We start from the raw sequence: 117,175 nt of genomic DNA, 5'->3' as shown, positions 1-117,175 counted from the left end.
AGACATCTTCATCATACCCGGAAGTTATGAGGGAACGCCTACTGAGTGGCAAAAAAGTACTTTTCTGGCCTTGATAGCAGGCCATCTCATCAAACTCATCAAACTCTACTTCATTAAAAAAATTCAAACATAAGTTTAGGACCCACTTAATTGACCAGATCACCTAATTATAATTATATTTCTTTGTATCATCTATTATTTTCTCTAATCATGTAAATAACCAAAAATTCTAATCATGTTCTTGTTGTGTTTTTGTTTTGATTTGTTTATGTTTTATATACTGCAATCATGTTTTCTGGATATTCTATATCTCATATACAATGTTTCATTTTAATTTATATAGGTAGAGGCCTCGTATAAGCCCCTTGGGCTTTTTTGCCTCAGCCTAGCACTCTACCCTTCTCATATTTATATGTTCACTATGCTGTTTTTTATACTGTGCTGAATAAATAAATACAAAAAAAAAATACAAATAGCCCATACATCCAAACAGAAAAGTCATATCTGATTGCATTAAACAACGTTAAACGACATTAAACTCACTTTGCCATTCGATTTCCCATTCACTTTATGCATGCGCATACCTTCTATTAAACACCGGCTTACCTGAAAACGTAAACAAACAAACGTGTTACTGACTGACTCCCGCTGCATTGTGGGGGTGTAGGTGACGAGTTGTTACCATTATAGGTTGAGCTACATTACTTTAGTTGTTGCGGCAGTTCCTACACGAAAAACAATGTAAGGGAACAATGATCTTTCTACGCTATTTAAAAAAAATATATAGGCTATATATATATATATATATATATATATATATATATTTAAAATGATGTAACAGGCCTGAGGCTGCGATTATAATTATAGGCTATATGCTAATGCTAATGAAAGTGTCAGTGTGCAAATGGCCTATTTCTCCTGTTGTGCTGTGTTGTGCTGTGATAAATGTTTTTATGTGATGTATTCCCCATGCTTTTTGTTCTTGCTTAATGTAAATCGCTCTGGATTAAGAGTGTCTGCTAAATGCCTAAATTGTAAATTGTGAATGGAGTTTAAGTTGTTTGTAGCATTGATCAGAATGACAGCCATTCAGAAAAACAGTAGCCCAATGTTTTCTGTACATAAACTTTACAAAGTTTCCCAGCTTGGTTAAACATATTGGTTGATTGATTGATTTAATTCATCATAAAGGAGGTAAAAAGGGAAAATAAACATATACAGTGAGGGGGGAAAGGGGTGGGCGGGATTCAGATTTTACGGGGGCCAGTTTCGAATTGTGCAACAGTGCAGCTGTCCGTACTCCGTGTCCGTGTCTGCTCTCAAAGGGCACCTTTGAGAGCAGATTTTAAGGAGTCAAGAGATTCGCATGTCTTAAGACTGTTGGTAGGGCGTTCCACATTTTGGTGGCATAGGTGCGAAAATAATTTAGTCCCTTGATTGTGCCGAATCGGTTTGTGGCGAATCTTGTGGACCAGACGGTTCTGTTTTCCTCCCAGAATTTTCCCCAGTGAGGGGTGGGAGAGGCTGTACAGCAGACGGCTGGACTTTGAATTTCTCTAACTATAAACTTTCATGACAGCAGACAGCCTAAGTACAAATATAATTTATGAAAAGCTACTACATTGAAGTCTGTTCACAGAAGTTGTTGTAGGCTATGTGGGGATTATCTGACGAGGTACCATTTGAGTGTGCAAAACCTTACTACTAAATATACTATAATAATATATACTACTAAATTGTTTATAGGGTCAATATAAGTAAAATAATATAGCCTTTCTACAGGAGTATCTTTTTATATTTTTCCAAAAAGAATACAAACAGCCAATAGCATATTACAAAGTTATCCCCCTCACTGGTGACAATTCCGGGAGGAAAATCGGGCAAGCACCGGGGCGAGTCATCCGGTATTCGACCAGACCCATTGCAAGATGCTGTACTGTACTCTGTCGTCGACCCTAAGCCATTCCAGCCTGTCAAGGTGGGCAGGGGTTCGGGGGTGAGGCCAAGTAGGAGCCTGGCAAGTTTGTTTTGGGAAGTCTGGAGCCTTGTTTTAAGGGCCTTTGAGGTACTGGGGTACCAAGAGGTGCATGCATAGTCGAAGAAACCATGCTTATGCATAGCGTTTTGCATACATGCACAATATCGTCAACACACCTTCAGAAGGAATGTGGGGAGACCAAAGCAAACAAAATGTATCTAGGCCTAATTTAAAACGAACTGAAAGATTAAACAGTCTTGACTTGTCAGCTCATCTTGTTTAACTAATCACACACAATTCACAGTTGGAAGTAAATCGCCATTTGAGTTGTCTTGTCACCACTCGTCTATCTGTGTCTCAGTCTATCTGATGTCTCGACTGACCTTTCCCATCAAGGTCACAGAGGGAAACGGACAAGAGGGAAAGAGAGCTGGGCCTGCCGCCTGAAGCGTGGATGGACATGGACAGAGGGAAGGAAGACAGGGAGAAGGTGTAGAGAAACATAGAAGTAAGTAGAGCTTCCTGCATGCCAGTCAACTAGGCTATAGTTTTCAGCTTGTGAGTTGCAGGGGTCTTGTTGCCTGAGGTGAATCGAGTATAGCTTGGGGCTGCTGATTTGAGTGTGATTTGAGTGCAGCTGTGCTCCAATCACTGCAGAGGACTGTTCGTTAAAAAAAGAAAATGGTTTTACTCAGGTCAGGGACGCACACAAAAGAATCTGCTATGCCCATATAGGAATATATGGAGATCTGGTTGTCCAGAACCGCCGATCCAACTGCACTGGTGTGCGGCATATCTGTCCGAACCGCTATTACGTAGCCTATATCTGTCATCTTCACTGTTCTTGCACATTCTTCACAGTGTTTCTCTCTGTCACGTTATCTTCTCTCACTCAGCAACTTACCGGCCAAACATAACTAATTGCCACTCTCATAGGTCAGGGCTCCATTGGCAAGCCATGGATGGTACAGTTTACTTTATCTCTGGTAGGCGTAGTGTGGTCTGTCTGCCACACGGAGGCAGTGTTGTACCCATCTCTCAGCCGAATGTGTGTGGCAGTCTGCTGTGGTATGGTATGCATGCTCTGGACTGGCTTGTGAATGTTTGTTTGATTGATTGAAGTACTTATTAACAGATTGGAGAATTACAGTACATTTCAAGCACAACTCAATACAAAACTGTTAACTGTGGACGACACCATAAAGCATTACATTTGTTTGCAATATAGGGTCCACCATTTTCCATTCACCATAACATTTAGAGACGTACAAATATACACTTCTATATAGCCAAAAACAGGAAATCATCATAGGAGGTAAAAAGGGAAAAAAACATATAGGGGTGGGTGGGGAATTCAGATTTTACTGGGGGAAGTTTCGAATTGCAGCTGTCCGTAGGTGCCCTTTTCCTTTTGAAGGAGTCAAGGGATTTGTATAAACTGGGGCTCAGAAACAGTGCGGTGAGTCCAACCTTGTGCTCCCTTTTCATACACTGCCTGTAATTACATTCACATTACAATTCTGGACAAGGCTTATTACAGTTCCAAGAAGCACCATGATGAACGCAATGTCAGATTCTCCCCTATATTGGAATTGCATGTTGAGCAAACTCCATAGAGTGCACCTCCAAAGCTTCCTCTTCTGCCCACAGGGGCCACCACCACAAATTCCAACAGTTGAACTGTCTGTCGCACAAACTCTGTCTCCTCACGCAGCTTCCTCATGTCCTGGTGGGTACACCCCTCAGACTGACACAGTTTGTGTAGGCTGAAACCAAATGGACTCGTCCATTTGGTTACTCTCATTAGTCCTTTGTACACTCATTAGTTATAGACCCATAATGTCCATTTGGTCCTCTGGACCCCCCCATGTTGAGAACCAGTGCTCTATAATATTAAGACAGTCAAAACATAATAAGGGAAAGGCCCTTTCCCTTTCTGAAATGGTGAACAACATACTGTAATAACAACAGTGAATATTAGAAACTATTTGTCACTGGCCTGAAGGAAAATCTTTTAGTGTGCCATTAACCAGCCATCCTCCCTATTGACCTCAAATATTATATTTTATCTGACCTGGCCAACAGGTTTCCATCCTCTGGCTAAATATTGTCAGCCGTAGATTTTCCAAAAGAATAATAGTAAAGCTCACATACATCATGTACACACATACAGATTACGGGAGAGATTACCATTCATGCGCACAGTCACACACACACACACACACACACACACACACACACACACACACACACGCACACGCACACAACACACACACACACACACACACACACTTTCAGTTGAGTCTAAACATGCGTGCTACACGTGGTGCTCTTTTTCGTTCACACGGCTCCCTGTCCCTCACTCTCGCTCAGACTTGTTAACCGAAACTTACTATATACCCTCCCAGTAAAGTGTGTCTCGAGACCACGGGCCACAAGACAGGCTGAAACACACTTCCAACTTCACACTTAAATAACCCTTGGCTTGGCAGGGAGCCCCTTCATCTGTATTCAGTTGAGTAATCTCCTTCTCCCTTCTCTGTAGTACCACCTCATCTTTCTAGAACAAGTGTGCTTTGATTTTACTTCATACATTTATCTCTAGAGCAATGTTTCTGTGGGGTGTTGGTGGGTTTCCAGGGAGTCCCCAGCTAAATGATTAGTAAAGGGAACCAAACTGACCCTTACTGATCTGCAACAGTAACAAAGTACAAATGGAACCAAATGGAAGCTTAGCGATCCGACCAGTACGTTATGGGCATCTGTGGCCTGCTGCATTCCAAACTGGGGGTGCTTGAAGGTGAACCTTGAAAAGGTTTTGAGAACCACTGAGGCATTTGTCTTTTATTTAGGAACATTGGTCCCAGACCCAAATACACACAGGCTTTCATTACAGAGACTATTCATGTTGTATTGCCTCAGGAAGAGTTAAGAGATTTAGTGGCTTGCGACAGTAAATGGCAGTTTAGCTCTGGAGAGCTGTTATACAGCAAAATGCATTATTATTATTAATAGTAACCTGTAAGGCGTCTTACTGGTAGTAACCTTGTTGGACTTGAGATGAGAAAGTAATTACTACAAATAAAATAATATACATAATGTTTTAAGTTTTTTACTTCTGCTTTCTCACAAAATAATGGCCTAAACATGCAATCATCAACTGGGGATCAATAAAAGCTTCTATTTTGTCATTATGTTTGAGAAACCAGCTTGCATAATATCTACCTACTGTAGAATTGAAGGATTTCTAGGGATAGCTCTGCGATATCACATTAGCATGGGGCGGCGGTGGCTCAGGGGTAGAGTGGCTGGATGATAACCGCAAGGTTGCCTGTTCAAACCCGGGCTCCCCCAGAGTTAGTGTCGAAGTGTCCTTGAGCAAGACTCTGAACCCCTAATTGCTCCTGATGTGCTGGTGCCTTGCATGGTTTATGTCGCAATCGGTGTATGAATGTGTGTGTGAATGGGTGAATGTAATAGGGATGCCAGAAAGTGACCATCAGCCAGATCGAATATTCGACAGCTCTGACGATTAATTATCGATGAATTGAACCCCCCCCAAAAAAAATCAATATCAGATAAAACTTTTAAGATTTTATATTATGCACATGCCATGGTCACATAACCATTATATGTTGAGTGCATGTTTTGATGGTTACAGTTTTATAATCACTTTGGATGAGTAAACCTTTGTGGAGATCTTCTCAGTATGCTAGTTACTGCCATTTAGGAAAATGAAATCCATTTGGATTTGGGGAGAAGTAGTTTCATAAGGGGCTGGTATGAAGTACTTGATATAAACAGAAAACGTTCAGTTCACTCTACACTCTACTCTACAACTGCCTTCATTTCATCTGATTGTCTGGCAGGCACTTAACAAGCGATCGTTAACTGTGTCTGTTAGAGAGAGGGGCAGAGAAGAGTGGCTTTGCTCAACTTGATTTATACTTATATTCTCCACTCTGATGAAGGTACATGTTCAATATATCATGCAGCCAGCCGTATCGATTTCGGAGACCCCAACGATTAATCGGAAAATCGATTAATCGTTGGCATCCCTAGAATGTAATGCACAATCTATGTAAAGCGCTATATAAATGCACCATTTACCATTTACCAGTATCATGGGTAGAATCATTTGGGAACCCATATGACTTTCTTTCTAACCATCCAATGTAAATACAATATGTCCGTTAGACCTGAAGTAGCCCCTCTAAATAATTTTCTCATGTAAAGCCAACATATCTACTAGCCTAAAGATGTAGTTCCTCTTTAATAAGTGGGGGAGATATTAGACTTTTGATCAGGCTCTGAGCCACTACTGTTTGTCGACTACCTCTTTTCACTGACGAAAAGTAATTAAAGACATAATAAAAACTAAGCTTTGATGACTGAAACTAAGACAACATTTACTGACAATTTAGTCAACAGACTAGAATGTTAGCGAGGGACGAGTGCAGAAGAGATCCAGTAGAACTAAAAGACAAGTCATTTTATGTTTGATTGCGCTCAGGTGTTGCACTCTGAAAATAGATCTACAAGTTCACAATGCGTTGGGCGCGTTATTATGAGCTTGTAGATTGGCTATTTTCAGCATTCTGAATTATACTGACGGCAATATTTTAACTGGATAAAACAAAACAAAAAAGAAAGGACACTTTCGGCACTGTCTTGACTTGGCAGAGTAGACGACATGGGTGGGCATTTCTCCAAACTGATCTTATCTTCTCCATTTTTCACAAAACGATCTGCACGAGTAGACTGATAAGGGATAACAGATGAGGGTGATTCCATGTGATTTAGCACATGAAACTGGTAAAGCTGCTTAAATAAGTAAAAATATGGATATGAATAGTGGATCTTGAACAACATGGCTTCATGTGAATCTTGGACCTTATGTAGCCAGCCTATCTTTCCATATATATATGGAAAAGTATTGTATCTGTATGAAATGTGTGGAGATGCTGAGCTGACCTATACTGGCAGTGTGCATAAGAAATGTGGGGTTAAAATGTTGTCCACTACTACTACTACTACTACTGGGAGCTAGAGCTAGACACAGACTTCCCTTCCTTTTCTAATGCATAAGAAACATGGCACTAACCAGTCCAGCGGTTTGCGAGATTAGCTCCGGACATACACAGACAGACACGTGCATAGTGAGAGACTGACCCTGAACTTGCCTGTATTTTACATGTTGGTAGCTGTTACTGTATATTAATACGAACTTTGTCTCACAAGTAGCCAGACAATTCGATACTATTGACAAGTGATTTACAAGTTGTTAGGACGCATGCAAGAGAAGGTATGGCTTGAGTAGTTCAAAAAGGATCATGAAAGGACAAACACAGTCCTAGTAACAGACTGTTTGTGACCGTGCAGACTGGAAAGCGTCTCACAGGTGTCTCACACAGCCCAGAGTTCAAGGCTGAGAGAGTTTGTTTTTTCCCTGCAGCTGTCAGAGCCCTGAGTGAGGTCGTGGTTATAAAACACCAAAACAAAAGAATGGTGAAAACGGCATTCAATCTGTAATAATCCTGAGCATCTGCTCACGATGTTACTTGCACATCATATCATACGGTACCTGCCTTAAGGTGCAAAACTATTTCTTATTCATATTTTTACATTTTATTTTTATTATTATCTTGTTGTTATACTGTATTGTTGCAGAACATGTCCAACCACCATTTTGCTGCTTGTATACCTGTATTGACTGAATCACAAATAAATTCTACTGTAGGTATTATATGCACTGTATGGTCACCTTTGACTCAAAACTTCAATCTACAACTAAACCTCGTCGGTCTTAATTAAAATAGTCCCATAGAGACTGAGGACACAGGAGGACATTTGTGAGCACACTTGGTCCTCACTTAGATATAATTTCCAAAGCAGTGTGACTGTGTGACTATTAGATTGCATGAGCAGGTTTGGGCTCGAATATGTCAATGACATTTTGCAATGATTATGGTTATGATGCTATCAGTCAAATCTCTTCATAATCAACCATCCACCAGAGCTTAGACAGTGAACAGGACACTGCCAGTATGCTGTTTTCTCGCTTTAAAATCATTTCTACAACATACTTTACAACTTTTTACATTTATGACAGACGTGAAAGTGCTTTTAGAGTTGTGTACTATCGACTATATGCAGACTTATCTTGCCATTGGAAGCACTCATTTTCAGTAAAGCCACATTCTGCTGTCTCCTGCATTATACACAAGGCTGTGGAATGATATCCAACGAGCACTTCCAAACTCAAACACTGAGTCTAATCATCTGCAAGGAATTTTCTGACAGAAAGTAGCTCATAACATGTCTGCAGTGGATTTTTATGAAACAAACACTTTCTGTTAATGGGAAATTGCACCTAGTTACCACCCTTAACTTAATGGCAAGATGGCTGCATATGGTCAATAGTGGTCGCTCAATGGCAGGGCAAGTTGTCGTTGATCTGGCGATGTGGACATGATTTTTGGCATTTTTGTAAAAGAATAGACCCTTCTCGCAAACCTTGGAAGCCAGTTGTACCCAATCAGAATAAAATGTGAAAAATGTGAATGATACATGTTTATCATAGAGATAATATCTAACGATTTGTTTCTGGATCTGTAGGAGTAGTAGCAAAAATTGTGTTTTGAAGAAATGTGAATTATAATTATACAGGGAAGCCTATATGGTGAGTTGTCATGATCCAAGAAATCAACCTATATGCGGTTCAGAGGCCATAACATAAAGCGACCCAAAGCGGCCAGTACGACACCACGTGAGATGCTAATTTGAAAAATGTTGGGTCTCCGACCTTGGCCTACTTGCAGAGCACACGCACGCACACACACACACACACACACACACACACACACACACACACACACACACAGTCACACACACACACACACACACACACACACACACACAGTCACACACACACACACACCCACACACACACACACACACACACACACACACACACACACACACAAAATAATGTCCAGATCCTCCAGCCAGCTTTACAACCTTGCAGTGATAACAAAATATATAATAATATTAATAGCATGCAGTGATGACTTAAATGAAATAATTGAATCATTCAAAATATGAGGAATATAGAACTAATATACTGTGACTATAGTAGTGGTACAGAACATCTGGGACTAGTGACGCCATACTATACTGTGCCGTGCAAAACCGGCAGCATGTATCTATCTATACAATTGTAATCTATACTATATATGTAGATTAAAATTCAATGACCATACTCCTTTTTTCTAAATATCCTGCCTGTGGCTTAATTTGAGCCTATACTCAATTTGTCAAGAATGGTTTTGAGTTCCACCTTTCCGACCCCAACCACTGCCCTGCCTGAGCACTGTGACCACCACGCTTTAATAGTCCATTTCACAGTGGTCCGTTCGCCTTTCTCCACGGGCGTCAACTGGGTTGCCCTATACTCGCCCCCCTCCACCCTTACGCACCCCCAGGCTCCCCCACTGGCATGTGTTCAAACCCAGCGGTGTTTACTAGGGCTGACCATTTAATGGGGTTAGCATTTCACTGAGGCAGCTGTTGGCACCATGTGCCTCCCCCTCCCGGCGGCTGGCCGACAGCATGCAGGCCACTGCTCCACACACTTGCTGGCGTCCCCCTAAGGACCTCCACCCCCTCTCCTCTCAGCTCCACACACCCGCTAGCATCACCCCCTTCGTCCAGCCCCTCTCCTCTCACTCTCTAGCTCGGCTCTGGCCAGAAGCAGCCTCATATACTGTACATCCGCCTAATGTAGCCCTGGGTTTAATCGTTTGAGCCCTATTTTATAGGACAGCGCGACGCAAGGCGATGCATGCAACGCAAGAGTTGTGGGAGTGTACACCTTCACTATTTAACTTTTTCTATACATTTTTGTTTTACACAAACACACAGACCAACCCTCTTCATCGTTGGCTATAGGCTCCTCCAGAGCCAATACTTATGTGGAAAAGCCAGAACAGGCTGAAGATGAATAAGAATAGACATAGGGCAGTGAAATATGTCAGTCACGAGATGGAAAATAAATAGTGGATAGAGGATAGAGGAAGGTATGTGAGCTCTGTGACATTTAGCTGGTTAGCTGGGAGACACACACACACACACACACACAGACACACACACACACACACACACACTCATATGACTCGCTAATCAGCCGCTTATTCTTGGCAGACTGCTTGTCACCTGCCAACATAATTCAAGGTGACAGGCATCAAAGACACAGGCAAATCCATGCGTGCGCTTACACACAAGCTCTCACTCACTCACACACACACACAGGCTCGGATGCTTTCATTGTGTGACTATTATGAGAAGTTGACATATCGGTGTCTCTATCAGCCATCTGCCTGGAGTCTGCCATAATCATCCCCAGCATCTCTCTGCATGATTGAGAGCTGGCAGAAGGGCCCTGTGCCTCTACGTGTTTTTTGAAGAGACAGAAGAGATTATGAATGTGGATCATCCTGTCCCACCCTGCCTCAGGACAGGGATTCTGGGGAGTCTTGGGAGAGTTGCTGGTGGTGGGGAAGAGCAAGGTCAGGGTGACAGTTGTCGGACCCCCCTCTCTCTCCATACCACTTGGTTGGAAAGTGATACCACGGACAGCTGAGGCTGCTTCTGTCACTCTCAGGGTTAATTTGGACCATCTTAACATTCACTGATGAGTAATGAACGTGGAACTGCGCGGTAAATGGAAGTCTCAGCATCTGCTTCTCTCACTCTCACTCTTATTATCCCTCTCTCTTTCCATCCCTCTCCATCCCGTTCTCTCCCTCGCATCTCTTACGGCCCGGGCTACACCAGGCTTTTCAAAGAACGCACACTGTATGATTTGCGTGTACAGCGCGTTTGGAATTGATTGATATCAATGATACCGGCTACACCAGGCGCAGATACACAAGCCCCTCATACACGCAGGCTTTAACCTTTTGACTTGGTCCCTTGTTTTGTTTCTTCTCTTTGTTGAGGGGCACTAGCCCCTCCTATACACAGGTTTAATGTTTGTCTAGTTAGTTCAATGTTTGTTTTGTAAACGCATTGATAATGAAGGGAAGGAAGATTTACGTCATAATGTGTCATTTACGTCATATTGTCCTTTTTATTGTTAATGGCGTTTAATGTTTGTGTTTGCACCGTTTGTTTTACATCGCCATTACATCACCTAATCAACATGAGTTAAACTTTAATATACAGTATTAGCGCCCCTCACTTCACACGGGTGTGACTTTTTATTCATCTATTCTAACACTTGCTTGAAGCTGTAAAATGTAGGGAGCTTGTACTGAAAAAGAATTCCCCCACTCTTTGATGTGACATGAATGTTCTAATAATAATCTGATTATTCCATTGATGATTCCATCTGCCTTGAGTCCACGTTTATAACATAATGCAATGTGTTGCAAAGTTGCAAGATACTGTATAGTTATAGGCTAATCTGAAAGTTGATGTGCATTGAAGTGGATTGTTTTATGAAAATCATCTTTTCACCAGAGGGACATAGACATACAGCTGTAAAAAGGGAGGAAAAAATAAATATTTGGGGATTTGGACTAGATTTGAGGATTTGGGAATCCTCAAAAAAGGCAACAGTTTATAACAGTTTTATTGTGAAGCAACAAATTGCCTATTGTAAAGAAATGTGAAGGTTTTAACATTTTTGTGCACTGCAGTCAGTGCAGTGTGATGCTGCATGCCCAAACCTGGTCTAAATACATCTCACTGTGACCTGGAGTTTAAATACAATTTACAGTATACAGTAAACGGTATCAAAGCATCATCAGTGTTATTTAAAAATGTTTGCATTGGCTATTCAAAAATAGCAGATATACAAGCTCACAGGGTCGTGCCGTGCTGCTATTTTGAACATTTTTGAAAAATCTTAAAAGTGTGTGTGTGTGTGAGAACTCCTGATTCAGACAGCAGCATCGGCCTCAGGTCACTTTCAACCTTGGCAAAAAAAAAAAAAAAACACCCACTAAACAAAGTAAACATTTGTTTAGGGTCTTGTGATTGTTTCAGGGTCTGAGATGATAATTAGTATTTTTCTTTATTTTCTTCTTTATTGGGACCTAGTGTGATAATGCACATTAAATGAATCATCTGTGATAATTCTACCATTTGAACCACTTTGAACCTGGCATCCCTTTTTAGGCCACGTCATTATAGGCAGAAATTCTATTAAAAAGAATTCTAAACTTTTCGAAGAAATTTCACATTTCGATATTCTGTGCTGCTTTTGTATGAATCTAAATCGATTTTGGTTGGTTTTTCGACTGAAACAAAGGACCCCATGTAAGCTTTTTACCCCCAAAAACCTTGGACCAGGCATCCGGCGAAAACTTTCAAAGAAATGTTTAAACATGCATTGTGAGCTTGTAGGTCGGCTATTATCGGTGCGGGACACAGCTGTACGATGGAGTATAAAACAGTTTAAGTGGTTAATGAATGTCCCCCTGCTTCCTCACAGTCAGGCTGCGTATCAAGTAGGCCCTAAAATAAACAGTGCGGAAACAGAAGGAGGCTCCATGGACACTAGATATTCCTCCTCCAAATGGGACACGCAAAGTTCCACACACGCCAGACGGGCCAGCGCGTGGGTACAGGGAGTTATATATGGGTATGGGATTTGGGGAGGACGGAGTGCTAATGGGTCAAAAAAAATAGTGCTATGTATAGGGTCTAGGGTTTCCTTTAGTGGGTACATGAGCCGTCCAACCAGATGCTCTGTTAACCATAAGTTACGATCACATGTCTCCTTTTCAAATATTTTAACCACTTACACCCTATTACAAATAAATTAGTATTGCTAATTAAAGTATCGCATTTCGTTTATTTGAAAGATATTTTTAAGAAGTTTTAAATGTTTTGAGAATTCCTGTAAATTTGTGAAATTGTTGCCTTTAATGATGTGCCCAGAATAGGGATATCAGGTTGAAAGTGGTTAATGAATGGTCAGTGTTTGAAAGCGTTATGTGATGTTATTTGATGCTTTTAGTGATCAAGTTAATCAAACTGGACGTGGGCATCAACAGTTGGCCTTAGGCTTAGCAAGGCTCTCACATGCACAGTGGTGGAAAGCTCACAACGTGTTGCGTAGATCTGCTATTTTAATAGATTTTATATGATACCTTGCGAATTCTGCACAATGGTGACTTGAATATTTTGATGCCAATTATGTTGTACTTTTACTCAAGTAAATTGTGATTACCGGAACTGGACTTTTACTTGTAAAAGAGTATTTCTTCATCGCATTATTGGTAATTAATTATTATTATTACCAATTATTATTGGTAATTATTAATACAGTACTTTTTCCACCACTGCAATTGTTCCTAAAACAAACAGACACACAAGAGACACAGGCTTTTTTCATCCGATTTGTTTCTCAAATCTGAGCTTTGGGTTCTGTTATTTGCAAGCGATCAGATTTTGATTTGTGGGTTCAGAAACATTCTCGACCTATACCTCTCTCCCACCACCACACCTGATTGAACCTGCCTCCCCTCTTTTCCCCAGCCAATCACTCACTTCCTTTACTGAAATAACTGCAGCCAACCTCTCCTCCATAACCTCCGGCATGAAAACCTTCACCTGCATCCTCGACCCTATCCCCTCCACCTTAGTTATTGCCTGTCTCCCTGTTCTCTTGCCACTCATCACCACTATAATAAACACCTCCCTGTCCACTTGTCCCTGTCCCTGCTCTCAAGCTTGCTGCCATCACCCCAATACTCCGATCGACAACAATTCATCTCCATCAATAACTGCAACTCTTCCACTGCCCCAGTTACCCATGGCGTCCCCCAGGGTTCAGTACTTGGTCCCCTCCTCTTCATCATATACATCCTCCCACTAGGACTTCAGTTCCACTCCTACGCCGATGACACACAGCTGTACCTCTCCACCAAAGCCATCACCCCAACCACCCACTCCACTCTCACTGCCTGCCTCACAGATATAAAAACATGGATGCAAAATAACTTTCTCAAACTCAATTGCAATAAATCGGAAATCATCATCATCGGTCCCAACTCCCTCACCAATTCCACCCAAGGTTTTTCATTAAACATTGATGGATCCACTGTCACACCCTCCACCCGCATCCGCAACCTTGGCATCATTTTTGACCCCACCCTTTCATTCCTCCCCCATGTTAAACAAGTCACCAAAACCGCCTTCTTCCACCTCAAGAACATCGCCCGTCTCTGACCCTCTCTGTCATTTTCCACAGCTGAAACACTCATCCACGCCTTCATCACATCCCGCCTTGATTACTGCAACAGTATCCTCTACGGCACCACCTCCAAAGTCCTCAATAAACTGCAATATGTCCAGAACTCAGCTGCCCGTCTGCTCACCAGTACCCGTTCCAGAGACCACATTACACCAGTCCTCCGTGACCTTCACTGGCTACCGGTTAAACAAAGAATCCACTTCAAAACACTCCTGACCACCTACAAAGCACTAAATAACCTGGCTCCCCCATACCTCTGTGACGTCTCGCTCCCTCAGGTCTGGTGATGCAAACGTCCTCGACGTCCCCAAAACCAAACTCTGTACGTGGGGTGACAGAGCTTTTGCCCTTTGCTGCCCAACCCTGTTGGAATACCCTCCCTAAGGCACTCAGATGCCCCCACCCTCCAAACTTTCAAAACCACCCTCAAGACCCACCTCTTCAATATTGCCTTCCATAGCTAACCCTTTTCACTGTCTTTTAATGTTCTTTAGCTTTTAGTGTTTTTTTAGTGTAAAGCGTCTTTGGGTACTCAGAAAAGCGCTATATAAGTTTGAGATATTGTTATTATTATTACCTGCCTTGGTTGCCTATGGAACAACATAGACATGAATGATGCTTAACTTATACTCTGTCGTACGACAATCACAACACATTGTGAGCTTGTCAGTTACCTATTAACGGCAAGCAAAACCATCATGTGACGAAACACAAGTCAGGCTTCAGTGTCCGACTGTCCAGACTGATCACAAACAGATTTGAATCACATTTCAAACCAGGAATTTGGCTCAAAGCTGATTAGCAAAATCAATTTGCTGTTCAGACTTGATTTTTATCAATTCTGATTCCAATCTGGATAGGCCAAAAGTCAGATTTAGGCTGCCAGTGTACTGTGAACATAGCCTGACAGGCATTTGGAAGCGAGAAAGAGAACCTTCTGTACATGCATCCATTAGTGTGTGGCCATTAGTAAGAACAACAGTCTGTATATGAGAGAGGGTAGCTATTTTTCTCTGTCACTTACAACTTCCTCCAAAGTGTGGGAAGCACTGCAAACGGTCAATTAGTTGTGACACGGAGAAGGTAGACGGTATCAGACTTCCAGCTCCTCTATCGTCATACCTGGCCATGCACACAATACATGACTGTTCTAATTCGCATTTTTAAGCTGTAGATTCTTGAGATTATTTAGCTTATTCCCACGGCTACTTTGACATAGATGATTCACAGTCATTAGTAAAATTGCTATTTTGGGCATGCAATTGTAGACGAAAAGGAAAAACATTGATTGAATAGATAATCTACAAGCTAAATGCATATATTCCCTCTCTCTATATATACTGTATACATCTCTTTCACTCATTGCACTTCTTGTTTACATTCTGCAGTCACCAAACCCCTCACCACAACACCACTGCTTTAATCTCTTCAGCAAAGGCTCTGTGTAAATAAATATCTCCTCTAACGGTGAACATTCTCACTCCATGTGTACATGCACGCACCCACCCATGCATGCACACACACACACACACACACACACACACACACACACACACACACACACACACACACACACACACACACACACACACACACACACACACACACACACACACACACACACACACACAGATCACTCAGGTAGATAGAATGTGGGATGTTCCTCTCTGCTCTATAGGCTGGCAGTTCTACAGGTACTGTACTGTACTGCCTTCTCCAGGGGGGCATCCGTTAATCTGATCTGTACTAATAGTACGACATTCTTTGAGAAACACATACAGGTATTTTGTGTCGTGGCCAAATCCGCCATTATTGTTTAGGGACTGCATTACGGAACCTACATTTTATGTAGATTTCCTTCGTCCTATACAGCCTACATGTGTTTGCATAAATCCCCCCTTTGCCGTATAATTGGAGGACACAGATCAATGAGGTCATACCCATGGTTGTGTTCAGAGAGATGTGCACGCTTAATCCAAAGTTATGCTTCAATGCACAAGGGTGTTGCTCATCATAAATAACAAGCCAAATCACAAAATGGGCCTTTCAAGCCAGGAAGGCTTTACCCCCTTTTCCAATGAATTCTCCCCACACACACATTTGTGTGGAGTCACTGCTGTTGTACTGACTCACCTGCCAGTGAGGAGCCCTCACCGGGAGGGGACGTAGAGCCTTCGTCCTCCTCATCTGATGTCCGTGGGAGTTCTACATTGACAAATATCCCCCTCCCCGCCCCAGCTTCATGGGCCAGTTGTGTTCCGGATGCACGGTGAATTTGAACCCACAACCTCCACGTTTAGTGGGCATGCACTTTACCACATGCGTCACCCGAGCATCAGGCTTGGTGTAAATTTAAGAAACGAATGTTGAGTTAAGCAGCAGTGGGCAAGCGGCCGGAGGAGAGCGGTAGCCACTATTGGTGGGGGAGTGTTGGAGGGGACGTGCACACACAACAGAGAGCAGCTTTGTGCCCTTGCCTCCAGGAACCAGTGTTGGCTTATTTGGTTGGCAGGACACACTGCCTTGAGAGAACTGTAAAGGGAGGATGTGGAGGTGGATAAAGCCTGATTTATACTGTGCCGTATGATGCCATCATATCGTACTGCGGCACGTTGTGAGCTTGTAGCCCATCCATTTTCTATATTGATATCATGATGACCTGTTTTTTTGTTTTGTTCTTTCCCTCTTTTCTGATACTGCAGTGATGGAGCTCATCATAAGACAAGTTATTTCACCCAATGTCTTACATTTGTAATGTGATTGAGAGTTTTCAGGTTTTCGGTTTACATCGGTTCTGTCCCACTCTTTATTAACAAACAAACGTACTTATGTGCCTATTTACCCGGTGGTTTGTTGACTAGGGTTCATGCCATTCACTTTGATTTAGCCACCTTTCAGTCACTGTGGATAAGGGCGTCCGCTAAATGCCCTCATTGTAAATCAAAGCTGAAGAACTTTGTTCGCCTCTGTCTTATGTTGACCCCGTGTGTGTGTGTGTGTGTGTGTGTGTGTGTGTGTGTGTGTGTGCGCGCGCGCGTGTGTGTGTGTGTGTGTGTGTGTGTGTATATATATATATATATATATATATATACACACACACACACACACACACACTTCCTACATTAAAATGTGCTAATGGGAGTGTGTGCGGATAACCCTAAACAAACCATGGCAACGTTACCATGACAACATAACCATAAACAACCCACAGCCACATCACGCTGAGTCAATGGGCTGTATTTTGCGTGTCTTAAGTACCAGGTCTTATTCCCTAACTTGAGTAAACTAAAGACCTGGAGGCGTGGTCAATGCTCTTTGGCCACTCAGAATAGCCAAATGGCATTGACCACGCCTCCAGGTCTTTAGTTTACTCAAGTTAGGGAATAAGACCTGGTACTTAAGACACGCAAAATACAGCCCATGTGTCATATGACAAACCTGATGACTCATTGTGACATCATGACGACAACAGTGTCACTAAGGCTCAGCCAGTACCATATAAGGAGTTCCCACTGCAGCTATGCCCAAATATGGAGTGTGTTGTCTGACCTCAATGTGTCGTCATGGCATCTGGTGCAAACAAATCAGTCAACGCCATATATGGACGCAAAAGGGGCCATATTTGAGCATATGATGACTTCAGTGATCTCCATATATGGGCATGAAAGGGACAATTACTGACAGATACTGTCATCAGAGAGTCCTGAGATCTGAGATCCTGTTGTCCAGAGCCACAGAGCCGACAGCTATGCCCCATATATTGTCACGTGTATATATGGGACCGACCGACTTCAAACTCTGTGCGTGCGTGAGCGTGTTGTACAAACACACATAGTGTGTTTTCCTCATTTTGTTTATCTTTGTTATATTCTAACTTCCTCTTATTTGTAATTGTATTTAAATGTCCTTTTCATAGTGTGTTTAATGTCAATGTTAATGTTCTGTGTGAAGGACTTTGAGTTATCTAGCTATCTAGTTATCTAGCTCAGCTCGGAACAGAGTGGCATTCTGACGCACCGTCACTCCGACTATATGTGGCTTCACACCACCACTCCGACTACGTGGCTTCCGCGTGCGGTTAGGGTTAGGGTTAGGGACAGGGTTAGTTTTGAGCGTGTCGGCATGGCAGTGCCAGGCAGGGAATGTTTCTTCTGGAAAATGCTTTCAGCAGGTCAGTGAGTACAATTTTTATATTTGCTGATATAGGGGATTTCGGCACACATGCACGTGTGTGCGTGAGCGTGTGTGTGTGTGTGTGTGTGTTGCTTCAGCTGTCAATTCTGCCACCAGGTTGTGAATCTGTTCCCCTGTTTCCTGAGCAGAGTGCCAAGGTGACACTTCTCACCCTGGCTTAGCGAGGGAGGAGACGACACAGTTAACTGTGTGTGTGTGTGTGTGTGTGTGTGTGTGTGTGTGTGTGTGTGTGTGTGTGTGTGTGTGTGTGTGTGTGTGTGTGTGTGTGTGTGTGTGTGTGTGTGTGTGTGTGTGTGTGTGTGTGTGTGTGTGTGTGTGTGTGTGTGTGTGTGTGTGTGTGTGTGTGTGTGTGTGTGTGTGTGTGTGTGTGTGTGTGTGTGTGTGTGTGTGTGTGCGCGTGTGCGCACACGTCAGTCAGTCCCTCCCTGGCCTGTATGGAGACAGGGTGCTTCCTGTTTTGATTGTCCTTCTGCCAAAGCGTTGTTGCTTGCGAGACATTTTTCAGACTCTTTGTTATGGGTCTGAAAAAATTATTGAATTTAAATACAAACATCAGGGCTTGACCTTAGGCTTGTCTGCTTGTCCGGGACAAGTATTAAGACTATTCCTAAGACTTTGAGTCAGATATTGTCCTAGTTTCATATCCATTTGAAAGTTCTGGCTGAAAACATGTTATGTAAAATATCACCACTTTTACATGAGGAAAAGCTAGACTAAAAATATAAAAACGTTCTTTGGGAACGGGGTCGATAAACAAACATGGCGCACACAATTGGCAGGTGTGTTGCGATTGGTGTTGGGTAATAATTGATTACACCACCTATTTTGTGTGTCCCATACATTTGTGCTTCCTATAAAAGGGAAGTTTTGATATGTTCAGTCCTGCACTCATTCCGGCCCCTCGCCGCAGAGAATGTCGTCCGTGTGCAGCTCGTAGAAAAGTGGAGATCGTTTTTTTCACAGAAGCATTAAATACTGGAGTTGAAAAACAAAACATGGTGTCAGCTTCTCTTTATCAACCTCATTGATGGTAAGCGATTAAGCGATGGTAGATGCATGGCTGAATACTGCAGGGTGACTACTGAGCCATGGTAGATGCATGTCGTGACTGCACAAGCTTTAAAAATCGCTGTTACTTGTTTCAAAAGCTTTACACCAAGCTACACTTGCCTACATGTAACTATTTCTATCAGCCAATGCACCTTTTTTGTAAATTGCAATGTGACACAGCTCTATTTACACACCCTTTAATTGTAAATTTGTACACTTTTTTCCCCTGCTGTCACTGTCAATGTTTTACTACACAGTTGCTTTGGCAATGAAAGCTTCATTTTCTCATGCCAATAAAGCTCCTTTTAATTAAATTTAATCGAAGGCGGGCAACCGCATCGTTTTGATCGAGCAGGTGATTGGGTTGGGCTTTTGAGATGATCAATGCATTGATCACAAACAACCGTTAACACTTGATGGTGTGAATGTGAAACTCAATGAATAAGTGGTGCAGCATGAATATGCAAGCATGAATGGCCCTGGCTGCATTCAGTGGGTTAATTACACTAACCTCACCTGATACTGTATAGGCCTACACAACAATAGACACCAGAACTCCAGCAGAACTGGAAGATAACTATGTTTTGGTCATATCGAATGGAAAATGTATTTGTCTCATAGGACTAAAGTTAAATCGTCCACTGTCGCGTGTGTCACGTTGTCACCAAACAAGGAATAGGATAATTCCAGAATGGTGAGAGTCAGACACTCTGAAGCAATGATGCGTTTGCATGACAAGCAGTGGCTGATGGATTTACACCTAGATCAAGGCCGCATCATAAAGCCCTAAACGAATAAACAAGACTGCAAACTGGTGGCTGCATGGTGCCACAGAGGTGACAAGGATTACATTGTCCCCGGCATGTGTTGTGTTCTCTCCTATGTTCACCATGGGCAAATCTATCAATAAATATGAAGAACAGAATGTATCACCAGTGAAACTGCATACATACTGTACATATATCATCAATGAATATGAAAGGATAAGACTGATGCAATTTACCATTTAGGCATACAGTGTCAAGCAGACAGTGTAGATCTTAAGTCCTCATATTCTCATTAATTGCAACAAAACACAAACCCAAGCATTCCTCTGTTCGCACCGCAGGCACAGCGGGGAGTATCAAACACTCGTACTTATTCTGTCATCTCTTTATACATGTACAGCCCTGTTGCTATTACTAACAGCGGGCTGTCCCCTGATCCGCTTTCTTTGTGACAAGTGTTGATTATAACACAGAGCCAGCAGCCCCTGCCTTTCAACACACATGTTTCAGATGCCTAACCCCTAAATGTTTAGCATGATCGAGTCCAGCATGGCAGCTGCCTGAGTTGTCCTTCTTCGTAGTTCGTACTACAGAGTATTTAAATTAAGCACTGCGGTCATGTCTGATTTACTCCTCCTCATAGCTGAGGTTTTATTATATTTTGACACTTGCTTTGGCAATGTAAATGTATGTTTTCTCATGCCAATAAAGCTAATTTGAATTGAATTGACTGAGTTGCACAACATGCATCATGTGCTTTGTATAGGTAGGACAAGTGGTACAAATAAGTGTTAAATTGCTCTAGGCCTAGTAATCATTTGTTTGTTCAGTAACGGGGGTCTCCCTGTCTCTCCCAGTTCTTTAGTGCACAGAATGGTTAATGCATTTATTTGACTATATTATTCAGCTATCAAGCCTGTGATGAATTGGTTGCCCATTTTGATGACATATGTAGGATTTCATATCACCTTGCAGTATCTGAACATAATATTGACACAGGTTTCAAATAATGTCTACAGGCTTGTCCTGTTATTGCCCTATTTGTGTGCGTGTGTGTTTACTTTCCAAATAGGACCTGCGCTATTTTTATTGACTTAACTCCATTTAACACTAACAGAAAGAGAATGTCTGTTTTTCTACAAACAGTCAATATAATCAAGGCTCTGCTGTAATTGCTGTGTCATCAGATTGGCAAAGAACCTAGAGCTCAAGTGACCCTGTGTAATGAGAGTGGTGGAAAGCTAGGTACATTTACTCAATTACAGTACTCATTTCTTCACCATTTCTAAAGATTTTCGTTCCATTTCATGAAAAGTAATGGTTTTGGACATAAAAGGTTTCCACCCTACAGCGACGATATGCAATTTTCCAATTAACTACACTTGACAATCTAACTCTGAGTGAACATTGCACAGTTTCAGGCTTCTTCTGTGTGCATGAAATATCTAGGCTGTCACTAGCAGACAGACTATTACAAACATTGTGCATGACAAATGTCAAAGTCTGAGCATTATTGTCGTTAAAGGATGCACATTAATTAGGTTTGTCTGGAGTTATGTGGATCTCTGCATTGAAAGAAGTGACAAAATTGGCATAAGCTTTTAAGATCAATGTTTTTCTTCAAATATAAAGTTGTTCACCAGACCCACCCAAAACAAAGTGTAAAAGCTCTGTACATACAGAAAAATACATATAACTAAATAGTCCCTTTGAGATCCAATATGTTTGTGTTTCTACGACATTTCTACACTTTGTTATTGTTTGTAGACTATATTTGACTATGAAGCACTGTCTCAGTCATTAGTACTTCACTTTCAAGGGAGAATGTCGAAGAATGTACCTTGTTCAGAACAGACTGTTACTTTCCTGTCTTTGTTAAGTGGAATAATACCCCTCCAGCTCCTATATCAGCTTTGAGGTTGACAGTACAATGATCATGATGTCCACGTTTAGAGAGAGAGCTTCATAACAACCTCTGACCTTGCACTATTTCTGCTCCCATGGAAGGAAGGAAGTTAGTCTGGGAAATAAGGAACTGCTACTGGCTCCAAGTCACAATCTGAGATACAGCATTTACTAATACATACATATGAATAAATTATTGCCCCTTTAAATTGGTCTTCACTCTGTTTGTGCTATTTTATTGACGTAGAAGGGAAGATATTTGTTTACCAGGCCTGGGGTCTCCCCCTCACAATCCCTGTGAATCGCTAACAAAGCATTTTCTCATCTCAAACTCTGCCTCAAACAAAACAAGCATCTCAAGTCAAAGTATCACAAGAAAAGAAACCCTGGGTAGCTCAAGTGTCACGATTGTCTGATAACAGTCAGAACATCAGAACACTGCGCATGCTGTCAGCTTTTGTCGTCAAAGGTCTTATTTCAAGGCCAAATCTCACCTTACCTTCAGTGTGAAATCAGGAGTGAAATTGGTCTGTGCTAACAGTGTGGCGTGATTTCTGCTTGATTTTCTGAGTGTGAGATGTGACAGTTCCCATGATGGGGTCAGGCGGTGCATGCTGCCCGCTCACACACCATCTGAAAGAATATACAACAGGGGTCAGCAACCTTTTTGATACGAAGTGCCATGTTTTTATTTTCTTGATAGTGCAGTGTGCTATATCAATATTACTAAATAACCCACCTATCTCCCAGACTCCCTCCCCAGTCAGAGTTAGGAGTTTATATGAATGTAGAATTATGCAGGATGTAGTCTCTCGACTTCCAGGAAATAAAACGTCTGGGTTTCCGAGGCTACTCGACTACTATCGTCAAAAGAGGGCGCTGTTTTTCCTTTGTTTTGCCAATGGGTACCCAGATTGTGAGGTTGCGCAGGATGTAATTTACATGCAGATACAGATGTGCGGGAACTTAATTTAACTGGTGTTGGATAAACCATGACCGAGACAAATAAACTATCTATTCTCTCTCTCTCTCTCTCTCTCTCTCTCTCTCTCTCTCTCTCTCTCTCTCTCTCTCTCTATATATATATATATATATATATATATATATATATATATATATATATATATATATATATATATATATATATAAAGAAAAGAAAACTCTCTCTCACATGTTTGTCAGTGTGCCAGTATCACCCTCCCCTGTGCCAATGTTGGTACCTGTGCCTAAGGTTGCTGTACCTCATGATATACAACAAGTCAAGACCCCCCTCTCAAGCTTATGCAATAAACTGTTGATTCGATCAATCACCCTCTTTTTTCCCTGCAGCGGTTCCCACACTACATAAGCTACACCTTGAGTAACAGACCTAGCCCCTTTTGGCAGTGGTCCAACTTGGCAGTCAGTCACAGAAACATACGGAGCATGTGTGCGTAGCTGTCTAATAAAATTATCTGCGCCCTCAGGCAGTGAAACTACACTCTCGCTGTCAGTTTCACTTGCCCTGGGAGACAGAAAAACTTTAAGTTTAGGCTATAATGAATGTATGTTGTAGTCTGACTGTAAAACATAACGTGAAATGGTGATTCACTGTTGACTATAAAGGCTTAAAGATTTAAATGCAGAACTGCATTACAATACATAGTCATTTGCGCCAATTACCATAGACCAAGTAAAAAATAATTATATGACATGAACGAGAACAATAAATATTGTTCCATTTGTTTAACCCGATTTCTCTCCCCCAATTTAGTAGTTATTATGACAATTGATTCCTCCCCACACACATTTATTGTGTGTTGTATCCTACTACTGTACTGATTCACCTACCAATGAGGAGCCTCCACCGGGAGGATGCAGTAGAGCCTTTGTCCTACTCCTTCCGCCCAAAACTCCCTGCTGACAGGTGTCGTCCAAGCCCATAGTATTATGTGCAGTGATTACCCTCCCCAGGACAATAATGTGTAGGTGTGTAGAAGCTCAATAAAGCTGGCTGTACCATGTTGGAATCGAACCCACAGCCTCTGCGATGATAAGCAGGCACTTTACCACTGCACCACCCGAACGCCTACTATTGCACATTAAGTTTCAAATTTGTTTGCACAACATAAACAGCAGTTTGGATGTTCCGGGGACCCCATAGACCCCCATATGGTAGCTCTCTCATGGTCCTGTGGGTCTGGAACTTCCGGATTCTTTGTGTCATAAGAATCCACTGTAGACATGTTATGAGCTACTTTCTGTCAAGACATCCTCTGCCGGTGATTATTTTTCCAAGTGTTGGAGTTTGGAAGCACTCGTTTTTGTAAGGGGTCGCGCTGCTGCCTCCTGCATGATGTGCAAATGCGAAACAGATGGCAACGCAGGGACGTTCAGTAACTTATGACGAGCGCTTCCAAACTCCAACACTTAGAAAAGTTATAAACTTTGTAAACTCTCAAAGAGTTAAATAAACACTGAGGATTTTACAGTGTAGATTGGGCCCCGTAACGGGAAACATTGTATTAAACTGGGTTTAGAATCACTGGTTTAGTGGCAGTGCAAATGAGCATTTATACATTTAACATTGCCAAAAGTGTCTGATAAAAACAGTCATTAGGAATTATACACGTGTAGGCTTTGTCTGTATAAAGCTTTTAAAAAAATAAGCAATATTTCAGGGAATTATTGTCAATTGGCAACACTTTTTGGGACAAATAGCAGCATTTTTTTTTAATAATTTAAAATAGTAGGCTAACTAGGCCTACAAGTCATATATAGAAGCAGCTTTCCCATTCATGCGGGACAGTGGTTTTTCTCACATATGTGCAGAGAGAGTGTTTTATTGGGTTTGAGGAGCAGAAGGGGAGGGCTAGACTGTGGGAGGAAGGTTTGGGGCTTTCTCTCTCCTTCATTGATAGTGCAGGAGTCACCGCGTCCACATCTAGTATGAACTGAGAGAGACGATTCAATCAAGTGGTCGCGTCTACTCTGTTGTTGGATTTACCTGTTTCACGGCGGAGGATAATAACGTTATTTTTGACGCTCTCTTTTGGGATTTAAACGGATTTGCGGATCTATGCAAACCCCACGTGTAGCCCTACTTTTGTCAAGCTGAAGAGGAGGAATGTATCGTTTCTTTGTGAAACTAACATTTCTGATTCCAGTCATCGTCGTCACTCAAGGTATAGAATCTGAAGTTGTACTTTTTCAACTTTTGGTTTGTTTTTTGTGAACTTCATACAACTTCTTTAGCTTTAATGATTGGCGTAAAACATGATTTAATTGAGCTTTATGATTGCACTGTGCGCTTAAGGCTTTTTTGGAATAGTCATTTTGAATGAGCGCTTAAATGTAATTGGGCTAGGAAATCTAAACCTGCACAATTGGGAAATATATAATGCCTGATACTAATTTCTAAATGTATTTGTAAATATTACCTATCTATTCTATATCATCGTATAATCTAGTAGTAGCTCTTGTTGCTCATCATGGGAACAACTGTTGGAGCGTCTGTGCTCCGTGTGCTGCAGCTTGCAGCGGTTATTTGACTGACTTTTTGTAGAGTAGACCGTTTGACTGGCAAATTGAAACTTTTTTTGGTTAAGTTCTGCGAGTGTGATAGTTCATTTAATAGACCCATTTGTGCATGACGGCATGTTTAACGTTACCTAGCTTGAGTGTCTTATTTATTTACATACTGTTTTAACTGGTATTTTAACCCCTGTGCAGTGTGCACGTAGCTGTTCAGTTCTGATGGTAGTAGCGTATAGACTATAGTAGGGCTAAAAAGTGAAAGAATTGTTCACTATCTAGAGATAATAGGATGAAGAAGTTTGCGCGTATTATGTTGGTGGAGGAGGGGTGGGATGGGATGGGGACATTTGTCTCTGTGTGTGAATTGAATGCACTGTGTGGGGGGTGTGCGCGCGCCCGTGTTGGGGCCTGGGGGGTTGTGTCTGCTGGTAAACAATGCCACTGGAGAGTGTTTTATGGCTCGTGCTGGACTCTGATTTCTTTTGTTCCCGCATCTGAGCTGAGCAGCTGTTGCGCTTTTCCCGCAAGCGTGCCCCTCTGCCTCCAAAGCCACGCACCCACGCGCGCTGGGCCACGCAACACGCGCGCCGGGCCCACCAGTGTCCAGGAAGCTTTTCCTGTATCCCCCACGGGCATGCATGCATAAGCCCCACAGTCTCGGTTCAATTTACGCATGTGTCCATAAGTTCCTAGCTCTACAAATATCATTCCAATGACATTGATGTCGTCTTGCATTAGTAGAAGTCAAATGATTTGCTGTAGCCTTATTTCGGTGGTTCTCAGACATTTTCATGTCAAGGACCCCCAAATCGATAGGCTATCCTACGTACTGTAACCGTGGACCCCCATTTGAAACGATATTGCCATGGATCCCATAATAGAAAAGATATACAAGCTCACAATGCATTGCCATGTGTTATTTTCGAATCAAAAAAAAGGGATTAGTGGTTAAACTTATTTGTATGCTATATCAACACATTAACCCTTCCTGGCCCACCTAGGAGTTCCCCAATCCTACTTTGAAAACCAGTGGCCTATTATTTACTTATTTACTTTTTTAGGGATGCACCGATGTGACATTTCTGTCTGATAGGCCTACCGATAACCGATGTCAATATTGCCATTATGGTCGATAACCGATATTTACAGATGTCGGACATGGTACAAAAACAAGTTCAAACTTCAAATGTTGTCCTTTCTGAAAAAGGCATAGGCTACGACTCTTTATTCCAAAACTACAGATGCACCGTTATTCAAATGTTGGCCCGTATCCCTGCTTTAATGTCCAACTTGTTGACTCTTTTGAAAGCTTACACAGAAAACACTGAATCTGCAGCCTTCATCATCACAAAAGGCTTTTTGTTGTAAAAAAGAATTATTTTCTTCGCTAAAACAGAAATTATTTTAATATTGGTTACTTATTGCATTTTAAGGCCAACACCGACCGATATGATGGCCGATATATGATATGATTATTGTCCATCCTTACTTTTTTTGCATTATAGCTGACTGGACAGCCACACGTGTCTTGTGTTATCGATTTTCATACCTAGAGTAAAATGTATTTGAACCTTTTCCCTCCACAGCTTTAAGATGTACACTTCCCACTGAATCGTGCCTGAATGGAGGATGGTGTGAGGCCTCCTCCAACCTAAATGGAGAATGCAAGTAAGTACAGCATGCATTGCACAAACGGCAGAAGGACATTGGTGAACTGGCATTCTCTTTTCTTTTTATGGCGTTAGATGTTGTGGGCTGGTAGGCTACTAGTCGTGCATAATTCCATGAGGTGTTTTGGCTAGTGGAGTTGTGTCTGGTAGAGCTACTCCAGAGTGTTCTTGTGTAGAAATGCAAAGGGCCACCTACTCTCTCTCATTCCAGTCTTTGAGGCTCCCTGTGCCCAGCAACCAGAGGCCCTAGTGGTAGGGTGACCAATTATTTTCAAAAAACCCAACCCGGGAGCCTTAATCACTTCAATCCGATTTAGAAAATGGCTCGCTGTGAGCTACTTTCGTCAATTTCTTTGACATGTTTTTGAAATGTTTTTTTTTTTTTTTAATTTACACCTGGTTCAGGGTGTTCAGGACGGGGGATAATTAATAGCACTTGGCACTATTGACTCCACCTTCCAACAGAACGGTGCAGATGGCTCAACATGTAGTCATGTAAGCACTCAAAACTAGTGTTTTTTTTTAACTGAGGTGAAAAGCAGGACAATTCGCCAGTGAATGTTGAAAACCGGGGCATTTTAGTGTTTTAGAGATATTTGTCGGGACTCAGGACACCCAGCTTTGAAACCGGGACAATCCCAGCCAAACCCTGGATGTCTGGCCACTGCTCTCATTGCCAAGTAGTGTTTTCCTCTGGGCTGCTGTGCAGTACCCTACCCGCTCAGGAGAGCCACAGAACCTTGTGTGACCGCACACATTCCCCCTCCAAAAGAAAAGACTCCTTGAGAGGGGAAAAAAGAAGCCTCATTCCAGAGCTCTGGAGAGGTGAGAGTAGGGTGACCAGACAAAAGGTCCCCCTCCCCTCTCCTCCCTCCCCCCTCAGCAGGGTCGTTAATGAATGCAAGACCCCTTTGCCAGCATAGAGAGAGGACGCGTCCAGTCTTAAATCTTGTTTTTCTGGTCTTTCATGCGGCGACAGCTGGGGCTCGCCTGCCGTCCGCCACCCATTGTCCCATAGTCAGAGGAACGCTGTGTGACTAATCTGAGTTGGGCTTCCCAGAACGCCACAGTCACCCCAAACGCCACAACACACACCAAAAACCTACGCCACAGCCCTTCCAACTCTAATAGCCCCCTCCTCCAAAATGAATGGACACCCCTCCTCCTCACCCCTTGTGTGATCTGATCTCCATTTGAAAGCCAGATGGTTGTGAAATGTAATTGGTTTGAAAGATGAGGGTGATATTAATTCACTTAAAAATGCAGATTATTTGATTGTGAACAACTTCAGGGGTCCGAAGAACCAATTTCAGACTATACTGTTAAATACTTAGCAGTTAATTTAACACTGTTTTTGGACTACCCATACAGGTCGATGTTTACACTCGAGAGTTAAATCAACACTCATGATTTTACTGTAAATGTGTGTTAACTAAGGATTTGTGTTGCTCATGTGATACATATGTATTGCTATCCCCATAAAATGCACCGATACGGAAGGCTTGGAGGCTAGTTAATGGCAACACAATTATTATCAATCTTATTGTTTTTTTATATTATTTCTTCATACCAGATCATACAGTTCTGTGACATTGCAATGCTACACAGTTGGAGTGTGTCATTTAATTACTTCAAGTCTTCAACCCTGCATGGTGTCCTTATTTTGGGCACGTGAAAACGTTAAAATTTTAACATTTCAGTTGCGAAAATGGTGATAGAGTTGTTAAAGTTGTCAAGGCAAGGGTGGTCTTCCCTGAGGGCATCTGGTCATGGCAGGCGCTTCTTTGTCCCGCATGCACAAGGGCACACACTGTGGAGGGACGCCTCCCTAACCTTAAACCTTCACAGTGAAAATACTCAGTGAAGATTAGCTTAACTCTGACTGTGGAAGATGAACGCAAATTAACCAACCGGATCACTTTCACAGTTAAATTGACACTGAGGATTTTACTCTGTGTGTAGGTCCAACTTAATATCTGAACCCCCCCCCCCCCCCCCCCCATCACTCTCACACACGCTCAAATCCTTTCCCTGTCTACAATGTTGTCATTGTAGCCTGAATATCTGCTCAGTCCAATTAAACACAGACAGGATGAGCATCAACCCCCCCCCCCCCCCCCCCCCCCCCCCTCCGGTTCTTCTTCTCATTAATCATTCTTCGTCACCAAGCCAAACAGCCGTCAGTCACAACGTAGCTCTGTGACGTTGCTCAGGGGTCACAGAGGAGCCTCTGTGACGTTGCTCAGGGGTCACAGAGGAGCGCGCGTCCATGCTGGTGGGACGTTCATAATGATCTGTGTGCAGTACATGCTACGGCTACAGCAGCGATTCATTCTAGATTTTGTTTTATTTCATGGACCCCCACTTTGATAATTATATAGGATGTGTATCTCTGTGTGTGTGTGTGTGTGTGTGTGTGTGTGTGTGTGTGTGTGTGTGTGTGTGTGTGTGTGTGTGTGTGTGTGTGTGTGTGTGTGTGTGTGTGTGTGTGTGTGTGTGTGTGTGTGTGTGTGTGTGTGTGTGTGTGTGTGTGTGTGTGTGTGTGTGTGTGTGTGTGTGTGTGTGTGTGTGTGTGTGTGTGTGTGTGTGTGTGTGTGTGTGTGTGTGTGTGTGTGTGTGTGTGTGTGTGTGTGTGTGTGTGTGTGTGTCTCTCGCAGTGGTCAAATTATTTTATAAGGGGTTTCTTGTGATCCTACCATTAGGGGGTTTTCATGATTCTGAATCCATTCCAAGCATTCGATTTGCACAAAATACACTCCTTGGGCTAATAACAGCCATAGCCACTTTCCCAAAATGTGCTGAAACTCTCTTTTGGGTCTCGAGCTTTGGGAACCACTGCTGTAGAAAGCACATTATGTAGGCTACACATGTGAAAGACAGGGTTTCAGTTGTGAAACAGAGGGTGGTGGTTGGCACGCTTTAGTGAAAACAATTGATCAGATTCACGTCACGCTTCAGATTGTTCTGCCGTGTACATTATGTACAGTTTCCACCACAGGTGCGTGAGTGATTGAAAGGCTGGGGCTGGGTGTGAAAAACTCAATTGCGTTAGTTCTCATTAATCATACTCGAGGCACAAGTTTGAACTAAGCGTGATATTGATTTGAAGTCGTCTCGCTCAGCCCTAGTATGATGATGGCACAATGTGATCTTGTGTGCGATCTGACGGTAACGCAGATTTGGCGAGGTAGATTTAAATCTCCTCAGCAAACACCATTCCCACGGGTATGAGGAACAGAAAGTGAAATCACATGTTGGCATAGAAGAGCAATGTTATGCTTATTTTAAAAATGGGTAAGGATGTTTGTTATACAGATGGGTTCATAAGATAGGCTTAACCGTGATGCTGTGAGTAAAACCTATAGTAGGCCTACCCCTTCACAAGCACAAAACATTCTTCCTGATACTGACAGATCTTTGGTGTTATCTGGCCTAGCTTTTTTACCCTCTTTTTTAAATTAAGACCTGAGGGCTGACTGTACAAATGCCTTCTAATCTAAACCACTAGTTATTTCAATACTTTTAATTAATTTTAATTTTTTCAAAAATAGCAAATGTGAAAGCTGTGAGCTTGTATTTCTGCTATTTTTTAATAGCCAACACTACAATCTAAATGACACGGATGCTTTCCCGGTTTTAATGGTGGTTTAATGGCTGACAGGAGCAGGACCAGACCAAAAAGAAACCAATATCCGACAAAAACACTCCTAGGAGTTCCTCAAGGTAGGGGCAGCCGTAGCTGAGCGGTTAGAGAGGTCGTCTGTTAATCAGAAGGTCAGCAGTTGGACTCCCAGCCCAGGTCTTTGAGTGTGTCCCTGAACAAGACACTTGACCTCCAACTGCCCCCACCACCTGAGCAGCCATCGGCTAGCTTGGTGATGCTGAAACTAAGGTCTCCCTCCCTCTACCCCTCGATTTGGGAAACACTGAACCATGGTGGGACAATGTTTTTCCCAGAAGTCTTACTTACTAGAGAATAAATAGCTTTTGGAAGATTTCCTCACATGACCACAGAAACGGTAGTTAATAAATAAATAAAAAAGTGCCGTGACGTCATCGAACAACCCACCTAAAACTGGAGTATGAAACTATGAATAGGCCTCAACTCTAACTATCACTAAAAATAGCACGTTTTAGTTATTTGAATTCTTTAACATCTATCTTCTACAAATGAGGAGATGGAGTTATCATCAGAGTTTTCATAGCAGTTTCACTGTTCGTAATTTGAGTTTGTTTACATCATGAAATTCTAGCTTTTGCTTGCTGTTACAGTGATTGATGCAGAGATAAATATGGCATCCCTTACATGCTCATAGGTCACCCTACAGTCACAAGATACACTGCACTGTCAACCAGAGAGTTCATTGGGGAAGTTCTTAATAGTGATTCTGTGAAGAAAGAGGTTATGTGGAGGTCTTCATGTTTCCCATGCTGTGCATGTCTTTTTGTTATGAAGGCTTCTTGAATGCATATTAGGTCACAGCTATGTGTGAGTCAAATTTAGTTTCCATTTTTGAAACTGTGCTGAGGGTTTCGGGGGTTGAAAGGTTGTTACCCTCCCACCTTTCAACCCTAGTGGCTTTTTTCCTTTGCATGACTGTCGTTAGATTACTGAAATAGACTCTTTTGGTTTGAGGTCACTGTTAATAATAGACCCTGAAAACATCTCAACTGTCGTGCTGAAAGTCTAAATTAATCACGTTTAGTTTAAGAAGCTTTGTGTGTGTGATTCTGTGGTAGATGCCTGCTCGACCTTGCGCGGAGTTGTCTGCTTGATAAAATTCTTCATGAATTCTAGAGTAAACCCCAACCACCATGAGACGAGATGTTCCACCCTCCCTGCAAGGAATGCCGTTCTTCATTTGTCCTCCTATAGGATTACTGGACAGGGCTCTGTTAAGGCTCAGCTCCTTGTGCGTCCAGGCGGTATCAGGAGCGTATACAAGTGCAGGGCTGGGTTCAAGTGTGCGTGATCGCGTTGGGGGCTTTTATTGGGTTTTAAGCTGCAGGGCTGCCACTCCCCAACAGGGTCCATTCTCCACATGCCAGGGTGGGGGGTTCTAATCTTCTCTGCCCTCCCCAGCTGAAGCAACATCTTGTTCTCTGGGTCAGTCCTGACTGAGAGATGAGAGAAGTTAGAGCCGGGGAGGCTCTACTCGACCAGGATCTTGCATGTCTGGAGATCCTCAGAGCTCAGGGATCAAAGCCGTGCTGGTCAGAGCAGGGAGATAAGAAGCCATTTGGCTCTAGTGGGTGATGAAAGTTCACATGCACCAGCGCAGGCTGTCAAATGTACACATACCGGCTCTTCTGACAGCTCGACATGTTTCCAAAAGGTACAGGGTAACGAGGCTAATTGTAATTGAGTATATACACGTATGAGTAATTCTTTATGTTCTCAAACTTTTTAATTTCACCAGCATTCTCCCCCATATACATTACTGTAATCTCTCCACATTAGCGACATAATTGTCATCAACCGCCCACAATGTAAAGACATGCTTTCCAGTCCTGAGGTAAACACAACCACTAGCGTGCTCATTGGTGCTGAGGGGAATGTGTCCGACATACAAGGAGTGTACTGTGTGCACCTTCTCTCTCTCTCTCTCTCTCACTCACTCACACACACACACACACACACACACGTTGCTGGTATTCCAGCCATACTATTTCAGCTATGGCCGTGGTATTTGCGACCTGGTATTCAGTGTATGAAAGTGGCTTGCTATCATCAGTCAAGCAGGTGCTGAGTACTAGAGTACTACACCCGCAAAAGCTATAATTCACATGTTTTCTTGTGCTTAAAATGTGTGACGCAGCAGAGCGGGACAACTTCATAGCCCTCGACTCAATTATCTATCTTCCTTTTTTATCACTGGTAGTAGTTACACCCTGTGTTAGTAGGAGTAATCGGTGCTAACCACAAAGCTAGTTTTGTCTTCACGCCATGGTATAGTTTTAGTAGAGCTACGTCCTGCGACCTGCATTTGTTGTTTGTGTTCTCTGAAAGGCAGACGGGAAGTATCTTGAAAATCGCATATAGGCTGTTGAACTCGAGTCATATATCCCCCTATAGGGGTTGTCTAGTAAGTAAGTAATTAAACTTTATTTATAGCACCCATGTGTGTATGTATTTTAACACAACTTGGTTATTTGTTTGGTCTCTTACTAAGTGGTGTTGATCACTTAAACTTTCAATCTGGGAAATAGCCGATCTAGGAGTTCACCGCATGTCGCACACGACGCGTTGTGAGCTTGCAGATCGGTTGTTCCCGCTGTTCGCCATTCTGACCAAATATTTAGTACACAAGTGGTTAAACGCTGTGTTAGTGTTGTGTGTGCCAATCATAATTGTGTCGATGTTTAGAACATTCCAGGCCGTAGGACATCGCTCACTTCCTCACGCTGTTTCTCAGTTTCATAACAGATGTAGACCCCAGGGGTCAAGCCTTGGCTAATGATTAGACAGATCCACGGGAACATTGACTAGACTCAGAGTGATGAGGAGAGGATGAAAAGCCAACAGAGGGTTGGGGACAAAAGATTGTGGGAGTGAAAAAGGTGACGAACCCATGAGAGCCTTTTTTTTAAACACTTTCAACCTGGCAGTGTTATTTTGGGGATGTCATTTATAGGCAATGCATGGATTTTGAAGAAATCTTTAAAAGGAAAGAAAGTTGCGTTGCAATGCATTGTTGTGAGCTTGTGGATCTGCTGTTTGTACACGAGCGTACACATGCACACACTGTATTCTGTTCATCTTTGTAACATCCACAACTTCCCTGTCATATCCCTGTTTTGGGCATGTCATTACAGGCAAAAGTAATGCGAAATGTTCACCCAAAAAGTGAAAATGGCTGATACACAAGCTCACAACGTGTCACATCGCACTGCATTTGAGCTTGTAGATACACACACACACACACACACACACACACACACACACTGTAGTATGCTGTTCATCTTCATAACATTGTCCACAGCGGTGGCATTTCCCTGCACAGTGAGAGAGTGTGTGCGTGCGTGTGTGTGTCTCTCTCTAAAGTCACCCCTAGAGTGACAGATGGCAGATCAGGGCCAGCGGGGGTGAAGGGAGGGGAGAGGGCTGTTCCACAGTCACAAAAGTGTTTAGGGGGGGTGGGGGTCAAAGGTCGGGGAAGCATCTGCTCTGGCCTAAGGGGACATTTCACTGCTTGGAGAGACCTGTTGCCAGGGTGTGTTGCTGAGTTTTGTTTCCAGGGTATTGGGGATCTTTGTCCCAAAGTGGAATGATTAAAAAAAAAGAAGTCATTACAGTTCTACTTAGCAGGGTGACCAAAGACACACTCACGCGACAACACATAATATGCTGTTTCTGATTCATCTATAGAATAATAATAATTCATAATCATAATCTGGTTCCCACTGCTTTGGGGTATTTCTTTGTCACAGTACATTTGTGCACATAATGTGATATTTGTCTTCTGCATTTTACCCGTCCTAACTATTAGCACAGTGAGTGCTATTAATACAGCACCCAGGGAGCAGTTGGGGGGGTTAAGTGTCTTGCTCAGGGACACTTTGCCACATATAGGTGAACCAGTGAACCTTCTGTTTCATTCAGCTCTGGCTGCCCCGACAGACAGACAGACAGAACCAGCGGGAAATTCCGTTGTTATAGAAGCATGAAACACAGATAAGAGTAGAGGGATACGGATTACGTAATAACAAACAAGGTATCGCTATTTAAAATAAAATGTATAAACTCTGACATCCTCACAACCTCCACTGAGGTTTGCATATACTGTATAATGGTTAGACCATTAGTAGATATACATTTGTAAAATGACAAGTCCACTTTTACCGCGTTCGCCATGTGTAACTTTGTAACATTTCATCTCATGTTACAATGAAAACGTAAAGTAGGTGTCCATTCAAACAATCTGGACTCCCTGTGGGGAAGAGTAGACCGGTCTCGCGACTCTCACCTAAACAAGTCAACCCGGAAGTTTTCATCAGATGCCATGTTATGTCTAAGGATAAAGCGAAACAAAATGAGAAAATGGCGTGAAAAGGGGGCAGAATATGATGGAGGCAGACAAGACATGTCGGTACAGTGGCGCAAAGAACTGTGAAAAGAGGAACAGGTAAATAAAGAGGGAGAAGAAGAGAACAGAGTACCGTGGGGGGGAGGGAGAGACAGAAGTTGCAACAGCTGACTTCACATGGGTTCTTTGTGTCCCTAGAGGAGGGACCCCCCCCCCCCCCCTCATCAGTACCCCCCCCCCCCTCTGACAAGGGGACCGCGGGGAGAGGAGGTGGGATGAAGGGAAGAGGGGAGGAGAGAGAAAGAAGCAGGGAAAGAGGGAGAAAGAGAGAGGGGGAGCTCTGTCCCAACAGCTGCCCCCATTAACATGCACACCTGCTCCCTGTGGAGAGCCTAGGAGGACAACAGATGCTGTCTCCACACACACACACACACGCGCGCACACACACGCGTGCACCAATTCAAATGTAAACAGTTATTCTGTGACTTTAAATGTTCTTTCTGCACGTGTTGGATTGGACAGATAGTGGCGTGTGTAAACTAAGCTGTCCAAATGGCTCGTTCTCAAAGTGGGGTGTGGGGACTCCCAGGGGTTCAGGGGGGGGTCCTCTGGCAGCTTATTTTATTTTGCGGCTGCTCAAAATAGACGATTTACAAGCTCAGTATCGGCTATTCCTGTATCGGCAAATCTTCTCTGTTGTGTGCGTCTGTCGCACAGAATCTTTGAAGGTCCAAAAGCTTTTCAAATGGGGGTCCAAAAATGCATATCTATACACATTTAGGAGTCTGTGATGTGAAAATGGTTGAGTATGCTGGTCTGTACATCAGGCATGCTAGATCATCATTTTACTTGAGGAGCGCCCAAAACACGACAATATAAAGTCCTATTGATTGACTGATCGTCCCTGTGCAATTTGTGATTAATGAAGCAAATAAAAAACCAAACAGAAAATGATGTCCCCATGTCCAATGCCAAAAACACAATTAAATCACAATTATTTATGACTCGTCTACTTAAATTGGTAATTGTTACAGCCCTGGTGTGTCTGCCCTGTGAAAAGCCAGGCCTGTTCTCATAATGAGCCGCCGGGGAGAACCAGGTGACTGAAGCTGCGTCTGTCCGTGGTGTTATTGCGGGGTGTGTGTGTGTGTGTGTGTGTGTGTGTGTGGCGGGGGGATGACGACCAGGGGCTTAGGGCCTGAATGCAGTGCTTGATATCTGGACAGTGGAAGCCGCCACGGTCCCCTTGATCTCCTGGTTCATTTAGGATGCGTGTGGACAGCCAGTTGGAGAAAGGTAGCTGGGAACAGGCCCCTGCAGCTCCACTATTTTGTGTCGCATGTTGTCCCAGCAGAGTGTGTTTGGAAAGTTCTGAGGGGTGTGTAATCCAGAGACACACACTAGAACAACAGGCCTCCACTCGCTCCCCGCCTTTGGACCTCAGTCTAGTGGGACTTATGCTGGGCGGGAATAGTTGAGGCCACTCTACCCTCCCCCCTTCCTTTGGCCCGTTAGATAATTGTTCCATGTGGATTAGAAAACAAACTGATCTGGATAAATAATTTCAATGCTGTCGGTGGTTTTTGAAGAAATCTTCAAAAACTAAAATTAAACGAAAGCATGTCTCGTCACTGAATGCATAGTTGTGAGCTTGTGGATCTGCTATTTGTGCACATGCACACACATAAGCGCTATGTACTTTATGTGATGAACAGCAAGAGTAGCCGATTTATAAGCTCACAACACATACCAAATTGACACACATACATATATTTTATATATTAAACCCATTTTGGGTGGGAACCCCTTTTGGTGGAAACATGCGCTACGAGCTTGTAGGTCTGCTATTTTTGAAAAATCAAAGAACGACTGACATAGAAACATAGCTTTTCCAGAAAACTGTCAGGATGTAGAAGACATTTTTAGAATCTGATCTCAGGTCAAAATGGTTTAATGTGGCATTTAGACCATTTTGACAAGTATATTTATGTGTGCTTCCTTTCGTCTGTTCTCCAGCCCCTGGTGCTGGCCTGTGATCATCTCTAACGTCCGGTGTGTTTTGTCTGTTCCCCAGGTGCCCTGGTCCTAAAGTCCAGTGTGTTTTGTCTGTTCCCCAGGTGCCCTATAGTGACTATAGTGTGTTTTGTCTGTTCCCCAGGTGCCCTATAGTGACTATAGTGTGTTTTGTCTGTTCCCCAGGTGCCCTATAGTGACTATAGTGTGTTTTGTCTGTTCCCCAGGTGCCCTATAGTGACTATAGTGTGTTTTGTCTGTTCCCCAGGTGCCCTAGTGACTTTGTGGGCAGTCGATGCCAGTACCCCAGCCCATGCAGCCCCTCGCCGTGCCGTAACGGCGGCGAGTGCCGCGCCGTCTCCCACGGCAACACGTTCGACTTCCGGTGCGTGTGCCGACTGGGCTTCACCGACCGGCTGTGTCTGACGCCCAACAACCACGCCTGCATGAGCTCCCCCTGTCGCAATGGAGGGACATGTGACCTCATCACACTCACGTCGTACCGCTGCCGCTGTCCGCCCGGGTGGTCAGGTATGGGAGTTGATTTGTGTTGACTTGTTTTTATTTATTTCAAGGACCCCCCCCAGTTTTTTTATATGCATTTAGCCAGGTCTAGGCCATGGACTCTCATTCATGGCCATTTTAAAACCCCAATCTACCCAGTAAAGATGTTAATTTAACCGTACAAAAATTGTACACTTTGACAGTTACAGAATACAGACCCGTAAAGGTCCATTTGGACCTCTGGTCGTCCCTGGACCCGACGTTGAGAAATACTTATGACACACAATCCCTAAGACCCTTTCTGCTAAATTATCCGATACCTCTGTATAGTGTATTGGTCCGATACCTCTGTATAGGGCAGGATAAACAAGTGAAATTAGAAGTGATGAAACAAAACAAAAACAATTGCTGAGAAATTTGGAACCGAGACACTATAAAATGTAAGCTGACTTACAACCTTGGGTAAAATTGATATCCTGGCTTGAAAATGTATTTTCTTTTTACTAAATGGCTGGAGAGACCCTGTTACTGAACAAACACTCTACTAGTAGTGATTACAAGAATATTTAATAATGTAATAATTGACCGTGTGTCCATTTATATTGACCAGGTAAAAGCTGCCAGCTGGCTAACCCGTGCGCTTCCAACCCCTGTGCCAACGGAGGCCAGTGCTCAGCGCTGGAGTACAATTACATCTGTGCCTGCCCGCCCGCCTTCCACGGTCAGACCTGCAAGCAGGATGTCAACGAGTGCGCCCAGGCACCTTCGCCCTGCCGCAACGGGGGCGTCTGTGTGAACGAAGTGGGGTCGTATCACTGCCGCTGCCCCCAGGAGTACACTGGCCAGCACTGTGAGACCCCCTACATGCCCTGTAGCCCCTCGCCCTGTCACAACGGGGGAACCTGTGTCCAGAAAGGAGAAACCATCTATGGCTGCAGCTGCTTGCCGGGTAAGTGACACTTAACCACTTAAGCCCCTATATACCGTACTTCTATACGACGACGAATAGCGAAAATAGACGCTCTGCGAGCTCACAGCGTGGCAGGTAGCGACGCTTTGTTTTGCAAATAAGTAAGAAAGGTTATAGCATTTTTTGTCTTAGCCTAAACGCCTGGTTAATATGGTTGTCATTCTGACTCTTGGTGGGTTGTAACACTAATAAACTGCCTGGGAGCAGATCACATTCCAGTTTGAGGACTCTTTAACATACTGTAGATGTCACATAGGCTGAAGGAGAATTGTTGACTTTCTAATGTGTGTGCGCGTGTTTGTGTCTGTATGACCAATTAAATAACACAAATCACACATTCTATACATAGAGGCTGAGCCAGTAATAATGAGTCTGTTGTTGTAGATCCAACTGGGTGAAGAGGGTGCCCTGTGGCTTCCCTCTCTCCGACAGTGCTCCCTGGCAGGATGTGGGTACACAGATATTTCCTATAGATTACCACCAGTACGCCCTGCTACACAGGCATACAAAAGACAGACAGACAGACAGACACACACACACACACACACACACACACACACACACACACACATCTCAGGTTATTGTCAGGTAAATATTGCGGGTTTGTTTGGCATCCCAAAGCCGTTAAAACAATGTGGGTAACTGTGGTTAATGCAGTTAGTGTTGCGAGTGCAGCTGTGGAGGTTTCCCAGCAGGGAAACCGTATCTCCTCAGTAGACATACTAGACAACGATGCGTATTAAACATTTTTCTGTCCTCATAACTGGCCACCAGTTGGTAGGTAGTTGTTGTATCGATGCTTCGATTTCTTCGCAGCAACTGCTTCCGTTATTCATATCTTTTGTGTATCATCGGCAAAGAGCGGGTAATTTAGAATAGATAATTAAGATCAACGAGGGTCATTCTGTTGACTGTTAAAGTTTAACCAGCACCATGCCACTCTCGTGGGTGTCGTGCAGGAATGCAGATGGATGAATTCACCCGGACACATGCATATAGTCGTGGGTTGATAATTAACCATCATCATCATCATGGCCGTTAAACACACCCACTCAAACAAAGCCAATTGAAACTCAGGAATATACAGAGTTTACCTTTCATTTATTTTCGTTGATGTTGGATCATGGAACTGGAAACCTTGTAACCCCCCCCCACCCCCAAAAAAGGACCAGTATTCAACTTTTTATTATTTAGTCACATGCTCTTGTAACTTTTCATTGGTTAAAAACTTAAAATGCTTACCTACTTACAGACAAAATGAACCACTTTCAAATGTTTCTAAAATAGCGGCGTGTTGTGAGCATGTAGATCGGATATCTTTGCAGCTTTTGTGTGATGCTGTTATAGTATGACAAAGTATGGCACATTTTCATGACCCGTTGATTGACGATGTACTTCTTTCCCGTCTTTCAGGCTTTACAGGACAACATTGTGAGCACAACATCGATGACTGTCCGGGACACAACTGTCAGTTTGGTGGTGTGTGTGTGGACGGTGTGAACACCTACAACTGTCAGTGTCCACCTCACTACACAGGTGAACAGAAGCTCACTTTACTACTAGCTGATTTACTATCATTATTATTATGTTCTAAGACAGGGGAACCGATCATTTTAAATGCTGGGAATAACTATGTTCTATACATTTTTGGAAATCTGCGTTTGAACAGCTACAAGTTCACCCTAACACCGCGCGCGCACCCCCCCCCCCCATCCATTTGAGTAGTTTTGTGATGCTTCAGTAGCAACCCAGTAGGAACCTGTTGTACTCAAGTCCCTCAAATTTGTATTTAAGTCCAGTACTTGAGTAAATGTACTTAGTTACTTTGCACCATTGTGACACTCATGACGAGACATTAACCCTGCGTTGTCTCGTCCGTGTTTCAGGCCAGTACTGCACAGAGAACGTGGACGAGTGTGAGTTGATGCCCAATGCGTGTCAGAACGGAGGCACGTGCCATGACACGCACGGAGGCTACCACTGCGTGTGTGTCAATGGCTGGACGGGAGACGACTGCAGCGAGAACATCGACGACTGCGCCAGCGCAGCGTGCTACCACGGCGCTACCTGCCACGACCGCGTGGCCTCCTTCTTCTGCGAGTGTCCGCACGGGCGCACAGGTGAGACAACACGGCCTCTTAACTATTCCACTCATTTCACATGACATTCCTTGGACCTCCACCCCACCCACACACACACACTATATACTTCTCTTACAATGAATAGAGGGTATGCGCGTGTTATCCTCGTCATACCCGGAAGTTATGCGGGAATGCCTACTGAGTGTCAACAAACTACTTTCTGGCCTTGACAGCCCATACATACAAACAGAATAGTCCTATATTGGGTACCAACTGTGATGGAGAATCCCAGTTACACCAGTAAAACATATAGTTAAAGATCCAGAGATTCAGTGGCATCTGTTGTCCTCTCCTCAGGGCTGCTCTGTCACCTTGACGACGCCTGCATCAGCAACCCATGTCAGAAAGGCTCCAACTGTGACACCAACCCGGTCAATGGCAAGGCCATCTGTACGTGTCCCCCTGGCTACACCGGCTCAGCCTGCAACCTGGACATCGATGAGTGCTCACTGGGTAAGAATGAGAATGTGTCTCCTAGGAACCTCTTCATCTCCACATTCTAACCTTTTGTGTATTTTTTGTAAATTATTATTATTATTACGGCTCATAAGTAAAGCTTCTCTGCCTCGTGGTTACAATATTAACGTTTCGGTTGACTTATAAAAGTATTACGGCTAAAATTAGCCTAGGTGAAAATGTACGTCCGGTGCAGGGGTCTTCAAAGTAAAACTTCCGGCTGAAAAGACGCAGCGAGAATCAATTCAGTAAATGAGTTCATGACTTTTATTAAGAAACGTGACATAAAACCTGACAACACTTGAATTGATGTTTCAGGTGCCAATCCGTGCGAGCACGGCGGGCGCTGCCTGAACACCAAAGGGTCCTTCCAGTGTAAGTGTCTCCAGGGTTACGAGGGTCCTCGCTGTGAGATGGACGTCAACGAGTGCATGTCCAACCCCTGCAACAACGATGCCACCTGCCTGGACCAGATTGGAGGCTTCCACTGCATCTGTATGCCAGGTACAAAGACCAGACCGCTCTGCACACGTCTGTGTACTTGTATTAGTAATTATATTATTGCCATTGGTTCCCCACATATATACTGTAGTAAAATTTGAGAAATATACAAATTAGCGTATCTACAAGCTCACCCACTGTGAGCTTCTGGCTTTGCTTTCATCATAGGATGAAGTATGAAATAGGGCATTCATTTATGAAGAAAACTAAAAGGAAAGAAATAGAGAATATGCTAGGTTTGACGATATTGAAGGAAGCATTTTAGGAAAATTAATCGCATCAGTGTTTTGAGTGTAGGTTGGGGTACTGGGAAAATACCAACATTTTTGTTGGTGTGATTTTAGGATATGAAGGAGTCTTCTGCCACATCAACACAGACGAGTGTGCCAGCATGCCCTGCCTTAATAATGGCAAGTGTATCGACAAGATCAACTCCTTCCACTGCGAGTGTGCTAAAGGTGAGTTCACTAAATGCAGCGAATGGGGTTAAGCCGAGTAGATGGGGGGTCTCCAATTCCTGTGGGTTGATTTTTGAGGGGATTAGAGAGTAAATCACTTATGGTTAATGAGTATAAGTCATATATAGTTCCCGGGAAATAAAATGTTAATGATTTTTTTAGTTGCAACAGTCTTACTGCAATATCCAAACTCAAAACAGTTACAGAAATGGGTTTCTTCTATGGCTTAAATCATGATATAAATAGAGGGCCATATTTGTGTGATTATGTTGACAGTTGTTATTTCCTTCCCTGTTTGCTCTAGGTTTTTCGGGCAATCTGTGTCAGGTGGACATTGATGAATGTTCGAGCACGCCCTGCAAGAACGGAGCCAGGTGCATGGACGGTCCCAACAAGTACACCTGTGAATGCTCTGAAGGTAACAGGCTTTACTTTATTTATTTTACCATTAATTTACAGTTGTTTTATCTTCGTTAATCACCCAGCATTGTTGGATATTGCTCTGAGGATGGTGTCTTTGTGCTACATGCCAGCAACGTGACAAGGAGCATGGGCATCTATTCTGAGCCGTGCACGCTGAGAGTTGAAACATTTACAAATGTATACAACGTTCGTCTCAGTGGCCTTGTGGTTTGAGTGTCCACCCTGGGACTAGAAGGTCGGGGATCGATCCCTGGCCGGGTCATACCAAAGGGTTTTGATTGGCGTAAGACCCTGTGACATACTAGCGTCACGTCCAGGAGGTGTACTTGTACATCAAACTGCCTCGCGCTAAGGAAACAGGAGATGGGCTCCTGCCCCCTATGGGCCTCATGGCTCGGCAAGGCTTACTTATACAACGTTGGGTGTTTAGATGAGTGTTTTAGAAGAGTGCTTTGCATATTCAGCTGGGAGAAAATTCTTTGGTGACACATGCCTCGTATCATGCGTGTAGCCCCTTTTGTACGACGGATTCCAAATGAAACATTCTCCTCTCTTCCTGTCCAGGTTACACAGGGCAGCACTGCGAGGCAGACATCAACGAGTGCTACTCTGACCCCTGCCACTACGGCACTTGTAAGGACGGCCTGGCTTCCTTCACGTGCTACTGTCGTCCCGGTTACATCGGGCGACTGTGCGAGACCAACATTAACGAGTGTCTGAGCCAGCCTTGCAAGAACGGAGGCACCTGCCAGGACCGGGAGAACACTTACATCTGTGCCTGTCCCAAAGGCACCTCAGGTGAGAAATACAACATGTACATTAGAAATGCTACATTTAAATTACGTTTTTGTAACCGACTAAACGACCAGTCTAAAAGGGAACACTAAGGAAATAGCCCAAACTGAGAATGTTTTGGTCTATAATGCCAGCCTTCATTGGAAAAAAGGAATTTGATATATAAAAGTGATTTGGAAATGCCTAATATAACATTCACATAACCACATTTTATTTAAAATGCCACAGAAATGTTGTGCATTATGTGACGTTTGTCCTACTAAATGTATGCAAAGAAATCAATTGTTGATTTGACACAATGGTTTCATTGCAGGAGTCAGCCACTGTTTTACAATTTCTAAACTGCAGTTATGCCTTAATTATTTGTCCCACAGCGACTGCTGGACAGAAAAAGCAGAAAGTAAAATGATTAAGGCAATAGATTACACTCAACGGCTAGTAAATGATTAATAGGGACAGTGCCGTTTTAATAGACTAGTCGTCTAGCTGCACACATCCCCAATATCATATTTAAAAACAATTCTCTCTTTGAATGTTTCTGCTTGCCAGGCTTTAACTGTGAGGTGAACCTGGATGACTGCAAGAGTAAACCCTGCGACTATGGGAGATGCATTGACCAAATCAACGGCTATGTGTGTGCATGTGAGCCAGGCTACACAGGTGAGTGGCAATGCCGGGCAGCGTTGTTATTATAGTTCAGCATTTTCCATAGTTTTTATTTCGATTATAATTTCAGTTTTAAGTTGCACCAAAAGTGTTTTAGAACTAGTTTACTTTATTATTATTATTATTATTATTATTATTTAATTTTATTTATTATCTGTTTAAAGTTCAGAAAAAAATGCAAATCTACAAGCTTGTAGATGTATGTAATACTTCTGACGATTCTTTTGAAATCGCTTGAAACTAAAAGAATGCCATATCCAGCCGAATGGTAATATTGACAGACTTAAAACTAAAGGACATTTTCTCTATGATTTTAGTGCGTTTCTGGTTAGTTTTTGTAAACGTGCACAATACATTTTCCAGTTTCAACCAGGCTACACAGGTGAGTGCTGGGCGGGGTCTACAGGTGCAGGGGGTGTGGTCCCCTGGGCACAAGGGGGAGGGGCAGGTTGGACAGGTGGCTGGCGGGTCCACTCCTGACAGAACAATGGTGTCAGATTGCTCACATGGACTGGGAGGAGACCACAGTCCCACTCCCAAACCTGATACACACACATCACCCACACGCACACAAACACCAACTTTGTTCGCCTCTTTGAAAAGACTTTGGTGACGTTAGACCTTGAAAGAATTTCTAAATGTTTTTTGGGCTTTAAACACTGCAATTTAAATGTGTTGCAGTTGCAGCCCCAGTAATGGTTAATCAGTGACCTCAGTTCAATTACTTCTCTGGTAATTTACTCACAATTCACCAGTGGACGAATGTAAAGGTTAGATATGAATCCAGGTCTGTAGTGTGGCATAGCAGTTTTATCTGCCTTTTCCCATGAGGATCCTCTTTCATGGCCCAGTAAAGCCAGTTCTCTGTGTGTGTGCGCGTGTGTGTGCGCGTGTCCCAGTTATTTTATACTTTTGGCCTTTTTGAAAATATCTGATTGGCTATCTACAACACGTCGACCTTGAGCTTGTAGGTCTGCGATTTTCGTAATTGTGTATAATTGGGCACATTTTTAACCACAAATCGTTGAACAACACAAATCTTCTCTTATGGGGGTCCTTGGCAAAACATATTTTCAGATGGGGATCCTTACCCATATATATATATATTACTTTAGGGTTCCTTGACGCAAAAATGTCTGGGAACCACTTGTTTAATTAATGCAGAGAAGGGCAGGATTGAGTGTGCGTGCAACGTGCGTGCATGCAGGCAGGCTCCTGTGTATCCCACCTCTTATGTTTTGTGGGTTGAGTGCACAGGGCGAGGCCAGCCTGAGACACAGAGGGACAGACAGGGGTCTATTGTCATTGCAGAGCAGGCAGTTGGGTCCTCCCCTTTGTGATTGATGAACACTAGAGAGGGAGGAAGGGGGAGGGGGATCAGAGGGGGGTCAATTGTTGCTCGGCAGCGTGTGAAACAGGGGGTCTTCTGGGTCCTTCTGTCCCCATAAAGTCCTCTAAGGTTAGTTCGTACTGTGGTGGGGGTTGGGGACGTTTGGGGGGATGTGGGTTGCTATGAATATCTCCTTCCATCCCCAGCACACACCCCCCCCCCCCCCCCCACCCCCCCCTTCTTTCGGCTCCAGCTAAAACAAGGCTTCCCAGCTCGAATTCCAAAAACCTTGGTATCTTCCCAGTACCCCAACCTACAAAAGAAATACAGCATGAATTAACCGGCGTTTTGATTTCAAATGTATTTAATTTATTTTAATGAAAACGATAAAACCGTAAAATAGGGACACTTACTTGCGACCCATGAAAATCGGTCCGTGACCCTCAAAAAGGGATCCCTGGCCCATTGTTTGTGGAACGCAGTGGCTGAAACGCACAACAGCAACCTACATTCGTTGAATGGAGAAGAGAAGAGGTGATATGAACACACAGACACTGGAGCTGCTGGGGCCACTCCCTCAGGTGTGCTGCGTTGAGGGAGGATTTAGTGTCACTTCTATTGTGCATACAGCTTCTACCTGCTGCTCCCACCCACCCACTCAGTCAGTCAGTCAATAAGACCTCAACCAGGGTCTCTATGAACACTGTCCAGATGTGGTTTATAAGCAACAGTATTCATCAACTCACATATTTTTTATTTTATAGAATACTCAACTTTAAGCATGAACCCCAGCATCCAAATTCTAGCTGGAACATTAGCCAAAAATAGCAGATCAACAAGCTCACAACAAGAAAAGTCTAGAGTGTGGTTACTTTGTTTTGTTTTTATATATATATATATATATATATATACCTGTGTGTGTGTGTGTGTGTGTGTGTGTATATATATATATGGAGGGTTTTGTTTGCTGTGGAAAAACGATAGAAAAGTATTAGAACATTTAGAAAACATTTTTGGTCTAGAAATGTTTGCCCAAAACCCATATTATAAAGACATAAAAACCTATGCTTTTGTTTTTTCTTGGGCTTTTAGGAACAATGTGCAACTTCAACATCGACGATTGTGCAATCAACCCCTGTCACAACGGCGGCACCTGCATCGACGGCATCACCAGCTACACCTGCCTGTGTCCTGTGGGCTACAACGACGCCACCTGTCTGTCACAGGTGGACGAGTGTGGCAGCAACCCCTGCATCCATGGTCGATGCCACGACCTCATCAATGGGTGAGAAAATGGCCCTTTTTAAAACACGTTATGAGCCGCAAGAGGTCGCAAAAAAACGACAATTAACCACTTAATGTTAATGGTGGTGATATTTGTCTTGTTAAATAGCTGTATTATTCTGATGGTAGTCATTTCTATAGAGTTTGTTCAGTAACAGGGCGTCTCCCTGTCGCCTAAGTAACTTGGGGGGGGGAATAAATCAGGTCAGGATGCCAATTTGATCCAATCAGGAGGGAGAACTCTCTTATAGGATATGAGATCAACAGTGAAATTGGAAGTGATAAACCAAACCAACAAACAAACAGAAAAAAATTGGAAGTGAAAGTTGATAAAAGGTTGACAAATGATCTTTGTGGGGTAACAAAACAGGGTAGCAAACCAACATCCCTGTGACCTTTTTCCAATTCCTTTGTCTCGCAAAAGATACAAGTGCTTTTGTGACTCCGGTTGGAGTGGAACCAACTGTGACCTCAACAACAACGAGTGCGAGTCCAACCCATGCATGAACGGCGGAACGTGCAAGGACATGACCAGCGGCTACCACTGTACCTGCAGACCTGGCTTCACTGGTCAGTGCTCCCGCCTTCCTTGTGTGTGTGTGTGTGTGTGTGTGTGTGTGTGTGTGTGTGTGTGTGTGGTGTTACTATCATCATAAAGTAACACTAACCAGTGTGTGTTTTACATCATCACCATAGGGCCTAATTGCCAGACTAACATCAACGAGTGTGCGTCCAACCCCTGCCTGAACCAGGGCACCTGCATCGACGACGTTGCCGGATTCAAATGCAACTGTTTGCTGCCGTACACTGGTATGATTTTGTGTGCAAAGCCAGTGATTTACAACAAGGTCCCCCTCAAATGGAATATATAGATTATAGAAAATGGAAACTCTGGGACCAAATGGTCCATTTGGTTACACACGCTCTCAGAGTAAAATGAACCCTGAGGAGTTTGCAGTGTTGGTTGGCGTCCCAGAGATACAAATGGGTGTCCAGGGCCTAATCAAACTGGGGTCCTTGAAAGAAAAAAAATGATCACTGGGCTAGATAACTGCTGACTCGCTTCTTTAAACCAGGCAGGCTCTTCCTAAAGTACAATTAGGAACACTTATCCTCCTGCAGCATGCTATTTTAGAAAACATCTTACCACCTAATGGCCACTAACGGGATGTATCTCCATGATGTGCTGTGCAGCAGGCATAACACTGAATGTTTTTGGAATAACAGGCTCCCTGCGCTCCATTCCCTACTCTGTGGCTTCCTGTTTCCTGTCTGTGATCGCACAATAGCAGGAAACAGGAAGGCCCTTCCTGCTTTAATAGCTAGGTTGCCGTGGAAACGGATAAGGAAGTGGGATGGAAACTGGGCTTTAAAAATCGGTGTCACTCTTAAAGATAGGGAAATAGAAACACATTCTGCCTCGCTGACTCATGTTATTTGTGATGATTCTGAATAATACAATTATTCTCAGCAGCAGTGACTACTCCACCCAGTGGACATGCTGTGTAACAACAGCAGGTATTGATGCGTTTACTGTGTACTCTCCCCAGGCGAGAACTGTGAGATTCTGTTGGCGCCCTGCAGTCCCAGACCCTGTAAAAATGGAGGAGTGTGTAAGGAGGCTGAGGACTTCCAGAGCTTCTCCTGCATTTGTCCAGAGGGGTGGCAAGGTATACTATCCATCAACACCTCTTCACTGTCCGGCAGTAACCTTGTATCTTGATAAAAAATTAATTAGAAAAAAATTAATGACCTTTGTCGTATGCTAGAGTCACACAGAAGTAGTGAAAATAGCCGATCTACAACCTCACAATGCGAGGCGTCGTGAGCTTGTAGATCGGCAGTCTGTTTTGGACATGCAAGGTTTCCACCTGACATTGTCCATCCATATACTGTACATACCTACTGTATATACATGCATACAAAAGAAAGTGTGAAAGATCTGACCGTGTCGCTCTCTTTCACATCTCCAGGTCAAACCTGTGAAATAGACATCAACGAATGTGTGAAGAGTCCGTGCCGTAACGGCGCGACCTGCCTCAACACCGTGGGCAGCTACCAGTGCAGGTGCATGCTGGGATACACAGGACAGAAGTGTGAGACAGACATCGATGACTGCAGGCCAAGTAAGTCCTCCAGCTGCATACAATGTTTGAAACATCCTCGTTTTAGAACCCATTAAACGGGAAAGCACCTGTACAAGCACATTTTATACTTTGGCTATTAAAGAATAGCAGATATACAAGCTCATAGTGTGTCACTTCGTGCCGAGCGATGAGCTTATAGATCTGCTATTTTTGAAAAATATATATTTTTGCAAATCTTTGAAGATATGTGTTTTTTAAACGAACATTTTAAACTAAAATCTTTGCTCCTGGGAGCCCCTGGAACAAAATATTTTGAGATGGGGTGGTCTGCGGCCAAATACATATCATTTTGGGGGTTTGTTTGAGATATACCAACACAAGTTTTTCAGAAGACATTTGTAGAATTGGCCTCAGGTCTCAATGGGCTAACTTTTACCTAATTTCTTTCAGACCCTTGCAGCAACGGTGGCCTGTGCAGGGACGGCGTGAACAGCTTCTTGTGTTCTTGCCCACCGGGCTTCCGCGGGGACAGGTGTGAGCAGGACATCAACGAGTGCGAGAGCGACCCCTGCAAGAACGGAGCCAACTGCACGGACTGTGTCAACAGCTACACCTGCACCTGCCGAACCGGGTTCAGTGGGATCAACTGTGAAATCAACACCAATGACTGTACAGAAAGGTACAGACCAATGCTTCTGTACAGTTTCTGTTTGAGAACATTTCACTTACATGGAAAAAATAGACAACTAGCTGAACTTTATTGTATTTTAGTCATGCCCAAAATAGCGACCCCTGGTTGAAAGTGGTTAAAAATCAGGACACATTGGCTGCATAATTGAATTGCCGATGTCATAAAACAAAAGTAAGATAATGGCCGATATACCGGCCAGACCAATATATGAGACAGTCGGTCCATCAACCATGGACTAACCATCGTTGTATAATTATTTTATTGTCTTCATGTTTCTGTAGCTCTTGCTTCAACGGTGGCACCTGTGTGGACGGCATCAACGCCTTCACCTGCCTCTGTCTACCTGGTTTCACCGGTAGTCACTGCCAGGACGACATCAACGAGTGTGACTCCAAACCTTGCATGAACGCCGGTACCTGCCTGGACAGTTATGGGACCTACAAGTGCACCTGTTCTCATGGCTACACAGGAGTCAACTGCCAGGTAGGAGAAAGTCTGGGACGAAAGCCGTCGGCAATGTAATCACGGCAAAATGTCAGTGGTGGAAAGCAACTAAGTACATTACCAGTATTTCAAATTTTCTATACTCCACTATATTGTACTTTTACTCCACTATTATTTGAAAATGATAATTACTAGTTACTTTGTAGATTTAGATTGTTATTTAGCTTGTTGATCTGCTGTTTTCAAATGATTTTATTTGGGAACTTTTATACATTTTGGAATCTGCGAAATGGGACACTTCTGTATAATGAGCACTTGATGCCAATACTTTTTGTACTTTTACTAAAGTATTTCTACATGGTGGTATTGATACTTTTACTCAAGCTGTGCTGCTCTGTGTTGATGTAGTAGTGCATGTATTTTAACACACGTTTCCGGAATCTTCCACAGAACCTTGTACGCTGGTGTGATTCATCCCCGTGTAAAAACGGAGGTTCTTGCTGGCAGCAGGGGGCCTCCTACACCTGCCAGTGTCAGACGGGATGGACGGGTCTCTACTGTGACGTGCCCAGTGTGTCCTGTGAGGTGGCCGCCAAACGGCAAGGTACAAAAACTCACCCAATCACGTGTATTGCTTGTATTAAGTTCTCTACACGCACAACCTAGTTACCAATGAAGATTTCTCACTTTATTGCAGAGGAATAATAATGTGTATGTATACTCGGGACACAAAAAAACTGTTTAAAAAGTAAAAAGCATTAGTTCTGTGCATCTGCAGTATACTTATGTCGATGGTTCTTAAAGTGTGACCATATTATATACCTAGGATATTGTTTGCTAGTATTTTATTGAACAATTCGGAAATAATTTGGACAACAACGTGGGGTCTCTACAAAACCTTTTCGGCTCCTCCTCAGCCATGTACAATATATCAAATGATTAATTGGTTCCTTGGAAGTGTGTGGGAGCCACTGATCAATGTGCCTAACTCCTACATGTGGTCTTGTCCTTATAGGCGTGGAGGTGGTTCATCTGTGCAGGAACTCAGGACAGTGCCTGGATGCAGGAAACACTCACCAGTGCCGCTGCCAGGCGGGCTACACGGGCAGTTACTGTCAGGAGCAAGTGGACGAGTGTGCGCCCAACCCCTGCCAAAATGGAGCCACGTGTACAGACTATCTGGGAGGCTACAGTTGTGAGGTACGTCGCACACTTCACCCAATGACCCAATGCCTACGAAACCAGTTGTTCACAAACGTTTTCGTGCCAAGGAGGACCCCCAAAAAAACACTTTTTCCTGAAATTTGGCAAATGTACAAGCTTGCAGCTTGAGCTTGTATATCTGCTATTTTTTAATATGATGCTTTCCCGCTTATAATGATTAATCCAATGTCTTACTCCCATGTATACGTACTACACATTAAACCAAACGGACCCATAACGGTACCATTTGTCGTGTGTGTGTGTGTGTGTGTATGTCATTATGTGCAACTTACATATTATGCTCCTGTCATTCTCTCCGCCAGTGTGTCCCCGGCTACCACGGTGTGAACTGTTCCAAAGAGATCAACGAGTGTCACTCTCAGCCGTGCCAAAATGGAGGCACCTGCATTGACCTGGTCAACACGTACAAATGCTCCTGTCCCAGAGGAACACAAGGTATACTGTACAAGCAGCACACGTCATCTTATCTCTCCTTCACGATTGCACGTACACATACAGTACACATGCACGAAACTACAAAAACAGCTATAGTTAAAAATCTTCAATAGTAGCGAAAATAACAGCTGTACAAGCATGTAGTCTCTACCATCAGCCGGACGGTGGGGGGAGCAGCAGCGTCGTTGTGATTTTCCTTTTTTTTAATCATGTGGGGGCCCCTTATAGGCCCCTTATAGTGCCACTTGAGGCCCTGAAAGGGGCCCGTTTGATACCAGTCTCTAGACTAGAGCTTAAAGACTCTCTAAGCTCTAAGAGCTGCTATTTTCAATGCAATATCATACCTTGCTGAGCTGCTATTTTCACTGTAGTGTCATAGAGCTATCTAATATCATTGAGCATTATTATCATAGAGCTATAATAACGAGCATTATTCATCACATGTCCTCAGGTGTCCACTGTGAGATCAACCTGGACGACTGCAACCCTTCCACCGACCCGCTGACCAACGAGGCCAAGTGCTTCAACAACGGCCGATGTGTGGACCGCATCGGGAGCTACCAGTGCGTCTGCCCGCCGGGCTACGTCGGCGAGCGCTGCGAGGGCGACGTCAACGAGTGTCTCTCAGACCCCTGCGACCCCCGAGGGTCGTACAACTGCATTCAGCTGACGAACAGCTACCGATGCGAGTGCCGCGCCGGGTACACAGGTACTGACTTAATCGCAACTACACACGGAAGCACCATTTTCAATACACACATGTGCGTACATGCCTAGATGTTTACCAAGCTGACCTGGTACTGGTATGTGACTTTTCTCTAGGACAACGCTGTGATAAAGTGTTTGATGGCTGTAAAGGCAGACCCTGTCGAAATGGAGGAACTTGTGCTGTCGCCGGTAACACTCCCCATGGTTTCATCTGCAAATGTCCACCCGTAAGTAAATTAATAACATTAACCGTATAATGTATTCATGCACCTGGACTTGTTTTATATATTGCTGCTTTTCATGTATGATGCTTTTCATTGGTTAAATATTTTAAAGCCCACAGACAGACTTGGGTCTGACAACCACATTTGTTCAACCTGGCATCACTATTGTAGGCATATGTGAAAATCAAAACATTTCTTTCAACATTCTACAAGTTCATAACATGTTACGATGCGACACATTTTGAACTATTTTCACTAGTTTTGTTCGAAAATTGTATGACAAATGAATAGAAGGTACAACAACTTTCTGCCTGATATTTAAACGTGTGTATTTGCCCATGTTTACTTGTAAAGAAACATCCGACCGACAACAACCACTGTGTTTTTTTGTTGTTTAGGGTTTCACCGGCTCTTCGTGCGAGTACGACTCGCGCTCCTGCGGCAGCCTGAGCTGCAAGAACGGAGGGACGTGCGTGTCGGGCCACCTGAGCTCGCGGTGCCTGTGTCCCGCGGCCTTCAGCGGGCCAGAGTGTCAGACCCCCACGGACAGCCCCTGCAACTCCAGCCCCTGCTACAACGGAGGCACCTGCCAGGTCATGCCGGACGCGCCGTTCTTCCACTGCGGCTGCCCCCACAACTTCAACGGCCTGCTCTGTCACATCCTGGACTACTCCTTCCCCGGAGGGTTCGGCCGTGACATCACCCCGCCCCCGGAAGTAGAGGTGAGCTTCTAAGGAAGGGCCTGTCTGTCAACGAATCTGAATTATCTTTGCGTAATAATCGCTAACAAATGTAGGCCTATCTGTGAAAAACAGCAAAAATAGCTTATCTACAACCTATGAGCTCGTGATCTTGTAGATGGGCTATTGTTCAACACTTTTGAAAATGTTCAAATTCATCTTCTCTTTTAGCCTTTGTTCATTATTTATTTTGATTACCGGTCATTGGCATTTTACACATTGTGTGTGCACATTTAAATAATCTGTTATATCATCCCTGTGCGATTTTTGTGTACAAAGCAACTAAGAACTTAAAATAAGTGGTAATTGGTAAATAGCTCTATATTCTGGTACTCATTGTTATAGTGATTGTTCAGTCACAGGAGTCTCCAGCTATTTATTAAACAGAAAATGCATTTCCAGGTCCGGATACCAATTGTATCCAATCAGGATACAGATTAAACAAGTGAAATTGGAACTGGAACACTATAAAAAATTAAGCTGATAAATGGGTACTCTCTCCTGATTTGCTGACATTTTGTCACCTACCTTTTAAAATGTATTTTCTGTTTATTAAAGAGCTGGAGAGATGGGAAGACTCCTATTACTGAACAAACACTATAACAATTAACAACCATTACTAGTATCACAATATAGCGCTTTCTTTAACCTTTAACAAAAAACTTGTATTTTAACCAAAAAATATCACTTACCCTACCTTTTAAATCCTTATTAATCACACTTATTTGTATGACAATTAGTCGTCAACTAAAATGTCCTGATCCGTGACAACCCCTAGGTGAGCTGTGAGATACCCCAGTGCGACGAGTGGGCGGGAAACCACATCTGTGACTCGCTGTGCAACAACCACGCCTGCGGCTGGGACGGCGGCGACTGCTCGCTCAACTTCGACGACCCGTGGCAGAACTGCTCGGCGGCGCTGCAGTGCTGGCGCTACTTCAACGATGGAAAGTGCGACGAGCAGTGCAACAACGCGGGCTGCCTGTACGACGGCTTCGACTGCCAGGGACAGGAGGGACAGTGCAAGTGAGTTTCAGCTTCCAAGATACAACCCACAGAACCATATCGTTGCTGTCGGGCAGCCATATTTAAAAACAAATTGTGTGCGTAAAACGCGTTTTGAACAGTTGCTATTGTTTCTTTTTTTTAAAGTCCTGAAAAGTAACAGTTTTGGACATAAGGTTTCCACACACACACGCACATACTACATATACACATGCTTCAATCTGTACTATGACAAAAGTTTTTAAAAAATCTTTAAATGCTAAATAGTACATACTATTGCTAATTGTATCCATTGTTGTTTTTGTTTTTGTTACCGCTACAAATGCTGCTACAAATGTTGAAACCAAAGAATTTTACAAATGTGTTCTGTTGTATTCTGGACTTTCTGGTATATTAGATCTTGAATGATGAAAACTAACCAAACATAAAGCAAAAGAAAACCAACCTGAGCGTTTATCAGGTCTCTTTAATGTTTATCCACAGCCCACTGTATGACCAGTACTGTAAGGACCACTACGCTGATGGACACTGCGACCAGGGCTGTAACAACGCAGAGTGCGAGTGGGACGGCCTCGACTGCGCCAACAACATGCCGGAGAAGCTGGCGGACGGACACCTGGTCCTGGTGGTCCACATCCCCCCGGAGCAGCTCCGGAACGGCTCTGCGTCCTTCCTCCGAGAGCTCAGCAGCGTGCTCCACACCAACGTGGTGTTCCGCCGAGACGCCAACGGGGAGCCCATGATTTTCCCCTACTATGGGAGTGAACAGGAGCTGGCCAAGCACAACGTGAAGCGCTCCACCGAGGGCTGGCCCGAGTGGGCAGCGATGCCGTCTAGTGTTTTGGGTCAGATGAAGGACAGCATGTCTTCCATGATCGCTCCACGGAAACGGAGGGAGTTGGACCCCATGCAGGTTAAGGGGTAGGTGCCACTGTTAACACTGTAATAACGCAATAACCTTATATTATGATATTTCGAACAAATTTTTACCATATTAACCCTGGCATCCCTGTTATGGACATATCAATATAGGCAGAAATAGATTATGGCAGATTTACACGTGCACAAGAGCTTGTACTTTGGCTATTTCCTGAATAGCCAAAGTATAAAATGGGGCTTAAGTGGCTGTAACCATGTCCAAGAGAAATTGGACATCAAGCCTGTAGCGAGAAGACTTCGATAATAACCAGTGTTTATGTTTTTTTTGGACAGCTCGGTGGTCTACCTGGAGATTGACAACCGTCAGTGTTACCAACAGTCCACCGAGTGTTTCCAGAGTGCCACGGACGTGGCTGCGTTCCTCGGAGCTCTGGCCTCCAGTGGAAACCTCAACGTCCCCTACATCGAAGCTGTCACCAGTAAGTCACCTCATTCCTACTCTTACTTATGAACCCATTAAAGGCAAAACATACCTTAAAAAATATATATTTTTTTTTAATATACCGGTATTCAAAGATATTGCAGATTTGCATCTTCACAATTTTTGAATAGCAAAGTATAGCTTAAATCTAAAATGACACAGCTGCAATTCTACAAATCTAAATCAGTAGTTGTCACAATTTTTCACTAATGATCAAAAATCTGTGTTTGAACATCTACACCAGCCCTGAACAGTTATGGAGAACTTTTCCAAAAAACTAAACATTTTAATAGTAAGAGAAATCTATGAAAATCTGGGAACTAAATCGTTACCAAGACATTTCTTCACCAATGTGTTTCTAAATGTACTAAAATTTTTAAATTCAACTCCTGTGGGAAATTGAGTTATTAGCATAATATGTGACCATACCCATACATCCTATATAAGGCCAAAAAGTCAAAATTAAAAAAGCAACTACCGGTAGTATGGAGTAAATATCTGAAGTTGTTATCCCTTGTCTGCCCTAACATCAAATATTTGACTTGTGACATATAGTGTGCTTCAATGCAACCCATTCTGACACACTCTGCTCTTCTCCAGGTGTCCGGCCTCCTACGACCTCTCATGAGCTCTATCCAATGTACGTGGTGTTCCTCGGTCTGGCTGCCTTAGGGTTCATTTGTCTCGGTGTCCTTGTCAACCGCAAGCGGCGCCGGGAGCAGGGCCAGCTCTGGTTCCCTGAGGGATTCAAAGTGTCTGAACCCAGCAAGAAGAAACGCAGAGAACCTGTGGGAGAGGATTCTGTCGGACTGAAGTAAGCACTAAACACTTTGGTTTGACTCGTGGTGAAAGTTCTGGATTACATGCGCTTAACGGGTACCTCTCTCATCGTAATGGTTTCCATTATGTTCATTAGTTCAGTGGGGGGGGACGGTGGTTCCAGCAAAATGAGAAACAGACACTTAACACTATTTTATTTGTCAGTTATTCAAAAATATCTGGTCTATTTTCGAACAATTGTGGAACATTTGTGAATAATTAAAAATAAATTTTCAGATGGGGGCTGCGACCAAATGCATATCGTTTGGTGGTTACCAAAAATGTGTGAGGACCACCGCCATAGATGATTGTGAATGTCGTTGTTGTATGACTTACCTGCACATGTGTCTGAGCTACCTATCTTCTATCGTCACCAGGCCTATGAAAACTGATATTAACCTGATGGACGACAATCAAAATGAGTGGGGTGACGAAGATCCAGATTCTAGGCGCTTTAGGGTAAGATTTTACACTATAGATTCCTACTGCTTAAATACATACAGTGATTTACCGGGGCCGTTGATCCTCTCATTTCTTGTACTGACACGAGATTTGTTGGACCTTTTCAGTTCGAGGAGCAGGCTATGTTGGACCTGAGGGACCACAAGGACCACAGGAAATGGACTCAGCAGCATCTGGATGCAGCAGACCTTCGCATAGCGTCCATTGCGCCCACCCCGCCTCAGGGAGAGATCGAAAACGACTGCATGGATGTGAATGTCAGAGGACCTGGTGAGTACACCACCTCTCCTCCATTATTTCCAAAATACTTTTTTTGGTGGGGGGGGGGGGGGGATAATGAGAAATAGGTACGCCAGAGTGATTAATGTGATAGTTTCATGGCTGTATCATCAAACCAAATACTGTAACTATATTCCTTGCTTCCTTGTCACTGTAGTAGATTTTATGAAGCAACGCTAATGAACAAATCCCACTTGTAGCATAGATATTTATGAATTACGTCTACATTGTTTGCGTTTTCCACAATGTCCACATATTTCCTAACCTTTCTTTCCTTTTATTTTGTTTTTAAGATGGTTTCACTCCCCTGATGATCGCCTCCTGCAGCGGCGGAGGTCTGGAGACGGGCAACAGCGAGGAAGAGGAGGACCCCTCGGCGGAAATCATCTCGGACTTCATCTACCAGGGAGCCAACCTCCACAACCAGACGGACCGCACGGGCGAGACCGCCCTGCACCTGGCCGCCCGCTACGCGCGCTCTGACGCTGCCAAGCGCCTGCTGGAGTCCAGCGCCGACGCCAACGTCCAGGACAACATGGGCCGCACGCCGCTGCACGCCGCCGTGGCTGCAGACGCACAGGGAGTGTTCCAGGTAAACTCATCTTATCAACCAGGCCAAGAAACATACTTGTGTTAACTGGAAGCTTAAAATGAAAACGTACGTTCTACAAAATGCCTTCTAAATCAGTAAACTACAACAGTTTTCAGATATAAAGTGCTTCAAACCTTTTCATATCAAGGACCCCCACAAGTATATGTATTTGGCCGCGGGCACCCATCTCAGAATATCTTATTTCATGGAGCTTGTACATCTGCTAGGGCCAAATATTAAATAATGCTTTTTAGCTCAAATCTAAAATGACATTGATGCTTTCCCAGTTTTAATGGGATAATGCGATAAACAGGTCTATATATTCTGAGAGCAATCGTATCAATAGTGTTTGTTCAGTAACAGGTGTCACCCCGTCTCTCCAGCTCTGGAGTACACAGAAAATATATTTTCAGGTCGAGATATCCGAGATAATCTTATCCAATCTGGAACGAATACATAAAGGATAACCTTACAGGATAAACAAGTGAAACTGGGAGTGATGCAAATTCAAATTGATCTGGGTTCTCTCTTCTGATTGGATAAGAAAAACTATCTCAGAACTACAATAACTGAAAAACCTACTCAAGTACACTAATTTGTGATATTACTAGTACATTTTTGAGCCTGTTAAACCAACCATTTGTGATCTGACAGATTTTGATCCGGAACCGTGCCACCGACCTTGATGCCCGCATGCATGATGGGACGACGCCACTGATTCTAGCCGCCCGATTGGCTGTCGAAGGCATGGAGGAGGAGCTGCTCAACTGTCACGCTGATGCTAATGCCGTTGACGACTCTGGTAGGCTGGAGTTCTGGCTCACTTCCACATGTCTTATTTATCATCAGTCCACGAAAATACCTCAAACACTGTTGTGCTTTTGTGTATATTCACCTGTATGTTGTACATCTTTCTTCCTCAGGTAAATCTGCACTTCACTGGGCAGCAGCTGTAAACAACGTGGAGGCTGCTGTGGTGTTGTTGAAGAATGGCGCTAACAAAGACATGCAAAACAACAAGGTGAGGATAGCTTACGGTAACATTATTTTCCCATACAAACCAATCAGCAATGATTGGTTGATTGGTTAGGTAATGGTGAGCATGAACAGGAAAACCGCTGACAACTATTATTTTAATTGTGGCAAAAACCGGGAGTGAATGTTGAAATCCAGCGACATATTGGTGTTTTAAGGATATTTGTTGGGACCCAGGATAAACAGCTTGAAACTGGGACAAACCCAGCCAAACAGGGATATCAGGTCACCGTAGCATAGCTGCCACATTAATGACCATATGCCACAAGCATCCGCTTCGACTCACAGCAGTTTCTGGTGTATTAATCGCTTGGCTGTTGTTTTTTAGGAGGAGACGCCACTCTTCTTGGCCGCCCGGGAGGGCAGCTTTGAGACGGCGAAGGTCCTGCTAGAGCACTTTGCCAACCGTGAGATTACGGACCATCTGGACCGGCTGCCCAGAGACACCGCCCAAGAGCGCATGCACCACGACATCGTCCGCCTGCTGGACGAATACAACCTAGTGAGGAGTCCTGGGCTCCACAGCGCTGCCATGAGCGCCCAGAGCCTGTCCCCTCCTCTGTGCTCACCCAACGGCTACCTCAGCAACCTCAAGCCCGCTCTCTCCATCAAGAAGGTCCGCGGAAAAGGAGGGAAGGACGGAGGCAAAGAGATCAGGGTGAAGAAGAAGAAGTCTCTGGATGGAAAGGGGAATCTGTTGGACACCTCGGGCGTTCTGTCTCCCGTCGACTCTCTGGAGTCTCCCCATGGATACATGTCTGATGTGGCTTCCCCTCCCATGACGTCGCCTTTCCAGCAGTCTCCTCCCATGTCTCTCAATCATTTGCAGGGCAATGGAGACTCCCATATGAGCCAGATGAGTATGGGCAAAGGTATGTCTTTCGATCACAACCCGCCCCGTCTCTCCCACCTGCCGGTGTCCAGCCCGGGCAGCCAGGGCCAGTGTGACTGGATATCCAGGCTGCACGCAGGTCTTGGACAGCACGGAACCTTCACCCAGGGCCCGAACATGAGCCACAACATGATGGGCCCTCTCCACGGAGTCCCTACTGCCACGCTGTCCCAGATCATGGGCTACCAGGGCCTGCAGACCAGTCACCTGGGCACGTCTCCACATCTGATCCAGCAACAGGCTCACAGCAGGCAGCTCCAGCACCAGAGCTCCAACTCTACCACCGCCGGACAGCAGCAGACCCTGAACCAGAGTTACCTCAGCATGGAGCTGAGTGGCTCTGACATGCAGCAAAATGGCTCCGGCCACCCCATGTCCATTCATACCATCATGCCCCAAGAGACTCAGATCCTTGGCACCCAGTTCCTCACCCCGCCTTCCCAACATAGTTACTCGGGACCCATGGACAGCAACACCCCCAATCATCAGCTACAGATTCCTGACCACCCTTTTCTAACTCCCTCCCCCGGCTCCCCGGACCAGTGGTCTAGCTCGTCCCCACATTCCAATATGTCCGATTGGTCAGAAGGGATTTCCAGTCCTCCCACTAGCATCCATTCTCAGATGAATCTCATCCCGGAGCAGTTTAAGTAAAGACATACAGAGGAAATGGGAGCAATTTAAGTAAAGACATACAGAGGAAATGGAAGAACTATAATGAAAAGGAATATATGAAAAACTGACTTTATAAAATGGACAAGAGCGGTGAGCAGCAAACCTGACTGAAGATTTTCCAGTTTATCATTGTTTTTTTACTAACTAAAAGAAAAATGTTTTAGTAATTTTGTATTTATTTATGTACCATTTTATTGACATGGAATTTTAAGAAAGATGCTTTTATATTTATGTTATTTTTTTATTTTTGGTTGTGTATGGGGAGATTAGTAATTGACGGGAGTGCATATCATAAAGAGGCTCCAAGATGTGTAAACACTGGCTATTTATTGTTGTCTTGTGTTTCTAATATTGACTGGATGTTTTGGGATGCACCAATCATCACAAGTTTTAAATTGGGATTGCATTGTCTGTATTATTTTTTTGTACATTTTGTTCTTCAACTTTTATATTTTTTAGTTTGTTATGAAAGGTTTCAGTATTAATTGATTAGCGTTTACTTTTAACATTTATCTTCTTGATTGAAGCCGGTCTGTTATTGAACAACACTGAGTCTTATCACTGTGTCTTTTAGAGGATAATGGCATTCCCCAAATGTCTTTTTTAAAATGTTGCTTGCTACACCTCTTATGCATAAGCATAACCTATGCTCCGTGACTCGTCATATGCAGCGAAAATAGCAGATCTACAATGTCATGCTCAAGTTGTAGATCTGCTATTTTCACACTTTATTCGCTTGACGTAATTGGGCAAAAAGGTAACAGGGTTCAGGTTTTTTACACACGGGATGTGGGACCAGATTTCACAATCAGTTTTATTTTTATTTTATCAACCACACAACACATTGTACAATGTCCCCTCATTATTTAAGAGTCAACAGAAAGCATGCTAAATTATAACTTCAAGATATCAAGTATTATATTGCGGACCTTTTCAAAAGATGTTAAAATGTTACATACTGTATGACACAGTTTACATTAGTGCCAGTGTATTAGACAAATGATGTCTTTTGAAGATTTCCTATTCAAGTATTCTCCAAGTGGAGGTGTGTGCATGTCTGAGGAAGAAATAGCGAAATTCTCCTTGGCTTTTCAATGACATCTCCTGTACTGTGCGATAAGTGTAGTAGGTTCTATGATGTCTAAAAGTGATGTTTTATAAACTAAACAGAGATGATGAAAATGTTCGATAAAAGATGCAATTCAAATTTGATATTGATGCAAAGTTGTATTTTGCTAAATGATTTGTAATACGTCCTCTTGATTAAATAAAGGTTACTGTTACAATTTATTAAATGACTGATTTGTTCATTAGTGAGTCATAGCCTAAGATTTAGACTCGTAGATGTATTCATAGATTGAAAATGTCAGAATTGATAAATACATCTACGAGAGTCTCAATCTTGGGCTAAGTGAGTCAATGACGTGACTCTAATTTCTTGTTGTGTCCATATGGTTTTGTTACATTCAGTGGTGGACAAAGTACGCAACCGCAATACTTGAGTCAATACTTTAACCCAAAATCTTGCACTTGCAAGTGGGAATAATTATGTTTTCAGTGCCATTTATAAAGCCTGACTTTAAGATCACTCTGAATCACTCCGTAAATCCTCCTCATTCTGAATGGTCAGCAGATGATCTCCCCAATCACTGCTCCGGGCACAACGGTATACATCTCTGCCGTGTCTCCTAACAGTGACTACCCGGTGTTGTATTTGTCCTTTGGAGCTGCATGTGTGACAGTGGACATGCCTGGGCCTGCGCAGTACTGGTGCTATTAGCCTAGCCCAGTCCAGACCCTCTAGGTCTGCTGGTTCTTTCCGGGTCAGAATCAAGTAGCTGAACTTCTCCGTCATATGGTCCGGGTTCCTGGGCAAAGGCAGAGGGTGGTACCTTTGGTTGAAGTTGCAGGGTACTATGTTTACCCCTGCCAGCTTGGGACATTGCTGTTCATGAGGACATGGGGCAAACACTGAAGCTGTTCTGGTGTCATGGACCGTTTTCTCTTGTATCTTTAGTAGAAATTCTCTGGCCTCCATAAGTATTTGATGGCCATCTTTAGTCCCATTCTCAACTAGGACCAGATATGAGCTGGTCTTTCTCCACAGTGTGAACAGTGTTTCCTCTCGCTCCCTCTGACCAGGCAGCTCTGACAAGGAAAAGCCCCCCAACACCACGTCAAACTGCACCTTCGGTGAGACAGGGAGGAACTGTCGGAAATAGACGTGCTTGATGTGAGGTTCAGCTGATTCATTGTCACCTTTCAGAAGTCGCTCTGCCAGGGCGTTCATTGGTCCAGAACTATCCACACAGATCATCTCCTTCAGACTGTCCCCCCAGAATGAGTGTGCTGCCCAGACAGAGGTTCCCAACCCTGAGCCAAAGTCCAGGAGAGAATGAGGGGCAAACAACGGATCTCTTTTCTTTATCTCATTGAGAGCTCTTCTCAATGCAGCATAGCCTCCTGCCAGCCGAGCAGCCATGTATGTCACACCCAGCTCTTCATCATACTCCATTGGGGTCCAGTGATGTGTTGTTCTTTTGAGTTCTGACATCACTTTCTTCCTGATCATGGTCTCCAGCACGTAATCATCTACATCCTCTCCTCCTTTTTCTTTTGCCTTCTCCCACAGAGCCTTCTCCAGGTTCATGGCCATCTGTCTCAGTGTAACATCTTCAGTCGCTCTCTTCCTGCTCCACAGGAAGTTTGTGAGGCTCTGAGCTCGATCAGCCAGGCCTGCCACCTGAGCTCTTTTAATGATGGAATATGCAGCACTTGAGAGCTCCTCTGGCAGGCGCAATGTTTTCAAGTTGGTGACACCTGGATGCTTCTTATGGGGAACTCCTTTTAGAAAATGAGGGTCTCACAATTGCCTTTTGACAGAGAACACATGTGCCGTAGCTTCGAGATGCCATGTTTACGAGTTCAGGACTGTTTGTTGACAAGGGTTTTAAGTCAGGACTCTCTCTGGTGTTGGTTCGCACTACACAAACTACATACGGTACTGGTAGGTCTGAAAAATATCAAATGTAACACGACTTAAGTTGGCTCAACATAAATGAACAGACAAAAATATCAAATTGTTCTCCTTCCCTCCTACTGTCAAACACGGTTGCAAGCCTGTCTGACTGACATCTCACAGTGGATGTCTTCCCACCACAAGCCTACAGACTAGATTGAGTTTCTATGCATATATGCATATTTACCTTACTGCTCATTTATTTTAACATTTTCTTTTCTATAATTTTTTATCCCATGATTTTGTAATCCATGTTTTCACCCGGTGCCAATTTGCCTAAACTGTAATCCTGGGAGTTTCCTGGGTATGACGTAGCACGTGGAAGGAATACGTTATTCCAACCAGTTTGCATGTCAATATCAAATTGCCACTGTTACACAATAGGTCTGAGTGATACCCCAACTCTGTTGCTATTAATTGAATAATAATAACTTTAACATACCTTTCAAGACTCTACAACAACTCTTTCTATGTTGCCATGGCTGCCTTTATACCTGTATTCCTTCTGAATATAATTCAAGACATTTATGACACTTCCATACTTCATGTCCAACCTCCATATTTGGCCATCTCTGACCTGGAATTCCATATTGGGCATAGCTGACTCATCGTGATGACAATTGTGTCACTGTCAGAGAGGTTATAAGCTACCGCTGTCCCAGTGAAAGATAATTTATGCACGAGTTTGAGAGTCAAGCAAAGCAAAACAATGTTGGCCATCAGAGCACTTCAAGTTATTAGACACCGTGCCATCTCCACATCCCTCTGTGTACATGGGGGACATGGTGGTGTTACTAAAATAGAAGACTACACTCTCCCAGCCTACTTTGACAGACGGGAAAACCCCCTCCCTGACATTCGCTATGTTCAGGAACTGAGTCCAGAGCAGCGGTCCTTGAAGGAGAAAGAGAAAGGGTCATGGGCAAAACTCTCTAATGAGGAGAAAATTGCATTGTACCGCATCAGCTTCAAGCAAAGCTTTGCTGAAATGAACCAAGGATCCGGAGAGTGGAAGACAGTGATTGGAGGTATGCTGTTCCTGATGGGCCTGGGTGGTCTGGTTGTGTTATGGCAGAGAAAGTTTGTGTACGGGCCTGTCCCTCACACCTTTGAGGCAGAATATAAAGAAAAGGAGCTGCAGAGAATGCTGGACATGAGGATCAACCCAATCGAGGGCATCTCGGCCAAGTGGGACTATGAGAACAAGCAATGGAAGAAATAAATTGTCCTTCTCAACCCTTTCTAGATTAGGGCCCACTTGAAAATTTGGAAAGTGTTTGCGGTCCACCCATCTGACCACTTTTACATGGCTGATATGTTAAGCAGTCAGATGGGAGGACCTCAGTGGATGTTTATCAGTGTTTTCTCAAACTGTGGGTCGTGAATGATTTTCTGCTTTCTTACTCAACAATAAACAAACCAACATATACAGTATAAGTATAAGTATAATACAGCCAACGGCTGGTGTGTCTGCACATTTCTAAAGTGACTTTAAAGTGGCTTTGTTGAAGACCTTTTTAATAACTCTAAAATAAAAAAACACATCCGTGTGAAGTGAGGGGCGCTCTTATCATTATACATCATAATACATCATCTCATTCCGGCCAATTTGAGTTTGCGTCCGACTCCTCACCTTCATATTCAATGTCTGGCTGGCCATTCATTATCAATGGCATTTAATGTTTGTGTTAGGACAATGTTTGTGTTTACTTACACACACCCTCAAAACTGGGCATAGATGTACGTCTCTTATCTCCTACACGCCAAGGTATCTTGGTATCCTGGTTTAAGTCAACCGCAGTAACCGGACACCACTGTGTCCTTAATCCTAGCCTTTGAATAACAGTCATTTTGTGTAGTAGTGTAGTCACTCAGAGACAGTAGAGTTATAATAAGGTGTGTAGACTGTCTTGACACAAAATTGGGGATTTAAAAGTAGAGCAATATTATGTTTTTAAATTGAAACTTAAACTGTGTTAAAGCCGCGGTGTTTAATTCTTATCCATAAAATTTAAAGATCAACAAAAACACACAAAAAAGCCTATACCTTGACTGTCTTCTGGCTTGTGGCTAAGGGGCGTAATCTAGTATGAGAGTTTTGCGGCGAGATCAAAGCGTGTCGCCACTCTTACTAGATTACTCTGGACCGGAGTCACCTACTCGATGACGCAACAGTTGTTTGGTGCTGTGACGTCGTTGGTACACGTAGCCTAGCCGGATGTGACGTCACTTGTACACGTAGCCTAGCAGGATGTGTTCATTGAAGATGGTGACAGATCAGCTTCACTGTCCTGCTGCACACTTGTAAGAATCTATTATTTATACCTTAATTAAAAATACGTTTTGTCTTACATTAGAGAACGAGAAATAGAAATCCCCATCCACGAACACAACTAGTAAGCAGTGTGCTGTAGCGTGTTTGGAATGGCTTAAAAAGATATGTGTCATTTTAGTTAGCATTAGCCAGATGTCAATGCTAAGTGAGCTAACGTTAGCCGATCGATTATTAGTCAGGTGGTATAGAAACCTGTTAAACGTTAACGAGCACTCGATCGATGCGCTTTCTTGACAGTATTGGACGTGCACAACAAACACACACCCAGTTGACATTTGGTGGTCTAAATGTTATTTGATCAACATTTGCTTCTTTAAAAGCGGCGTTTTGCTGACTGGCCAAGTGTCCGGCATGCTAATAATACGTTCATGACATGGTTTTTTTTAGGCTTATGTTCGTCGATAGACCCGGTCTGTCAATCGACAACAAATGACGTATTTTATCATCTGGGGCGAAAGCGTGTCGACGCTTTTCTCTGTTGAAAATAATGTCATGTTGTCGCGGAGATGGTACTGCACTGGTACTTCTAATTCTGACGTTTAAATTAGCCTTTAATTCCGCTTCCATGACCGTTAGACAGACCATATACATTAGTTATTTATGGTGTGAGTGGAGCTGCTGTGCTATTGATTGGTTTTATTTGATAACAATGTATACAAGTAAAATACACACGATATGTTGCCGGGTATATACTTATTCCCAATGTGTCCTCGTTAAAGCTAGGCTGGTGTCAAACACAAGTTTGTAATCTGTCAAATTCTGGATGAATCATAACAACCATCTTTAATCTTTAACACACATGCTATTTGATTTGGCGTTGCCTTGAATCAAGACGGTCATAAATAATAATATGACAGTCTTGTTCTTGTATCAAGGCTAGCTTTAGCTGATCTGTTAATATGTTTAACCCTCTGCTAAGGAGCTTTCATCATGATGTGGTGCATGCATGTGCATCATATATCTGTTTAACACAGTAAGATTCCCACTATTAATTTAACTATGGCCACATTTGTTTTGAACACCCAGACAGAGTTACAATTGATCATTGATGAATGTTTTAGTCCACTGCTTAAAACAGCTGGGAGTAGAAATGGCCGTAGTCCTGTCAAGATGAACCGGAGTTACCAGACACTGTTGTGTGTCCAGTTGCTGTCCCAATTCCAAAGTTCATGTTGGCCGCAATTTGCAACACTAGATTGTTTTATATTGGGTATATTACTCTATATTCTATATATAGAGTTGCAATACCCTCCATTGACAGCCCATTGTTCCAAATTTAATTTCCGATCTGCTTTTATTAAACGACATTGCAGCTGTAGGGCAAGCTTGAATTATTCTCTTTCAATCGGTGACTTCGACGAGCACTTCCAAACTCCCACACTTCAAAAAATAATCACCTGCATGGATTTTCTTGACGGAAAGTAGCTCGTAACATGTCTACAGTCGTTTTATGAACCAAGCACTTTGCAGATTGAAAGAGGATAATTCAAGCTTTCCCTACAGCGGCATTGTTGGTGAGTTTAACATAGTTTAATATATGCAGATCGGACATTTCAATTTGATCAATGGGCTGTCAATGGAGTGTATTGCAACTCTAGATTCATCCCATTATAAAAAAACATCTAGTGTTGCAAATTGTGGCTAAGTCCATGTATATACTGTAATAATTACATTAGCATCCAGGATCCCATTCTATCTCCAGCAGATTGATAGGTCTCGCCTCTGCTAAAGACTATCTACTGCTGGCACTGTGATCACCTGTCTGTCACTTTGTTTTCAGTTGTTTCTGGAACATCAATCACTACTCTTGTAAAGATTGTCCTCTTGATACAATAGCAATTGGAATTGGAAAAGGTTTTGACAGAATACATTGATAGGATTGTCTGGTTTTACAATGGCACAAATAACTTTTGTTTAACCTTGGGGCTAAGCAGAGTTTTTGTTTTATATATTTGAAATCAAGTTTGTGATCTTTTTATTTTAAGAGATGTTTCCACTGAACTCTTCTATTAGTAGGCTATTTCTCATTATTTGTCTACATTGTCACATTACATTAGTAATATCGGAAGCCTGATATAGTAGCGGTTTTAATTGCAGTTTGAGTATGTTGACATTTTGACAATGTTGTCCGTCCGAACAATGGTGCATTGATGTTGCCACGTTGTACACTCAGTTAAATAGGAACACAAACTTAACACAAATAAAGGTGTGGTGAAGTCTAAACTAAAGCCTAGTAGCATTTCTGGCTGACTTTTACAATCCACTGATTCCACTCTATTGTCTGTTCTTCATTTTCCCCTCTTTCTCTGTTTCTTACACATGCACACTGCACAGACGTACACACACACACACACACACACACACACACACACACACACACACACACACACACACACACACACACACACACACACACACACACACACAAGCTTGCTCACTCACTCACTCACTCTGCCTCTCTCAGCTGTTCCTATATCTCACAATTGTTTAAACAGTAGGATTGCTTACTTTTGCTCTCTGTCTACAGCTACATCTAAGTTCACCTTCAGTGGCATCACCAGAGTGGCTTGGTCCGTGGACCTGGACCTGTCTAATCTACAGCCATGCAGCCTCCACCTCGGACTGGACCCCCTGGAGCCTCCGGCCCCCCTCCTCCCGGAGGAGGCCCCAATGCCTTCCGTAGGACGAGGCCTCACAAACATACAGCAGCAGCGGCTACTGCCATGATGGGTCCTCCACCACCTGCCCAGCCCATGACTGACCCCTTTGCTTATGTCAGACAACCTCCTCCACCGATGGCTGCGGGTGGTCCCCCACCGGCATCCAATAGTAACCCTTCACCCATGCAAGGTCCACCCAATAGTATGTACTCTGGGGCAGGCCCAGGGCTTCCTCCGCAATCACAAACACTGGAGGGTGCACAGGCCCCCCCTTTTGGTCTGCCTCCATCTTCAACCCCAGGGGTGCATCTTTTTACCCCTCACAGTACTACAATGTCCCCTGTCCTTTTCCCAGGACAGCTACAAGGCGCTGCCGGATATCCTCCTCCTAATGCAGAACAGGGCTATTTTAATTCGACAGGGCAGGCACCGTCGGTGGCCAGTCGGTCTCCTCCCATGGCCACAGCTCCCACGCCTGTTCAGGTACCATTCGGCCAGGACCCCCGAGGAGAACCTCCGTCTCAACCCATGCTCTTCCAGCCGGTGCCTCCGAGCGCTTCCTCTGCTCCGTGGGCACCTGATCATGGAAGCCGCCCTCCATCTGTTCAGAACTACTTTCAGCCCACTAGTGACCCCCCGCCACAGCCTTTTAATATTCATCCCCCGCTACAGACGTACCCTCCTCCACACACGCCCTCACCACACCACAATACCACCACACCGACACACACTGGCCATCCACCAGCCATGGCACCTTTCCCCCCTCAGAACCCCGAAAGGCCCCCCAGCCGTCAATGGTCTGATCAAAATACGCCCCCCCAGCAGCATAATTCCCACTTCCAGACTCAGAGTTATTTCAGTCAGAGTTCAGGCCCGCAGGACTCCTGGTTCAGCCAACCCCCACCGGACCCAGGCTACCATCACATGGGAGCTGGACCTGGCTCTAGTCCTGCCCATTTTGATTTAGCTGCATCTCAGCACGTAGCCACCGCTGGTCCCGCCCCACCTCCCCCCACGGCCCCATACTCCCAGGATTCTGGTACTCTCTCCATGTTCTTCAAAGGCAATGATGTTGAGAATGAGGAAACGTTGGTTGGAGAGGGAAGCAAAGCTGTAAATGGTATTCAGGGATCCTTCCAGCTTCACGGCCACCCCCAATCACCTACACAAGCCCAACCACCTCTACTGGCCCACCCACAGCCACAGGTCCACAGCCAACTACCCCCACAGGCCTATAGTCACCCCCAGCCACCTTCACAGGTCCAGCCACAGGCCTATAGCCACCCCCAGTCACCTTCACATGCCCAACCACAGCCACAGGCCTATAGCCACCCCCAAACACCCCCACAGGCCTTTAGCCACTCCCAATCACCTCCACAAGCCCAACCACCTCCACAGGTCCACAGGCACCCCCAGCCACCTCCACAGGCCCACAGCCACCCCCAGCCACCTCCACAGGCCCACAGTGGCTACACAGACACTCACAATGATTACCATGGGGCTCCCCTGTCGGGTCATCCACCCATACCTTACATGAACGATGGTAATTATGCAACAGCAAACAGCCAGAATGCCCCTGAGCCCCAGTTTGACCATGTTGAGAACCTAGAGTGTGTGCCCAACCTGGAGGTGTTGCCTGGTGGGTCACACAATATCCCCGCTGTTGCCCCAGCACATGGAGTTGACAGATATGAGGCAGGGCCTAATCTGGAGACCCCAGACTCTACCCCCAGACCAATGAGATCTGCCAGTGTGTCATCGAGCTATAGCAATGTGAGCCACAGTAGTGGAACTGGATCACGACGGCACCCGGGTGTCGTGGGCACCTTCATCCAGCAGGAAAGCCCTCGGCTTTCTGATGACCCAAACTACTCTGCTGCCGCTGGGGGATACTTTGAGCAGATTGACACTTCTCCAGCTGCGGGTGGTGTGGGAACTCGTCAGAGCTCCCAGGAGCGGACATACCACAGCCAGACACCGACACCGAGTCCTCCCAAACCGACTGGTATCTTTCAGGCCAGTGCTAACAGTTCTTTTGAGCCTGTACGCTCACATGGTGTTGGGGTGCGTCCGGCCGAGGTTGACAGGGCAAGAGTGGTAGCAGAGGGTAGTACAGATTCTACACCTGGCAACCTGGAACAGCCCCCCGATAACCTTGAAAATATCCATGGCCCAGGACAGCCCATACCTGCTGCGACTGGAAGTGGGGCGCCTCCGCTGACGCACCCTGTCGTTCATTATCACTCCCGGCCTTCGTCACGTGCTTACGGAGCCAGTCGCCCCTGCGAGAGCCCTGCCACTACCCTTTGGGCTCAGCACGACCCGTCTAGCTTAGGAGCCAGCGTCCTCCTTGCCCCGGCTGCTCCCCCTGTCCTTGCCCCTGTCCTCGCCCCTGTCCGAGAGCCCAGTGCTGAGGTCATCCAGCCACCGGAGGATGTCCCCCTGGTCCTCCATCCCCCACAGAGACCCCAGTCAACATCCCAGCACCACTCGGAGAACCTGGAGAACCCGCCGATGCCGAGTGACGGGGAAATGTGCGACTCTCAAGGCAACCTGGGCTATGCATCCCTGCTGGTGTCCGAGTCACTCCACCAACCTGTTCTGATTGCTCCGCCAGTGTCCAATTACAGCGTGATTCCGCCTAGCAGCTTTGCTCAACTAGCTGGTCAAAGTACACATGGGGAGACTACTTCACCTGTGAGACCACCCTCACTGGGTGGCATTTCCCAGTCGGGGCTGCCGCCAGTTGCTTCTAATCAGAACCCATTATTTATCCCTGGGCCATTAAGCTTCGGTTCATCTGCCTCTAGTCAGAGTCCAGTAAACCTGGTTCGAGAAAACACAGAAGGCGTTAAATCAGAAATCACGTTTCCTCTGCCACTGTCTCAGCCAGCACGTCCCCCTTTGTCTAGGGGCCAGTCAACAGGTGGAGACAGCTACTCTGCCCTACCCGTCAATTCACAGGCTCCCCCTGCAACTGCTGCCACCTCCAATCATAGTCAACCATCAAATTATGAACTGCTTGATTTCTCTATGCACCAACCACAGAACCAAAACCAAGCCTCTGGCCATCCGTCCTCTCTTCAGGGGTCACCACAGACTAGTAATGCACCTGGATTTTACCTGCAGGTCACCAAAGATGCTCAGCAAGGGTTGAGACCTGAGGGGGAATCCCCTAACGTTCGCCAGACCACAGCCTCTTCTTCGATCCCACAGGCACCTGAACCCGCTGCGCACACTCCCCCATCAGCTCCAAACACCCAGCAGCTTCCAGCGGATCCCCCCAGGTTGCCAGAATCTCAATCAATGCAGGAGCCTGCAATTCACGGACAAGGTCATGTTCCTCCTCCTCCACTGCCAGCCAGTGGAGCCCCTCCTCCTCCCAATCCTGGCCAGTACCCCCCTCCAACACAAGGGCCTGCTGTAGGGAATCACTCAACCGCTGCTTACCCTCCTGGGCCTTGGGGCCCGGTGCCTTCTGGGGCCGTCCAGCCAGCTCCTCCAGAACCCCCTCGGCCACCCTCCTCCGTGGGCAGTCAACAGGGGTATGGCCCAGCTCCGCCAGCACCAGGGCAGATGTATGGAGGCTACTATGGAGGGGCCTACGGAGAATACCCGGACAACAGAGCCCCCTACCCTCCTGGCCAGTTCCAACCTCCACCTGGAGGGGACCCTAGGGCACAGCAATATTATCCTGTATGTGAACACCTAATTCTTATCCATTTATTTACAGTATATATATCTCTGCTTTCGGGAAGAAACCACCTAACTCCAAAATGTTCATTTTTCAGGAAATGAAGAAAAACATATATTAAAAAGAAAAGCAATACTGCATCATCAAAGTTAGTGATGTGACTTTATATATTGTCAATTACTTGCATGAGAGGTGGTGTGGAGTTAGCTGCTTTAGCAGATAGTTTGAGGGTCCAATGGAGTTAGATTGTTTTCTCCAAAGCGCTTTTTACTACTTTTCATTGGTCAATATATATATATAATATTTTTTGGAGGTGGTTTCCTTCCGATAGCAACGATATGTACTGTACACATATTCACATAATAACAATCACTAGCTGATACCTGCTGTATGATGATTAGGGATGGAGCTCGTTAATTTGTATTGATCACCTTATCGAGCAGGCTTATCGAGCCGGGTCCTTATCGAGCTCTGAACCACTAAATGCTACCGATGAGCAGGTTGGTGCCTTGCATGGTTTCCGCCGCCATTGGTGTATGAATGAATGGGTGAATGCAATGCACGATTTATGTAAAGAACCATTTACACAGGCTTCCGTTTCAGACTGAAAAAACATTGCACCCACCCGACTTAAAAATATTGGATATTTACCAAAATTGTATCCTGAGTCAGGATACAATTTTGGTAAATATCCAATATTTTTAATCCAATGATTTTTCATCATTGATGATGCAGGTGGATATTACAATGTGTGCACATTTTCTTGGGTGGTAATTTGTTCATAGCGACATTTGGCAAATGTGTTGTTCTTCAGGATGACCCCTATAGGAGGCCACCCACAGATCCTTGGTATGGCAGATACCCAGAAGGACCCAACCCGGCCTACAGAGACCCAAACTACCCATACAGAGAGCCCCAGGCGGAGCGGCCCAGCTCCAGGACCAGTCAGCATTCAGACAGACCCTCGTCCAGGTCAGAGAAACGCTTTCTCAGTATCTGTATGACCATGTCAGTTTGATGTCCCTATCAATATTCATTGTTCACCGGCAAAATGTAATGCAGGAAGTGTACTCTTAACAAAGGCGTTTGGGAACTAAGCTAGCTTTTCTTTATTTTCGTCCATAGGCAAGGCTATCCTCCCGATGACTACAACAGACCTAACCGAAGTGCCTATGATGAATATTATGCAGATTATTACAAGAAACAATATGAACAATATGGTGAGAGCTGCTTCAGCATTGGCCAGAGTTGTAATGGAAGAGTTAGTTTCTATGGCGTGGGTCTGTAGAAGAGTTAGTTTCTATGGCGTGGCTCTGTAGAAGAGCGTAGCCATCTAGATTCCTTGCCTTTGTGTCCGGAGATAATCCCACAAACCGCTGTATGGATCAGCGCCAAATCTCTTGTGCTATTTAGCACAATTCTTTCCCACATACATATTATACTGTCACCAGTAAGACGCGCAAACGCGGGAAGCGAACGCAGCTCGTACATATTTGGGGTTTTTTAAGATACATTTTTAAGTTATTTTAAGTTTTTAACTTAGCCATAACCATATTAGGAGTCCCCAAAGCAGCTATACGTCCAAATATGGAGTGTGTTGCATCAATCACAAACAAATCACTCAGCTCCATATATGTGCACAAAGGACACACACACACACACACACACACACACACACACACACACACACACACACACACACACACAGACAGACAGACAGACAGACATGATCTGCTAGGTCTCATAGTAAGTGCTCACTGCGTTCGCAAAAACACATTTACTTGTAACTATCCGCAGACCACAGAGTCTATGACATATCTATGTATGACGTATGACTTGCCTATGACATTGATGACTGACATCACAGGCTGGCCAAGTGAAGTCCAATGATCCACATTTGAGACACGTCGATGATTGTTTTTTATTTAAATTTTGTCATGATTATCGACCACATTCTTTGAAAGTAAATCATTAGTTGACCTAATGTTTTTTGTTCATTTCCTGTTCATTATTTCCCACATTAATCTGAAGGCTACAATGCTGGAGCGTACGATCCCCGTTACAGAGGCTACTACGACCAGTCGTACTGGTATAACTATGATGAGGCCTACAGAAGCAGAGACCCGTACTACAACCAGCAGCAGCAGCAGCCGCAGCAGCAGCAGCCGCCGCAGCAGCCGCCGCAGCCGCAGCAGCCGCAGCAGCCGCAGCAGCCGCAGCAGTATCCTAGCACTACTACCGGTGCCAGGTACAAACACTACTACTACCATTGAGCTTACACAACTGTGGTGAAGCAATCTGTTGCTTTTTCTGCTGTGTAGTAGTGCTACACTATTAAACGAAAAAAGATGGAGATCTAGATTCAGACACCTAGGCAATCTCATTTCTACATTTCAGCAAGAATCGTGCAGTGCCAGTTGGCCGTCCGATTCATCTTAGTAAGAGAGGTTTAAGTCAAGCACCTTGATGTTGTCTGACTAAAGCCACAGTAGTTGGCTCCAGGTGCCACATTTTGAATGTAGAATCTTTCAGCTAAAGACAATGAATATTTTCACAGAAAGAATTCGAATCGTGATCTCAATTCTTGTGGCGGAAAAAAGAAAATCGAGATTCACGTTTGAGCAAGAATCGTGCCACATGATGTCTACGATCCACATCAAAGCCAACCATTTGTTTGTGAATCTGAAGATCCACTTTTACTCATTTGCAGGTTGAAAATCATTCAACGTCTAATTATGTATATATCATCCAGTGCATTTCCATCTTCTCCATCCTCAGGAGGGAAGGCTATGATGACCCGTGGAAGTACTATCCTGGATATGACGCCAGCTTCGACGACGACTACCGCCGGCGTGGCGATCCATACGGCGACGACTTTGACCGGCGCAGCGTCCACAGTGAACAGTCGGCCCACAGTCTGCACAGTTCCTCCCATAGCCACCACAGCCGGCGCAGCAGCTTCAGCTCCCGCTCACAACAGGTGCTTCCCATTATGTTATGATTTAGCTATTGAAAAATAGCAGACCTACAAGCTCGTAGCGCTACGAGCTTGTAGGTCTGCTATTTTTGAAAAATCGAAGAAAGACTGACATGGCTTTTTCAGAAAACTGTCAGGATGTAGAAGACCTTTTTAGAATCTGATCTTCTCAGGTCAAAATGGGTTAACCACTTTAACCCTATTTTATACTTGGACCATTCGAAAATAAATGTGTCGATTGGCTATTTATGTATGACACCATTGTACGCCGAAGTATAAGATAGCTAAGTAGTTTAAGTGCTTAAGTTGTATTAGACTAATCAATTTAGTGGACTATAAAAAGTCTAAAACGTGTTGATTCGTTTATGTGTATAAACAAGTGTTTTGGTTGAGAGAGTGTTTTTGTATAAGACATTGACAGAGTTTTAAGATTATTATTATGTGATTGTAAATTGGCCGCAATTACCGTAATCACCATTTCTTTCACACGTGTCCACTGTGCAGAGCCAGGTGTATAGGAGTCAACCTGACCTGGTGGCAGCTGTGTATAATGACCCCGCAGCGTCCACCCTGCCCGTGGACTACTCCTACAGGCAGTACCCAGACCAGACCGATGCCTCGCACAACTACAGCCAGTACCCCTACTCCTCAGAATACAACACGGAGAACACCTGGAGCGCCCCCGAACAACGTAAGCCACTTATCGTAGCCTGCCGCGTTCAGCAATGTTGATATCCGTTGACAAAAACTTCACCGACTACCTTTTTTGTTTTCACTAAATAAAAACTAAGCTATGATGGGTAAAACTAATATATTAAGATTAAGACAAATAAAAACTAGACTAAAATGGTAGGGAGGGCAAGGGCATTAGTGTAGAATTTGGTGTTGCCCTCTGAAAATAGCAGATCTATAGATCTATGAGCTTGTAGATCGGCTACAAAAGACTGACTTAACTGGTACTTTATACTAATAACTTGTAGGCAAACTGTACATTGAAAAATAGTTGACAATTCTACAATTTGGCATAGACTATACTAGAGTCTAGACTAGAGTCTATACCAGTGGTTCTCAAACGTTTACATTTCAAGAACGAATGGTTACAGTAAGCATGGTTAAAAAAATTGCTGTCAAAATGAACACTGGTGTTCAGTGATTCTCAACAGAGTCTAGTTTAGATCAACCGGCTAGTTATTAAATCAATACATTATGCCAGAGAATACCATGCTTTTTATAGTGCTGATGTTTGATTTTCATCCCAGTTCCTTTTGTCCTCCCAGCCCCTCCTCGTCCAGCTACCCCAGAGAAGTTCTCCATACCTCACCGCTGTGCCCGTTTCGGACCTGGCGGTCATCTCGTCCAGGTTCTACCCAATCTTCCGTCAGCTGGACAGCCTGCTCTGGTTGACATCTACAACTTGGAGGTAAAAAAATACATAAAACGATGGTTAAACTAGCAGCATTTCTGGAGCATTGAATAGGCCAAGTTGTTATTGCAGGGTGCTTGATATTGTGTTCACAGTGTGAATATTGAATAATTGTTTAATCATTGGTAATCTTCGTTTTAGTACTGACTTTTAAACAGAACTATACTAATGAAGATAATTGTGAATTGGTACTTGAATTGGTACTTTGACTTGATGAAAAATTCATAAGTGTCCTTTGTTGTACAGACGATGCTGCAGGACACTACTGATCAGTCAGAATTGCGATCCTTTCCTGGGCCTCTTGTCAAGTAAGGTTACCCTTTATTTTATACTTTGTTGCATGACCAACTGAAAAACATATCGCAAATCAACACGCAATCCCTCTCGGAACCAGAAGGTTTCCAGAGGCTCCTCCGGTCATTGTGTTGAAGTGTCCTTGAGTTGAACCCCTAACTGCTCGCTGATGAGCAGGTTGGTGCCTTGCATGGTTGCCTCCAAGGTCGGTGTGTGTGAATAAATGTGAATGATCCACATTGTAAAATGTGTTGGATGCGCTTTTGAAATGCAAGCCAAACTAGGTTTTAACTCCCACTTTAAACCTTAATTGTATTTTCTTTCAAACCAATGTAAATTGTCTAAATTGTCTGTGGTACAAGAGAGTGTTGGACATTGTGTATATTAATTACAATCTATTCCGCATACTGTATGCCTGGTGTCAACAGCCTATCTCATATTGTTGTGTCTATTAGAGAGGAAACCCACAAGGTTGATGTGATCAAGTTCTCCCAAAATAAAGGCTTGGAATGTTCCCGCAACAACGAGCTCTTGGACAAAGACTCTGCTTGCTTGCTTTGGGACTTCATCGTTCTGCTTTGTAGACAGAATGGGGTAAGACTGAGAAGAGTTACAACAGATTTGGCACCTTTATCTATCAGATGGTGTAAATGTAAGTGTGTGTGGTATAATACGTGTCTATCACTCTCCTTCCTCAAGACCGTGGTCGGTACAGACATAGCGGATCTGTTGCTGAAGGAGCATCGATCTGTGTGGTTGCCGGGCAAGTGTCCCAACGAAGCCAACTTGATTGACTTTAACAATGAGCCACTAGCGAGACCTGAGGAGGAGCCCGGAGCCGGACCACTATCCCTTCTTTCTGACACCTTTATGACGGTTCCAGAGAACGTGGGCAAGGAAACGGAGCGCTTCAGGGAACTTCTACTATTTGGTCGCAAAAAGGCAAGATACCTTCTTGGCCTATGTTCAGATTGGCAGCCCTGAAACCGATCTGATTCCAAATAGAGGGTATGCGCCTACTGAGTGGCAAAAAACTACTTTCTGGCCTTGACAGCCCATGCATTCAAACAAAAAGAGTCCTATCTGATTGCATTAAACGACGTTAAACAATGTTATACTCACTCTGCCTGTCGCTTTGCCACTCTATTTGCCATTCATTTTATGCATGCGCATATCCTCTATTGGAATCAAATAGTTTATCAAGTCTGAAAAGCAAAATAAAAAAAGGTTTTTTTCCCTACGTTGTTTGGAAATAAATTCAAATCAGATTTCTGAAGATGTGTCTCAGTCTGGACAGTCTGTCTTTAAGCTGCACGCCCGTTCGCAGTGTGATGCGTTGTGACGTTGTAGATCTGTTATTTTCGACGAGGGACAAGAGTATAAAATTAAATCTCAAAACACTACATGTTGTACGACAGGGTATAAATGATTCATTACTCTCCTATGTTGTGACCAACTGCATATTGTACACTTTATGAGACAGGATGCACTGGAGGCAGCTATGAAGGGAGGCCTCTGGGGCCACGCCCTACTTCTGGCCAGTAAGATGGACAACAGGACCCATGCACGTGTCATGACCAGGTAGGGATAGTATACAATACAGCAATTATTAGTTATTAGTTACCCATACTTTCTATTTAAACCAATGAGACCTGAGGCCGACTCTCCTACAAATGCCTTCTAAAATACTAGTCTGTGAGCTTGCATATCTGCTATTTTTGAATAGCCGATGCTAAAATGTAAAATAACACGGATGCGTTCCCAGTTTCAATGGGTTAAATTTCTAAAAATGTGTTCTAATTTGAAAAAACTTTTATTTGATTCATGAATTTCAGAAATCAAACGTTAACAAACGTATACCCCATCGCATTGTGAAGTTTGTTGATGTGCTTATACTTTGAACATTATTGAAACTATCTAATGGACACCAGGTTGGAAGTGGTTAAACATCGGGACACAAAAAAAATAAGTATATTAATAATAATCAAATAATGGATGATCTATTTGTCTGGCTCTGAAGGAATAGGCAGTGTGATGTTTTGTTTTTACTTATTTCACAGCAACGGAACATAACGGGTGTTTATGTCGTCTTTGTTGCTTAGGTTTGCAAACAGTTTGCCGATCAACGATCCTCTTCAGACGGTATACCAGCTGATGTCTGGGCGAATGCCTGCCTCAGCCACTGTATGTATGACCATGTCCTCCTCTACTTTAATACAAATGTATATACTATAACAGGATATGCGTGGGTCAGTAAAAAGTATTCAATAAACGGTATCGACATTAAGGCCTTAAAAGCTATCAGCGGTGTTTACGACTGATAGAAATCCACATGTAATATAATGAAATTCCATAAAGACAACCGCGCTGGATGGGTCAGACGTCAGACCACTGCCAGCGGATACATTGTGTATGGTCATTGCTTTTTAAGGGGAGACCTTTAACCTCCTGTAGGTATTTTTTCACCTGAACTGGAAACGGTCAGCCTAGGCTTTCATACCCCTTTTGTTTATTAGGCATTTTTTGTATATGACAACTTCAGAGTATTATTGACAATGATAATAAGTAATTCAGTTATATAAAATGAAAAATAATAATGTCAGGTAATGTAAATTCCACATACAATACATAATAAAAAAGATATATAAATGTGATAAACACGAAAAAACAAAAAACAGTTAAACAATGACAAATGTGAACAGACAAACAAAACATAGACAACAGGACGGACACTCTTGCTCTCAAACTTTTCCAACATGTTGTTGTAAATTAAGTAAATTACAGACATTCTTTTTTAAATAAGAAAAAATAAAATAAAGAAAAAACACTCTGTTCCTTTTTTTCCTTTTCTTTCTTTCTATTGTGCTATCTATTGTGTAGGAGGGGTTAGCGTGCACCTATTGAAATATTCAATGAAGGGTTGCCATGTCTGGTAGAATCTATCTTCACTTCCTCTCAATTCAAACTTAATCTTTTCCAATTGTAAGTAGTGCATAACATCTCTCATAAGTGAAGTGTGAGTCGGAACCTGTGCTTGTTTCCAATTCAACAGTATCAGTCTGCGAGCCAGTAGAGTCACATATTTTACCATGTTATATTGGAAAGTAGACAGTTTGACCCCGGGCCCCGTGACTCCCATAATTGCTGTCAGTGGATCCGGGTCAAAAGGTCTTCCAACAATGTCTGACAGTGATTTAAATATACTTTGCCAATATGTGTATGTATATTAGTTTAGTGCAATGCCAGAACATATGAGCTAGAGTGGCCGGCGACTGGCCACATCTGTCGCAGGCTGGATTCACATTTGGATACATTCTGTTGAGTTTTTCCTTTGACAAATGTAACCTGTGTAATATTTTAAACTGTATAAGACCGTGCCTGGCACATACTGAAGAAGAGTGCACAAACATTTGAGATGTAGACCATTGCTCGTCAGTGATAGATATTCCTAAGTCGTTTTCCCAAGCATTTTTTAAATACTCCAAGGAGGCATTATTATCTAAACATGAGAGAGAATTATAAATAATAGAAACACCTCCTTTGAGCAATGGGTCAGGTAGTTTCATACCCCTTTAAAGTGTTTCTCATGGAGAGCTCTTCTTTGTGCCCCTAGTGCTGTGGAGAGGAGAAGTGGGGTGACTGGCGCCCTCACCTGGCCATGGTGCTGTCTAATCTCACACACACCCTGGATCTGGACACACGCACCATCGCCACCATGGGAGACACTCTGGGTACGATCGGTCACATCAGTGAACACATGGTTTTAAACATGGAGTGCCATGATTTTTGTACTTTTTTTACTCTAGTAGACCCCCCCCAGGTGTGGTTATAATTTCATTCCCTGAATAATGTCTTCCCTGTGTATTTTTGTATCGAAATACACCACTTTAGTGACATCATAACATCGTCGTTCTTCATTGCACGCTGACAGTAGCCATTCTACTGTAACTACTGAGCTTATAGAAGCCTATTTTCAGAAGCACAAGTCCAAGCCCTAGTGTTTCTGTGCTCTGCCAGCCTCCAAGGGACTCATCGATGCCGCCCATTTCTGTTACCTGATGGCTCAAGTTGGATTCGGAGTGTTTACCAAGAAGAGCACCAAGATGGTTCTGATTGGCTCCAACCACAGGTGAGCTGTGATACATGCTAGCAGAGAATTAGCCTCAATAGGATCCTATCATTCTTTTTTTTTCTTTTTTATTATCATTTATTTTGAGGTTTTTCAAACAGACAAAAGACCAACAGACTGAGACAGACTTACATAAAAGACAGTGTGCATACATAATCATACACATGAGACACTTTTAAAAATATATAATTAACTAAAACAATGAAACAAAGAAAGGGGAAAAATTGAGTTAAAAGGTAGTTTTCAAGTGGTTTCAAGCAAGTGAGAAATGGGGGAACAATGTGCCCTCTGTGTGTGTGTGTGTGTGTGTGTGTTTGTGTGTGTGTGTGTGTGTGTGTGTGTGTGTGTGTGTGTGTGTGCGCGCGCGCAAGTGAGTGTGGGATGTCCTTACATGGTAAAAACGGGATGCTATCTTTCTTATATCTCTTCTTCAGTTTGAGCTTCTACCATTTTGCCAGCAATGAAGCGATCCAGAGGACTGAGGCCTATGAGTACGCCCAGTCTCTAGGCTCCCAGGCTCCCTGCTCTCTGCCCAACTTCCAGGTCACTTCTTCTTAGCCACTGAGCATGCTTAAAATGTATTCTCTTCATATCCTGTGCTTAAGACCGTAAGCCCTATATACTTTGTTGTGTAACGCTACATATACATTTACTGTATTGCTATTATAATCTCTCTGCTGGAAATTATAATTTCCAGCAGAATACTGGTGTAAAAAGTGTATGTAAAATACGTTTATCTGTTAAATAACACATAACTAAACTACCTTATAAAAAGTAGATCATAACTGTATATTCTTGTCTTTATTGATTTAGCTTATATTATTTACATTAAAACCTTATCATCCAAATCTTTTTAGTGGGGATGTCCCTACTAAAACACTTTTTTCGCTCCCGATCCCTATACCACAATTTCTCTCTTAGCCGATACCGATTACCAGTGCTGTGATCTTGTGTTGTGTTTATAGCTATCTAGCTATATACTCATGTTGTGTTTTTAGCAGATTCCTCACTTAAACGTGCACTTGCAGTTTGGGCAACTCGAAAGCAAACTCCACATGCCCAAACATTTTATTTACCTGTCATCTCCTGTGTCGAATCGGTGGTTAGACTGGCATATTCGCCGATACCGATACTGATACTTTTCAGATACCGATACAGTATCTGTAGTTTTAAGTTATATTTGTGTAAGGCTTAAGTGGTTAATGTTGTATTGACTGTTGCATACCTCGGCCTCCGTACCGTTTCAGGTGTTCAAGTTGATCTATGCATGTCGACTGGCTGAGGCGGGGCTGAGTGCGCAGGCCTACCACTACTGTGAAGTCATCTCTAAGAATGTCCTCATGCAGCCTTCCTATCACTCACCTGTCTTCATTAGCCAGCTCATACAGGTACGCACACAATTGTCTGTGACTCCTAATTTCTCTCTCTCACTCTCTCTTTGTCACCCTCCGTTAATGTTGAATATACTTTACAGGACTGTTTCCCAAACACTGGGTCGGGACCCATTTGTGGGTTGCGGACAGATTTTATGGGTCACGACTCGAGTAAAATCCTGTTTAACTTTTCCTACATTTAAAAAAAGAAATTTTCCAAAAGATTATTATCTTTTAATTAAAAATAAAAATAAAACAAACGAATCTAAGAAATTCCATAAATTAAAGTAACTAAAAAAGCAGTTCCTGTAGAAACTGCATGGGCTCGCTGAAAACCTGCAATGCATATTATGTACAGTAGAATGTATTAAAGCTGAAGAAAAAAATGGTATGGGCATATACAGTACTAATGACATCAGCGATCTCCATATATGGGCATAAAAGAGACAGAAAGACGGTTACTCCGACAAAGCTTCGGCACTATAACTCAGACATATTGTTCGGATAGAGCAACATACTGTAGGTGTGAGAAATACGACCATAAAGCTGAACATGTTGAAGTTTGAACTAGATTTCTAGCACAAAGTATGTGGAAGTAGTTGGATGCTGAAAAAGTGGCGGAATTTAGAAGAAAAATAAAGAAATAATAATATAGTATAATATATATATATTATATAATAATAATAAAGAGAACTAGTGTGTGTTCGCTGGAGCCGAGCCCACAATAATAAATATAGCTGCAAGCAGCGATAAGACGGGACAAAGCACTGAGAAAAAAAAGTGTGATCTAAAATAAATAAATAAATATAACTTTAATTTAATCAAGTGAATGGCGGGCAGAAACCTTGCCCAAATATGGGATCGCACGTCGTAGATATGTCAAACATGACAGACTGGACACATGAAGTCAGAGTTCTACATGGGAGAAAAGACATTATATTATTGGACCCCATTGTGTTCATACATTTCAGAAGGAACCCGACACTTTGGCGAGTGATTTCGGTATTGATGGCTCAGCCTGAGTAACAAAATATCAGCCTGGCTGGGCTCATGCAGCACACCAGCGAATGAACTTGGTGGCGCACTAGATCTCATGTTCTCATGAACATACATAATACATGTTTGAGGACTAAATACACAAAAGTCCAACCAGGACATATTTCCGTTGTGGTTCTCTTTGTATCACATTCCTTTAGTTTACAGTGCTTGAATAATCCAAAAATAAACTACATCAAAGTTTCACTTATAAACACCCACATAACTCACAGTATGATCCAAGCGTTACTGCATCTTCTCTCAAACTATACTGTTTAAAATGCCAGCGGGATAACAGTTCCACACACAAACAAGAAATGTGCCTGGGTGAGCATGTTGGGATTAACACATGCTCACATCCTTGTACTTGCATGAGACTGTTGATCACGGGAGTGGATTGTCCAATCCATGAATTCAAGGCATTTTGAGTGAAGGAGGGAGCCTGGGTGAGGAGAAGAACATGAACGACATTCCTGTTGGATTCAGATCATGAATTCCAGAGATACAATAGTGGCTACAAACAACAATAATGTTGACTATGTATTTGACACTTCCTTCTAATTTCTACATTAACTCGCCAGAGAGGTTTGCAGCCTCTAAAGTTTGACTGTGACTGACGATAGAACAATCTACTGCATTTGACTACTTGGCCTTATGGTCACTCTACCATGACCCTCTTCCCTCTTTTCAGATGAACTGTAATTGGTGTATTCATTTGTTAATTAGTTAATTAGTACATGCAGCTTCTTTCTGTAATGCTGTATCCTTTGTATGAAATATGAGATTACTCTCCTTTTTTCTCAGGATACTCATCTGCATACCATTGTTCTAGATTTGCTTCCCTTTATGTGTTGTTGCATCGCTCTGCTTTCTTCTGTATTTATTTGATTTATTTGTCTGTATCCATGTCATCAGATGCTATCAACTATCAGCTGATGATACATGCTAATGAGTTTATATTTGAAGAAAACAGTGGTTTTAATCTGTACATCCGTGAGTTGGCAGGTTGATATTTTTTGCATTTATCTCTATTTTACATGCCTATTTACATCTTAAATGATTATCTCTAATGTTTCGGCACAGATGTCTGAGAAGCTGCGATTCTTCGACCCCCAGCTGAAGGAAAAACCCGAACAGGAGCTGTTCAATGATCCGGAGTGGTTATACCACCTCAGACAACTGGATGGACAGTTCAGGGTGAGTTATACCACCTCAGACAACTGGATGGACAGTTCAGGGTGAGTTATACCACCTCAGACAACTGGATGGACAGTTCAGGGTGAGTTATACCACCTCAGACAACTGGATGGACAGTTCAGGGTGAGTTATACCACCTCAGACAACTGGATGGACAGTTCAACCGTTGCTAAACTATTTGGATTGGCATGGGACAATCGCTTTTTGGGGTGGGATTTAGTGAAGGGCTAATTGGTGGCTAAATTATTTGAAGGGACCTTATAATGTAAACTTATGTTAGAAATTAAACGCACAATCATACATGTGAAAGGTTTCCAGGCTTATGCATTCTACTGGCCTTATTTTAAACTTAAAGCAAGATTTAAGCAAGAAAAAAAACTGATTGATGTAAATGTTTGAAATGGATTCAAAAGTTCCTTTTACATTTTACTCCACTTTGGGATTTCCTATTAACCCATTAAAACAGCGAAAGCATCTGTGTCATTTTAGATTTTTGCGTAGGATATTCAAAAATAGCAGATATACAAGCTTCAACATTAGCGTGAGAACTACTGTAGATTTGTACGATCGGCCTCATGTCTTAATGGGTAATGAAAATCATAATTCTAATGATCTATTTTGAAATGAATGGATGATACTGAAGTTTGTTCACCCTGAAGAAGACAGTATTATCTGTCCGAAACGTTGGTGTCTCTGGGTCCTCATTAAATCCTTAATACAGAAGTTGGCTTTTTATTTTAGACGATAATAATGATATTTGTGTGTGGTTATAATATAAGTGAATATGTCTCTTATTAGACGGGGGTGATAGCCTACAATGCAGACAGGGCCACTCCTGCACAGTATGACTGCAGCACCCCGAGCTCTGAGCTGGACCATCCCTGCAGTCCCAGTGAGATGGACATCACCACCACTGACAACCCTCTGATGACATCACTATTACCTGGACCACCACCACAGGGAGTGCAACTGATGCCCCCAGGTGTGTGTGTGTGTGTGTGCGCGCGCGCGGGCGACTGTGCGGGCACTTTGCTAAATGTTTGGCCCAGTATCAGCTATTATAGGAAGCCACTCAATTTGCAGGAGGCGTTGTTTCCTTTATACTGTACATGATTGATGTCTGACAAGTATGCCAACTGTATTGTACAGTATGTAACAATGCTCTGTCTTATAGGCACTTTGTAACTGGCTGCTTTCTTATTGTGTGACTGTGCCGGCAGTGTTTATGAACTTAATGTACTTTATGTGGACATAAATTCATATTTCAAGTGTAATGTGTTGTGTGTGTGTGTGTGTGTGTGTGTGTCTGTGTGTGTGTGTGTGTGTGTGTGTGTGTGTGTGTGTGTGTTATAGAGACATCTCCCTCTCTTTCATAATGAATCGGATTAAAAAGCAATGTGTTTTATTTTCTCTCTCTCTGTATTTATTTATAGCTCCCACTACCATTCTGCAAGACGGGTTGGGCCAACCCTCGCACATGCCCCCCGCCGACAGTGTCTCGTTCTACCCGGTGCCCCCCAGCCAGGTCCCAGGACCAGGCTACCTTCCACAGGACCACCCTGGATTCACCCCCGCTGCTCCCTTCCAGCCTCAGGCCCAGCCTGAGCAGCCTGGTCCCCCGCCTCCACAGATGGGCCACATGTCACCTCACATGCCCCCTCAAATGCACCAGCCGCTGCCTCCGATGAACCAGCCTCCGCCGCCCCAGATGTCCCCTCACGTGCCCCAGATGTCCCCTCACGTGCCTCCTTCTCCCGCTCATATGCCCTACCCGGAGCAGCCGTCCTATCATGGTCCTCCGGAGATGCAGCAACCGCCTCCTCCAGTGTCTGCCTCTCCGGCCCGGAGCTCTCTCACACCTCAGATGGACTTCTATGACCAGATGGCCAATATGGTTCGTTCGTTTGTGTCCGACAAAATGTGCATGACATTTTCTCCTCTTGTCTGTCTCTAACCCATTAAGACCTGAGGTCGATTCTCACAAATGATCAAGATCTGTTTTGCAACCAGGTTAAAACTGCCTTACAGTAGTTATTGCTGCAAAAAAGTGAATACAGGTGTAAAGGAAATAATGTTAAGAAAAGCTGCTAATATAGTTTCAGTAAAAGCTTTTTATTTTAATGGCACCTATTTTAGGTTAAAAGCACAATGTGTTATGTGACCAAGCTAAGATATGTACAGTATATAGTAGTTCTCTGCCATCTTAGTTGTTGATAAGAGTCAGTTTAAGGCTTAAGATTTCTGGACATCAACAACAACCATGCCCTTTAAATACTTAAGCCCTAGCATTTTTCAAAATAAAAACAATATGTACTGATAAATGTGTACATTGTGGAAAAACAAAGAAAAGCTATTAAAGCTAACAGTTTGTGTCCTGTTGTTTCAGGGCCCTGGAAGGAGATCAAGGACAGCGTCTCAATCCTCAATGCACATGGTATGATATATTTGTGTTATTTTATATCTAACTCAAACAACTTTGCATGCATTGCTTGTATTGTTTTTGGGGATCTTTCAGGAAATTACTGCTTCAGCATTCTGTCCTTTTGTGTTCCCAAGAAGGTACCTAAACTTGCAACATGCTGCTAATTATCGGTAACACTTGCTATGCATACCATACCATGTCTATAATGCTTTTATAATATCAGGCAACTGTCTCATGAAAGATACAGAGCAAAGTTGAGCCATAAAATAATTTTGTTCCCAAAATAAATTAACACATTTATAAATAAATGCACACTATATTTGCCATATCAAAATGCATCACTAAGGCCTCTTGAATATTAAATCATTGCAGCTTAGCAAAACAAGAAAACATTTGTTAACTGTTTTCTATTAGTCCGGCAGCCGAGGTGGACGGGTGTAAAATTTGGTATATAGTCTTTTTTTATTGGCCTAAAATATTGTCTATATACATACTATATAATATATATACATTATACAATTCATATAGTATCATGAGCTACGTCAAAAGTTATTTAACAGATAGATCTGATGTGGTTAAGTGATGCAGAGCGACTGAGATGGATTTTCGAACAGAAGATATTTGCATTAGCAGAATATATAGAGAAAGCTTGGGACATACGGACAAAGAAAACTTATATGTGATGTATTTAATTTTAATTTTTATTGCTTATTTTTGTTTTAGTTTTATCAAATACTTGGTGTAACTTCTGTGTGGGAAGTGAACGTGATATTGTTTATTTATGTTGTTGGTGTCTTATAATCCCGTATGGGACAAGACACGAAAATAAAAATGAATTATTTCATTCATTCATGAAAACACTTGCTGACCGGCTGTCAGTATTGAGCTTTTTTTTATAGGGGTTTCTTGTGACCCTACCATTAACACATTTTTTACATAGGACAGACCTGTACATCTTAAGGATTCGAACCGAGATGTGCTAAGAACGTGTGAGGACGTCCTAGCGCATCCTCAATGATACAGGGCGAGATAAGAATATTCGCCTTTTAATATGTTGTTTCAGGGACCCCACAGAAGCAAAGATTTGAGTTAAAAACAAGCTCATACGAGCTTGTAGATCTGCTATTTTTCAATAGCTAAAGGCCCCTTTTTTGGCCATTTTGTTTCTACAGGTTCCAGGTCGTCGCTCTCGAACTACATCCGAGTCGTCGACTCACTCTGGGGGACGAGAGCGGAGCAACTCGTACATCACACATCCTTCACCGCCTCCACCCTCCATCCCAGAGCAGCCCCGCAAAGAGGAGCCCAAAAAGAACAAGAATATATCCCCTAAAAAGGTAGGATATCTGTGTGAAGAATGTATACACTAGGCCTGCAACTATCCAATATTATGACATTTTTATTATTATTTGTATATTCTATTTAATCAATTAGTTGGATTGGTAGTTGGTATTTACCTTACCATTGGGTTTTCAAGCTTTCCTTTCTCTCTTTTAGGGTTAGTTGATTTATTTGAATTGCAAATAACCCACACATCAAAATCCTCCGCAAAAGTAACAACCCACATGTGTTGTGTGGTAGTCATCATCATCATCATACTATAATTCTAACAATGTCTGAATGTCTGAATGAATGAATGTCTGAATGAATGAATGTCAGAAACGGCGCGTTATCTCATCATTGCCTGCACCAATCACTCCCACTTTTCACACAGGCATGGACCATAATTATATGGAGGTCGATTTGACACATTCATGATTAATAATGAATTTATTAGTGAATAAAAAATATCTCACAACGGGTAAGGGCTAGTATTAGCTATAATAAATCAAACCAATTTCCATAACAAAACATCACACAGGAGCTGTGTATAAAATATAATTTATACTTGACCTGCTTGACTCACACAGGTACCTTATCCAACAGCCAAGTTACATGCCTAAATCATAAGTTAATTTAATTCCAAAGAAGCTGTTCCCAGGAAGTATCAAAGGAAGGTGTTCCATTGAGAAGCATGTATGTTTTATTGTGCAGGGTGGAGGAGGTGGCGGCGGCGGCTGGCTGGGCTGGTTCAAAAGGGGGAAGAATGAAGCTCACTTGCCGGACGACAAAAATAAATCGGTGAGCTTACCAGTGATGTAATTACAGAATCACAGTTTTTTTTTTCTTTTTGCAAAACATCTGTGAATCCTACTCATGGTGATGATTGTTTTAATTTTTAGATTGTGTGGGATGAAAAGAAGCAGAAATGGGTGGACCAGAACTCAGAGCCTGAGGAGGAGGTCAGTTATTTAACTTATTTTCCTAATAGTAACTATGAGCAAATGTGTTTTCTTATGGTTGGTGAATAGTGATTTTTAGATGGACCATGTTTGATATCTCTGTTTGAACTAACTTCCCTAGTACAAGCCCCCTCCGCCCCCTCCCTCGTTCCATAAGATGGCTCCCATGCAGATGCCTGGAGGACCTGGAGCGCCACCAGGTGGTGTCAACATGTTCTCCAGAAAAGCAGGTATTAGCATAGATTAGCATTTGTGTCACTTCACAAAAGTGTCTTTTGTTGGGGCAATTTTTTTTGGGCTACTTTAGTATAAAGTTAATTGTTTTTGCGCCGGGTCCGTATGTATACGACCCTGCCGCCAGGGGACGCTAGGGGACCTTATCAGCCAGCCAGGTCCGTATACGGACCCCAACATATACTCCATGTATATAACGGTTGAGCCCAGAGCAGCTTTTAACATTGGTCCGGTTGCTATGGCAGCGCCCCGTCACCACCAGCTATGGGACGTAAAATCTGATCACCGTTTAGCTTGGTTACAATCAGGATTTGCAAACCTCCATAAGTCGGAATCCAGGAGAGCTGTCCTTGGTGGATCTTCTGCCATCCAAAATTCGGATGTAATTTGTGCCTTTGTACCGCGTCGCTCCTGACTTGTAAATGTTTCTGGCTAGAGGTAAACACTAAACAGTGTGTGCTTGTGCCAATGATACTAAAGTGTGTGTACTGAGTGTGTGTGGGGTGGGGGGGCGAAAAGGGTTATAATGCAACAACATTTATCCCTTTCTTTTCTTTTTCCTTTCTGTAATTTTCTTTTATTTATTTTTTATATATATATATATATATATATATATATAAATTTACTTCAGTCATGCATTTTTCTACTATATTTATTATTATTGTTAACGTTACACTAGTTTATGCACTAGTTGTACAACAACTTACTTTGACACTTCCCTGTCCTTCCTAAATAAATAAAAAAGGTGTAAATAAAAAAGACAACCTTGCCTGACAGTGCCGACATGTTCCTCGTTGTTAGGCACTAAGAGCAGATACGTGGATGTACTGAACCCCAATAGAAGTACGAGGCCTGGTGGGCCGGCACCTGTTGCACCCGCTGACCTGTTTGCTCCTCTGGCACCAATGCCCATGCCAGCCAATCTGTTTGTGCCTGGTGCAGGTATGTGTTATAGATAGGTTTTCTTTATATTTTTTTACTTGAGTAACAGTATCAATACTGCATCAAAATGGTATCAAAATGTACTTAAGATACCAAAAGTAGAAGCACTCTTTATGCAGAATGGCCCATTTCACAAGTTTTCAAATCTATACAAAATAGCAGATCTACAAGCTCACAATGTGTCGCATCAGGACGCATTGTGTGCTATTGTGCGGCTATTTTCAAGTGGCCAAAATGTATATAATCATCAAAATCTACTTTTCTCTTTTCAAATAATTGTAGTGGAGTAAAAGTACAATATTTGCCTTTGAGATATAGTGGAGTAGAAGTAAAAGTAAAAATGTAATCTTACAATAAAGTGTTGCTTATTCTTTGGTGTGTCATTAGCTCCAGATGATCAGCAGCCTATGGAAGGAAGTGTCCCAGAAGGAGCAAACCAGGAGCAGAATGCACCAAACCCCAGTGCTGTTCCCCAGGTGCTTCATCATTACAGTAGCACTTATGGCTACACAACTTTACCCAGGATTTTCAGTCTTAGTTAGACTTCATTTACTGGACATATCCTAAAACAAGGAGATCTAGAAAATGCACTGCAAGAAAACCTGGAAACCTTTGATGCAGTTTCTGGCATTGAAAATATTTTGTGTATAACAACTGCAGATTGTTTCTTTTGTATGGTAGGAATCAGTCAGGGTAGGTGTTCACATGCACCTATCTTTGCAACTACCTTGCACAATATTAAGGGGGGGGGGGGGGGGGGGCAGTCGATCAGCCATACACAAGCTTATGAAGTTAGGTGGTATTTTAATGCTCTTGTCATTGACGGCCCTAGATGTTCAACCCAACATTGCTACCCCCTGGTTCAGAGGGTCCTCCAATGCCCGATGGATCACAGTCTGGAGAGGTAAGACAACCGTGCTCCGCTCAGCTGGCAGGACAGGTCGTCCCTAACATCCATAGTACCATCCATAGTACCATCACGCCTCCATTGAAGCATGACACTTATTAGCTCTTAACACAGTGGTTCTCAAAGAAGGGTCTGAGGACCCCCAGGGGTCCTTGTGGGGTTTAGGAGCCTTGGACCGTTACAGGTGAGATCTGCATTTTTGAGAGTTATGGGGGTCTGTGGGGGGGGGGGGGGGGAGTCTTGAAATTAAAATGTTTGAGAACCACTGTCTTTACAAGAGAATGAGAGTGAGTCCGCAATTGTATGGGGAAATTGGAATGTGTGAATGCTTGCATGATCAATTGAATAATCCTGAAATTGCATGGGGATAACAAAGAATATAACATTGGCACCATTGGCAGTAAAAATCGTATTCACTTCATCTGTATCCATTTGGCCTAAATCATTATTTTGCTAATGCTGATTTTCTTTTTTTTAATTGGTTTTCAATGTGAAATGGTGGAGAGTGGAGGCTGGCCTAATCCAGTGCATGGGAGATGATTAATCTGGTTTTGTGGTTTTGTGTTTATTTCCCCTCCTACTGTCTTCAGCTGTCTCGCTCTAGCTCAATGAGCTCTTTATCACGTGAAGTGAGTCAGCATTTAAACCAGGTACCTCTAGCTGGTCCTCTCACACCCACACGTCACTCACAGTACACAAACACCCCAAGGAGCATGCTTCACATCCCCACCCATTTCAAAGGAGCTTGATTGGCATGAGAAAACATATATAAATATACACAAAGAGTGTACAGAGTGTAACTCTGAGAGAGTACAACTGGAACCAAATGGACCTGTTGGGGTCCATAAATTAACATTGATTTACATCAGGGTCCCAGGGATATAAATGCCATTAAGTGGGTCTGCAGCCTAATGCATGTCCAACTGGGGGTTCTTGAAATGAAAGTGGTTGAGAATCACTGCTAGAGCCATAAACATCTTCTCTTATGGAGGTCCTTGGCGTATATTTTCTAATGGGGGTCCACAGGCTAATAAGTGTCAATTTGGGGGTGCTTGACATGAACAAGTTTGAGAACCACTGCTTTAGCCAACCCACCGCAATAAGCATGCTTCACTCCCCACCACAAGAAGTATGCTTCACACCCCACCACAAGAAGCATGCTTCACTCCCCACCACAAGAAGTATGCTTCACACCCCACCACAAGAAGCATGCTTCACACCCCACCACAAGAAGCATGCTTCACTCCCCACCACAAGAAGCATGCTTCACTCCCCACCACAAGAAGCATGCTTCACCCACCCACCACAAGAAGCATGCTTCACACCCCACCACAAGAAGCATGCTTCACTCCCCACCACAAGAAGTATGCTTCACTCCCCACCACAAGAAGCATGCTTCACACCCCACCACAAGAAGCATGCTTCACTCCCCACCACAAGAAGCATGCTTCACACCCCACCACAAGAAGCATGCTTCACTCCCCACCACAAGAAGTATGCTTCACACCCCACCACAAGAAGTATGCTTCACTCCCCACCACAAGAAGCATGCTTCACACCCCACCACAAGAAGTATGCTTCACTCCCCACCACAAGAAGCATGCTTCACCCACCCACCACAAGAAGCATGCTTCACCCCCCACCACAAGAAGTATGCTTCACACCCCACCACAAGAAGTATGCTTCACTCCCCACCACAAGAAGCATGCTTCACCCACCCACCACAAGAAGCATGCTTCACCCCCCACCACAAGAAGCATGCTTTAACTTCACCCCCAGCACAAGAAGCATGCTTAACACCCCCCCCCCCCCCCCCCCCCATCTTTGTAGGACGGTGTCAGATGGAAATTGCTGATCTGCAATGTTGTAGATCGTCTATTTAATATACGTTTTTCTTTATTTGTTAATGCTCAAAATAGTCCATAGTCAGAGTGAAGCACGCCAGAGACTTTTGCAAGACTGCCCATGCTTTGCCATTTGTCATGGCCGCACATGCTTATATTAACCCTCGACATTGCTTTGCATGCTTACTAAAACACAAGTGAACCCAGTGATACAGTAGAGCAGGTGTTCTCAACCTGGGAGTCGCCAAATTATTTTGGTGGGTCCCCAGATTATTTTCCAAAACAAAGAAAAATCGTTGAAAATGAAATGAATAGTTTACATAGTACACATAGTACATGCATAAATGTTCCTTCATAATTGGAGGTGGGGGGTGGGGCGGTCACGAGACATGGCCACAGCATTTCCAGGCCACAAACGTTGAGAACCCCTGTTTGCCCTAGAGGATCCAACAACTCCCTGCCATCGTCACTTCATTTGTCTATGCGCAGTGCTTCTCAAAGTGGGGTCCAGGGACCTTCAGGATTCCATGAGGGGGTTCCAAATGGACTTTTAAACAGGTCTGCAACTCTGAGTGTGTACAAATAGAACCAAATTAACCTGTGTCCATTTAGTTCCATTTGTACACTCAAGTTATGGGGGTTCTAGAAATTAAGTTTGAGAATCACTGTAGATTTATGTCACATCATCAGCCAAATATTATTTCATCGGGGTGCATTCATAAATACGCTCTGTGAACCTGCTCTGATTTCACAGCACTCTAGTCAGTAGATGCTCTTTAACTAATGTCGCCATTTTCATCTTTCAAATGGAATTTAATTTATTCCATGTATATAAACATGATTATTACCTTTTTTTTGTTGCATGTAGATGCATGTTATAGTCTAGAGTACCAGACAAGACTCTGAACAACCTGGCTTTACACCATTTTCAATTAAGGCATTTAGCAGATGCTCTTATCCAAAGTGACTTACAAGTGCAGAATCAGAGTAAGCATGAGCCCTAGTCAAGGCATATAGTCACATAAGTAGTAACCGTTTAGTCAAGTGCTTCAAAGAAACTAGGATACCAGTGTAACATCAAACCTAGCATAGCTACTGTAACATGATGTTTGTTCAACAAACATTCTATCTAAATGACAATAACTAAATACAGTACATATTAAAGGACCACAGCACCACTTTCAGCCTATCTTCATTTACCGGTAATTCATGATAAAATACCACCATTCATGATAAAATACCACCATTCTTTTCTACTCAGTCTGTCTCATAGGTGGGCTGTGGGCAGTTCAGAAACCCATCCACCAGTGACATTATCGTTAGGCAGATTATTTTTTAAACAAGATTTAAAAGATATATATATTTTAGATTTATTACCATGAGAACGATGGCTTCCAAATATCGCATTGCAACTTATCAGGAATAGAAAGCCTGCAGTTTCTATTAGCTTGGATTCCCCATCGATGATGTCACTGGTGGACGGGTTTCTGAACTGCCCACAGCCGCCCTCCTCCTATGAGACACACAGTAGGATTATTTTTTTGGCATCGTTTATAGTGTAACTGAGGGTGTGAGAACATCGTTTATAGTGTAACTGAGGGTGTGAGAACATCGTTTATAGTGTAACTGAGGGTGTGAGAACATCGTTTGTAGTGTAACTGAGGGTGTGAGAACATCGTTTATAGTGTAACTGAGGGCGTGAGAACATCGTTTGTAGTGTAACTGAGGGTGTGAGAACATCGTTTATAGTGTAACCGAGGGTGTGAGAACATCGTTTGTAGTGTAACTGAGGGTGTGAGAACATCGTTTATAGTGTAACTGAGGGCGTGAGAACGTGCGTGCAGCCTCAGAACTACCGGGGCGGCGCTACTTGCACCATGGGGCAGAATGTGGAAGCGCTCACCATCGTTCTTCAAGCCACACAAGCACCTGTATGGCCAGGTAACACTGTAACGCTCCACCTGTTGTTTCTTTAACAGAGTCAAGCTGCCCAGGGAGCTCCGCCCCCTGCCGGAGGCGTGACCTTCTATAACCCTGCCCAATTTGCACAGGTAAGGAATCCATCGGAAAATAACACTGACCCCTCGATACCTCACAGAAACCTTGCCCGCTAGGTGTTAGCATAAGCATAGCTAAGCTGTGCCAGCCATAGGCTCCCGTTGTACGAGCCTCCGTTTTCATTTCCGGGTTAGCAGGGAGGAGGGGTTGTTGTGAGGATTAGCGCACACCCTTTCCCTCTCGCCAGAAATGGTTATGTCGGGAGCGATGCAAGACAAAGTCACAAATTAAATCCGAACATCGGATACGTGACGGCTCACCATGGACAGCGCTCGAAGCTTTAGAGATACAGGGCATTGAAAATCCTGCTTTAATGGAGTCTAAATGGAGCTTGATGTAAAGAACCCATAGCTGGTGGGGACGGAGGCATTGCATAGCAACCGGATTAATGTTAAAAGGTAAATTGACAGTCCCTGCTTTCATATATAGAGTATATGGGGGGTACGAACATGTACGTAGTTGGCACCTGCTGTACCCTAGCAGGGGGGGGTACCTACCCTAGAGATAACATGCAAACTCCACACAGGAAGGCTCATGAACCCCACCTGCTTTTAAATCTACAATGGGTTGGTGGGGTTAACATTGCCATATTTTAGTGCCACCAGGAGGCACATTTTTGCAAAGAAAATGTTTACATTCCTCCTGCACATTTTGGCTAATTGGTCCTTAGCCTGAAAAACCTCGAAGACCCCTAGTTTTAAGATATTCCTTTTACATTGCCTAATCTATTAGTTGTGGTTTCCTTTGGCTAGACGAGTGCCGCGACAGGAGGAGTGCGGACAGGTCGACTGGGAGGTCAGAGGCAGTACCCTGTGCTGAAATGAATGAAGCTCCTCTGACAGACAAACTCTAAACAGACTGAATGAATGATATCCTGCCTGGGAGCAAGTGAAGCACATGGACATACAGCTTTCTCTCTGAAGGACCCTTCCTGCACCCCCCCCCCCCCTCATCTAACACAACCCTATATTGGTCATCATCAAACAGCAAAATCATGTTTTCCTTTCATTGGGTATTATCATCATCATTTTTCGACCACAGTCGAGATCGTGGATTTCACAATGCAATTGGGTATTACACATTGCATTTAGTTTTTGTTTTGTTTTGACTGGTAAGGTGTTAGAGGGCTTATTCCTGTCTGTATTGTAAGTATACACAAATAGTATGTTCATATAGACATAACTAGTATACTATACAATAATGCATTTGTGACAACTGGGATTGAGTCCCACCCCCCCTCCCATCTCAGCTGAAGATCTTCCTCGGTCCTAATTGAGTTATCCCTAACTTGTGTCTATGGCCCTAGTTTTACTTTTGTATGACTGTGAATTAAACAAAATGAAAGTGGCACCTATGAAATTCCTATTGTACAATTGTGTACATGCATTTGTGGTTCTTACTGTACGTGTTCCCTTATCAACTGGATATAGCTTTTTGTGTCCAATTTAATAGACTTTAATAGTGCCGTGTCTGCTGTGTTCTCTTCTCCTAAGATATGACCTCCGACCTTTAGGGGGGTCTTAAACGAAGCATCTCGGTGGCACACGGCCCTGGGCGGGGACGACGACGACATGTTTTTGTGGTGTGTGTTTGTTTGTTCATTTACGATATTTATTGTCCATCAGCGAACCTTCACCCTTGTAATCTGTCAGGGTCTTCTCCCAGTTCAGTCTGTTTTCCCTCTGCGAAGCGTTCACGTTCATCCACACAAGGAGTGGTTTACAGAACTGTAGGATACAGGACTAAATCATGTCATTAAAAATAAATATCTGTATATCTGATTGATTGTATTTATGAGTTGTAGTCATAAAAGTGTGTGAAGAGCAACTAATTTTTATCTGATTAGCTTTGATGCAAGTATGATTCATAATAGATGTGTTGGATTCACTTTACAATAATTTGTAATGACCGCTTCTGCAGATAAATAGCCCTTCATCTAAATTGTGAAAAGGTAGGTAAATTGTACTCCATTGCCATTTCCCTGTCATTTTATTTTGCAGACACTTGTTTATTTTCCCTACCAGAGATTTAAACCTTTGTTATCCCATTTCACTTGGCTCTTAATGTTTGTGTAGATTACCAGATCATTTTCAATGGTCCCCAATTTGAAGAGAAACTGTTGATTTTCATGGTGTCTAGAATTCCTCATGTAAGATTGACAAAAATAATTAAAAACATATATATAATAAAGATATTTTTGCGCTCTTTAGCACTTTGAAAGATGTCTTTGGAATTTATTCTTAATGTAATTTTGTAAGTTGGTTCTTGTGTGTGTGTGTGTTCAATACTTTTACTTCTACTCCACTAAGAGGCAAATATTGTACTTTTTACTCTACAATTATTTAAAAGGTTACTAGTTAGTTACAAAACATACATTAACCACTTCAGCTATTACCACTTTTCTAAGTAAATAATTACTGGGAGTTGAAATTGGTGTGCAGACTTTTTTATTCTTACTCTGATTGTGTTTGATCTGGCACCCAGCATACATAGGTAATTGGATGTGCGTTTATACATACCGTGTGAAACAAGTTTTACTTGCAAAAAAGTGTTTCTGCATTGCAGTATTGATAGAAATCGTGTACTCTTTTCAGCACTGCTGGTACAGTGACCATTGGTGTGATGCAAGTGGTCCAGAACCTGGCCACAGTGCCTACAACTGTTTTCCAAACACTGTCGGGACCCATTTGTGGGTCGCAGATACACTTTAACGTGACACATTGTGAGCTTGTAGATCAGCTATTTTCACTAGTTGGGGTTCCAGGATGACATCAATTTCCCCTTTTGGGTCTCGAGCTAAATGGTTTGGAAACCACTGGTCTAGAAAATCCATGCTGTACTAGATTCAGCCCCAGACAGTACTGGAATGTGCAGAACACGGAGTACAGTATGTAGCAAGCACTTTATTAAGGACACAGACATACATGGTTTTTAGTTCTTATAAATGTAATCTCTAGACCCATTTGTACCTATGTTGAATATAAAACATTTGATAGCCAGTCTGTTTATTCAAGACACAATCAAACTGACTTGATTTCAAGATGATCCAATCTGAGCAAAATTGCTCATGAGATTACTTAATCCACATTGTCAGGGCCTCCTTGATTCTGACTTGGATTCTAATTAAGACTAGATTGACACTTGACAGAATGCTCAATAGAAAACAACTTAAAATACTTGTTCAAATAATTATAATATTTCAGTGCAGTGATTGCTGTTATTCTTTGTTAGCAGCAAGCTGCCTTTATTTGTGCTTCTATTTCATGCCGTCAACAGTTTTTATCATTCAGGAGGATGTAGCGATTTCTGAGTCCACTTAAGCACATATGTCCTTCGGCTTCGCATTAAACTGCTCACTGCAGGCTGCTCAGTGCTTCTTGTGCTTTCTGAACAGCAGTCTTCAGCATGGCGTTGGTTTGGTCTGAAACCATCTGTAGGAGAACATCACGATCCATCTCCAGTAACATACCTGAGGAGAAAACACAATCCAAGAACCGTTCAACCTTCAACAGAAAGGTTTGTGGAAATCCCAATGATCAAAGAGCACTGATAGTTTCTAATGGTTGTTATTATCTCAAAATAATTATTGATGTAACACTTTTCTAAATAAATATGCACATTTATGTACATGCCGACAACATCTAAAGGCATAAGGAAACTAAATCACAATTAAATGTTTATTTTTTTGTGGTGGAGTATTGCAAATATATGGGTCCTAGTGGGATATGAACGATCAAATCTTTTATTTTATTTTGAATAACAACTATGGAGTGTAAACTAACCAGTAATGTCATTTGTATGTACTGGATCCAGCTCCTCCACCAATGAGAAGAGCTTCTCACCAAGTCGATCTGTAACCTCATCAACATCTGATGAGTCACTGATGTCCTCCACGTTCTGCCTGAAAAATATATATTACATCATCACTTCAATTAATTTGCGGAACAGTTAATCAAACTTATTGACTTAATCAATTGTAAAAAAGAAAATCGATAATAGATAATTTCAAGAAATAATTGATGACTAATCATTCACTATTTTGGGCATTACGCATTATAGGCAAAATAGCCAAGCTTGTAGATAGTTTAGGCTATTTTCACTATTTTTGTATGACACCATTTGTGCGCAGAATAATAAATAATAAACGCTTAAGTAGTTAATAATTTTGTTGATATATATAAAACATTTAAAAAATATCTGCATATCAATCAATCAATTACTTGACCTTGCAGCACATCTCTTGATTAGTCAGTTATTTTGATAGGATAAACATGATCAATGAGTTACATACTCATTGAGGGTCTTCAGGGCCACCATCACCTGCTCTTCCAAGAGTGTGGGGTCTGAAAACAGGTTCAGAACTACATCTTTGTCCTGCTCCAGCAACATACCTGTAGTAAAGAGTGTATTTGTTAATATTATACACAGACACAGTGTGCTGCAGAACTGCAGCCAACTACTACTTCTAAAAATAATAACTGTATGGGCTGTGTGTGTGTGTGTGTGTGTGTGTGTGTGTGTGTGTGTGTGTGTGTGTGTGTGTGTGTGTGTGTGTGTCACCTATGGGAGTTCACAATTCTTACCAGTAATTTTCTGTGAATGACCAGTGTTGTACACATCCACAAGCTCAAATAACTGCTCTCCCAGTGAATCTTCATCCTCGTTGCAAGTCACCTTGCTGTGAAAATGTAAATATATACTATGGTACATAGTACTACATACAGTATATTCATTCACTTTGATATATGGTGCATTTATATAGCGCCTTTATCCAAGGCGCTTCACATAGGTTGTGCATTACATTCAGACACACATTCATACACCGATGGCGGAGGAAACCATGCAAGGCACAAACCAGCACATCGGGAGCAATTAGGGGTTCAGAGTCTGTTAGTCATTCAGTATGAATGTAAACTGACGTTGAGCCTTGCCATGGATTTCCTGCACATAAGCCTAACTGTGGACTGACACTCAAATGACCCTATGTGTAAGCAAAGCAATTCAACTCATGATGAAGATGATGACGCAATATGATGCCTACAGTATGACACTATGGCACATTAGTCCACTAACACAGTGGTTCTCAAACTTTTTATATTCAAGGACCAACATGAGTAAGTTTTCACTAAAGCAGTAGTTTATTATTAGGCCACAACGTTCCGATCTATTACGACTTTCATCAGGTATCTGCTATTTTCCAGGACACTCATAGGTCTCGTAGGTTCCATTTGTACACTCTCAGAGTTACAGACCTGTAATGGTCCATTTTTACCACCTTCAAGGGGTAACAGGTATGGTCGCCCCAATTCCATCTCACCCCAGCTTTTTTCTGCCGACCTCACGACCGACAGCTCGGTGCGGCAGTTCTTGTATTCTTTATTTTGTTTTACTGAGAATAAGGTTAGAAATAAGTTTAGGGTTAGGCATAGTTTTACTGGGGTTAAGTTTAGGAATAGGGTTAGGTTTAGGCATAGTTTTACTGGGGTTAAGTTTAGGAATAGGGTTAGGTTTAGGCATAGTTTTACTGAGGTTAAGGTTAGGAATACCAGGCCGTGCTGTTCCGCCGGCTGTACGCCCGGGGCGAGTTGTTATGTATTCCTTCAAGGAACCCCCCCAAGGGTCGCTTTGAGAAGAAACACTGCGCTAGTATACATTTAGGTAACGATAATGTTACCAGAAACATACAAAGAGACAGTTTGCTCATTTGTATGTCCGTGGCAAAATATAAATTTGACAACAATGTTCACAGCAAGCCCTTAAACAATCTACTTACCTAGTGAGTTGATGTGGCTGCAGGTGCAGGGCAGTGAGGGCTTTGGTCAAAGCCCCAGTCATCAGGGCCTCATCCTGCAACATCTGACTCAGAACAGCAGGGGGCAGCTCTAGCAACATGCCTGAAACACACACACACACACACACACACACACACGGTGTTCATTTAATATTTAGTAGCTCAGAGAGGGCACAAATGACACCAAATAAGGATTAAGGATCCATTTGGTTTCATTTGGAGATGTTGGACACACTCTGACACATTAACACAGGCGACAGGGGTTGTGTCGTCTCTGATAAACAACTTAATTTCGTACCTTCACTAGTCATTCACAACAATTTACCTGTAAGCTTCCCTGCGATTTCTGCATGCTTCGGGTAAATCCGATGATACAGTTGTTCACCAAGAGTCTCCAGATCTTCGTCTTCTTCCATATCGGGACTAACGTGATCTTCGGTGGTGTCACTGACACCCTATCCACTGGATGTGAATTTCAGCATTATCAATTACCCCATCCTATCTCCAACAGCACAACTGTTTACACAGAATGGACAAACCATTTGTTGCATGTGGAATAATTATAATGCATTGTCCTCTACAATAGCCTACTGTCTCGATTAATTGAATACACAGGACCTCAATGGAAATAAGCTTTTGGCGTATCCGTCTGTATCAATCTGTTTCTGTATCTTTTTTTTCCCTTTTACAAACTTAATAAAGTATTCAATCAATCGATCAAAAAAAGGCTAACAGTGGCCATGTTTTCACCATATAGTTATATTAATAGTTACATTAGATTCGTTTTAATAATTATATAAAGATATGGGGTCTATAGTTCCATTCTTCCCAAAATAAATTAGGATGTAAACAATGGTCGCGCATCGATGACGCACATCCTTATTGCTAAATATGACGATGCTTCCGTTTCCGGGCCTTTTCGATCCTTCTCCTCTGCTGAAAGGTAACGTGGTCGCGTCTCGTGCACAAAAACCTTCACGAAATCACAACTTGTATATGTCCCATTTGTCACACAGCTCGTTAGAAGAACTTTATTATCGTCGCGTAGTTTATTTTGCATCCAGTGTTACGTTTCCCGTGGTGTTCTAGCGTGGCATTAATGTAAAAATAAAGGCTTTGCACATGTAGGCCTCGTCGGTGCTCGTATGCGAAGCTAGCGCTCATTAGCTTCGTCGGGGCTGAACTTGACGAGACAACGTTTGAGTGTTAAAAGAAAGTATTTTAATGTTTATAATGTGGATTGAAACGTTTTAAGTTGACCGTAGACCTGAATTAGTTGAAGGCGACTGTAGTGCTGACTTTGTTTTCGGTGTGTTGTGAGTTTGCGAGCTCTGTTTTCACTTGTTATGGATTGTTGAATCATGACATCTTTAGTGAGTGTCATTCACAGTATGCATACACGTATAATTATTCATGTCTACTGTGGCCATTTTCAATTTGGTTAATGGGGCTACATTTAAATCATTAAAGTACAAACGTTTGGTGTGACATGTTACATGCTCCACTAACACGATATTATACTACTTAAAAACATAATACAAATCTTAAGGCTGATCGGTTGTAAGTCTAAAATATAATGCAGGTTAAAAGTATCAAAGTAAAGGTAGAACCTTTAGCAGTAATGCTTTTGATGAAAAAGCTTGCATGTGGATGACTATTTTCAGTGACTCATCAATATAATGAAATGACAGTTTTGAGTGCAGTGTGTGACTTGTTTGCTGTCAATAGTCTTGTCAATGATGCTACCAAATACAAATGTCTGAACTTATGAGGTTCCAGTGATTCTATTTTATTTATACTGAGACAAGACTTTGCAGCCCAGTCCTGTCATAATTGGTCAGAGCTCTGATAGTGAAGAGAGGTCCATGATGTGACTTTGAAGTACATGGTGTAGTTAATAAGAAACTTTTAATGTTTTGGTTTTTTATTTAATTGACACCGTTATGTCCAGGTTTCGTCCAAGATGTCGGCTCATTTGCAGTGGATGGTGATTAGGAACTGCTCCAGTTACCTGCTCAAGAGGAACGGACAGACTTACAGCACCGTACGTATACATGTAGAGTAGACAGACATACTACAGCATTACTGTATATACATGATGTAGACGGTAGGGCTGACCCAAAAAAGATTAATCGATGTTCAATCGATACGCACAGGAATCGCCTCGCAGCACCTCGCAACGCCGCCTCCTCTCACTCGTGGTAACAAGAAGGAAGTCAACACACAGAAGAAATCTAAAGTGTGGTTGCATTTTAGAATATGCCAAGACAACAAAGAACAAGTAGTGTGTCAAATATGTGACAAGAAATTGGCGTATCACAAGTCCACGACGAGTTTGAAAAATCACTTGGAACAAGTATAATAAACGAAACGTGCTTCGGAGGTGAAACATAATACCCCATGGCTAATGTAAGGTTAGACACGTGGCTAATTGTTATCATTATGTTTTAGGTGCATGCGATAAATCTGGATGGTTCATCTGTAGCCTACTGTAATTCTGCAAACTGTTAATACATATTTCAATCAATCAAACTCACAGCAGCAATTGCGAGGCGCACGCATGCGGCTCGCGGAGCAAAGGAGGAATTGAGGGATTAAACACAATAGTATCAGTGCAACACTACAGAAAATATGAACAGAGGCATTACTTCTCTTAACATGAGTAAACGAAAACAAAGTGCAGCATTACTTTTTTTTTTTTACATAAATAAAACAAAGTGCAGGCCTGTGTGCTCACTGTGCTGTGCCTTCATTTGTGGCTAAATACCGTATTAAATGACGCTTTATTTACGGCAAGAGGAGAAGAAAAAATAAAGAGTTCATTCATGTTACGGTCGGGTGGTGTTTTTTTCGTGTTTTCACATCTGAGTTTCAATCTGAAGAGAAGCAAAATGCCTTTCGTTTACAATTTCTGGATTATATAATTATATTTTTATTTGAGAGGTAATGTTTTATTTTATGTTTACTTGTTACGGTCGGATGTTTTATTGTAAGCCTAATTATTTGTGCGTCACTGCTTTCATGAAGGCTGCTACAATTGGTCGAAAGCAACAATTGTTGCTTATCATTTAAAATAAATTAGACCAATCCAAGGCTCCAAGCATGCGTTTTCTCTGCTATATCGTTGTTTAAGCCAAATTAATTGTGAGTCACTGCTCGCATCGCGCCTCGCATCGCGTATCACACCCCCCCCTCCCCGTTGCGCTTCGAAGCGTCGACGATCGAAAGAAATTTATTTCGAAGCGTCGATCATCAAAAACGTGATCGAAGGTCAGCCCTAGTAGACAGACATACAGCAGTCTACATATACATGTATAAAGCTAGGCCTACAGCACTATACATGTAGACAGACTTATAGCAGTCATGTTGTAGATGGACATATAGCCCTCTACATATACACTCTACCGTGCGTGTACCCAAACCCACAGCAATGTACTGCATAGTGTACTAACAGGCTTGTCCATGTGCCTAATTCTTAACCCTGTCTGATTAAATGATTTCTGGATACTGTTGATTTAAATGAAAATGTGATTTAGATGAAAGGGTGCATTTGGTTTAATGCATGCGTTTTATGCATCCATCTCTACAACAGGAAGCCAACAACTTGAAGTCCAAGAACTCCTTCCGCTTCAATGGACTGGTGCACAAGAAGACTGTTGGAGTGCAGCCTGCAGCTGATGGCAAGGGTGTTGTCGTCGTGTTGAAGAAACGTGCAGGTAAATATCAAACAGCCCTGTAATATTGTATGATTCACAAATAATCAGTGGCAATACATGTTAGAAATGACGAGAATTCAGTTGCTCTGCCATACATTATTTAAATCAAATGTCAACCATTGGAATTCTTTAAATGCACTGCTTGCACTAGTTACTTTGCAAAGGCTGGAAATGCCCTGTGTTCTTGGACCAGGATCAGACTCATTTCTGTCCCGTTCTTTTCAGAATTATGTCATATTGAAAATCTATCGGTGCTTCTCAAACCTTTTAGCCCATGACCCAAAAGAGTAATCTAATGTCTCCCCAGTACCCAACCAAATGAAAATGGCAGATCTACAAGTGCACAATGCATTGTTCTGCAATGCGTTGTGACCTATAAAACGGCCTTTGTAATCTACCTAAAACCGTCCGAAATCATCGCGTGCACGCTCTCGCACGCACACCACGCGGTCTTTATGTGCATCGCTGCGTAATATTGGATATTTGGGGCTTGATTAGAGCTTAATTTGATTTATTAGTTATTAAAATAAACGATGATGGCTTAGCATCCCGGACATCTGACTGTAACACAGTGAAGAGCGGATGTTGTAATCCATTGAACCGGAAATGCCAGATTCACTCCATTTGGTCAAAATCGGCATAATGGTGAATTTACCGCCACCACCAGGACTGGGTATAATACTATAGGATTACAGTGTTAAAATGAGATATAGTATTGGCATTAAAATGATGAATTAAACATGAATAGTGCAGGTAGAAGGCACAATCCACTGTTAATAAGGGTGGCCATCAGAGGGTTAATCACTTGCATGTTCCTGTTGTAGTATAGAATAGGAAATGGATTGTTACAATTATGTGCATCTTGTAACATTTCCCTGCATGATTGAATTTAATATTTGCCTGTTAAAAACAAAAGGAGGAAGTGTTCAAATCACAGAGTGCACCTTTTCTAGCCTGGTTAATAAACCAGACTAATATCGCACGGACCGCGGGATATTAGTCTGGGGAGGCTCAGCTTGGATTTCATTTCCAGGGCGGCGGGTTGAAACATTTTCTCTTTAACGCAATTGGTCAGAGCTACTGTCAGTCAAAGGTCTCAAGCATTGAAAGTCACTGTACCAAAGCCCGCCCATATTGCATACCGTGTCCCCATTGGCCGCCCCATTTCTCTGGTGTAGGAAATAGGCGTACAATTGAGCCTCTCCAGACCGTAATCCGCTGGCAGGCAATTATTTTTTTGCCAACGGCTGATTCGGTCTGGTTTATTAACCAGGCTACACCTTTTCTATTGACTGGTTTTCCAATCGTACTGTGACAAATATAATGGTGTCCCTTGTTGCGAATGCAGTGAGCACTAACTATGAGACCTAGCAGATCATGTCTGTCTGTCTGTCCCGCTGTTACGTCACCATGACTCAGCCATAACCATATAAGGAGTCCCCAAAGCAGCTATACGTCCAAAACCCAAATATGTACGAGCTGCGTTCGCTTATCGTGTTTGCGCGTCTTACTTGTAATGCTCTAGTTATCCATTATACTGTTTGGGTTAATCTGGTTTGGAGTTTTGTATTTATTTCAATGAGTGATTAGTTTGCTTTAGGTTTCTGAGTCCCATAGTATAATCTTTCTAAATACAATTACTCATAACGAGTCTACTGACACAATCTTAACTTTTTTTTTGTACAGGTCTGCGCAAACCAGCCAAGCAATATGAGAAGATCACGATCAACAAGAACTCCCGTGCCACCCTGTGCAGCATCAGGCACATCATCAGCAAGAACAAGTACAGGAAGGACCTGCGCATGGTAGGCTGCTGCTCATAACCTTAGAGTATATATGAATAGAGACTGCACCCGGAGGAAACCCTGAGGGGAAATGGACATGGTGGCCAAATTTGGTATTGGCCAAACTCATGAACGCACTCGTCCGTTGACTATCATTGTGCACGTTCATGATGACACGTGGACACTGTTTCAGTGCAATGATGGTCTGTTAATTAAAACCCCTTTTGGTATTAGCATCATGTTATGCTTTAGCTATTGAAAAATAGCAGATCTACAAGCTCATAGCGCACGCTATGAGCTTGTAGATCTGCTATTTTAAAAAAAAATCGAAGAACGACTGACATAGAAATATAGCTTTTTCAGAAAACTGTCAGGATGTAGAAGACATTTTTAGAATCTGATCTCGGGTCAGAATGGGTTAAGATTATAGTGTCACGTATGATAATATTCTTGCTGTTCCTTTTTGGTCATGGAATGTGGAAGCAGTCAGAATTCTAACAAAGTTAAATTTTGTTTTTCCGTCTCCCTCAGGCTGCTCTGCGTCGTGCCAGTGCCATCCTGAAGAGTCAGAAGCCTGTTGTGGTGAAGAAGAAGCGCACCAGGGCTACCAAGAGCGCATAATGGTCAAATTTATTTGGTAAACTAAATAAAAAAAAAAAGTTTGGAAAAAAACATTGATTTTGTCACAAATCTTTCCCCCCCTGAATGATGCGCTTCTGTTAAAACATTTTAATTCATTGGTTTGGGTCATCTTAACAATGGCATTGAAATGTATGAAATCCTGCACCTGTCCTGAATATAGGCATTGAGATGTGCACACAATCTTCTCAGATTTAAATGTATGAACTTAATGAGAATCATTAACTACTGTAACCAGAATCAGAATCAGAAGAATCAGAATATCTTTATTGTCATTGTACGAGACAACGAAATTGAATTGCAAACCAGATCAGTGCATTTAAAACAAAATACATAATACTCTATATAAAAACACAAAAAAACGCATATTGCACAGTAAGTCCTTTTAGTTCATAAAGTGTCGAGTGTCAGAGTTCAAGTGTCAGTGTTTAGAGCTATGACTGCTCTGGGGTAGAAACTGTCCTTCAGTCTATTAGTCCTGGTCTTGATGACCCTATAGCGCCTCCCTGAGGGCATGAGCTGCAGCAGGTGGTGACCTGGGTGGGATGGGTCCTTGAGGATACTGTTGGCTCTCCTGCTACAATGTCTCTTGTAGAGGTCCTCCAGAGATGGAAGGGGACATGCCATGATCCTCTGGGCAGTATTTATGACCCCCTGAAGGGACTTTCTTTCTGCCGCCGTGCAGCTGCAGAACCACAGGGAGATGCCGTAGATCAGTACCGACTCAATGGCACATCGGTAGGACACGAGCACACTCTCCATTAAGTCCATTTTCCTCAGCACTCTGAGAAAGTACAGTCGCTGTTGACCTTTCTTCTGGAGCGCAGTGGTGTTAATTTTCCAGGTCATGTTGTCCGAGATGTTCATGCCCAGGAACTTGAAGTCTGAGACCCTTTCCACCTCCTCTCCATTGATGTGGATAGGCTGGATAGGCTGGATATTCTTCCTCCTGAAGTCTACCATCAGCTCCTTGGTGAGAATAATAGTGATTATAAATTATAAAACCTATGGTTCTGTTAGAGACCAAAGGGTTCCAAACCTTTCAGGTTGTGAAATGTGCAATTATTGTATGTTTATTGTTTTACAGTTTAATAAGGGAAACATAATTTTGAAACTATGTAAATCTAACTTTAAAGGGATAGTTCAGTTTTTCATCTTGAAATACCGGTACTTACTATAGTGGTTGCAAGTGTATTTATTGATTTCCTTAGTCCTGTGGTGGGAATAATGCAAAACTATGTGGTAGAAATGGGTCATGATGTTTGTTTTGTGAATTAATTTACTTTTAATGCGTGGCCCCCTGTGCCCCCCACAAAATGACCGGAATTACTTAATATTTCACCAAAACTAGAGCAGAACTCCCACCAGGGAGTATCGATGAATACAGTTGCAACAGTTCAAAATAATGAATATTATCGAACTACTAGACTAGAGGGTTGCTGTAGCCACCGGAGTGGGTGAGGTCTATGGAAGGAACCTGGAACTAGGCTAGGGTTACTACACGTGCCAAGATACTGCAGTACCAGTAAGACGCCCTGAGGGCGAGAAGTGAGCATGCATCCGCCTGGATGATGGCAGACTGCTGGGCGAGCGCTGGCACTTTGGCATGGGGGTTCAGATCAACATGTGAAATTAATTCTGTACTGACCATATACAGTGTACACAGGTCAGATCAACATATGGAATGTCCGAACAGGTCAGCTACAGCCTCCATATATGGAGATCTAAGTGTGGCAGCGGGGCCAGTGTCTTGAGTGTACATAGTTTGATGAGGGCCCAGGTAGGGCCGGGCCTGTTGAGAACTCTTCGCCGGCTGCACTAATAACTTTGGGGCGTCTAGAGTTTGAGTGGACAGGTATCAGTCAAAAGGGAGACGTCGAAAGAGAAAGAATAATATATGTAATGTCTGAACAGGTCAGCTCCATATATGGAGATCTAAGGGTTTGAGTCAGATTACATCAGGGATCTCCATATAATAAAAAGACACAACGTATCTACATATTTATTTACAAATGGTAGCCTATATCTATCCAAACATAAGGCGCATGAGCATAGCAGCTGGTATCTGTTCACATTAGTGCAAGAAGATTATCATTGGAAGTACATGAGGTTAAAGTGCAGTGTACCAGCAAGTGTGCCGTGATGCATATTAAAGAAAAATCTTTAATGTTATTTGTTCAACAAAGGCATATCATTTTCTAATGTAGACCGAGAGGAGTAGAAGCCACAGTCCGATCTGCAGTTAGAAACTGTGCCCAGTGTTCTGGAAACATTGATGGATTTGTTTTAAAGCCCACTGGCAGCTTTCCACCTCTGGTTAGAGTGGATCAAGTCTCCTGTGTCATTTCTGCCATGAAGCACAGTGCTCTCACGAAGGATTTCTGGATCTTCCTGAAGGGGATGTTCTGGTGACTGAAGATGTGGAAGATTTCTTCCTCTTTGAAAGGCTCAGTGCTATGGACAGTATGAGTCAATTTAGACCAGTGCTGGTGTTTCTGCCCCTGGCTCTGCTGGTTCTAGGAAGCCAGTGCTTTGAACTGCAGGATACCATTCACGCTTTAATACAAGAGAATATCCACCTTCATGACCAACTGGAGAACCTCACCCAAGCCCTCAGAGAACTGAAACGATTGCTCTGGCAACACTCAAATGGTACTTTGTTTCTATTGTTGAGAACAAAATATTTTAAATTAAACTTTCGAGCCACCCATGACATATACTTTTGATTGCTGCTTTACTTTTGATTTAGACTGTTGTCTATTCATTTTCTGCCTTTACTTAATATAGAAATAGAGGATGTGTTAATGTTTTAACTTATTTTTCTCTTTTAACACCATTTTGTGTATTTGGGTTCAGACGAAGATCATCATGATCATGACCATCATGATGATGACGTTCACCACCTGAGAGATGAATGGTCAGCACATGGTGAGGATATCTTACATCTCTTACTAATAATGATATATTTACATTGAATTAACCTTAAAGGGGTTTGAAACCTTTAGGCTGGTTTTGTAGTGTGTTTAAAGGGAATAAACAATCTGCACAATTTCTTTTGTACTCCTGAGTATATTGAATGGATACACTCTTTTGAGTATAATGGATGGCAGGTTTAAAGTGGTCAATAAAGACACCAGCTGTTAAGCATCCTTAGGCATCTGATGCACTGAGTGTCACATCATGGTTCAAAATGTGACACAGAGGCCATGCCATTAGTTGCCATTGATTTTAAGCAGATATAGACTAGAGTTGATGTTATACACATTGGCACTAGAGGGTCATGGGTTAATGAAATGTTTTCTGTTCATAGTCTCTTCCACAGAAACACCATATTCATCTATATTTATTTATTTATGGATTAGTATAGGTTTAGGCTTCTGGTGTAGATTAAATAGTGCACAGTTATTAATTATCTTATTTCTTCCTCTCACAGGTATCAGTGCAGAAGCTCAAGTTCTGTTGGAGCGTGTGCTATGTGAACATGACCCCCACAACTCAGCTAGTCCCCTCCATGAAGACACAACACTCTTTCTGTTTGCATTACCATATATCACCTTGTACCTGGTGGGCTATTTGTAAAAACTACATTAGCCAGGTTTCCACTGAAGAGCTAAACAGGTCTATAGGCCTACTAGGATACTATACTTGTTGACCATGACTTGATTTATCCCCCAAAGATAGATCCATTGAGAAGATGATTTTAATCTTGTTATAATAAACATTAGCACAATCTCTCACAATCCCTGTTCAGCGATGCAGTGGGTAAAGTTGTTATTGACTGGGATAGATTGGACAAATTGATCTGTCCACCAATGCTTTGCTGACAAATCTCCACTGGGATGTCTGCTGAACTGGAATGGAGGTCGATAGTGGAACTAGAGTCGAGTCGTATAGTTTAATGATGGCAATAATATCTGAGCTTTGTTTATTCTAGCTACTCCACTTATTCAACACACATTTCAGAATCTGCTTTTACTTGTACTAAATGTTATAGCTGGATACCATACCGGTAGCTGTTCTAAATGGTCAACCAGCAGTATATTCCAGTATATTTTCGGGGGAAATATTTGCACTGGTGTTTTCATTTCAATAAGCTACACTGCTAAACATGTATTTAAATAAAGAGGAAATAATAATCATGACCGTTTTCTGAAAAACCCCATGTTTCTATAATAAGTGGTTCTCAAACTATTTCATGTCAAGGAGCCCCAGAGTTTTCTGTATTTGGCCGCCGACCCCCATCTGAAAAGATTTGAGTTGAAAACGTTCGCTCTGAAAGAATATAATTATATTCCAAGATTTGCGACACATCTTCACAATTTTTGGGTTATTTTTCATCTATATCACTAGATATATGGACATACAGTATGATTGTTTTTATTGAGTCTGTAAATATCTTCTGTCATATACTCATATTGTATCTTGGATGAGAAAAATTAGCAAATTGCGGACAACTTTAAAGCAGCACAGAAATTCCCCATGATTGTGTGCCTCAGTGGACCAACGGATAAGTCAAATGATATCCGTAGTATACCTAGTAGAAGTGTGCTGGTTCAAACCCCGACATACTCAAATCTTTACTGACACTTTGCATTCCACACTAACATCAACTAGCACAGAAAAGCTGTGTTGTAGTAACCAGCAGTTAGCTCAGTGTGATGAGTGGCTGTGTTTGTGATCCACAGGTCCAGGGTTCAAATCCCACATTAGTCATGTGGCTCTGTGACACTTTGCTTTGCACACTGACTTTCTTGAATAAAAAATAAAAACTCAAAAGCACCAGGAGACATCTGCTGAATGCCCCAAGGTGCCTTGGCTCAATGGTGTGGAGCGCTTGACCCGTTGCCTCTGCTTCAGACAGTTGGCCGGTTCAAGTCCCATGTCATGACATCAAGGTTCTGGGAAGGACCATCGGGAGACGGTGCTCTCTCCCCCTGTTTCCTGAAAAGTAACGGTTGGGGGTTATGCCGTACGATATAGGCTATAGCCCACGGTCCAAAATGATGAGAAACGAGGATAACTTTTTTTTTCCAAAATTTCAAAAAACATATAACCCATCGTTTTCTTTCATTTATTCAAATTGCGGAAATTGCGGAAATGGAAATTGCGGAAATTGAAATTGCGGAATTGCGGAAATGGTAATTGCGGAAATTCAGTCCATCAGAGCATGCCACGTCACCGCACTCCTGAACACAGGAGCAAACCTGTTGTACAGGCATCCACTTCGCTATGCAGACTGGTCTCTACACCCAGAAGTACACCCAGATCTGGAGCAAGTTCGGGACTCCCATGCAGACTCCCACCTGTTCGCCTCAGAAGAGAACGCGAAGTGCCCGCTCTTCTTCTCAATGAGCATGGGACCATATGGGACTGGATGCCCTGGCCCATCGATGGCCCAAAACCCTGCTCTACACCTTCCCCCCGCTGACCCTCATCCCACCCACCAGAGTGAGGACTCAGTTCTATATAGTTAAAGAACTGGATGGATGGATGGAGGGATGGATGGATTGATGAGGATGCTAGGTGGATGGATGCATAAGGCTATGTATGGCAGCAGGGCTTATCTTAACAAATAAATCACATACATTACCTCTTTAACGGTACCAAATGGACCCCTTAGGGCTTAGGCCTAAAGGGGTCTGTTTGTAGACATTAACCACATGAACCCTAGCGTTCCTTTTCTGGGGTGAACATTCAGCAACAACAGCAAGCTTGTAGATCAGCTTCTCTTCTACAAGAAAGGTATTTTTTTGCATCAAAATATACATCAAATAAATAACACTATTTTTCTAAATCATTATTCAGTGACAGTTACACACCTCCTCTCCGCCAGGGGGCGGAAACCATCAAAGGCAACAGTTCTTGGATCGTTCGCTGCACATGCGTGAACGTTTTCCCCTCTTCCTCCCCCGCTTGACCGCTTCCTCCAGGAAGTGATAGCGGCGCGGTGGTTAACGGTTTCCCCCTAAGTTTCCCCCCCCCATGGTGGAGTCAGTGAGATTAAAATAAAGCTCGTGGTAAAAAACATTCCAATAATGTCTCCTAAAGGAGGTAAAAATCGTCACGTGGAGTCTGTACGGCTGAAGATACAGGAACACATGGCGTCGGTGGGAGAGGACATCCTGCGTGTTTTGGACAAACTGCAGCCGCGTGGCGGCGCTACTGCTGCTGCTGATGTATTTGTTAATGTCAGAGTGTTCGTGTTGGAGCGCCTCAGTGCGGTGGGAGAGGTCATATTCAGCCTCTTCCGGAGAGAGATGGAGACGCTGATTCTGCGGGAGAAACGGAACAAAATGCTGGACGTCATTCTGCAGCCAAACTAGAGCAGGTTGGTTCACATGCTTCTGTTGAAACGCATGGTTTGTTTACATACATTGAGATAACTATAGCTACGTGTAGCTAATGCTACTAGTTGAAACAACTAGTAGCTTCACTGTTAGCTCCTATGCCACCAAAATGTGGAATGCCCTACCAACAGTCATTAAGACATGCGAATCCCGTGACTCCTTCAAAACCGCTCTCAAAGGGCACCTACGGATGGCTCCAATTCAAAACTGGCCCCAGTAAACCCCCCCCTCCCCCCCCTCACTTTATATGTTTATTTTCCCTTTTTACCTCCTTTATGATGAATTCCTGTTCTGTTCTTTAACTATATAGAAGTGTTTATTTGTACGTCTCTAAATGTTTTGGTGAATTGAACAAGGTGGACCCTATTGTAAACAAGTGTAATGCTTTATGTTGTCTCCACTCACAGTTAACAGTTTTTATATTGAGTTGTGCTTGAAATGTACTGTAATTCTGCAAACTGTTAATACATATTTCAATCAATAGCTTTCGGGTAGCTCTGGTCCATAGCCTTACTGCTTCGATTCTGCCCTGCAGTAAGGCTATGGGACTATCAGTTTTAAATCTCAAATCGAAATCAGACCAGCTTCTCCTCTTTTGTGGAAATCTCACGAACGTTTGACCTACTCACCAATACAAAGACGGGTTGTGTCAATAGAAAGACTACTTTCCTTAGTGGACGCACTCTGAGCCCCCCAATGCCGGTTCTAGGCCTTTAGTGCAGGTGTTCCCAAACTTTTTTGGACCAGGTACCCCTTTTGGGGTAGATATTTTTCCAGGTACCCCCTCATCCTCGCAACACGGATAACAATATATTTACAACCACAAGCAGTGTTTCCTGCAGGAAAAAGCTTTGGCATGGTGCTGGGCACAGGCCGCAATTTTGATTAATTAATTAATTTGATTAATTAATTAATAAGATTAATACATTAAGATTAATTTGTATTATTGCTCTTGTATTGCTATTGGAGACACTGGGGGGACACTGGGGGACACTGGGCAGGCACTGAGGAGGCACTGGGGAGACACTGGGGAGGCACTCAGGGGCACACTGGGGAGGCACTGGGAAGGCACTCGGGGGGCACACTGGGGAGGCATTGGGGAGGCACTCGGGGGGACACTGGGGAGGCACTCGTGGGGACACTGTCTAAATGTATACGTCTAAATGTAGACGTCTAAATGTAGACGTCTAAATGTATACGTACGTCTACATGTATACAGACGTCTAAATGTAGACGTCTAAATGTGTACGTCTAAATGTGTACGTCTAAATGTAGACGTCTAAATGTAGACGTCTAAATGTGTACGTCTTCTCTTATGGGGGTCCCTGGCATATCTTTTCAAATGGGGGTCCACACTAAGTAGTGTCAATTTGGGGGTCCTTGAAGTTTGGGAACCACTGCTTTAAACACTTTAGCACTTTATGAACATGAACAAAATAGATGGGTCCCCCCTGGAACTCCCTCAGGTACCCCTGGGGGTCCCCGGACCCCACTTTGGGAACCACTGCTTTAGTGGCCCCAAGCAACATAATATTATGTACCCCCCCCCCCCGTGTCCAGAAAATCTGTAAATTTGCCATGAAAATGCTTCAATCTGGTGCACTTTGAGATCAAAATTAAGAAGCCAGTAGCCCATGTAAGGGATAGGGGATACATAAAAAAATAATAACAATAATCTTCTCCCTGTGACTAAATATACTGAAAATTTCGTCAACAAAACTAGACTAAAATGTTAGGAAGGAACTAGTGGACAAGAGATCCAGTATGAGTCATCTACAATTTTTATTTTTTTCAGCAACTGTAAAAACAGTCATTACGACAGCATCAAGGCCCGCCAAGGCCCGACTAAATCAACTGTAGATTTAGTCGACTAAAGTCTTATGACCTTTAGTCGACTAAAACTAGACTAACACTATTCATTCCTATACATTCCAGGTGACTAAAATGTGACTAAAACTAAATGAAAGCCATTCAAGAGACTATGACTAAAGCTAAATTTGCTGCCAAAAACAACACTGCCCACGGTCCAAAATGATGAGAAACGAGGCTAACTAATTTTTTTCAAATCCTCAAAAACGATGAAAAACGGCGTGCCATAGTATGCCGTACGATATGGGCTATAGCCCACGGTCCAAAATGATGAGAAACGAGGCTAACTTTTTTTTTCAAAATTTCAAAAAACATGGGCTATAACCCATCGTTTTTTTTCATTTTTTCATTTTTTTCAAATCCTCAAAAACGATGAAAAACGGCGTGCCATAGTATGCCGTACGATATGGGCTATAGCCCACGGTCCAAAATGATGAGAAACGAGGCTAACTTTTATTTTCAAAATTAAAAAAAACATGGGCTATAACCCATCGTTTTTTTTCATTTTTTCATTTTTTTCAAATCCTCAAAAACGATGAAAAACGGCGTACCATAGTATGCCGTACGATATGGGCTATAGCCCACGGTCCAAAATGATGAGAAACGAGGCTAACTTTTTTTTTCAAAATTTTAAAAAACATGGGCTATAACCCATCGTATTTTTTCATTTTTTAAAAATCCTCAAAAACGATGAAAAACGGCGTGCCATAGTATGCCGTACGATATGGGCTATAGCCCACGGTCCAAAATGATGAGAAACGAGGCTAACCTTTTTTTTCAAAATTTAAAAAAACATGGGCTATAACCCATCGTTTTTTTTTCATTTTTTCATTTTTTTCAAATCCTCAAAAACGATGAAAAACGGCGTGCCATAGTATGCCGTACGATATGGGCTATAGCCCACGGTCCAAAATGATGAGAAACGAGGCTAACTTTTTTTTTCAAAATTTCAAAAAACATGGGCTATAACCCATCGTTTTTTTCATTTTTGTCAAATCATCAAAAATGATGAAAAATGGCGCGCTATAGTATGCCGTACGATATAGGCTATAGCCCATGGTCCAAAATGATGAAGAAACGAGGATAACTTTTTTTTTTCAAAATTTCAAAAAACATGGGCTATAACCCATCGTTTTTTTCATTTTTTCATTTTTTTCAAATCATCAAAAATGATGAAAAACGGCGCGCTATAGTATGCCGTACGATATGGGCTATAGCCCACGGTCCAAAATAATGAGAAACGAGGCTAACTTTTTTTTTCAAATTTTCAAAAAACATGGGCTATAACCCATCGTTTTTTTTCATTTTTTCATTTTTTTCAAATCCTCAAAAACGATGAAAAACGGCGTGCCATAGTATGCCGTACGATATGGGCTATAGCCCACGGTCCAAAATGATGAGAAACGAGGCTAACTTTTTTTCCAATTTTTCAAAAAACATGGGCTATAACCCATCGTTTTTTTTTTCATTTTTTCATTTTTTTCAAATCCTCAAAAACGATGAAAAACGGCGTGCCATAGTATGCCGTACGATATGGGCTATAGCCCACGGTCCAAAATGATGAGAAACGAGGCTAACTTTTTTTTTCAAAATTTCAAAAAACATGGGCTATAACCCAT

At 43.0% G+C, this 117,175-nt stretch overlaps 6 protein-coding genes across 9 annotated transcripts; 4 read left to right on the top strand and 2 right to left on the bottom strand.

Moving 5' to 3' along the window:
- The first annotated feature begins 25,098 nt into the window (after positions 1 to 25,098).
- Positions 25,099 to 61,852, top strand: LOC308309522 (neurogenic locus notch homolog protein 1-like). Its single transcript, XM_080755407.1, has 35 exons — positions 25,099 to 25,323; positions 27,262 to 27,343; positions 37,654 to 37,916; positions 38,500 to 38,838; positions 40,273 to 40,395; positions 40,746 to 40,979; positions 41,298 to 41,453; positions 41,775 to 41,960; positions 42,302 to 42,415; positions 42,720 to 42,833; positions 43,403 to 43,636; positions 44,183 to 44,293; positions 46,722 to 46,914; positions 47,338 to 47,483; positions 47,610 to 47,723; positions 48,464 to 48,583; positions 48,887 to 49,039; positions 49,451 to 49,679; positions 49,973 to 50,174; positions 50,586 to 50,739; positions 51,151 to 51,335; positions 51,662 to 51,794; positions 52,246 to 52,503; positions 52,617 to 52,729; positions 53,125 to 53,448; positions 54,245 to 54,492; positions 54,955 to 55,392; positions 55,684 to 55,829; positions 56,432 to 56,645; positions 57,028 to 57,109; positions 57,220 to 57,382; positions 57,685 to 57,983; positions 58,638 to 58,785; positions 58,907 to 59,004; positions 59,347 to 61,852. The coding sequence occupies exons 1-35, from the start codon at positions 25,266 to 25,268 to the stop codon at positions 60,562 to 60,564; spliced, it is 7,392 nt and encodes a 2,463-aa protein (XP_080611533.1). The 5' UTR covers positions 25,099 to 25,265; the 3' UTR covers positions 60,565 to 61,852.
- A 318-nt stretch (positions 61,853 to 62,170) lies between these two features.
- Positions 62,171 to 64,174, bottom strand: LOC308309670 (ribosome assembly protein METTL17, mitochondrial-like; the record flags this gene model as incomplete). The annotated part of the gene is made up of 2 exons (XM_080755582.1): positions 62,171 to 63,447; positions 64,159 to 64,174. The coding sequence occupies 2 exons, from the start codon at positions 64,172 to 64,174 to the stop codon at positions 62,171 to 62,173; spliced, it is 1,293 nt and encodes a 430-aa protein (XP_080611708.1).
- A 139-nt stretch (positions 64,175 to 64,313) lies between these two features.
- Positions 64,314 to 64,826, top strand: LOC308309977 (cytochrome c oxidase subunit 4 isoform 1, mitochondrial-like; the record flags this gene model as incomplete). Its single annotated transcript, XM_080755991.1, has 1 exon — positions 64,314 to 64,826. One exon carries the CDS (start codon positions 64,314 to 64,316, stop codon positions 64,824 to 64,826), a length of 513 nt encoding a protein of 170 aa, XP_080612117.1.
- Positions 64,827 to 65,852: 1,026 nt separating this feature from the next.
- sec16a (SEC16 homolog A, endoplasmic reticulum export factor) lies at positions 65,853 to 97,624 on the top strand. Of its 3 annotated transcripts, none has more exons than XM_080756688.1 (31): positions 65,853 to 65,908; positions 68,467 to 72,295; positions 73,108 to 73,265; positions 73,419 to 73,513; positions 74,325 to 74,541; positions 75,072 to 75,273; positions 75,775 to 75,961; positions 76,548 to 76,690; positions 76,940 to 77,001; positions 77,443 to 77,581; positions 77,687 to 77,929; positions 78,471 to 78,568; positions 79,090 to 79,171; positions 80,601 to 80,718; positions 81,005 to 81,116; positions 81,551 to 81,659; positions 82,364 to 82,504; positions 84,608 to 84,721; positions 85,520 to 85,703; positions 86,155 to 86,615; positions 87,108 to 87,155; positions 88,316 to 88,480; positions 89,178 to 89,264; positions 89,366 to 89,425; positions 89,547 to 89,655; positions 90,461 to 90,601; positions 90,989 to 91,077; positions 91,434 to 91,505; positions 92,099 to 92,137; positions 95,332 to 95,403; positions 96,163 to 97,624. In XM_080756688.1, exons 2-31 carry the CDS (start codon positions 68,543 to 68,545, stop codon positions 96,232 to 96,234), a joined length of 7,572 nt encoding a protein of 2,523 aa, XP_080612814.1. In that variant the 5' UTR covers positions 65,853 to 65,908; positions 68,467 to 68,542; the 3' UTR covers positions 96,235 to 97,624. The 3 variants fall into 3 exon arrangements, with proteins under 3 accessions (XP_080612814.1, XP_080612813.1, XP_080612815.1); XM_080756687.1 differs by having other exon boundaries at positions 92,099 to 92,158; XM_080756689.1 differs by lacking the exon at positions 92,099 to 92,137.
- A 521-nt stretch (positions 97,625 to 98,145) lies between these two features.
- LOC308310020 (uncharacterized protein) lies at positions 98,146 to 102,046 on the bottom strand. Its single transcript, XM_080756049.1, has 6 exons — positions 101,527 to 102,046; positions 101,184 to 101,304; positions 99,994 to 100,088; positions 99,702 to 99,801; positions 99,193 to 99,311; positions 98,146 to 98,879 (listed from the first exon to the last, which is right to left on the bottom strand). The coding sequence occupies exons 1-6, from the start codon at positions 101,615 to 101,617 to the stop codon at positions 98,764 to 98,766; spliced, it is 642 nt and encodes a 213-aa protein (XP_080612175.1). The 5' UTR covers positions 101,618 to 102,046; the 3' UTR covers positions 98,146 to 98,763.
- A 46-nt stretch (positions 102,047 to 102,092) lies between these two features.
- rpl28 (ribosomal protein L28) lies at positions 102,093 to 107,373 on the top strand. Of its 2 annotated transcripts, XM_080756050.1 has the most exons (5): positions 102,093 to 102,144; positions 103,153 to 103,245; positions 104,794 to 104,917; positions 106,604 to 106,722; positions 107,233 to 107,373. In XM_080756050.1, exons 2-5 carry the CDS (start codon positions 103,165 to 103,167, stop codon positions 107,320 to 107,322), a joined length of 414 nt encoding a protein of 137 aa, XP_080612176.1. In that variant the 5' UTR covers positions 102,093 to 102,144; positions 103,153 to 103,164; the 3' UTR covers positions 107,323 to 107,373. The 2 variants fall into 2 exon arrangements, with proteins under 2 accessions (XP_080612176.1, XP_080612177.1); XM_080756051.1 differs by lacking the exon at positions 102,093 to 102,144 and having other exon boundaries at positions 103,153 to 103,249; positions 104,798 to 104,917.
- Positions 107,374 to 117,175: the final 9,802 nt, after the last annotated feature.

This window comes from Protomyctophum bolini, assembly GCF_963924005.1.
Source record: "Protomyctophum bolini genome assembly, chromosome: 22".
In the NCBI taxonomy this organism is placed as follows: domain Eukaryota; kingdom Metazoa; phylum Chordata; class Actinopteri; order Myctophiformes; family Myctophidae; genus Protomyctophum; species Protomyctophum bolini.
This window is presented reverse-complemented; position numbering and strand designations above follow the sequence as displayed.

Coding starts and splice junctions, on each gene's coding strand:
- LOC308310020 (XM_080756049.1), bottom strand. CDS start 101,617: ATGGAAGAAGACGAAGATCTGGAGACTCTTGGTGAACAACTGTATCAT. Junction 101,305..101,526: donor AATCGCAGGGAAGCTTACAG/GTAAATTGTTGT, acceptor TGTGTGTTTCAG/GCATGTTGCTAGAGCTGCCC. Junction 100,089..101,183: donor CAGCCACATCAACTCACTAG/GTAAGTAGATTG, acceptor ACATTTTCACAG/CAAGGTGACTTGCAACGAGG.
- rpl28 (XM_080756050.1), top strand. CDS start 103,165: ATGTCGGCTCATTTGCAGTGGATGGTGATTAGGAACTGCTCCAGTTAC. Junction 103,246..104,793: donor ACGGACAGACTTACAGCACC/GTACGTATACAT, acceptor TCTCTACAACAG/GAAGCCAACAACTTGAAGTC. Junction 106,723..107,232: donor ACAGGAAGGACCTGCGCATG/GTAGGCTGCTGC, acceptor CGTCTCCCTCAG/GCTGCTCTGCGTCGTGCCAG.
- sec16a (XM_080756687.1), top strand. CDS start 68,543: ATGCAGCCTCCACCTCGGACTGGACCCCCTGGAGCCTCCGGCCCCCCT. Junction 75,274..75,774: donor TCAGCTCCCGCTCACAACAG/GTGCTTCCCATT, acceptor TCCACTGTGCAG/AGCCAGGTGTATAGGAGTCA. Junction 89,426..89,546: donor ACTCAGAGCCTGAGGAGGAG/GTCAGTTATTTA, acceptor TAACTTCCCTAG/TACAAGCCCCCTCCGCCCCC.
- LOC308309522 (XM_080755407.1), top strand. CDS start 25,266: ATGTATCGTTTCTTTGTGAAACTAACATTTCTGATTCCAGTCATCGTC. Junction 55,393..55,683: donor GACCCCATGCAGGTTAAGGG/GTAGGTGCCACT, acceptor TTTTTTGGACAG/CTCGGTGGTCTACCTGGAGA. Junction 57,383..57,684: donor TGTGAATGTCAGAGGACCTG/GTGAGTACACCA, acceptor TTTGTTTTTAAG/ATGGTTTCACTCCCCTGATG.